Raw genomic sequence first — 144,179 nt, forward strand, 5'->3', positions numbered from 1 at the left:
AACTTTCACCCTACAGTGCAAATGAGTACTAGAAAAGGAAAATGAAGAAGCTAAATAATCTGATTATCTATCACTTCACATGGGATGTATTTGATTACATATGGGATGACTTTAGGTGCTTTGCTTTTTATTGAGTGAACAGTGATACACCCACACATGAATGATGTACTACTACTAAACTAAACTTATTAAGACAGGTAGGGAGTGTCCACCGTAGTAACCGGATATATGCTGTGCTTGCAGTTGCAATACAAACTACTGCTACTATTCATGGTAGTATTTAGACAAAATTACAACTTCTTTTCCTTGCTTTTCCTACACTGGAACGGACGTGCAGGTGCGATGTTACATGCTCTTCAAAGTAACACTTAGTTCATCCAGTGACCGTCTACTCTCTCTAGATACACATATGCTATCTAAGTGTCAGATAGTACCATGATCCAGGCATCCATCCATTCAAAGTATATGCACACATACAGTTTCTGTTTCACCCACCCAGGCTGTTCTCCTTCCACCCATCCTTGCTTCATCATTCACCCAGCCATGCACCATACCATATTCTTTCCTTCCCAGCCACCTCGGGGACCAAGCAAACACATATCATTCTTCTTTGCCAGTCATCATTACATTTCTCGTCCTTCCACACTTACTTACACCCTTCTTTCGCTTTTCGTTCATCCCATCCATCAAGTTCATCTCAGATCTGATTGGGATTCTTCTCGCCAAAAACTTCACAGTTAAGTCGAAGTACATTTAGAGGAGGCTACTACCTGGTTGATTTATAATACACCCGTGCAGAAAGCACACTCTGCAGTCTTCAATCTCAATAAGTAAGGAATATATAGCTTACCTCTGCCCGCCACCAGCGTGTGAACCCTCACAGGCACATTGGTGTCGTCCGGCACTTGCACCGCCTCCTCCCCAGAACTTTCCTCCACCACCTCCGCGCTGGGCCCAGCACCAGATGTTCCACCTACAAAGTACATTTAAGAATGTTAGAATACACCACTCACTACTATATAATATTTGGTCTAGGAATAAAGAAATGTGAAAAAAACAGAAAACAATGTAATAATTTGTGACTGTCTACTCTAAAGTAAAAATGTCCCTTTTTCCAGGGAAGGCTGTTGTCTTGCTGCACTTTTTGGCACAACTGATGAATTCTTGCTTTTTATTTTTAACACGCACCACTTTTTCTCCTAACAGACAGAAGCTTGCCTTCTAAGAACACGAGCAAGATCAAGTTCAAACCAGGTGAGAGCTCGGCTCGACCACAAGAAATGTGTTCAATTAATCGTCAGCACTAAGCACTTTTCCATTTTCAGTTAAACGTTTAGTTTTATGACAAACTTGATTTTAATAAATATGTTTACTTTTAATAAAGCTTTTAAACTTAAATAGACTCTGTGGTTTTTGGTCCTCCAGACTAGAGTGGCTGAGCTAAAGGTTTTGCAATTTTTGCAAGCATGAGTCCGTGCTTCTGACACTTCTTGACTCTGACTCCATACTCTTGTCCTGCGTTGGATAATCATCATTGGGGATCAATCATCAGTGACTTTGGGAGCTAAATGACTCTGCCACACTATCTAGTCAGTAAGGAGATTGGAGGTTCAACTACAAAGTCTGTTATCACTGAGGTATGTGGAAAGTCTAACAGCGCCTATTATAATTGATAAGCTAAGCAATGCATTATTTAGTGCCCATAGTTCTGTTTGTGCAGATTTGTCCCTGCAACAGTAGTAGAATGGACTGTCCTCCTATCCAAACCAAAAGTAAAGTAGTATCTTATTCTTTCTTGGTGGTCATTCACCTTTTTATTGTTGGCAATTTTTCAAAGCATAAACATTTAGAAGACTTGAAAAGATATTATGGACAATCCCAGAGGACTGCACTCAGTGCATACAGCTATTGCTGACTAGAATGGGAGTCCAATGGAATTGTCAAATGTGCAATCTTAGTTAGCTACACAGACAGACTAATAAGAATAATCTAGTAATACCACAGGGAGTCATAGTCGAGGCAGGATAAGAATTTAGATACAGTCTACAAGAAGATCAAAGACGATTTAGAAAAAATCAAATGAGGAACGCTAGGAAAAAATAAGTACTCTATATTCAAATTAAAACTTACCGGGGCCAGCAAAGGAGCCCTCGCCTGACCGATCCTGTTCAGCAGCAGCAGCAGCAGCCTCCTCCAATGCCCTCTTGCCCCTGGGGGGAGCTGATGTACAACATGAAAGAAAGAAAGACCAGAAAACATGGATGATAACATTTGTCAACCAAATCAAACATTTCAAAAGAACAATAACAAAATATTTTGGCGAAATAGCAAATAGACAACTATTCCACGGGATATATTGACCGATCTCATGTGGTCTACTACGTTATTAGTATTGCTTGATTTGCGGACCGTCTACTAAAAAGGTTCGCCTAGGACTGGCAGGCAGCAGTCCGCAGCACGTGAAGTGACAGACAAAGTCCATTGTGATTGCAGATCAGCGAAAACACTAAAAAGTTTCCTACTACATTAACCAGTCATTAAAATACTCAAACTATCAATCCACCACCACTATTTCTTCTTATCGCCATGTGTACAAAGGAAGGACTGGACTTGAGTCTGTAGGGGCTGATTTAGAAGCCCCTTGCGGCTCTTTTGCTCCATTGTTGCGTGACTTTTGTGACGCAGCGGCAGAACAAAAGAGGCGCCATGGTGCGGCGTATATTAACAACGTGACGCATATGGGAGATGCATCGCGTTGTAAAGCCCTGCGCCATCAGGGGGCGTTCCGGCGCAAGGGAGGGTGTTCCTGCGCAGGAACACATCCTAAAAGTGGCTGAGGGAAATCTACAAGATTTCAATCAGTCACTTTGAGGACAATGATGCGTGACTCAAACCCTGCGCCTGCTTGAAGCAGACGTACGGCTTGATGCTGCATTGGGGAGATAGGGCACCCGAGAGCATTGCTGGAGCTGCGCCATCATTGCTACGCAACTCCAGCAATGCGCCGCCTTTATGGAACAGATGCGTAACGCTTTGGTGACGTTTTGGGCCCATGGTGCGCCGCATTGTAAATACGGCGCACCATGGGTGGTGGTGGCGTGGCGCACAATTACTGGCGCATCCCTGCTACTTTGCAGGGATGCGCCGGTAATTAAAAATCTGACCCTTAGTGTCTAGAATTACGCAGTTCTTTAAACTACACTCATACATAATTTCACAGGCCAATGAAATGAACACAAAATCGAAAACAAATAAGCATAGTAGCAACGCTACTGAGAAGGAGAGCAGTGCACCTGAAATGCACAGAACATTTTGAAATATAATTTACCTACAATGTAATCAGCAGCATTAATGCTCTTGGTAAAAAACAAAAATTTGCAATATAATAACACACAGAGCAGGAGAAAACAGAGTAGTAAAGAAATAGCTACTACTACTCACCAAGCCCGGGGATCTCAAGGCCGAGCAGGTCAAGCAGATCGCGTTCCCGGTCCAGGAGATCCGTCCAACGGTGGGTGGCCTGGTTGTAGGTGCGCCGGACCGGAGAGTGTTGGTACATGGCCCGGCACACCTTCTCCCACCGCTTCCGGCGCTCCTGGATCCGGTACCCGCTAGCGATCTTGCCGCCTGCCATGATGGTCCTGGGGAGGCGGCGCTGAACATAAAAAATTAGTGCGGCCACCTCCTCCGCGCTGAAGATTTCCCGGGGTGCGACCTGCTCCCCCCTCAAACGCCCGCACGGGAGCCGGGCACGGGGTGCGGGACCCTTCCCCTTCTCGGGATGCTTCCCGGCTCCCTTTACCATGGTCTGGGCAGAAAGGAAGCTAAATAATAAAGAAGAAATAGAATAGGGAAGAAGAAAAGAAAAGAGTTTAAAAAAGTAGTTTAAAATTAACCAAAAGTAGCAGAAAACACAAAAATATAGAGCTAGAAAAATAGAGGGATAGATAATAAGTAAAATAGATCAAAAAAAACTTCAAACAAGCAAAGGATGGCAGAGATTCAGAGAGGATACAAAAAGCATGCCCAGAACCATAGCAATAAATGAGAAACAAGATGGCCGCACCAGTTCACGACCGTGTGGGTAAGTTCGCGCAAGATTTTCCTCGCGATCACACGCGAAATTGTACTAGTGAGCCGCACACTTTGCGAGATTACACATCGCGCCTGGAAACGGAAATACGTCATGCAAACAAGATGGCCGCGCCCGTGAACGACCGTGAGGGTAACTTTGCGCCGTTGCCCTACAAGCGGCTCGCTAAAACGCACAAAACCTTGCGAACTAACACGCTGCAAAAAAAAAAATCGCATATTCGCACAAATTCGCGGCTTCTGAATTCTATCTCGCGCAAGTTCGCGCCCCGCGAATCCCGCGAAATTGCAGAAAAACGAGTTTTGCAAAACTGAAAGCACTCAGCAGGTGCAAAAGTTCAAACTCATCATTAGTAACCCTTCCCTGTAGTGCTTCCTGACTGGGGCCCCTTCAGAGTTCAGTTGCTAGTTGCAACAATTCTATGACCCTGCCCTGACCCACACAGCAGGCTCATAGAATAGCTACAAGTAGGCCACAAAGGTCCTGGAAAAAAAAATTGCACTGCAACAGAAAGCAAATTACAGATAAGGAAGCAGGTGCCAGACTGGAATTTTAAAACAGTGACACATTAATAAATCAACCCCAAATTAATTCATGTCATTTGAAGCAGGGCAGGTGTGCTTGCTTTTCCCCCCCATAATCTACAGTGATGAACCAGAGGGTGGCATTGATGTACCAGAGGGTGGCATGGGTGAAACAGGGTGGCAGTGGTGAAACAGAGGGTGCTGTGAACCTGTGATGATGAACCAGATGTAGAAACAACATAGTCGCGACCGTTGCGAGCCGACAAGTAAGTTCGCAATTGCGAACTGGTACAAAACCCTCGCGAACTGGCAGAAACCCTTGCGAACACTAAAAAAAAAAAATCGCGATAATTCGCGGATTTTGCGGATTGCGAGTTCGCAAACACGCAAATTCGCGAACGCCAGATTCGCAAAATTCGCCCATGCTTAATTACAATCACTCCTTCCCATATTTATAGTAATAGCTGCAGATTTTAGTTTTTGCACACATAGCTTTACCTTGTGCGTTGAATTTAAAGTTAGTGCAGCTATAACTCCTGACTCTTGATGTTTTAATTCATCATTAGCCCATTGACTTCTATAGCTTCGATCCCACTCTGTTTTTCAATGAACATTAATTTAAAAATTAATTTTCAATATCGGTTAGGAAACAAGTTAAATTGTTCCTGTGGGCAAAATCAGTATGTAACTTTAAAATGGGTTTAAAGAAGCTATGAAATCTTTCCATCTCTTTCACCTTGGGGAGGCAATTTAAATGTTTGAACAAAGGGACTTCAGAAAGCACTAAATCATAACTCAAAAATAATACTGGAAATGATTATTTCAATACAAAAGGCTCATTAATAGTCTACATGTAACATCTTGTGTAAGAGGCATGTGATGGTAGTAATACCTTCTGCAGCTGATGCAGGTACCCACCTACAGACAAAGCAGTCTTTTACATGCTTTGTGTCAATGTATTTATAAAGCAACTTAAAATAAGCACACGAGGAGAAATCTCTTTATGATGAATCTACATGCAATGTCTTAAAATCACATGCATGCAAACTATTGTCAGTAGGAAACGTGGCTTTAGGTGTAGTTCAAGATCTAATCTCAAGATTTTGAAGTTGGAAGTGTGAGTGAATATAATTCTACAAGCAAAACAATTAGTCCAACAGTTACAGCTATCAATACACCTGCTAATATAAACCTACATTTATTAGTGTTTGTTCGTTGCATGATGTCTCTAGAATCAGAACATTAAGCAGGAAATAGCAAGTGGATTTGTTCTGTATGTTTCTACTTATGCAGATGACAATACAAAGTCCATAAATTATGTAATGAGTTTATTTACAAAGTTTTCATGAGTCTTCCCTAACCCTATTCTGTCTTCTAACTGACACCATATTCTCCTTCTGCAGCCTCAGGCGCAGCAAATCTTCTTAATTCTTTTTAACAAAGTTTATTCAATTGTCTCTAATGAAATCACAGAGAAAAGTCCAAGTTAGGAGTCATGCCAATGAAAAATCATGTCAATCAATGCAATGACAAAACAAATTCAAAGTTCAGGCACAAGCTGCAGTTCATGGAGGTTCAAGTTGATTTGCACTGTTATCCTCGAAATCCCCTCATCTTCTCTCTGTCATTTGCTGCAAAGTATGTCCATTCAGGGAAGGAGTACCACCGATAGGGCACTCTGACTTTCTTTGATCTTCTGAGTGCAGTTTGCCCATCTTCACTGTCACTCAGACCAGAATCCTCAGTATCCTCTAGTACCCACATACGCTGAGGATGCCTGGTTTCACCTTGGAGATACCCAGTAGGGACCATCTCACAGGGAAAGCCAGGACGGGTTCCCCAGCGGTCTACTGCGCAGAGATACTCCTTCGGGAGTCGATTCTAGCGCTTTACAAACCCACAATTAATTAATAGTGTATAGGCAGACTCAGTCTTTCTCTCTCCTGCCTTCTCAGCCAACTGTCTCCTACTGCCACTTATCTTGCCTCAACAGGAGGGCTTTTGTCAGGGTCCAAATCTGACTCAGTCATTGCCATAAGCCAAGACTCTCCTGTCTCAGCCTCAACTGTAGATTAATCAAGAACCTCCAAGACCGAGGATGTGCTGTTTCAGGTTCTCGTTGATTTCCTATGACTTGTCTAACCTCCTCCCACTTCCTTTCAGTTGCAGCTTGCACTCTTGGGAGAGGGACTGTCACATCATCAAGGGGACACTCAACTCTGCAAGTGTGGGCAACATGTATCCATTTGGGGAGACCTCCACACTTAACAGCAGTGTTCATAATGAGTATCCCCTGGTATGGACCATGCCATCAAGGTTCCAGACATGTTTTCTGAATGTGTTTCTTCAACAAGACCCCGTCGCTGGGACTGAGGTCATGACACTGCTCCTGATGTGTTGGTGTAGTGGCAGCTCCACCTTGTGATACACAGAATGCACAGCTTAAGTGAGTCCTTTGCAGTAATCTAAAGTCATGCATCTGTAATGTTTACAAGTGCATTTGCAGACACTGCTGACAGTCTCATTGCTCTGTCCATGATTTGTTTTCACAGAGGGAGGTTCCTGTCCTCTGATCAGGGACGCTGCAAAGACTCATTAACACAAGAGGCAAAGTATCAGGCCATTTCAGAGACATTGAAGCACAGACTTTGGTCAAATTCGATTTCAATGTAATGTTACTTGTTTGAGTGTCCTGAAGCCTCAGGCCAATCACTGCAATGTAGTCTTTGTTCCACTTGCAGTGTGCACACAACATTTTCAGGGTCTCATTGTTTAAATGAGTCCCTCGGTCTGACTCCAGTTAGGTTGGGAAACCGAACCTGAGTATAAGCTACCTTAACAGCAACTTAGCTACTATGAGACTATCAGTTCTCGTGATCGGGTAAGCTTCAACCCAATGTGAGAAGATAAATACATCACAAAGACATGTCTCACCCTGTTTCACACAGGCATCTCAATGAAGACTTGTTTGCAGCCATTGGCTGCAGACAACAAGCCCCAGGAAGCCTCGTAGCCGTAGCTGCACACCACCGCTTCAGCAGCACAACAGCGCCTGGAGGCTCTTGGTTAAATTGACTCACGGGCTCCCGCAGTGCGGGGCGCAAGAGGGATATGCCCGGCCACATGCCCGGCAAAGACTGAGCCAAGACCTGGTCCGTCTTCACCCATCATCATCCAGAAGAGGCTGGGCTCAACCTCTTTTATCCATGCCAGGATTAAGAAATACAACAAGAGTGCTTTTATTTTTTGGTGAAGAATAGACACCCACGTTTCTGCCCTTGTCATTTCTGCTGAGGGGGAAGCCATTTTCTACATTGTGGAGGCACCCATGGGGACTCTGTCAACTATTTCTCTCCTATTTCGTACACCAATATTTATAACATTATGGGCAAATGTAAGGCTAAATCTAGTCACCAAGGAGCCGATTCCATCAACAACCTGGACTCTTTTCTCACAAGAGCTGTGGATGTTTTATCATAGGAGATTGAGTGAACTGAAAGAAGGGTGTCTGGAGGAGAGAAGAGACCCCTGACATGACCTATGGACAGTATGGACAATGCTGCTCCATCCCTAACGGAAGAAAGTTGCCCCCCCCCCCCCAGTGAGGGTATATTAACTAATTCTCCAAACACCTTAAATATCAATCGAGATGGGGGTTCACTAAGGAACCACCTGTGAAAAAGAAAAGAGGGGGTGGGAGGTTATGTAAAACCACAAAAGCCAACACTTGTGTTAGGAGAGAACCCATCTCAGATCCCCTTAAGTAAGAATAAGACACAGCATGCAGAGTTGGAGCAAACTATCTCCCAATTTTTGCAACAATTGTTAAATAGATTTTGATGATAGTTTAGCCATACTCAGCACGCAAGGGGTCAGTTTGTATGAGAGAGCATCCACAGTTATGCAAGAATTAAGTGGTAGTGCTATTTCAATGGCTTCTTCTCAATCGGCGGCTAAGTGTGAAACTATAACAGCCCAGTTTCAAATTCAGGGTGGTTTGGTTGATCATGTGGGAGGGGGTGTGAGCAGGAGTCATATTGTACCGTCTTCAACAGACAGTGATTTCTGACAGATCATTACCACCCCAATTGCCTACTCATTGTTCTAAACATTCTACAACCTCCCTTCCTAGGAGTCAGTGTTAGACCTGACATCATTGGAGTGAGTCTCACTTCCATTTTTGACGGATTGCCTCCTCTGTTTTAATATGTTTTTGCTGGATTTATGCTTTGGGCACTGTGCCACTGCTAATCAGTGCCACAGTGCAAGTGCTCCCCATGTTAAATATATATACTGATTGGAGTCCATGATTGGGTTATTTGATTTATCTGTCAACCTCTAGTACAGTGCACCATGTGTGCCCAGGGCTTGAAAATCAAATGCTGCTGGTGGGCTTGCAGCACTGGTTGTGCCACCCACAGAAGCAGCTTGTAAAGTGTGTCTCAGGCCTGCATTGCAAGGCCTGTATTCAGTCTAGCACTGCCATGTCGACTTGGCCAAGTGCACCCACTTGCTAGTCCCTAAACCTTCCCTTTGCTTCATATTAGACACCCCTATGGTAGGCCTAAGGGCAGGGTGCATTGTAAGTATAAGGTAGGACATGCTCTGATGCGTGTAGCATGTTCTAATAGTGAATTACAGCCATTTTCGTTTTTCACTATTAAAGGCTACCTGTTCTCATAGGTTAGAATGGGCAGTTAGATTATTACATTCTTATAATACTAACTGACTCGGGGAACATGGTAGAAATTCGAATTCTGTATGCCTGAACTCAGAATAATAAAGTACATATTTTAGTAAAGTTTATTTTAATATTCTGTGTTTGCAAATTCCACTTTTAGAAAGCAGGTATTTGCTTGCCTAACCATTTGAGCCTGCCTCTGCTGGGTTGCGTATTCCTTGTCTGGGTTTGTGTGTGACAGGGCTGGGGAATTCCAGGAGACAGGCTGGGGCAGCCCAGTGGTGAATAGAGAGATCTGCATCTAGATGGGAGGGAGGAGTTACACCTGGGACCTGAATAGGGCTGGGCCTTCCCTCTACATTGCTGGCTCCACCCCCTGTGGCTTGTCTGAAGTCTCTGCCCTGCACTGTGAAAGTAGAGGAGGAATCATGTCAACAGAGTGCTCCAGAGCTGTATATTCCCTCCCCTGTGCTGGCTCCACCTCCTGTGGGACGGCTGATTTCTCTGCCCGGCACAGTGTAAGGAAGAAGAAAGTCATGTAAACAAAGTGCTCAGGAACTGGTTTGGACTAGGCAGAGTCCTCTCTGCCTTCAGAGAAAAAAGGATTTTGGGGTATAAATATTGGGACCCTGATCCCAAGAAATTAGATCACTTCTGGAACAAGAAACCTTTCTGCCAAGGAGAAGAACCAAGGAAGCTGCAGGAGTTTGAACTGCCCCCCTACCAGTGTGCTGTTTGCTGCGTTGGCCTGCAGTGGTTGCTTCATTGCCAAGGCAAAGGAGAAGGAACTTTGTAAGGACTTTCATCTACAGAATATGCTCCAAGGGCTTGAACTGTGCTTTCCGCCTGCTGAAGTCTCAGGGACAAAAGAATTCACCTCCAGCTCCTTCCTGAATTTCCTTGCTGGGAGTTCTGACTCCAGGCACTTGCGTGCCGATGGGAGCTGGACGCGTGATGGATCGAGAAGAAGCGTGTCCCGACCGCAGCTGAGATCATCGCAACGCCGGAGAAGCGAGCCTTCGTCGCATCTCCCTGGAAGCGTGTGTTCATCTAAGCTGCCTGCTGTCGCATCACCGGAGAAGCGCGTCGCAGGGCCTGTCGCGGCTCCAGAGTACAGAGTCGTCGCAAGGCTGCCAGGGCATCATCGCATTGCATCACCGCATCAAGGGCGCCATCTTCTCGCATCGCAACCGGAGCATCGCATTGCATCAAGGCGCCATCTTGCGCACCGTAACGGGCCGCAGGCCGATAATCTACGTATCACCTCCGCACCGGTAAGGCTCACGACGAGTCCCCTACTCTGCGCAAGCATTGAGGAAGGACACAACCGTTCTCCCAGGTCACAGAACCGAAGCATCTCCCCTTTTGCAAGCCTTTTGTATACCTTGCATTACGCATCCAGGTACTTTGTTGAGAACTTTGCCGCATTTACCAACAACTGGAACTAAGCAACTTGAATCATCTTTTAAGTAATCTTAAGTGTAGTATTGTGGATTTTTGTCGTTTGTGGTCTTGTGTTTAAGCCTATATAAAGAATACTTATTTTTATAATACCTGTGTTGTGTCCATCTGTAGTGTTATCACTGTATTACTGTGTATATTCACAAATGCTTAACACACATCCTCTGAGATAAGCCTGTCTGCTCGTGCCAAGCTACCAAGGGGGTGAGCAGGGGTTATTAAGGAGTGTAATCCCCTTATCCTGACTTAGAAGTAAGGGTCCCTATTTGGACAAAGGTGATAACCATTGCCAACTAGAGACCCCCAGATCTAACACTGGTGGTCAGCGGTGAGGATTTGGACTTGTGTTTTTTTATACAGTAATTGGTGTACACTACTAGTGAGTGCAGACCAAACACGACCACATACTTTTTTTAGAATCCTTTTTCCTTGGACTGTTAGTTTTTCCTGAAAACTCCCAATTCTTACTATCATGAGTAAACTAGCATCTGTTACATCTATGGATCTTGACTTTGAGGAAGAGAGGTTGGAAACCTACACTGTGAAACAGCTCAAGTATCTCTGTAGGAAATTGAAAGTTGCTACACCAGGCATTTCTAAAAAGGAAGACTACCAAAAGGTGCTGAGGGCCTGGGCCTGGGTAGAAGCCAGAAATGTCCCTGATTCTGTGGTGGAGCCTGTTGGGGATGCAAATGGGCAAATTGATGGGCCAGAATTTCCAGCCAGGGTAGGGGTGCCGTCCCCAAGTGGCAGCAGCATCTCTTCAAAAGACCTGTCCCCCAGAGAGTTGGAAGACAGGGAGAGAAATATGGCACAGGAGCTGGAGATGGCTAAGCTTAAAATGGAGAGTCAGAGGGAAACAGAGAATAACAGGTTGTCTTTGGAAAGAGAGAGAATGATAATGGAGCATGAGAGAATGTTGAGGGAGATAGAAATCAAGGCCAAGGGCTTAGAAATCAATCTCTCTGGTGGCAGCGCACCATCTGTGCCTTCAGAAGGCAGGGTACATATTCCCAAGGATGTCATCAAAGATTTTCACAAAGGTGAAGGTATTGATCAGTGGTTTGCAGCCTATGAGATAGCAATGTTGGCCCACCGGGTCCCTGAGAAGGATTTGGGTGTGGGGTTATGGTCAAGGACTGGGTTCTGCTAAGACCCAGCGGTGCCAGGGATAACACCTGAAACCTTCGTGGGTTACCTGTTCCGGCGTACAAATGACAGAGACACGGGACACTTCCTTCGGTGTCAAAGATTCGAGGTTTATTTACTGCAGGGAACACAGAAGTCACGAGAAGTACATAGCATGTAGGTTCTGAGAGACTGCTTCAAATTGCATCTTGAGATAACATAGCGAACAAAAGTTTACAACTCGGCTCCCAGAGTACATTTCATAGGGGGTCGCTTTCATGTATTCAGGTCCCGGAACATAATTACAGTAACATTTGGCGGTTCCCAACTGTAAAAGCACATCTTCCCACCATTAGTACATTCCGTTCGGCTGTAAACGAATCAAGGAAGAGACAGAAACAGGTGCAGAGGAAGGCGAGGGTAGCGAACAGATCGAAGAGAGTGTAAAAGGGGTGGTATCAGGAAACACGATTGCGGGGATCAAAGGAGACGTGCCTAATGAATGCACAACTGAGACAATAGACCAGGATGGCAAGATGAGCCTCGAGCGGGGCCCTCTGCCTTACAGTATCATCCCCCTCATCATAAAGACACCCTCAAAGGAACACGTGTCTTCAGCCAGAGTTTGGGAATCCCCAGGTCACGAAGCGGACAGCGTCCGTTCGCTGGCTACTTGAGGGCAAGAAATAAAATGGATGCCATATCTAAAATGGAACCCGTGGGTTCAGATGAAGAAACCCACGGAACAAACGAACGGTTTAGGCTAGCACAGCGAAATCGTGTACACCCACTAAACTCATCATTTGCGGTTCATAGATTTCAGACTCGACCATATTCGGGTGAGTCGAAAACACCACTTACAATTGTCACGGAACCTCAATGGAGCCGCTTTCTGACTGAGGGGAGGGATACTTTGTTAGACCTACCCAGTGAGCATAGGATGTCTTATCACCACATGAAGAAAGCATTGATGACAAGTTATTGGTTAACTCCAGAGCTCTATAGACAGAGGTTCAGGAATTGTAAGAAACTGGAGGGAACCACTTGGGTAGAATATGTGTCTTTCTTTTGCAGAGCTATGGATGGTTGGGTGAGGGGTAGCAATGTTGATAATTTTCAAGCGCTTTATGATTTGATTGCTAGGGAGCACTTGTTTGCTAATTGTTTTCCAGAGCTACGCCAGCACCTTATTGATTGCAAGTTGACTAATCCTAGAAAGCTTGCTGAAGAGGCGGACCGCTGGGTCAGTACCAAGGTCCACTAGGGTCTTGTGGGAGACTCCGCCAAAGGTGGGCAGGGTCCCCAGCAGAAGAGGGGGGGACAAGGGTAAACAGAGGGAGTTCCAAAGATTTCCCCAAAGTCCTTCCCAAGGGAACCAAGGTAAGGGTTCCCAGCCTCCCCCTGAAAAGAAGTCAGGACCCCCGACAGGTAAACCTGTTCATAGGGGGCCTATTACCTACTTTCAGTGTAAGCAGGTGGGACACCATTGGTATGATCCCCAGTGTCCTCAGAAAGGACAGTATGTGCCACCCCATGTACCACCCCGTCAGATGGCCAGTGTAGCCCTGGGTGGGGAGGAGATGGGTGTCCAAGGTGGGTGGGGTCCCGCAGAAATGTCCCTTGTCTCATTAGGAGACTTTGAGATGGTCCCTAAAACTCAGCTGTATGAGAACACTAAAAAATACAGGCAGTGGGAGACCATCAATGGCCATAGAGTGGAGTTTCTGAGAGACACCTGAGCCAGTGTGACAGCTGTCAAGTGTCACTTGGTATATGGAAAGCAGGTGGTCCCCAATGCATTCTTCCCAGTTGTTGCCGCTGACAACACAGAGAGCCATTGCAAAGTGGCTCAAGTTCCCTTTGAGTGGGGGGGGGTCTCTGGTACTCTTCAAGTAGCTGTGAGGCCATCCATGCCTGTTGATTGTCTGTTAGGCAATGATGTAGAAAGCTCCCCTTGGGATAAGGTGGAGAGGAAGGCGCATTTGGAAATTTTGGGTCTGCCTGAGTGGGCATGTGTGACCACTCGGTCTATGGCAGCTAAGGGTGTTCAAGAGACCCTGGAGCCTCAAAGTATGGACCAGGTCCCTGCCTTAAAGAGAAGAGGTAGCGGGTGCGGGAAACCAGCCCCCATTGTTCCCACAGTCCAGGAGGATGCAGACCTTGAGGGGGATGCCCTGGAACCCACTGGTGAGCAAGTTTCTGAACTGGGGAACCTACCTGAGCTGACCCTTTGGCAGCAAGAAAGGGGTCCCTCCAGGGAGGAATTTTGTGAAGAGCAGAAGAAGAGCCCTTCCCTTGTGGGTTTGAGGCAACAGGCCACAAACCAGGCAGCAGGTGATCAGTTTGTATCACATTCGATTACTGGGAGAATGGTTTCCTGTATAGCGAGCCTAAGGTTGCTGAGCCTGGGTCAGCCCGTGTGCTGGTGGTACCCCAGCGCTTCAGAGCCTTCCTACTGTGTTTGGCTCATGATCTTCCTTTAGCTGGTCATCTGGGGTAGAACAAGAACTTTGAAAGGCTTGTCTCCCACTTTTATTGGCCCCAGATGCGAAAGAGTTCAGATACTCATTGTAGGACCTGTCAAACTTGCCAGGCAAGTGGGAAAAGTGGAAGGAGGCACAAGGCCCCTCTCCAACCTTTCCCTGTAGTCAGTACCCCCTTTGAACAGGTTGGGGTTGACATTGTGGGGCCACTGGACCCCAAGACAGCCATGGGCAACAGGTTTATCCTGGTCTTGGTGGACCATGCTACCTGGACCATGCTACCCGGTACCCGGAAGCCATTCCGCTCAGGACAGTGACAGCCCCTGTGGTGGGACGTGCACTGATGGGGATCTTCTCCCTAGTGGGGTTTCCCAGAGAGGTTGTGTCTGACCGAGGTACAAACTTCAATTATATGAAGTCTCTGTGGAGGGAGTGTGGTGTTACCCACAAGTTCACCACTCCTTGCCACCCACAAGGAAATGGACTGGTTGAAAGATTCAACCGGACCCTTAAAGGCATGATCTTTGGTCTTGAAGAACCAATGAGGCTTAAGAGGGACCTCCTCTTGCCATTCCTTCTGTTTGGCTACCGTGAGGTGCCACACAATTCTCTAGGGTTCAGCCCTTTGAACTTTTGTATGGTCACCCGGTAAGAGGACCTTTGAGTCTGGTCAAGGAAGGCTAGGAGCAATCTCCCAGGAAACCTCCCCAGGATGTGTATAGTTAAATGCTGGCCTTCAGGAACCAGACTCGGCATTTCAGGGATCTCGCTCAGGCGAATCTGGAAGCCAGCCAGGAGGAAATGAAGCGGTAGTACGATCAGAATGCCACTCTGAATGAGCTTCAATCTGGACAGAAAGCTTGGGTCATGGCCCCTGTGGAGCCTTGTGCACTCCAAGACAGGTAGGCCGGTCCATATGAGGTGGTGGAGCGCAAGAGTGATGTCACTATTCGGGTGAACTTGCGGTCTCCCAGGAACCCCTTGCACGTCCTGCATGTTAACCGCCTGAAGCACCACTTAGAAAGGTCCGAAGTGGGCATGCTCCTAGCGACAGATGATGGAATGGAGGAGGAGACCGAGCCTCTTCCTGACCTCCTGTCTGCAACAGAGCAAGATGGGTCAGTGGATGGTGTCTGCCTCTCTGCCACACTGACCCCTGACTAGCAGCAAGATTGTCGCCAACTGTTGGGGCAATTCTCTGATCTATTTTCCTTGGTTCCTGGTGTCACAGAGTGGTGCGTTCATAACGTGGACACTGGTGACAGTCCTCCTGTCAGTACAGAAAGGGTGGGTAACCCAATAGACCCTTGCGGGCTTGGGCAGATAATATGTCAAAAGCAGGTTGCCAGCAAGGGATTTGTTTTACAAAATCTTAGACAGCATTAGGGATCTCTATTAAAAAGAATTTTGAATCCTAACTGTGAACATCAGTTGCTGTATTATATTTCAACATCCAATTACTTAGGACAGAGCAAAATCACTGTAAAAGGTTACCACACTAGCCAAATAAATAAATAGAAGCAACACAGATAAATAGTAGATCTGAGTCATACTACTGCATTGATATTATAAATTCAACGCGAAACAGAATTACTGATGTTGCAAGAAGTTTCTACAAACAGTGAGAAGCTCTAAACGGCAGTGTTTCTTCTATATTTAATATTTAAACACGTCATCAAAGGTACGTCCAGTACCAGAACACAGACTTATAAACTGTGGGAGCATGTCAGGCGAACAGTAACTGAGTCAGCAAAAATAAGCAGCCGCTTTACCGTGTAACCCAATATTTTAGGCCAGCGGATACAACGATTACAAGCCGACATAACCAAATACAAATACTTACTAGTTTAACCGTTCGTAAAAGTCGAAAGAGACGTGCTTCACCCGGCAGAGTCACGGAGAGGCAATCAAATTTACCTGTCCCGAGGTGTTCTTTTTAAACACAATCACATCTTCTGATTGGTTGAGTAGGTCATGTGACCCTACAATGAAAGTGAGTGAAAGTAAATCTCGTATCAAGTAGGCGCCATCTTGGGTGTATAGTCTAGACAAAAAATCGACATACTGCCAGAAAAAGGGTATGTCTAGTTTATAAAGTTCATGGTAGACAATTATGATTATTGTTATAATGATGGCAAGTGACCAAGTCGATACCTAATGAATGGTTAAATGATCGTATCGACACTCTAGCGTTCGTTCAAGTCATGTGTATTATCCAGATTCCAGATTGGTATGCTGAATCATGTGACCTGTCAAATATGTAGATAACAACTATGGTGGACGCCATATTAGGTGTATCGAAACTATGAGTCGACAAAGTGCCAATACATAGATATTTATAGCAACATTCACTTCCTGTGCAACTATTGGCAAACCGTTATAATTGCGTTAATGATCAGACAATGATCATAGCGGCTATATTGGAGCCATCTTAAAAACGCGTTTGTGACCCTTGTTAGTGCATGGTATTGAGATTCTCTGATCTAATTCTTGGATTTTACAAGAGATTTATGGGATCAATGATACATAATTCGATGTTTAATTCTATCATCCATTGTGACACAACCACTTGATAGCCAAAGTCAAGCATATCAAGGGTTGCATTAGTCACTAAGGCCATATTATTAAAAAATCTCTACAAGATATTACAATGCAGCCATCTTAAAAACGCAATTGTGACCTTAATTGGTGCATGGTATTGAGATTCTCTGATCTAATTCATGGATTTTACAAGAGATTTATGGGATCAATGATACATAATTCGATGTTTAATTCTATCATCCATTGTGACACAACCACTTGGTAGCCAAAGTCAAGCATATCACGGGTTGCATTAGTCACTATGGCCATATTATTAAAAAATCTCTACAAGATATTACAATGCACAATCACACGTTCACATATAGCATGACTATAGAGCAACTTGAGAAGAAGTACATCATACTTCCAATCTTTGGTATATTATGGTCAGTTGTAATACATACCACTTTTGTCTAAATCACATTAATGGATTCTGTCGCCTCCTGGGGCGTGCACTTTCTATTACAGTTACCATTTAAGTAATTCTAATGGACGACAAAAGGTCCATACAAATGATTCCTTCAAAGCAATGTTAAAGACTTAGCTCCTATTATTACAGCATATGCATTGGCATGTGCATCATCGTTATAACAATACAATGATCAGTCACATATCTTAACCATCATTTTCAACATCTAGCATTACTTTTGCTAACATGTTATATGTAGACATTAGAGAATAGAGAGAACATGTTTGAAAACAGCTATTTCAGTGAGAGATATCCTAATTCAAACATGCTAATGTATGCCATTCAGTGGAAGAGTTCATTCCATTCTTGATGTTGTTAGCTGTTTCTATCCACCTGTTTTCCTTCATTGTCAGAGCTTTATCAGTGTTTTTTTGTCTTAAGGTGGGTTTAACCACCTCCAAGACCCACCATTTCATTTCTTTTTCAGTGTGCTTAAATTCCACATAATGGTCAACAAGGGGAGCATTCTCCACCTTACATCTGATCCTGGATTGGTGTTGCAGACCTCTGCTTCACCATCTGTGTAGTCTTGCCTTTATACAATAGTTGCATGGACACTGAATACAGTACACAACATTGTGGGTTCTGCAATTAGAAAAGTGTCTCATCTGAATTTTTTTTCCATTGATTACAGAGTCCTTCATATTCGAAGTTGAGCCACACGCAGCACAGTTGTTGCATTTGTAGTGGCCGATAATGGGTACAATTTGTCTCATATTGTCAACAAGGTTAGACTCCTGATTGTCATATGTATGGACTAGCCTGTCTCTCAAATTTGGACCACGTTTAAAAGTAAAAAGTGGCTTTTCTTTCAGTTCAGGAAGATCTGATAGTAATGACCATTGCTTATTGATTATCTTCTTCAGTTGATTACTGATTGTGCCATATGTTGTGATACAGACCAGGGGTTTAATATCCTGATTGGTTTACTTTCAAGGAGTAACTCACGGTTGTTGTACCAAGCTCATTTAAGGGAGGCTTTTAATAGTTTATTTGGGTAACCTCTATCACTCAATTTGTTTTTGAGAATACGTGCTTCCCTGAAATAGTCTGTGCGTTTGGAGCAATTCCTCCGTAGTCGAAGGAATTGGCCAAAAGGCAGTCCCTCTCGCAATGCTCTAGGGTGATGCCTATTACATTTAAGGAGAGTATTCCTTGCAGTGGGTTTGGTGTATAGTGCAGTATAGAGCATGTTCTCATCACCCGCTTTAATATTGATATCCAAAAAGTTAATTTCACGATTGCTGCTCTCCAAGGTAAACTTAAGGTTGTTGTTTCTACCATTAAGCCAGTCATGAAATTCAGAGAGCAAATCATTACTGCTTCTCCAGAATAAAAAGATTTCATCAATATATCTCAGCCAACAAGAAATGTTGGCCAAGTATGGATTGAGATGATGGTAAATATACTTTTTTTCGAAGTCAGAGACATAAATATTTGCTATATCTGGGGCATACACTGCCCTCATAGCAACTCCTTTAAGTTGCTGATAATAGCTCTTTTCGAACAGAAAGAAATTCTCACAAAGGGAGATGCATATACAATCAATGATAAAGTCTGTAGGTACATTGTGTGGTCTAGTACGCAAATCTAGTAAATCCCTAATTATTTGTAAGACATCATTTTGCGGGATATTCGTATAGAGACTTTTTATATCCATCGAAACCAAAAGTTCCTCATCTGGAATAAAGTCATGGTTTTCAAGTCTGTTGATTACAGAAGTAGTGTCTCTAATATATGTTCCGGACTCAACCACAAAAGGTCTTATGAAAAAGTCTGAGTATTGTGCCAAGGGCTTAAGAATGGAATTACAGCCTGACACTATAGGCCTCCCTGGTGGTTCTCTGGCATGTTTATGCACTTTCGGAAGAATGTAAATGGCTGGCACAGTTGGCGATTTATTTATAAGAAAAAGTGCCTCCTTATCACTGAGCCAGCCACCTGCATGTCCTTCTTGGCTCAAAGATAGAATTTCTGACTCAAGTCTTGGGGTGGGATTACCAGGGAGTTGTTTATAATTGCTACTGTGGTTCTGAAAATTCTGGACCCTGCTATAACATGGTACTGAGGCCCAACATTCGTGTCACAAAATATCATCGTACCATGACGAATTTGGTATCGGCAGACCGGTAATGATCAGGACATTATCCCTATGCATTTGCGTCGTGATTGAGTGATGCTATCCCCCTTAAATCATGGTTTCCGTCTCGAACCCTCGGATTCCATTTTGTGAACGGCATCCATCTTGTGGCTTGCCCTTATATAGTCAATTGATTAAGGCCGAATTCAATCTGAAAGAACACGTCCACCTTAGCTGACTTCCCCATGACCTGGCCGAGCTGACTCCACTGCCTCCAGCCAAACCTGTTCGGGCGGTTCCTCGCCCAGTGGCCGAGTGAGATAGCATCAAGGCACAACATGCCATAAACCATTCACTACATACCAACCATGTTATCCACACACATACACCTGTCCCTGTTTCTTGTTTATGACCAGTTTTACGATGAGAAGGTGCCCGATTTTATTGGGGTTTCATCGATATCTGATGGGAGTTCTGGGCCGGGCTGGGTCATCTATCACAAACTGGACATCGAAAATGTGGGTTTGCCATCATGACTTTGCTTTTTCATTATTGTGGAAATATGTATATGACCGTATTGTAAACTGAGGAATTCTTGCCTGCAGCTGTTATTTTTGTATAAAAGGAGAAGGCTGGCTCTGTAAAAACGAACAGCCTCCTGAGAATCTACAAACCGTGCTGTAGTACTTCTAGGACGCTTGTTACTTGGTTGCAGCCAATAAAACTCGATCTTTGACTTCACCTAGAAGACTCTGTGTTTCTGTGGTCCAGAACAGGAAGAACTCAAGAGGTATTTGGGTGTTTTCCCCTGGCACCACCGGGTCCTAAAAACCCGGCACCTCAGTTGGCGCCCAACTCGGGCGGTATCAAGCGGTGACGGTCCAAGCCAGATGTTCGTGAGGAGCTTTGTGTGAAAATTCCAGAGGACGGCCAGCCACTTCAGCGACCCCTGTATGTCGACGTGGTTCCGAAGGTCTTTGCTGCGAGGTTCCCCGCGTCCCGACGGCTACGAAGGACTGCTGCCCTGACTATCGCCCTGTTTTGGACCCAGTGATCCTTGGTAGAGCGAAACAATAGACGAGTCTTCTAGTGACGTCATCGATCATCAATACTTCAGTTAAGTATAAGTGGAGCGTCTCCCAGTCCTTAGTTTGATTCTTAGTTTTGGTATCCTTGAGATACACCTTGTTTGGAACTTGCAAGCGCCAAAACTAAGGGATTCGTGTATTCACGAAAATATCGTATTCGATAATCCTTTGAAGTTTGAAGCTAGACTAGTGAGCGAAGATGCCTGGTCTTAGCAGTCTTGGAAACTTGTTTTGTCTTGGTTGTAAAAGGGACTCCCGATTAGAGGATTCGTGTCCGGTTCCTCCGATTGGAACTCCAACATATGAACTCTATGTGAAGCACGGAGTAGGCCCTATCACACATAATGAAGTGTGGATAAAATACACCAGAAAAGATGGTGTTTTAAAATGGCCCCAATATGGTAGCTTTGACCCAGAAGTCCTAGATAACCTCGAGGTCAAATTGTTCAAGAAGAAAGCCCGGCCGGCGATGTTTGACTCTTTTTGCTTGTGGCGCAAAGAAGCCAAACAGAAAGAAATGAAATTAGCAAAGAAAAATAAAAGAGGTATGCCAATGGTACAAGCTGCCGTTGCATACAGGGATAATGAGGAAGAGCAAGAGAGTGAACAAATGCTCAGATGCAAGAAGTTAGCAGTAGATAAATGCTACCCAATGTTGCCGCATGAAGGAGAAGGTTCACAAGGAACATCAGAGAAAGATCCATTAATGTCCCATTTACTGAGCTCACCACCCCCATATGCACCAAATGCTACTGCACCCCCGAAGCGTTTTTTTATACCGCGCCCCGGCGCACGAACTCCAGTTCTTGCACAAGCACCAGCTCCTCTTCAGCTGGTTCCTACTTCTCCGGCGCAGCCCTCTCAAGGGCCGCCGCCTTCGCTACATACTCCATCTACTTTTCCAACGACTTTGCCTACTGCTCCAACTGTTTATCATGATACTACTTCTGCCACTGCCTCAACTTCCTCTGCCACTGCTTCGACTTCCTCTTTACATCAGCCTGTCTTTTCTGGCACATCTGCCTCTCCGCAAGCTTCTCCTTCTGTTCGACAGAGAGTGGCAAGTACTGTCACTGGTCTGTTCTCACCTTTATTTGGGTCGCCTAAGACGACCCCTAAAACAGGACGTAACAGTTGCGTAGTCAACTGCCTGATTATCAGGAAAGAGAAGTGCTGAATGAGTTAGCACGTAAACGGGTTACTGATACTGTAAAGTATGATGTTCAGTCTGTAATGGAAGTCTTCCGTCAGTGGGAAGCACCCACTCAGAGATATGTATTTGAAGAGATGTGTGTATATCTCTGAGAAGATTTGCAAGATAATGATCCAAAACGCAAAATGCAGGAATTATTCCGTATGCGATTCAAGTTTTATGAAGGCATGATTGTAATTGCCGATGTTGAACGAGCAATAGATTTGTTGTTATCTTATAGAAGTAAGGGAAACGTTTCTAGATCACTGTATGAGGATGACGTGTCGGGTAGGAAAAAGGCGCGACAGTATCCCATGAGAGAGGTTCCTCCAGTTTGGAGGGAAGGTGACGCAAATGCAAATCCAGCAATTCTGCCACATTTCCAGCGTGTATGGGTACATGTCCCCTGGAAAAGATCTGAAGTTTTAGCACTCAAGCAGACATTGCCTGATCCCCGTAAAAATCCTGCAGGATATTATAAGGAGTTGTCACAGACTGCCAGCTCATGTATAATGAACTTAGCAGATGTAGACATGTTGTTTGGGAATGTTGTTCCACAGCCTTTATGGAGTAAGATTCGTCATGCAGATCATGATCAAGAGTTGGGTGACACATGGGCAAATATTGCTGCTGCTGATGCTAGACAAGTTGGTGGCTCTAAGCCTGAGCCTTTGGTAGCTGAACTTCCTGGTAGAATTATCACGTATATGAAAACTTTAATGCCTGAATTACGTGTAAATTGGGACAAGTTGTCTGCATGCAAGCAGAAGAAAGATGAGAATGTGTCTGACTTTTTCACGAGATTTGAAGAGACTTTCGTCGATCATAGTGGTCAGGATATGGCTACCGAGGGTGGCCAAAGATTGTTTGTTGACATGTTCGTACATAATCTGCTTCCTGAACTGTGTAATAAGCTGAAAGATTCAGAGAGTGCTTGGGCTGTTTCCACGTCAGCGCAGATTTTAGCCACAGCCCAGTACTATGAAAATAGACGCAAAGACGAGCTAGAGAAGGCAGACAAAAAGACAAAAGACTTGAAAACTAAAGTCCTTCTCCAGCAAGCCTATCCACCTCGCACTACTAGTCAGCCTGATTATCAGCAACCACAACAGTATTCGAGAAACTCACAAAGAAATGAGTCTTCTCAACAGCGTTTACCGTATGGTCCGAATCAGTGTGCGTATTGCAAGGAAGAGGGTCATTTCAAGAATAGTTGTCCAGCTTTATTGCGACGTTTAAATGGTGTTTCTGGTGCAAGAGGTAGAGGTGTTCAACAGGCTCCTAGAGGTAGGGGCCGTGGAAATTTCCCACAGAATGCTACTTCTTTTCCGCCTCACAATTCCATGAACAGCTTTGACCAACAGAATAATGCGTCTTCTAGGACAACTCAGTACTATGCTGATGACTACTATGCAGAAAACGAGAATGAGGGTAATGGTTGCTAGGACAGCCATGGACAAAGAGAGGGAGTTGTTTCAGTTCCAGTAGATCAGAATGGACCTTATGTTGAGGTGATTACATCAGGTGTGTCAGAACCTTTTCTGCTGGATACTGGTGCTACAAAAAGTTCTATTATGCACTCAAAACTTCCTGGCGCACCTTTGTCTGGCGAAATGAATGTTTCAGTAGGTTTTTCTGGCGCCCCGGTTAGGAACCCGATTTCTAGTCCTATGTCACTTTCTGTTGGACCATGTGAATTAGAAGCACCCCTCATTCTTACAAAAGGTTGTGGCGAAAACTTGTTAGGTTTGGATTTGTTAAAAAGATTATATGCAACCTTGTACTGTTCTCCTTCGGGAGTACAACTTACCCTAGGTAAGAAAGTGATCTCCCCAATATATTTGTCAAGGGAAAATATTCCAACAGAATTTCATCTCTCCCGGACATACTTTGGGCTACTGGTTCTAATGATGTGGGTCTTTTGGAGATAGCGCCATATGTCATAACATTGCGAGCCAATGTTAGGTTGCCACGTATTCCCCAATACAAGATCTCTAGCGAATGTGAAAAGGCGTTGTTAGCGATCATTTACGATCTGATTGAGAAAGATGTCATTGAAGAGACAACAGGCAACATTTGTAACAGTCCTATTTTGCCAGTCTTAGAGCGTACTGATCCTTCACAGCCACCCGTGTACAGATTTGTGATTGATCTTAGAGAAGTGAACAAGATTGTTGTGCCACAGTTTCCAGTTGTTCCCGACATTACTGCCCTATTGCCTATGGTTCCAGCTTCAGCAACTTGGTTCTCGGTGATTGATTTGAAGAACGCTTTCTTCAGCATCCCGATTGCTGAGGAGAGCAGAGATATTTTTGGCTTCAATTTAGGAGGACGAAGCTTCCGCTTCAAACGCGCTCCTCAGGGCTACTGTGAAAGTCCATCTATATTCAGTCAAGCCCTGAAATCACAACTTGACACGATTGTCCTACCTGATGGTGCGACTCTCATTCAGTACGTAGACGATTTGCTGGTCGCTGCAGATACTGAAGAGATTTGCAAGCAAGCCACATTGTCATTGCTGCGTCATTTATGTGACATGAAGCACAAAGTTTCCCTTTCGAAATTGCAATTTTGTCGACAAGAAGTGACCTACTTAGGTCACATCTTATCGAAGGAGGGAAGGAAACTGACCCCAGAGAGAATACAGGCAATAGCAAGATTGAGTGTCCCAAGGACACAGAGAGAAGTGCGTGCTTTCTTGGGCATTACATCATATTGCAGACAATGGATACTGAACTTCTCATTGTTGGCCAAACCTTTGCTGGCACTAATCTGTAAGGATACACCCAATCTTGTGCCTTGGTCTGAAGATTGTCAGAAAAGTTTTCACGAGTTGCGTGATGCATTGTGTTCGGCTCCTGTGTTGGGCAACCCCGACTACAGTAAGCCTTTCACATTATATGTCCATGAGAAGGAAGGTTGCGCATTATCAGTCCTAACACAATCCTTTGGGGACAAACAGCGTCCATGCGCGTACTTTTCCGCGACTCTAGATCCTGTAGCCAAGGCATTACCAAGCTGTTTGAGGGCCACTGCTGCAGCAGCTGTCTGTATTCGACAGTCTGCTGGGTTAGTAATGAATAACACTCTGATCGTTAGGGTCCCACATGCAGTAGACATCTTGCTAAACAGAACAAGGACACAGCACTTAACTAGTGCTCGACTGTCAAGTTATGAGCTGACACTGTTAGCGAGTCACATACACATAAAGAGGTGCGATACACTCAACCCAGCCACGTTATTGCCCATTCCAGCAGAGACAGATGAGGTCGAAATACATGATTGCTGTTTCAGGACAGAAGAAGAGACAAAAGGGAGAGTAGACTTACAGGACACTCCCCTTCCTGAATGTAATGATGCTTTATGGGTTGATGGTTCATGTTTCAAGTTGCCAAATGGTGATACGACTGCAGCATATGCTGTGACAACATTGCACACGATTGTAGAAACTGCACGTATCCCGCACAATTCTGCGCAAGCAGCAGAGTTAATTGCACTTACAAGAGCGTGTGTGTTGGCAAAAGAAAAACGAGTGAATGTGTATACAGACAGCCAGTACGCCTTTGGCGTGGCTCACAGTTTTGGACGATTGTGGCGTGAACGTGGGTTCCTGACATCGCATGGTGCAAAAATACAACATGGTCAGCTAGTTAACGAGCTTCTCGAGTCACTGACCTTGCCACTACAAGTTGTGATTGTGAAATGCAGTGCACACAGAAAGATTCAGGATGATGTTGGTCGTGGGAATGCATTCGCAGATGAAGTTGCGAAAGAGACTGCAAGGAACGCAATGAGTCGAATGTATGTTGTAGGTCCTGCGAGATGGATTGCTGATGTGGGTATGTGTGAGGACACTATTGAAAGTGTGAAGTCTATACAGTCTGAGGCCACTGAGGAAGAGGTGAATGAATGGAGAGACAGCAAGGGTAGATTGGATGCGAATGGTTGTTGGGTCGAATTGTCAGAGCATCAGAGATGGTTGTTACCCGATGCATATGTACTTGCAGTGGTGACAATGGCTCATGGGATGGCTCACATCAGTGTGAAAGGAATCTGTAAGTTGTTGGCCCCAGTATGGCAGAATAGTGGCATCCCAAAATGTGCAGAGAACTTGGTCAAGAACTGTATGGTGTGTTTGAAGTACAATCCCGGTAGGGGAACTCCAACTCCAGCTGGTCATTTTGCGCCTCCAACGTATCCGTTCGAGGTTTTGCAGCTCGATTTCATCCACATGGAGAGGTGCAACAATCTGAAATACGTGCTTGTTGTTGTTTGCGCCTTCTCCAGGTGGGTGGAAGCGTATCCCCTTAAGGACAATACTGCCTTGTCCACAGCCAAAGCCCTTGTCAAAGAATTCTTCCCTAGGTTTGGTTGGTTTGGTATGCCTAGAATGGTCTGGAGTGATAATGGAAGTGAATTCGTGGGACGAGTGATGAAGAGAGTGTGTGAGAGTCTAGGAATACACCAAAAATTCCACGCTGCGAATCACCCCCAATCAGCTGGATTAGTAGAGTGCTACAACGGCACCCTAAAACTGAAATTAGGCAAGATCCAAGCCAGCACAGGTCTTAAATGGCCTGATGCCCTGCCTCTAGCACTCCTATCTACCAGAATGACTGTCCATTCTAGACTGGGACTTAGTCCGCACGAGATAGTGTTCGGCCGCCCAGCTAATATATGGGGAGTGCCAAGGCCCAAGAAACTCAGTGAGATAGAGCACCCTGTACTGCTTGACTATTTGCACGAATTGACAACTAAATTGCGTGTTTTACACCAACAGGTTCACAGTTCCTCTCCATCAGCCTCTGATGATCCAGGCCACACGATCGAACCTGGCACCTGGATCCTAGTGCGGAACTTTCAGCGAACAAAGAACGAACAGCCCAGGTGGACCGGCCCATACCTCGTCCTTCTTTCCACGAGATCAGCCATTCGGGTGGAGGGAAAGAAGAACTGGATCCACGGGATCCATTGCAAACGGATCCCTCTGCCTCTGCCCTACGACCGGTGGGTCCAGGAGGGTGTCGCCGACTCAGAGACTGCATCTGTACCTCGTTTCTTACCCTTCAGTGCTGCACGATTAAAAGGAACTGCTACAGAAAAGGAGATTGATCATATTCTGCAAGGATTTGTGCCACCGTCAATGCAATTGGACACTACAGAACCTGAAATCTTGTTTGAAGACCACACCATACCTGGGAAACAACTGTATAATCTGAGGCCAAGAAAAACGAACTAATAAAAGTAAACTAATAAGATTTTCTTTTCCCCCAAGAACTATTTTTTGATTGTGCAGCTCTCTCGCCCAGGGAACTTGCTCATTTTTGATTTTCGAACCGCCATCCGGTTCTGCTCCTAGGGTCGCGGTTGCCAGTCTCTGGAAGTGCAGCTGGAGACGTTTAGGTCGACAGCTCTGGTTGGTCTAAGGGAATTACCCTGGACTGAACAGAAGCACCCCTTAGCAGAATCAATCTCCCACCGCGGGCAGCAACATAAAGGATGGAGTTTCCAAGGGTAGAGAGACCTGCTAGATCTACGAACTTTGAAACGAAAATATGCATTGTGATGGCGAGAAAACAATTTTTAATAATATGCATTTTAATGTTGTGTAGCATAATGTTGTTTTGGCTATACTCTATTCACATTTCGAGTTACCTTTGTACATAACACTCAGCCCACACCTCCTCCAACTGTTTCCCCGCATTCTTTCCACCCTCTACCTGAACACGAGTCTGCCAGAAGATTAGAATTTGTAAATCATTCATTCGTCCAACTCCTACACCAGCACCAAACTGTAATGAACACCACGAACTGTTGGGTATGTGGACTTATGCCACACACAACAGATAAGGGTATTCCGTATTTTGTCCTGCCATTTGGCTACCATGGTTCTCTGTGGGCACTTCGAGCAATGTTCCTGTTTGCCCTCGAACCATATGTCCCGGGGAAAAACTCAAGCAACAAGGCGCTAGTGGCGGGAATTAGAAATATGAGCAGGGATGTCGAAACGTACAAAACGATTCCCAGAGATGAATTGACGCCTTACAGCAGATGGAATATAACACAATATGGAATTTCCTTGGCTGAGAGTCAGAAAGCAAAGAAATCCTCCCCAATCTGGATAGTACCCCACCAAGGTCACCTATGTCTCCAGGGAAATGGCAAAAACTCTAGAGCTCAGCTAGGGAACAGTGTCTGTACTGAGACTTAGGTTTTCTCATCTCAGACCTCCCCTTCATTCTTAGCGGCTAAGGGTACCTACTTCATCTGCCACGACAGAGCATATACATGGTTGCCCCCTGACTTCTCGGGCACATGTTTTGTCTCGTTTCTGCTGCCACCCACTTACACGGCCGAGGCAGATTACCATCGGACAAGGACAGTTAGGGGTGTCGTGAGTAAAGACGACACTGCGGAGCAGGAGTTTGGAGACTTCGCAAAGGGTTTTCTGCCGTTTTGGGGGCCAATGGTGAACAGCAGGAACATTCGCCAATTGACGAGGGTAGTTGAATCCGCCATGATTGAAATGGCTGGTGCCCTTAGTAACTTGACTGCTGAGCTCCAGTCGGACCGACTTATGACTCTTCAAAATAGGGTTGCCCTAGATGTCATACTTGCAGACAGTGGTGGGGTATGTAGAGGGATCCAATCCAGTTGCTGCATTTTCATTCCTGATAATGCTCCGACAGTGTACCAGGCCATCTCAAAACTGCACAAGATCTCTGATTCCATCCACGTGGACAAAGGAGATTGGTCCTTGCTAGGGTGGTTCTGGGAACTGATATCTGCCTGGGGATGGAAAATTCTGATATTCATTGGGATGATCTTAGCCATTCTGTTCCTGTTCTGCCTGTGTGTGCAGTGCGCTCCTGCAATATGTGGCCTCTGTGCTGCATCATGTGTAAGGAAGCCTGTGTCAAGGGACGAACTGAACAACAGGATGATGCTACAGCAGCATCTCCATGACTTCATGAATACAGATTTGGACTCAGATTAGCATGAGTTATTGCCTATATAAGGGCAAAAGGAGGGTCTGTGGTTCTGAAAATTCTGGACCCTGCTATAACATGGTACCGAGGCCCAACATTCGTGTCACAAAATATCATCGTACCATGACGAATTTGGTATCGGCAGAGAGGTAATGATCAGGACATTATCCCTATGCATTTGCGTCGTGATTGAGTGATGCTATCCCTCTTAAATCATGGTTTCCGTCTCGAACCCTCGGATTCCATTTTGTGAACGGCATCCATCTTGTGGCTTGCCCTTATATAGTCAATTGATTAAGGCCGAATTCAATCTGAAAGAACACGTCCACCTTAGCTGACTTCCCCATGACATGGCCGAGCTGACTCCACTGCCTCCAGCCAAACCTGTTCGGGCGGTTCCTCGCCCAGTGGCCGAGTGAGATAGCATCAAGGCACAACATGCCATAAACCCTTCACTACATACAAACCATGTTATCCACACACATACACCTGTCCCTGTTTCTTGTTTATGACCAGTTTTACGATGAGGAGGTGCCCGATTTTATTGGAGTTTCATCGATATCTGATGGGAGTTCTGGGCCGGGCTGGGTCATCTATCACAAACTGGACATCGAAAATGTGGGTTTGCCATCATGACTTTGCTTTTTCATTATTGTGGAAATATGTATATGACCGTATTGTAAACTGAGGAATTCTTGCCTGCAGCTGTTATTTTTGTATAAAAGGAGAAGGCTGGCTCTGTAAAAACGAACAGTCTCCTGAGAATCTACAAACCGTGCTGTTGTACTTCTAGGACGCTTGTTACTTGGTTGCAGCCAATAAAACTCGATCTTTGACTTCACCTAGAAAACTCTGTGTTTCTGTGGTCCAGAACAGGAAGAACTTAAGAGGTCTTTGGGTGTTTTCCCCTGGCACCACCGGGTTCCTAAAAACCCGGCACCTCACTACCCACTGAAAGTTGTTTAAGCATCTCATTTCTATATGCTTCTCTATCCCATAAAACAATTCCGCCACCCTTATCAGCTGGTTTAATCAGGGTGTCAGTAAGGGACTCAAGATTTTTTAGTGCAAGTTGTTCTGTTTTACTCAGATTATTTCTGATGAATGGAAGATGTTCAAAAAGATTTTCTGTCTCCTTAAGGACAGCATTCTCAAATGTTATAATGTCCTTTGATACCATGTTGTTCAATGGAAAAAATGTTGAGGGGGATGTAGACCTGTTACATTCCGCTCTGATCTTATTGGTTTCTAATGAAAGAAATTCCTCAATCGAATAGTTCTAAAGAATTTATAGAGTTCTAGTTTGGTTTGGAACTGACTATTCCTGTTAGTAGGGACAAATGAAAGTCCTGAGGAAAGAACCGCTATTTCGGATCCAGTAAGAGTGTGGTTATAGATGTTAAAGATAGGAATTGTATTATCTGTGTTCACCACTCGTAAAGTTGATTGCGGGTGTGTCGCTGGCCCGGGGTGTACTGGTTCCGGAACCATCCTCTTTTCGCTCCTCTGGTCTTCCGAGGGTGACCCGTTCCCCTCCTGTCCTGTGCTAAAAAGACTGTCTGGAGGTAGATGGTTGTTGCTCAAAATTGGGTCTATATTGACCACCAGTTGTTTGTTCACTGTCAGTGTCTGATCCAGTGTCGGAAAAGGTTATTCTTTTCTGTTGTTGTTGATTTGACCCTTGGGTTCCTCTCTGGTTTTGATAAAAATCCTTTTGTAAATATGGATATGTTTTATCCTTATTATATCTGCGGATATCCTTTTGTAGTTTATCCGTTTTCTTAGCGGATTGAACTCTTCAAATTCCCTCACTGTCTCCGCAATCTTATCCAGAAAAGTTTTAGCACTGGCAATATTGCTATCAGAATTGATTTTATTTTCAAGTGCCTCTATTTCTTTGAGGATTAACTTGGCTTGTTTAATTACGGTTTCAAAGCTAAGCACCATCCAGGTGCGAGAGCATTTATTTGCAGCAAAACTGAACCCTATCTTAAAGTCATCATCTTCAAAGAAGATGATGGGGATGTTCCTAATCTGAAGCCCTGTGGGTATTATGTTCGCATTGAGGCAGTCAGTAAGAAATTTGGCATGAAGCTCCGTTTTTACAAGTTTTTTCTTAAGCCTCTCCAATTGATTAAGATCGTATTTTTACGGTAAATGTGCTGATGTACCCCTGTTACCTAAAAGAGAGGGACCAGAGGCTATCTTAAGTATATATTCATCCGTATAAGATAAAGTCTCAGCTTCAGACATTAATCAAATAAGTTAAGAAAAGGAGGACCGTAAATGTTATCCTTTTCAACCACTGAGATAGTGACCCACAACAGACAAAGTCTGCGCAAAAATCAGTACAGAAAGGGTGGGTAACCCAATAGACCCTTGCGGGCTTGGACAGATATTATGTCAAAAGCAGGTTTCCAGCAAGGGGTTTGTTTTACAATATCTTAGACAGCTTTAGGGATCTCTATTAAAAAGCATTTTGGATCCTAACTGTGAACATCAGTTGCTGTATTATATTTCAACGTCCAATTACTTAGGACAGAGCAAAAATCACTGTAAAAGGCTACCACATTAGCCAAATAAATAGCACAAGGCTTACAGAGTGACTAACAAGGTTAGGGCTTACATTAAGGAGGAAATCTCCAAGATTTATTTTATTTTATTTTATTTTATTTTAAGAGTTTTCTATAGCGCGAACAAGACCCTTAAGTATCAGAGCGCTTCACATTACATGAGGTGGTTAACGACAAGTATATTTTTCAGGAATATTTCTCACATTGTTTTGAGGTAGGTACAATTTCAAGGTAGGTGTTTTGAGGTAGGTACATTGATATTATACATTAAAGGATATATAATAAATACGTCTAGTGTGTGATAAAGATTAGCATCTAGCTAAATATAATTTTAGATAGAAATAATAGCTCCCCAAAGTCTCTTTTGATGTGTATCTCTCAGTCCTTTGCAAGGTAGGTGTTTTGAGGTAGGTACATTGATATTATACATTAAAGGATATATAGCAAAATACATATAGCAGCCCTAGAATGATATTATACATTAAAGGATATATAATAAATACATATAGTGTGTGATAAAGATTAACATCTAGCTAAATATAATTTTCGAATAGAAATAATATCTCCCAAGAGTCTCTTTTCATGTGTATCTTTCAGTCCTTGTTGATATATTCTATATTCCTGAGTCAAGCCTTATGGAAGGAACTTACTCATTAAGTAGAGTTTAGTTTACCTCTTAAAGGATGTTGTGTCCGTAATTTTTCTAATGTTTGGAGGAAGTGAGTTCCAGATGCTTGGGGCTGCTCCTGAGAAGGCTCTATCGTACGTTTTTTTCTTCCTGAAGTTGGCTGGTCTCAACACTAGCTGCTTTGCACTCCTGGCTGGTCTGTTTCCTCCAGATATTTTGATTTTCTGGGCAAGGTAACTCGGTGTATTGTGGTGTAGTGCTTTGTGGGTTATGCATGCCATTTTTAACTGGATTCTGGCTTCGTAAGGTAGCCAGTTTAAAGACTTCAGGTGTGGTGATATGTGGTCAAATTTTCTCGATCCGGTGATCAGTCTTGTAGCTGCGTTGAGACATGCCTTTAGAGGTGCTGTTGAAATTTTTGGAAGGCCTGCTAGCGTTGTACATCCGTATTCAATCCTTGCGATAACTAGAGATTGAACCACCAATTTGAGATCCGCCTTAGATATGAATGGTTTCATTTTTCTGATGTAGTTCAGATGATAGCGTGCGCTTTTTGTCATTGATTTAATGTTGGCTTTCATGTTTAGGTTCTCATCAAGAATGATTCCTAATGATTTCGCTGATCCAACTAGGGTGGGGGTGCAGTTTAATGCTGTGATCAAGTTGGTCCATTCTTTTACTTCTGTGGGTTTCTTCGGTGGTGGGATTAGTAAGAATTCTGTTTTTTGCGCATTTAGTTTCAGATGATTATCAGTTAGCCATTGTAATGATGTTTTTAGGGCCTTATTCTCTCATGATGTCCTCCCTGAAAGAGATCTTGATGTAAATCTGCGTATCATCCGCATACATATGATAGGATATTTTGGAATTTCGAAGGATTTCTGTGAGAGGTTCGATGTAGAGGTTAAACAGCGATGGAGATAATGTAGAACCTTGAGGGACTCCAATTGAGTTAGGGCATGATGGTGAGAGTGATTGATTGACCAAGAATCTTTGCGTTCTATTCTGAAGAAAAGATTCAAACCATTTTAGTACATTTCCCGACAGTCCCATCCTGTCGTGGAGCCTGTTCAGTAGTTTCTCATGATTTACCGTATCAAATGCTGATGATAGGTCAAGGAGGATAAGTAGACATGTCTGATTCCGGTCTAATGCCTGTAGTGCATCATCGACAATATGTAGGATCGCTGTTTCTGTGCTGTGTCCTGTTCTGAATCTGACTGGCAGTCGTCTAGTAGCGAGAAGTTCGTGATGTGTTGGCTTAATTGGTTTTGTACGCATTTCTCAATTAGTTTGGCAAGAATAGGGATATTGGTCACTGGGCGAAAGTTATTTGGATCTGCTGGGTCCGCTGACGGTTTTTTGATGATGGGAACGACTTTACCTGTCTTTAGGCAGTCTGGAAGGATCCCTTGGGAAAGGGAGGCGTTTATTATTTTCCTCCATATGGGAATCACAATATGATTTATTTCTCTGATGCATTTTGATAGGAGTGGATCATTATAGTGGTTATTGGGTTTGATGTCAGATAGTGTTTTGGCTACGGTATTTTGGTCAAGTGTTATGAAATTGTCCCATAACGCCTTGTTTTTTGTGTTGTTCTGGGTATTTTCCAATGTGATATTGATTGTTTGGGGTGTTCGATTGTCTGTAATGCCATTGTTGTCAGCTTCTTTTCTGAGCTCTCTTTCCATAATATTGGCCTTGTCTGTGAAGAATGTTGCGAACTCTTCACAACTTAGTTTGGTTTTTGTCGTTTCTTGGACAGTTTTGGCCTCTTTATTGGATTGTTGTTTTAAGATCTCGAATAGTTTCCGAGGTCTATTTTTGGCGTTGTCTAGTTCAGCTCTAATAAATTCCTTTTTTGAGTTTAGGATCTTTTTGTTGTATTCCCTCCTGATTCTTCTGAGGGTATTCAGTTCAGGCGATGATGGGCGTTGTCTCCATTTTCTTTCCACCAGTCTCGGTTTCCGCCTTTCTTCATTCAGTGTTCCACTGAACCATGGATTTTTAATCTTCTCTGTGATTCTTTTCATTTTTAGTGGCATTGTGGTGTTGACTATGTTTGTCACTGTTGTAGTGTAATGATCTGTAAGATCCTCCACTTTCAGCATGTTGTTTGGTGGGTTTAGGTTCTTCTCACAACTTTCTATTAGTGATTTCATATTCAGATCTTTAGTATCTCGCGTCCATTTCTTGTGTCCGGTAGGTTGTATGGTCTTGTTCTTTTTCATTGTATTTATCTGGAATGTTATGGCGTGGTGATCTGACCAGTCGCAGGGCTCAATTGCTATAATTGAGGAATTGTTAGTTTTTGAGATTATCCAGTCTAATGTGGCTCCTTTCCTGTGTGTTGGCTGTGTACACGCTTGGTTAAGGTTTAGCTCCGCTAGAAGGTCTTTAAGAGCATTCACCTGTTTGTCATCCTTGTCATTCCAGTGTAAATTAAAGTCTCCTAGAACAATGTTATTAGTTTCAGAATTGGTGTTGGTGGTGATGATTTCCATTAATTGTTCTGTGAAGGACATATTATTGCCTGGAGGGTGGTAAATCGCATGCAGGTTGCATCTTTGATTCTCTGCTGATCTTATCTTGAGACTCAGGTATTCACAGGTATCGAGTGCTTCTGATTGATCTTGGCTGACCTCTATATCTGATCTATATATGCAGGCAATCCCACCCCCTATCTTTTTTGATCTATCATGTCTCACAATATTATACTGTGGGGGTACAAGTAGGTCTATATATGGTGAAGAGGATTCCGATAGCCAAGTTTCTGTCAAGATTGCTATGTCAATTTCCTTGTTCATGATGAGGTCCGCTATGTCAGATGCATGTTTTGCTGCGGACCGACAGTTGAGAAGTAGGCATTTCAACGGTTTCCCTGTGTTCCTTGTGTTATTGTTCTGTGGGTCGTCGATTAATTGGATTTGCTGTAGGTTGTTCAGATTAGGTCTCCTTTCATTTAGCCTTGTTTTTCTATTTGCATCAATCTTGATTGTTCTATTTTCTTCCCCTCTATCGCGGCCTGTGGTTTCATATTCCCGTAATAAAGATTGCGTTTCTTCCTCCGACAGGTATTTGAGGTACCTCTCAGGTCGATTATGCCTGTATGGTAATGGCATTGCCATCATATTTCCCTTTCTATGAGATTTGAGTGTAGTTTCTTGGATGTGCTTGGTTTTGTTATGAGTGCATACTGTGTTTTCCATCATCTTTTTCAATGCCTGTACTGTATTTAGAATATTGTTCACTTGGGATTGAAGCTCTTTGATTTTTCTTAGGGTCTGGGATGAAGTACTACGTTTGTTCATCTTCTAATTTCTATAGCCCTGTTTTGCGTTTTCTATTTCGACTTTTTTCCTTTTCAACGGGCACCTTCTCTTCATGTCATAAGCTCGGTTGTGAGCTCTGTCTCTGATCGGGTCGCTCTCCCTGCTTATTGCTCTTATTGCCATGTTTGTGGGATGACTACTTTGCTCCTTTCTAGGTGTCCTTTGTGTAGTGGTAGCGTTGGGTAAGGGAGTCGTGGTATCTTCTATATCAATTGTTACAGTATTTTCCATGTGTGCCATATTCAACGGCGATGTCCTGTCCGTGTCGAGAGGTGTCAGATCCTCCTTCTGTGAATGTTTCCGGCTGTCATTCTCATATCGTGTTTTCACTTCCCTTCTTTCTGTAACCTTTCTGGTAATATGGAGTGGCGTTGTATCTTCTATATGGGCGACTTCCTGGGTTTTGTTTGTATATTGTGTGAACAAATTGGTTCTTATTGAGACGTTCCCCGATTGTGTTCCTCCTGTACCTACTAAGACTCCTTTAACTGTTGGATGTGGAGGATTTTGTTGGTTTTTTATAGTTGGTTTGTCGTCGGTGTTGGTAATACGGTCAGGGACTATAGTGTCTTTTCGAGGGGACGTGTGTAGTTTCCGGCTGCCATTCTCGTATGTGCTTTTATTTCGCTTCTTTCTGTATCCTTCCTGATATTGTGGAGCGGCGTTGGGTCTTCTTTCTGAGCAATTTCTTGTGTTGTGTTTGTATTATGAGTGATCAATTCTGTTCTTATTGATATATCCCCCGGTTGCGTTCCTCCTTTTCCTGGTACTACTCCTTGATGTGTTGAATGTAGTGGCTCCTGAGCGTTTATAGTTGGTATGTCATCGGTGTTGATAGTACGGTCAAGGTATGTGGTGTCATCTCGTGGGGTCAGATGAAGTTGAGATCTTGAGTTCTCTACCTTTACTTTTAATGTTAAGAACACTTTGTCAAATTTTGCTAGATCCCTGTCAGCTGCTTGAATGAGCACTATTCCGCTTTTGTATATAGTTATGCTTAGATTAGCTCTGCACCCTGTTGATGGTATGCTCATAATTTTTGTGCCGTGTGGGATGTTGGTTATATTTTTTTATATTAAGTACTTTTGTCAAAGCATTGCGCCAGATCGCCGTTCTTTTAGTGAAGAATATCAGGTCGTTCCTGATTATAGGTTCTAAATGAGGTGTCCAAGAACAGCGTGTCAGGGTTTTTCCTTAATATATTATGTTTGTACTTTTTGGCTGCATTCTTTGATAGTTTGGGAGGGTATGATATGATAAGAGCGTTCATGCCTTCACGCTCAGTGTAATTGTTCATCATAATTATTGAATTATCGCCAGGTATTTTTCAGGTAAATTTCTCACAATGTTATGAGGTAGGTACATATGCAAGGTAGGTGTTTTGAGGTAGGTACTTATGTAGCCGTAGAATGATATTATACATTAACGGATGTCTAGTGTTAACCTTTAATGATTCTTGTTTCTATCCTCCAGTATTTGATTTAACATTATCCGTTTCAAGATGGCCGCCCGGTTGTCTGTCTTAATTTAGGACTATACTCCCTTCTCCCTTTCCATTAGCTTGTCAGTCCTTTGTTTGCTGTTGTTATCCTGATGTTTTTCCACTATCTTAGTCTTTGGTCCTTTTTTGCCTTCCCTTGCTTGCTGCTGGTGCCCCCAATTGGGTGAGGTCTTTGTTCTAGTTGGTCAGAAAGAGTGTATATGTCCGCGGCGGCCGCCATTTTAAGATCAGGCCGGCCGGACCCTGAACTCCCTCGTTTTTCTTTTTCAATTATTCAGTGACTGGGCTTTTCCGGTGTAATAACACTCTCAATGGCCCATTGTACTGCGCTGAGGCTCAGTACAATGGGCCATTAGGGGGATGACCTTAGGGGTCATTGAGTCCTCAAACAGTCCTTGGGCCAGCCCAGTGGTCTTCATCCCAAAGGCTGCCTCGCTGGGTGACACACCCGAACTCCTTTTCTGTGTAGACTACAGAGGGCTCAATTCAGTCACCAGGACTGATGCACACCCCACCCCCAGAGCTGATGAGCTTGTTGATCGGTTAGGGGCTGCCCGGTACCTCAGCACATTTGATTTGACGTCTGGGTACGGCAGATCGCCTTAACTGATGGGGGTAAGGAGAGGTCAGCATTCTCCACACCAGTTGGGCACTACCAATTCCGGATTATGCCCTTTGGGATGAAGAATGCACCTGCCACCTTTCAGAGGTTGGTCAACCAGGTGTTGGCTGGACTGGAGCATTTCAGTGCCACCTCCCTGGATGACATTGCAGTGTTCAGCGCCAGTTGGGAAGAACACTTGCAGCACCCCTGGGAAGTGTTGATGGTACTGCGCAAGGCAGGCCTCACGATCAAGGCAAGTAAGTGTCAGATCGGGCAGGGCTCCGTTGTGTACTTGGGCCACCGGGTAGGAAGTGGCCAGGTGGCGCCCCTATAACCCAAGATTGATACCATCCTGGCATGGGAGCTCCCAAAGACTCAGACACAGGTGAGAGCCTTTTTAGGACTCACGGGGTACTACCGGAGGTTAGTCAAGGGGTATGGCAACATTGTTGCCCCCTTGACTGAGCTGACTTCCAGGAAGCAGCCCAAGAAAGTGAACTGGACTGACACCTGTGAGAAGGCTTTTGATGCCCTGAAGACTGCCATGTGCACAGCACCCGTGCTTCAGGCGCCCAACTTCTCAAAAGAATTAATTGTACAGACAGACGCTCCAGAGCATAGTGTGGGGCTGTTCTATCACAGATTAATGAAGAGGGCCGAGACCAACCTGTAGCCTTCAATATTAGGAGGTTACTTCCACGGGAACAGAGGTGGAGTGCAATTGAGCGTGAGGCATTTGCTGTGGTCTGGGCACTGAAGAAGTTGAGACCATACTTGTTTGGGACTCACTTCCAAGTTCAGACCGACCACAGGCCCCTCAGATGGCTGATGCAGATGAGGGGTGAGAACCCAAAGTTGTTGAGGTGGTCCATTTCTCTACAGGGTATGGACGTTATGGTGGAACACCGCCCTGGTACAGAAGACGCCAACGCTGATGGTCTGTCCAGATTTTTCCGCCTTAGTGAAGAGAAATCCCAAGGGGAAGGGTAGTTCTCCCCACATTTCAGCTGGAGGGGACACGTGTTAGACCTGACATCATTAGCGTGAGTCCCCCTTCCATTTTGACGGATTGCTTCCTCTGTTTTAATATTTTTTTGCTGGATTTATGCTTTGCACACTGTGCCACTGCTAATCAGTGCCACAGTGCAAGTGCTCCCCATGTTAAATTGATATACTGATTGGATTCCATGATTGGGTTATTTGATTTATCTGTCAGCCCCTAGTACAGTGCACCATGTGTGCCCAGGGCTTGTAAATCAAATGCTGCTGGTGGGCTTGCAGCACTGGTTGTGCCACCCACAGAAGCAGCTTGTAAAGTGTGTCTAAGGCCTGCCATTGCAAGGCCTGTGTGCAGTCTAGCACTGCCAATGTTGACCTGGCCAAGTGCACCCACTTGCCAGTCCCTAAACCTTCCCTTTGCTTCATATTAGACACCCTTATGGTAGGCCTAAGGGTAGGGTGCATTGTAAGTATAAGGTAGGACATGCTCTGATGCGTGTAGCATGTTCTAATAGTGAATTACAGCCATTTTCGTTTTTCACTATTGAAGGCTACCTGTTCTCATAGGTTAGAATGGGCAGTTAGATTATTACATTCTTATAATCCTAACTGACTCATGGAACAGGATGGCAATTCGAATTTAGTATGCCTGAACTCAGAATAATAAAGTACATCTTTTAGTAAAGTTTATTTTAATATTCTGTGTTTGCAAATACCACTTTTAGAAAGCAGGTATTTGCTTACCTAACCATTTGAGCCTGCCTCTGCTGGGTTGTGTATTCCTTGTCTGGGTTTGTGTGTGACAGGGCTGGGGAATTTCAGGAGACAGGCTGGGGCAGCCCAGTGGTGAATAGAGAGATCTGCATCTAGACGGGAGGGAGGAGTTACACCTGGGACCTGAATAGAGCTGGGCCTTCCCTCTACAATGCTGGCTCCACCCCCTGTGGCTTGTCTGATGTCTCTGTCCGGCACTGTGAAAGGAGAGGAGAAATCATGTCAACAGAGTGCTCCAGAGCTGTATCTTCCCTCCCCTGTGCTGGCTCCACCTCATGTGGGGCGACTGATGTCTCTGCCCTGCACAGTGTAAGGAAGAAGAGAGTGATGTAAACAAAGTGCTCAGGAACTGGTTTGGACTACGCAGAGGCCTCTCTGCCTTTAGAGAACAAAGGATTTTGAGGTATACATATTGGGACCCTGATCCCAAGAAAGTAGATCACTTTGGGAACAAGAAACCTTTCTGCCAAGGAGAAGAACCAAGGAAGCTGCAGGAGTTTGGACTGCCCCTCTGCGTTGGCCTGCAGTGGTTGCTTCATTGCAAAGGGAAAGGAGAAGGAACTTTGTAAGGACTTTCATCTACAGAATATTCTCCAAGGGCTTGAACTGTGCTTGCCTCCTGCTGAAGTCTCAGGGACAAAAGACTTCACCTCCAGCTCACTCCTGAATTTCCTTGCTGGGAGATCTGACTCCAGGCACTTGCGTGCCGATGGGAGCTGGAAGGCCAACGCATCGAGAAGAAGCGTGTCGCCACCGCAGCTGAGATCATCGCAACACCGGAAAAGCGAGCCTTCGTCGCATCTCCCTGGAAGCGTGTGTTCATCGAAGCTGCCTGCTGTTGCATCACCGGAGAAGCGTGACGCCATCGAGAGAGTCGCCATCGCATCACCGGAGAAGCGCGTCGCAGGGCCTGTCGCGGCTCCAGAGTACAGAGACGTCTCAAGGCTGCCAGGCCATCATCGCATCATCATCGCATCGCCGCATCAAGGGCGCCATCTTCTCGCATCGCAACCCGAGCGTCGCATCGCATCAAGGCGCCATCTAGCGCAACACAACGGGCCTGCAGGCCGAGAATCTACTCATCACCTCCTCACCAGTAAGGCTCACGATGAGTCCCCTAATTTGCGCAAGCATTGAGGAAGGATGCAACCGTTCCCCGGGTCACGGAACCGACGCATCTCCCCTTTTGCAAGCCTTTTGTTCACCTTGGGTTACGCATCCAGGTACTTTGTTGAGAACTTTGTCGCATTTACCAACAACTTGAACTAAGCAACTTGAATCATCTTTTAAGTAATCTTAAGTGTAGTATTGTGGATTTTTGTCGTTTAAGCCTATACAAAGAATACTTATTTTTATAAAACCTTTGTTGTGTCCATCTGTAGTGTTATCACTGTATTACTGTGTATATTCACAAATGCTTAACACACTGCCTCTGAGTAAGTAAGTAAGTAAGTAAAGTTTTTATTGCACAATTAATTAAAATCATTGCAATATGCAAGAATACAAAAAGACGGTAGTAAAAACATTCAAGGCTGTTAAAAACTAAAGCAGTGAATGGGTGGGAAGGGAAAGTAAAAAGACAAGGAAAGTCAAAAATCGATTACTTGCAGGGAATTAGATTCAGGCTTGCACAGAGGGAAAAGTCATGGAATTAATTTCGGTAATGAATTTGACAAAGCGGGTCGCCATTTGAGGCGAATCCCCCCTCATGCATTCCTCAAGTGCTTCTTGGCATGTCCTGATACCTAGAAGGAGCCAAATTGGTCTCAGCCAGAATATTCTTTGTGGCCGCAATTGATGACAAATGCACAAAATGTGAATTAGGTTTTCCTCTCCCCGCTTGCAAAACCGACATTGGGAGGAGGCTCCTATCTTATATCCTTGCCCAAACTTGTATGCTTTCAGCGGAATTAGGCCAAATCGAAATCTCATTAGCTGGTGTTTAATATACGGTTTCATTGGTGATGCAAGATAGGATGGGAGGGTTTTCGGAGCGTATAATTTGGCGGCCCAGGTGGCGTGAGAAAGCTTAAGTACCAGTTGTGTGTCCGATTGGTTTGAAAGGATTTTTGCTTGCTTGATTAAGAGATTTCCTTTCGTTTCGTTGGACAGAGAAGAAGACCATATGTCTCCCGCTTCGAGCGATTTGAGGCAGAACGTTAGGTATTTATTCCATGATGTAGCGGGGTTGTTGAGGACCAGCCATATACAGCTCTTTAGCGTATGAGAATTTGCTTGTTTCGCTTTTAAGCAATATGTAACGAATCTTGCAGCCATAATCCAACGCATGGAGGATAGAGAGAATCCTTTCCGTATTTGGGCATGGGAAGTCGAATTTGGCAATCGAAAGACTCGGTGGTAACATGATGATTGCGCTCTATCAAGCCAGTTGTTCAGTTTGTCCTTGAAGATGATTGCTCCAAAGGCAATTGTGGGCAGAAATTTTGCATTAATCAATTTTATTAATGGGACAAAATCCTGGGAATGTAGAGCGTTCTTTGTTCTCATAAAGACCCCCTCTAGACGGCAAGCCACTGTCAGCATCTCAGTTGTATGCACCGAGCATCTACCTTTGTGGTCAATCCAGACGCCTAAATATTTATATGTAGGGACAGTCTCCAGTTGTTTCCCCTCTATGAACCACAGGAGCTTTTTTGTGTTAGTAGGTGAGACTGCCATCGCCTTGGTTTTACCTACGTTTATCTCGAGCATATTGTTTTTACAATACTGGGCGAGAGAATTGAACAGCCTTTGGAGGCCCACCTGAGTTTGGTCTAACAGAATCGTGTCATCCGCATACTGCAGAATTTGGATTTTGCTTTGGCCGATTCCTGGGGGGAAGGCTCTTGATCCAGTTAACCATTCGGGAAGGTCAGCGAGGTACAGATTGAAAAGTAATGGTGCAAGAGTGCACCCTTGTTTAAGGCCTCTATTTGTGTAAATTTTATTAGAGGTGGTCCATTTTGATGTTACTCTGACCTTGACCCATGTGTCCGTATGAAGGGCTATTAGCGCATTTAGTAGTGCCCGCGGAATTCTCCATTTTGACAGTTTTTCCCATAGTTTGGGACGGCTAACACTGTCGAAGGCTTTGCGGAAATCAATAAATCCCATGTACAGGGATTTGCCTTTTGCAGCTATGGTAGTCTCCATCCGATGGACTATCGAAATCAGATTGTCTTCGATGTGGCAGCCTTTTCGGAAGCCAGTTTGGCTGAAGGGGATTAGATTTTTCGATTCCGCCCATTTTGTAAGTTCTTTCAACAATATGCTTGCATAGGCTTTCCCGTCCACATCGAGTAGAGCTATCATCCGATAGTTATCGGGATCGGAGCGCGAACCTTTTTTATGGAAAGGTACTAAGAGTGATCCTTGCCACGTATGCGGGATGGTACGTCCCAATATTGCATCTTCAAATAGCGGAGTCAACAGCAAAGCCCATTTTTGTCCAGCGGCTTTAAAGACCTGCGTTGGGATTCCATTGGGGCCTGGAGCACCACCAGAGCGCATTTTCCTTATTACCGCAGCTATTTCTTCTGTTGCTATCTTGATAGAACAGGGCGTGTCTTCCTCCTCGACTTGCTGGTCTAGTGTTAGTTGAACGCCCCTACTGCCAATTGGTACGCCCAATGTTGTATACAGCTCTTTGACATACTTCTCCCAATCAGCGGGGGAGATATTAGTTGCAGTCGGAGGTTTGGCAGCTTTGGATGCCTCATTCACCCAATTTCAAAATATCCTTTGATCCTTGATTTTAATTATCTCGAAGGCTGCCGCCCAGTGAAGCTCTTCTTCCTGTCTTTGTAAGGCGAATCTGGCCTTCCTATAGACTTTTCTAGCCGCTGATATATCGCTCTTCAGAGATTTGTATTGGCTTTCGCTGTACGTATGGGCTCGTTGCAACTTATTTAGTTTACTCTTTGAGAGAATTACAGCTTGTTTTTGCTCCAGCAAAGTAGTCGAAACCGGAAGCACCTGCGGAGGGCTACTTGTTATTTTTAATGCCAACTGGTCTCTGAATTTACTCAGTCTTGTTTCCCAGGAGAGACCTGCCAAATAGTCAGCCCCATCATGGCAATGTTCGGAAAGAAGATTATCAATCTCTGCTTCAAGTACTTCACAATTCTCCTCGGACCATCTCAGTTTTTTTTACCTTCTGAAGGTTTGATTCCCATCCACTCATGGCAATTATTGGGCGATGTTGAGACCGAAGGGCGATGTTACATACTAGGATGGCATGATCGCTGTCTACAGATGGCGTTACCGAGAACTGGCGCACCAGATGAAAGGCGGGAAGAGATATCCAGATGTAATCTAGAGTAGCCTTGCGGAAAGGGGATATATGTGTATAAGCTGCAGGATTATCGGTGGGAAGCCTTCCATTAAGAGCACGCAGACCAGATTGGTTTAGTTTTGTTGCAAGTCTCATTCCGCTAACTTCCTTCTGTTGGTATTGAGACTTTATCTCCGGAATTGCCCACTCTTCATTTCCTAGTGCTATTTGGAAGGATTGGGTTGGGTCCAGGTCCATTATGTTGCAGTTGAAGTCTCCCATTATCAACCACAAATCATTTGGGAATAGAGCTTCCAGATCCTGTATTATGGGAATCAAAGTATTTAAAGTTTCCTCCCGGCGAATTTTTACAGGATGTAGATAGACGCAACCGAGGATGATTTTTTGCCTTATTTTCCCCTTATCGTGGCTCTTGATCTCGATACTGAGAAAGATATAATCGCCCTTCTCATTATAGAGTGTCACTAATTTTGCGTCCAATGTATTCTTTACGGCGATCAACACGCCCCCGGATGCATGGCCACCTACTGCAGAAGGCATAGCAAAAGATTTGACTGTAGTGAAATCTTCCCAGATGGTATTCTCTAAGGCCCAAGTCTCTTGGATCGCAAAGATGTCGTTTAGCTCCTGGAGGTCCTTAATTGTGCCACACATTTTCTCTTTGGTTAGGCCCCTGATGTTCCACGAGCAAATGTTTAAGCATCGAGCTGTGTCATACTTTGGTTTGCTTTCTGACTGGCTTGCCTGTGTACTACCCTAAGGCCTTGGAAAGCCAGGACCAATCATGGGATTTATTTAATTTAAATATGCACTTGCGTGGACCGCCTGCAGCTGTGGCTGAAGTGGGGTGTCCATCCAGGGTGCAGCTTTTAATTAATGTCTGGGGCCCCATAGCATCGGCTGTTGCTGCTGTCTTATCCCTTCCACATTTAAGTCAGAGCCCGTATTGTTGGGCAACAGGGTTTCAAGGTTTTTTTTTAAGAAGGTCGGGTAGTTGAGGGACGTGTAGGAACTGACTCGAATGCCCCATTCACTCAGTTGTTTTGAGTTTTTAGCTAATATTGCCGCAGGCTCTGGGTTGGTAAAAGTTACCAGAGTTGACTCATTTTTTTGACCCCAGGCAGGGTCAATAAAGGCCACTGTTTCAATGTCTGCTGAGTTGATGTTTTCTAAGCCTGGCAAATTCTGGCAAAGTTTTAGAACATTTCCCCTGTTGAGGATGTCCCATTGACCCTGCGATTCATATTCTGGATAGAGTAATACTTTTTTATTCTGTCGCTGTAAAAGGCTAGGTTCCTGGATATTAGTAGTAGCTTTATGCAGTTGTGGCCGATTGGGGCTGCAAATAGGAGGATCTGTTTGGGGCTTTTCATTGACACGATGTTCTGAATTTTCTAGAACAGTTTGCTTTGAAGTCAAGGAGTGGGTACTTATTAACTGAACGCTTGTAGCGGATTCTTGAGAGGAAGGTGTTTTATTATTGGGTCCGACCTCCTCTTGTGCGGCCCCTTTGTTGGTTTGACTTTCATCTTCTCTTAATGTTGGAGTTTCTGTGCTAGGACTCTTTTTATTTGCCCCAGGCCTTCAGCAGTGGGCGTGTTTATTCCGCTGGTAACGGCTGAAGAGTTTTTAATGGCAGGTTTAATGGACTTTTCACTTTGAGTCGGATGATTGCTACAAGGCATTTTCATATTGCTGTTATGTTTAGGTGCTTTTTCCTCCTTTAGGTCTATTATTTTCTGTGTCGGATTTTGAATTGGTTTTGATTTTTCAACAATGCCTTTGTGGAGGTCCGTTGATTCGTCTAGCTCCTCTACCTGGTTTGGCGAGAGATTCCTCCCATTTGTTCCGAGCCATTGTAATAGTGCAATGTTCTTTTTATTAGCTTTATTTAGTTTCTTCAGTTTTTTCTTATTTTTTCTCGACATCGTTGTTCCTTCCTTCAGGGCTTGCTTGGGCTCACTTAAGGGCATGGAAGAGTTTATTGTGGCAAGTGGCCGATCAGGAGGGAGACTTATTGTGGTATTTAATTGTTGCTGATCCTGGTTTGAGATAAGCCTATCTGCTCCAAGCTACCAAGGGGGTGAGCAGGGGTTATTACGGAGTGTATTCCCCTTTCCTGACTTAGAAACAAGGGTCCCTATTTGGACAAAGGTGATAACCATTGCCAACTAGAGACCCCAGATCTAACAGTCAGGCTTTGCAATTTGAATCTGTTATGCAGGGGTGGGAGGTTCCTCTTTTACGTAGTGCGGAGACTCTGTCTAGAGCAAGGCAGGCTCAGTTTGGGGAGAATTGGGAGGAAATAAATCAACAGAAGAATTGCTCAAACTTAAATCTCCCCCCATCTGCCTGCCCCTTTGGAATTGTTTGAGTAAATACGTCAGATCTGACTCATATCCACTCAGAGTCTACACAACAATTAATAAATAAAATTTTACACTGGATGTAAAGGTATGCAATTGGTGGTCCAGATTTATTAAATTATATCATTAACGCCAGAAGAGGCAAATGGGTGGGTAACACAGCCAAATGGTACAAAGGGGACTGTATAGTAATACATTTCAATTACCAACACCTTGTGAAATACCAACTGGATACTCTCCCCAATTCCCCTTTGGTGACCACTCATGCTTTGCTATTAGGATTCTTTTATAGACCTCCTGTATTAAAGTTGTTTAGAGTAGTTAATGGTAGTACGCCCAGGCTCCCGTTCCCGGTGTTCAAGATAATATAACCCTAAACAATACATTTGCTTCCTTGGAAGGCCTTGAAGCATGTGTTTGACAGGAGGTAGATAGGGTGGCCCAACAATCACTTTACCAGAACTTAGAGATGAAATGATAAGAATATCAAATTGGAATGCAGCTGGGCTCAGATCAAAGATAGGTAATATGGAATGGACAAGGCTTATTCAATCTTTTGATTTAGTATGCCTTCAGGAAACATGGGAAACTGGTCCTACCTACATAGATGGATTTTGTTCATTTCATACCCTGGCGATTCCCTCTAGTTCAGGTAGAGCAAGATGGGGTCTACTTACAGCAATTAGAAACACACTAAGTTTAAAAATCCTAAGTATTTACAATGAATGAATCCCCCTATTATCATCTCTTGGTGGGAAAAGGACGTAGAGGCGAGGATATGCTGCTAGTAAATTTTTATAACAATAACTTTGAGGGTGATATGACTCAGGTGACTGAATCACTCGAGAAGGAGAGTGATATGTCCATGACCAATCATCACCATCTTGTTAATATAGTATTTGTGGGCGACTTTAACGCCCATAGCTTTAATAAAATTATGAAATCAACATGTGGCCTAATTGATGAAGAGGGGATGTTTCCCCTCACTTCCTACATAATTCCTATGGAAACTCACTGAATAGATTTTGGACCATACGGAATATGGTAATACTTAATCCGAGCGATGAACCTACTGGTCTCCTGGAAAAAAGCATTTGGGTCTAGCACACAAGGCTCTACTATAGATTAGTCGGTCGTTTCGACCCCTTAAAACCCTTCTTTAGTGATGTTACAATCCTTATAACAGCCTTTAGTGATCATGAAGCTATTACCTCCCAATTTAATGGTTAGGAGAATTCCTGTGCCACATAAAGCAGGAAAGAATGGTATAGCTCTCAAGTGGGCCAAGATAAATAAAGAAGAATTGATACCCAGGGTGGTTTGGACTACTCAGAAGGAAGAAGAATATAATTATTTGTCTTGATCAGTGCATTAATCCCTCTAGTATATGACAGTCCTTTGAGGCCATACTGAATGATGTGATTAATAAACTACAGTGCCCTTAGAGGCCCCCTAAACCCATGGCGCCCCACTGGTTTGACGCCTTGTGTAGTAAAGGGGGTGGTGATGAACAGAGTGTCTGAATTAAGCAGACCACTCTTACCCAATCCTAAGATCAGGGCTTGATCCATCACCGTTATTTATCTCACTGCACCATCCCAGTTCAGAACCTGGCTATATGCAAATCAGTCTGTCCCTGGCCCAGTGCATCATGGGAGCAGCACAGACTAATTTGCATATAGCCAGGTTCTGAGCTGGGATGGTGAAATGAGCTAAAAAACGGTGTTGGATCTAGCCCTGATCTCTTGACTGGGTGAGAGTATTCTGCCTAATTCAGTAACTCTTTCCATCACCACCGCTTGTTGTTAAATATTTTGTCCACTCTAAGCGTGGAAGGGTATACTCAGATGTGAGTCCCTTGCTCATTGCACCATCAGGATTCAAGCAAGCCGGGCCGACGACGGCTGAAATGCCAGAAACCGGTCCCCGGAAGCTTGTTTCCTTCCCAGTGTAAGAATTGGCTTGGTAGTTTGGTTTGCCCTGTTCCCATCATGCACTGGGACAGGAACAGACTAATTTGCATATAGCCAGGTTCTGAGCTGGGATGGTGCAGTGAGCTAAAAAACGGTGGTGGATCTAGCCCTGATCTCTTGACTGGGTGAGAGTATTCTGCTTAATTCAGAAACTCTGTCCATCACCACCCCTTGTTGTTAAATATTTTGTCCACTCTAAGCGTGGAAGGGTATACTCAGATGTGAGTCCCTTGCTCATTGCACCATCAGGATTCAAGCAAGCCGGGCCGACGACGGCTGAAATGCCAGAAACCGGTCCCCGGAAGCTTGTTTCCTTCCCAGTGTAAGAATTGGCTTGGTAGTTTGGTTTGCCCTGTTCCCATCATGCACTGGGACAGGAACAGACTAATTTGCATATAGCCAGGTTCTGAGCTGGGATGGTGCAGCGAGCTAAAAAACGGTGTTGGATCTAGCCCTGATCTCTTGACTGGGTGAGAGTATTCTGCTTAATTCAGAAACTCTGTCCATCACCACCCCTTGTTGTTAAATATTTTGTCCACTCTAAGCGTGGAAGGGTATACTCAGATGTGAGTCCCTTGCTCATTGCACCATCAGGATTCAAGCAAGCCGGGCCGACGACGGCTGAAATGCCAGAAACCGGTCCCCGGAAGCTTGTTTCCTTCCCAGTGTAAGAATTGGCTTGGTAGTTTGGTTTGCCCTGTTCCCATCATGCACTGGGACAGGAACAGACTAATTTGCATATAGCCAGGTTCTGAGCTGGGATGGTGCAGTGAGCTAAAAAACGGTGTTGGATCTAGCCCTGATCTCTTGACTGGGTGAGAGTATTCTGCTTAATTCAGAAACTCTGTCCATCACCACCCCTTGTTGTTAAATATTTTGTCCACTCTAAGCGTGGAAGGGTATACTCAGATGTGAGTCCCTTGCTCATTGCACCATCAGGATTCAAGCAAGCCGGGCCGACGACGGCTGAAATGCCAGAAACCGGTCCCCGGAAGCTTGTTTCCTTCCCAGTGTAAGAATTGGCTTGGTAGTTTGGTTTGCCCTGTTCCCATCATGCACTGGGACAGGAACAGACTAATTTGCATATAGCCAGGTTCTGAGCTGGGATGGTGCAGTGAGCTAAAAACCGGTGTTGGATCTAGCCCTGATCTCTTGACTGGGTGAGAGTATTCTGCTTAATTCAGAAACTCTGTCCATCACCACCCCTTGTTGTTAAATATTTTGTCCACTCTAAGCGTGGAAGGGTATACTCAGATGTGAGTCCCTTGCTCATTGCACCATCAGGATTCAAGCAAGCCGGGCCGACGACGGCTGAAATGCCAGAAACCGGTCCCCGGAAGCTTGTTTCCTTCCCAGTGTAAGAATTGGCTTGGTAATTTGGTTTGCCCTGTTCCCATCATGCACTGGGACAGGAACAGACTAATTTGCATATAGCCAGGTTCTGAGCTGGGATGGTGCAGTGAGCTAAAAAACGGTGTTGGATCTAGCCCTGATCTCTTGACTGGGTGAGAGTATTCTGCTTAATTCAGAAACTCTGTCCATCACCACCCCTTGTTGTTAAATATTTTGTCCACTCTAAGCGTGGAAGGGTATACTCAGATGTGAGTCCCTTGCTCATTGCACCATCAGGATTCAAGCAAGCCGGGCCGACGACGGCTGAAATGCCAGAAACCGGTCCCCGGAAGCTTGTTTCCTTCCCAGTGTAAGAATTGACTTGGTAGTTTAGTTTGCCCTGTTCCCATCATGCACTGGGACAGGAACAGACTAATTTGCATATAGCCAGGTTCTGAGCTGGGATGGTGCAGTGAGCTAAAAAACGGTGTTGGATCTAGCCCTGATCTCTTGACTGGGTGGGAGTATTCTGCTTAATTCAGAAACTCTGTCCATCACCACCCCTTGTTGTTAAATAGCCATGTGTAGTAAGGCATTGTGAAATTTACATTGACATTGAGAAATAAACCAAGAGACAAGGCTATGGTTAAGCACCTCCGTTACCGACATAAAGAAATAGGAAGGTCAGACTCAGAGCCCAGAAGGAGGACGCCTGTGAAAACCTTCAACATGCTGCCTGTTCTAAACATTCATGAGAGTTCTGGGCTGTAATTAACTCCTTTTTTGAATCAAGACACAGGAACAAACCTAGATGTACACATGGGTGAGGATTCTTGGATTAACCACCACTCTAACATATTTGGGCCAGTGCCTGAAGTGGAAAACTTTACCCTTAATGGTAAACCCAATGACACTCAAACTCATTTAACATTCTCTATGGCTGAGTTGAGATATAGACTCAAGCAATGTAATAGTGCCAAAGCTCCAGGCCCAGGTGGAGCCTCCATAGATTTCTTTTTTGATAATTCAGATCTCTGGATACCTTTGTTGACGAATGTGTTCAATGCAATTGCAGCAGTTGGTCCACCGGACTCATGGGAAAAGACAATAATTTGTCCCATACACAAATGGTGATAAATCATTGCCCCAAAACTAGGCCCATCTCTCTCTTGGATGGCAGAGTTAAACTGATGGTCTGTCTATTACTGAAAAGACTAGAGGATTTGGCCACTAGAAAAAATTGTTTAATACCGGTACAATATGGTTTCAAGAAAGGGAAAGGGACCCTGGACCAATGTTTGAATCTGAACATGATTGTAGCTAAATATACCCTAGCCAAAGAAGGTACAATCTACAGGGCATTTATGAAACTCTCTGCAGCGTTTGGCTGTATCTCACATCATAAATTGTGGAGTATTATGACAGAAATGGGTGTAGATGAGACTATCATATATTTTATATGAGAATTGTATTCACAATCATCTGCATGTATGGCAGCCAGGGGGAATTCACAAGATGGTTTTCTATTCTTAGGGGAGTCAGGCAGGGCTGTGTCCTAGCCCCTTTTTTGTTTTCAGTTTACACAAAAAGGGCCAGTAAATTAAATGCCTCTGGTGGGCTTGCAACGCTGATTGCGCCACCCACCAAAGTAGCCCTTCAAACCTGTCTCAGGCCTCTGCCATTGCTAGGCCTGTGCACGCAGTTTTCTGTCACTGCGAAATGGCAAATAAAGTGGGTGCCACATCTGTGATCCCCCTTTTTCTACATATCAGTCACCTCTAAGGTAGGCCCTAGGTAGCCCTATGGGCAGGTTGCATTGTAGGTAAAAGGTAGGACATGTACCCTAATTCTGTGACACGTCCTGGTAGTGACAAACATACATTTTGGTTTCTCACTGCTGTGAGGCCGCCCTCTCATAGGAATGTATTGGGGATTCCTTGATAAGTATTCTCAGTGGTAATTTCTGATATGACAGGAGCAGCGTGGTCAAGTTTGGTATGTTTGGAATAGTAATAATAAATGCTGATTAATGGTGTACGCAGATTTATTATCATTATTTTAGAAATGCCACTTTTTGAAGTTGGCATTTCTGTGCGCTATGTGTCTTTGTGCCTACCTTATGTGTATTGAATGTCAGGCTCTGGAGTGACAGGCACTGGTGAGTTGTGTGGCTCCAGAGGGACTGGGTGAGTCAGCGCTAGGCGCAATAGGCAGTTCTGAATTTTGAGTAGTGGGAGGAGTTGCCCCTGACCGTGAATAGGCCTGGGCCTGCCTTTTACAATGCTGGCTCCACCCCCTCGTGGTTTGTTTTGGGCCAGGACCTACTCTGACAATGAGGGTGTTTGTGCCCTATAAACAAAGGTTGGAGTGCCCCCCCAGAACTGGTTTGGACCAGGCCTAGGCATGTGCCAGAGGGAGAGAACAAAGACATGTGAGGTATAGATACTGGGGCTGTGACCCCATGAACGTGTGCTTTTTGGGAACTGGTTTGGAGCCAAAGAACTGCTGGGCATCAGGAGGAACTGCTGTGGGACCAAGCTGCTACCCCTGGGGGTCCCTGCGTGCTGGCCAGCCTGTGCCCAGCTTTGCCCTAGGGAACTTGGGACTCAGCGCCTCGTGAGCGCTACATATTTATTGCCTGAGCCCAAACAGTGGGGCTCCAACTCTGTCTGGTGCCAAGGACGGGAGGAGCATTTGTGCCCTGCGGCGTGGGTTGCGCTTACCTCCCTAAAGCAACCAGAGCGTGTGAGGAGTCCCCCAGAGGTCTTGATGCCTGACTGCGCTGTGCTGTAAGTTTTTCCGAGGGAATCCCCGCGTGGTGATCCCCCTGTGCTGCCTGGAGGGAGAGCAGGAGCCTAACCCGCATTTTTGGTGTACCGAAGATCTGCCGCCAATGTGACCTGGAAGTCAGGCGCCCGTTTACAGACTGTGGGCAGGGCCTGCAGAAGCAACTAAGTTGGAGCCTCGCGGGCTCCTGTGGCTGCAGGAAAGACATTTTCAGAAGCCAGGTGAGGCATGGTGGTGGTCGTCGCTCCCGTGCCGGAGGAGCACCAGCGTGTTGCTGAGCTAGTGTGCCGCCAGAGGAGTCTGAGTTTCACAGGCTCCATTTCCACCTCCCCACACCTCTTAAGGAGGGTCCCAAAAGCCGCCGGTCACAGAGACCGGGGAAAGGGAAGGAGAAGTTCCGGGGAGTAAGGCTGAAGTTGAGCATTGTTGGTGCTTGGTAGTGGCACTAGAAGAGCCCCGATGAGTGGGGCTCACAAGGCACTGTGGTGTCGGTGCTGATTATGCACAGCTTTACCACTGGAGTGCGGGCAGCTGCCATATTAGGGGCATTCCTTTTTGGCCCACAAGATAAGCCCCTGTAAGGAGCTGAGGAGGCACTGTTGGTGCTTATTTTGGCACACAACTGTACTGCCAGTTAGCTGCAGCTGCAACATTGGGGGAGCATTTTGGGTCTCAAGAGAGACCAGGGTGAGTTACACCCTTGCACCCCAATTTTTGGTATGGGCCTGTTGGGCCTATACCCTGCTGCCGTGGCAGCTTAGAGCCCTGATTATTTGGACATAGGGCATGGCGGGGAAGTCCCAGATGGGCCCCTGAGTAAATGCCAGATGGCCTGTGAGCACCTGAGGTACTAGTAGGGACCAAGGCCCTAATGCGATGCATAAGGTGTTTATGCCCAGTGATTATGCATAATGTGTTTATGCCTAATGTGATAATGCATAATGTGTTCATGCCCAGTGTATATGCCTAATGTATTAATGCTGAATACAGTATTTTACCAGTAGTTACTGGTTGTTTCATTACTTACCGGTTCTAATGATTCTGACAGTGACCCGATTGGCCCTGTCCTGTATATAATCCCCTATGAAGTATAACCTAGTGCCAGGTGGCAGAGTGTACATATGTGATGTTTTCTAATGTGTTTTATGTTTAATACAAAGGTTATTTTTACATAACCTTGTGTGAAGTTTCTTTTGTGGTGTGCTTAGTGAGTCACTGCTGTGTGTATTGAGCAAACGCTCTACACATTGCCTCTGGGATGAGCCTGACTGCTCGTGCCAAGCTACCAAGGGCCTGAGCAGGGGTTATCTTCAGCGTGTAACTCCCTAAGGCCCTGTTAGAGTGGTGGTTTCTGCCTGGCTTAGGCGCAATTCCTAGCCAACCAGAAATCCAATTTCTAACACATACCCATACTGCAATATGCAGATGATGCAGTATTAATAGCAAGAAGAGGGGTAGAACTACAAAAACGTATTGATGAGTCTGTTTTCTTTATGGCCTCATTGGATCTTCAAGTCAATCAATCAAACAATGTTTTGATTATGGTGAAAGGGACCAACAACCCTCCTTCTTTTTATATTGCTGGGCGTAGAGTTGAATCTACCCAAACATTTTTATATTTGGGCGTTTTATTTCATAGTTCTGCCTCATGGTCCAATATGGTAGCGAACAGATGTTATATGTTAGAAAGAAGCATACTGGCTATACTTTCTTTTATGAAAAAAACTATGTTCAAAGCCACTGGATGCTACTCAGCAGATCTATACAGCAAAGGCAATTTCAGTAGCCAGGTATGGGGCAAGGATCTGGGGATTGGCAAATGTCGATCGCCTAACAGTATAGAAGATTCTTTAAAAAAAACATTTAGCTCTCCCCAATAGCTATTCCAATTTTAATTTGCACAAAGAGCTGAATGCACCATATATATCTGATTTAGTCTGCCTTGCCCTGGTTTTATTATGGCACTCGATATGGAGACGGGATACTGTGGCCCTAACACAAGACATTTGAGACATTCATCTAACCCTAGATCAGGTTCCCTGGATTCAATATCTCGGCTCCGATGTGCTGAAAACTTAATGACTGCAATTTTGGTAGGCAATTGCAATGTCTTCTACAATCTCAAGACATGTTCGCTGTTACATATGGGGGATCCCGCAGTTGTAATGAATACCCTCTGTGACCAGAGCTGACTGAAGTCATGAACAACACCAGAGCCATAGTGACTATCAGTGAAAAGCATCAATTTTAGCTGTTTTAGCTCTAGTAGGATCAATCAATTCAGCCACTTGCATAAAAGACACTCCTTGAAGCTAGGAGGCTTAAACTACTCCTGTGACTGTACAGACTGCAGAGGCAGCTCTTAGGGTTCCTCCTCCATCTCTCAGGCAGTACCCATCAACAAAAAGTATGAGATCAGACTCAATCAGTGGCTCATCTTGTATATCTGGTCTTGACTTGGTGCATAGTTCAGTGACATCAAGACAGTCATGTTCAACTTTTCTATCATTGCCTTCAATTTCAGGTAAAGGTAAAAGGGTAGCAGGATTCAAAGTAGCAAATTTTCTGAGGGAAATGTTTTAGCAGCAAGAATAATCTGTTCATACTTAGTCAATCTACTGTTGGTTATGTGTTGAGTGAGTGTACGCGCCAACAACATTTCCACAGAATGCGGTATAAAACCAATAAGGGGATGTCAAATGACAATACTTTCACACCATTCTATGCTGACACCTACTGCGGCTACAGCTAGGCATCCGGGCAGTTGTGTGACTATGGAATAAAGGGTAGCAGAAGAATAAGCCATAAGTCTCAGAGCATTTCTATGCATCTGTGTAAGCGCAGTCCTCCCTCTCCCTGCAAAAAAAGAGCAAACTCTTTCTTATAATCAGGAATTCTCAGTAGTGGGTCAAAACAGACTTGTTCTCAGCTCTAGGAAGGCAAACAGGCAATCTTTATCCTGTGGTACCAGATACGACACATCCTTGTGTGTCAGCCTATGTAAAGGCTTGGCCACTTGCCGACAATGCCCCACCATTCCCAAAAACATCATCCCCTCTCTCTGGGTAGTTGGCGGATTAATTTTCAGAATCACCAAGATTCTATATTTTTACGCCTTCCTCGCTCCCTTCTCAATGTGTTGTCCAATATACAGACCTTCTTTTTGACAATACCACAAATTATCAGCTACACTTTGTGTTCATTCTCAGCCAAGTGGTTAACAGTGAAATGGTGTCTTGTTTACCAGCTTCCTGGGCTATCTGACATGACCAGAAGGTCATCAATATACTGCACTAGGACAGAATTACAAGGCATTATTAGGAACTCAAGATTCTTTTTAAGATTAAGGATTGAGGGACTTTTTTATTAGTTTAAAGAGCTTTATTGAAGTAATTAGAAACATAGGTACAATGTACAATAATACTTCTATGTAAAATAGCTAACAAGTAGCAAACTGATTATATAATTTAGTGGAATAAAGGACATAAGAAATCTACCAATAACATAGAGATATTCCGGCAAAGAGAAGCAAAAGTAAAACATTGTACCAAGAAGTAGAGTAGCATTTAACAATTTTCCAGAAGAAGGGAAAAGCATGGAAAAGGGAATAAGTAGAAAAAGAAAGAAAGAGAGGAAGAAAAGAGGAGGGGAAAAAAGAAAGGAAAAGAAAAAGAAGAAAAAAAGGAAAAAGAGGATAAAGTGGTATCTTCATCTAATATCATATTGAAACTTCAACATTATCTTAATCATATTGGTTTCTAAAAACAGAATAATAGCTGTACATTTGACTTATAAAAACTTCATAATAAAGGAAAATAATAAAATACTCAAGGTGGTTGATAAACGAAGGAGCTGTCCTGATTACGTAGTGCAGATGAGGATAGATAATTGGTAAGTGGGGACCTGAAAGCTTCTTTACGAATAAGTTGCTGAGAAGTTTTGGGGGAAGCTCTATCCAGTCTGTGATGATAGCAGCAAAGGTTCCACCAGGCAGAGAAGGAAACCTTACAGGCGGCCTTCCAATTAGAGGTGATTACCTGAAAAGCAGTAGCAATTAACAAGTCCACAAATATGCCTACCTTGCGAGATCCAAACCAATTTGCGGAGTTACTTCCCAAAAATATGGAGTAAATATCAAAGGGAAACTTAATAGAACAAATGGAGGAGATTGACTCACAAACCGTAGACCAAAACTGGACTATATTAGGACAAAGAGAAAAGGAATGCATTAAAGAGCCGGTGGTAGTATGACATGTCCAACAGTTCAGAGATAAGGCAGATTTCTACTTGAAGAGAGATAATGGAGTTAAAAATAGTCTTTGATAAAAATAATAAAGAGTCTGAATAGTACTAGTAGTACATGAGGTGTGATATATGCGTTTCCATGTGTGAACAGAGAGGGTACGCTGTAAATCAGTTTCCCATAAGAGCTCAACTTTACTTTTAGGGCAATTAGGCGAAGAAACATGGAGGTATTTGTAAACATGGGAGGCTCTAATAAAGGGAGAAGTGGATTAAAGGTTTGAACAGGGGGTCCTAAGAAGGGAGGGGGGATCCGGAAAGAAGAGAAAGTTAATCTGTCAATTGCAACTGTAAAGAGTCATATCTCGTTAAAGAGGAAACAGGTAGGTCAGATGTGGACTGAACCTCTTGTAGGGAAAGAAAGCGAGAATCCTGTTTGCTTAACAAGGAGGATCCCTTTGGCAGCCCATGTTTTCCAAAAAATAGTACAGTTTGACAGCTTGATACATTTATCATGCCAGAGAGGTGAGTGTAAAAATATTTGTAACGGGCTGTGGGATTTACACTTAATAGGATAGGAAGTTGAAATGAATTTTAAAATCGTAGGGTAGTTAAAAGAACGAGGGTGGTAGGTAAAACTGGCTAACAAAGAAAAAGGGAAAAGAGAAATCAGAGATTCCTCCAATCTGTGCCAGACAGAAGTAAAAGTTTCTCCCGTGGAGGATAAATACGGTAACACTTGGCGAATCAGAAAGGAGGAATTATACTGTCTAAAGTTTCCTTAGGAGCAGAGAGAGGAGCTAAACAAATACAAGCTTTCTAAAGAAATTTACTCAAAACTTCATTAAGGGTCTTAAAGAATTTCAATGGAAGTTTCACAGGTTACATGGACAAATAGAAGTTGATGACTGGAAGCAACATCATTTTAATGGTCTCCAATCTACCCCACCACAACAGTTTTATGCTTAAAGCCTCGGAAGGTGGAAGAGTGTCGTAGAGAATGAAGAAAAGGCTCGAGGGAGAGGATAAAAAGTAAAGAGAAAAGAGGACATCCCAGACGGGTAGCCCTTTGTAAAGGGAAATAAGAGGATTGAGAGCTATTAACAAAAACTGAAGGGGTTGGGAAGGAATATAACAAATTGATGAGACAAAATAGAGGGACCAAAACAATGCCACTTAAGGGCACACATCATAAAAAGCCAATGAATGCAATCAAAAGCTTTTTCCGTGTCGAGGGTTTTAGCAGCAATGGGAGGTCTGGAATTGTCAGCAATAGTCCTTCCCTTAACAAACCCTGTTTGCTCTGAAACAATCAAATCAGGAAGTACCTCATTAATATGAAGGGCTAACACCTTTCCAAATATTTTGCAATCAAGATTGATCAATGATATGGGACGATAGTTGGCACACCGGGACGGGTCTTTATCTTTTTTAGGATTTAAACAAATCATAGCCTCGAGAAAAGAGCCTAGAGCCTCACCATTGAAAAAAAATGTTTAAAAAGAGATAAAAGGTGGGGCAGAAGAATGGGAGAAAAGCAGGAATAGAACTTAGCAGTGAGACAGTCAGGGCCAGGGGCCTGATCCTTAGGTAACATGGACAAAGCAGATTTAATCTCTGAACGAGATATAACTTTTTCCAAAATAGAACAATCAGGAGGAGGGGAAGAACGGGGAGGTAATGAGTTAAAAAAAGAGTCCAAATCTGTATCAGAAGGAGAAGATTCAAAAGTATAGAGTATCTTATAGAAATCTGTACAACAATTAAATATTTCTTTATCTTTAAAACGGAGAATATCATGATCATCAATAATTTTGACTATTCTAGATCTTTGGGATTTAATCTTCAAGTTATTTGCCAACATTTTACCTGCTCGATTAGGACCACCGAAGAATTTAGAGTTAATTTTTAATAACGTCGTGAGGCTTCTTCTGTAGATTTCTTATTGAAGTCGAGTTTTGCTTGGATCAAAGGCTTGAGGGTATCGGCTTTTTGTAATAAAAATATGCATGTTCCAATTCCTTAATGGAAGAGAGCAGAGAAGCAGATTCCTTACTATATTGTTTTTCTTTCCTAGCTAAATAATCTATAATAAAGCTTCTGGCTGTTGATTTGAAAGCATCCCAGACAGTATGAAAGGGCATATCTGGACTAGCATTAAGGAGAAAAAATGTGGACACAAAATCTTTAAAGCGTCCGAGAAAGGATAAATCTTTAAGAAGGTAATTATTAAAACACCAACAACCAGACTTAGAGGGTAAGGAAGGAATATCTAAACTAATAGGAGGTGGGGGCTTAAGAAAATATAATCATTTGTAGAGTTAGAGTTATGTGTGGGGGAATAAAATATATATTCTAAACTATCAGGATAATATATTCTCCAGGTGTCCACCAGCCCCTTGCATGGATGGTCCCAGTAAAAGTTTTTTGCATTTAATTAGGAACATATCTAGAAGAGTATTTCCTGTCCATTAAAGGTACGTGACCTGATTGCAGTCACCGCCCACCATGAGATTAGAGTCACAGCATGCATGAAGAATGTGTGACATGAATTGCCAAAGTTGTGAGGCAACGCCTGTGGGGCCATAAATGTTAAGCAAAGAAATATGGGATCCGTTAAAAAGAGTATGAAGGAGAAGACAACGTTCATCGTCATCCTTCTCTTCTTTTTCTATCGTAAGGGATAAGGATTTATGAAAAAGTATCACCACTTCCTTTTTTCTATCTTTAGGTGGGGAACTATAAACATTCTTACCTCGAGTGAAATCACACTCGACCACTGTGCACTGTTGCTGGAAAAACTTTCCAATTTTATTTTCAAACAAAAACTTATTTTCTTATTGTCTTTTTTGAAACCAAAAACTGAAATTTAGAATCATACCAATATCAAATGTATGTTTTTACATTGATACATTATTCATTGTTCAATTTATCATAAATCACAAAGTTCAATTCACGCAGTGATGAAATTTACAATCATAGACATTAGATCCAGATTCCATTGATTGCCCAATGAATTTCAAGCCATAAGTGGCCCTTCTTCAGGGGCCTGAAATCTAAACAGATAAACACATGTATGAACACTAATTCAATTGTATGTCAAAACTTACAAACACACAGGGGGCCATATATTTCTTTACACATTAACATGCATTGTTTGCACCTTATTTTGCACCTCAATGGATGGAAACATAAAAAAAATAATAAACAACTGTGAATATGACACCACCACCAAGTCAGAGATATCCATGCTTAATAAATAACAAAGCTTACCCTACTTCCTGTGAATTCTGATAACTCCAATCTACAAAATGTAACAAACTGCCTTCATTTTCTTGCAAATGCCATGCAGCCCGCATTGACATCCACAAACTATGCAAGAAATTCACCTCGATCTTAAACTCAATCTTGTGTAAGTCCTATGATTCACACTGCTCGTCTCTCTATTCTGAACGTAAAGTAAATGGAAAGAGTATCACTCAATGTATCAGGATCTTTTACCAGCGCTTGTCCTTAAAAATTCTATGCTTCTCCTCAACATACCTTTCAAATCTCTGATAGCAGTTCTCCAAAAACTCGATTTCACCTCCAATAAACTCCAATGAAGCTGCTTCCAAAAACACTCGAAGTTACAAGCGCATACCACCATCTTTACGTGTTGAACGCTCGCAGGCAAATAATCACGACCTTCCCTGAGTGTTACCATGTGATAACTTAGAGCTGGAGCACGACCCTGCGTCTGTCAGCTTACTTCCTGATTACTGTCCAAAACGTATGAGATGCCATTATTTCTCGAACAACACTAACCACCAACCATTCACTGCCGTCCTCACTTTCCACCATGTGACCACTAAAGCTGGAGCGCGAACCCGCGTCTCACAGCTTAACTACCTCACTACTATCCCAAACATCTATAAACATAAAAAACAGACCCTTACTGCTCTCCTCCTCGTAATCTGATACGAGACCACCATAACAAAAGCATTGAACCACGGAAAGTGCCCGAAAAGAAAAAAAGAATACAAATAACAATTAAACATTCCATTGTTCTAGAAATTGGTGCATAATAATTAACATATCATTGATTATTTATCATTGCTGTTTCTTCTTAAACCAGAGCCACACACATTTCTGCTTTGGTGAAGAGTCACATTATTAGTATTTTTATAAAAAACATGAAAAATCTATTTTTTCATTTAAACCCTTAGGGTCCTGGGTTTCTAACCTCTTTATCCAATAGGTTTCTCTCTGAAGGAGGGATCTGGTAAGATCCATTCCTTCATGATGTTTAATTTTTTCCAGGACTGAAAACTGCAATTGGGCTATGCTGTGTTTAGCCTCCATCCAGTGTACTGCTAAAGAACTCTTGATATTTTGGTTCCTTATAGTGCTTTTATGTTCCGAAATTCTTATCTTTAATTTCCATTCTGTTTTCCCTACATATAGTTTCCCGCAAGGGCACTTCATGTAGTAAATCAGAACGCTAGAATTACAATCTGTATCATGAAAAAGTACTATGGGTTTCCCTGTTTGTGGCTGATTTAAAGTGGATCCAACTATCACATTGTTGCAGTGAACGCAATGTGCACACTTTTTCATGCCGTTATACTCTTTTTCTTGTTTCTGTTCAGGTTGAGTCTTTAAAATTTCTTTCAATTCTTCGATTTTGTGTATGCAAAAATTGGTTTTAGTTTGTAAATTCCATGAAAGTCAGCTTCATTCTGGAGTAATTCCCAGTGTCGATTGACTATGTTCTTAATTTTATGTGAACTGGTGGAAACTTTAGAAACAAATACATGTCCTTGAATGGCTTTTTTAGGTTTCTTCTTCAGTAGTTTCTCACCATCACATACTCTGACACGGTTCCTTGCTTTAACTAGAATTTTATTGGGATAACCTCTTTCTATGTACTTTTTCTGCTGGATGTCCAGATGCTTGTCTAGATCTTCTGTGTTAAAAAAAATCCTTTTGATCCTCATAAATTGGGAAAAAGGTAAATTGTTTTTTAGATTTTGAGGATGGAAACTTTGAAACAACAGAGTGTTATTTACATCTGTGTCTTTACGGAAAACTTCTGTCTTTATTCCTGTTGCTTCTTTTCGTATTGCTACATCTAAAAAAGAGATCCATGTTTCGCTGATACTACGCGTAAATTGGATATGTTCGTCATGTTGGTTGAGTGTTTCTAGTTTTTTCTCCTGCGTTTGTCTGTCTGATGTCTGACAGTGCACAGTGGTCGAGTGTGATTTCACTCGAGGTAAGAAGGTTTATTGGTAGGCACGGCAGTAGGACAAACGTGCTGCCATTGTAGCACGCTTATTAAAATGGTATTGTCAAAAATTGAGTTTAGCATTGCGAAAAGGAGGTTGTGCTTCTCCATTACATTAATTTCGTGAACTATAAGCATGACCTACCCATTGCTTTTTAAGGGAATTAACGTCATTGTCATTTAGGTGTGTTTCTTTTGGCATGGCAATTTTACATTGGAGCTTGGAAAGGTAAGTAACTACCCGCTGCTTTTTAACTGGGTAGCGTAATTTCTTAACATTCCATGATGAGATAATCCGAACATTGTCAATCATTACAAGGCAAGAAGGGCATTAATACTAACAAAAGCATTACAGAATTCAATAAAATTATACAGTCTATTTGCAGACAACCAAAAACATTAAGGTTAATGCATTGAAAAGCAAGCAAATTAGCATAATAAAGAATATGAAAAAGGTAAAAAATAAGGATTGCAAAGAGGAAGATAGGAATAGGAAATAATGAGGATACACTGGAAAAAGAAGATACAAATTCTGAGAAGATGAGAAGGAGAGAGAGAAAAAAAGAAAAAGTAACAAAGAGGAGAAAGTAAGAAAAGAAAAAGAAGAAGAAGTAAGTGATAGAAAACAAACAGTTGACAGGAAGCTGGGAAACTTCATTCATGAGAGACGGAATAAATATCCAGAATAAAGAAAGTACATGGGGAAGCGGGAAGCCGCAAAAGAAAACAGACGACAGAACCAACAGAGGGAGTGAGGTGAAAAGGCAGGGAGGAGGAAAACATCAGGGAATTGGGTCAGCGCAGGAAGAGTTACATCAGTGGAAAAAGACAAAGAGAAACCACAACATGAAAAAGCTTCTGAGTAGGTTAACGAACTATAATGGTCGGAGAAAACAGCGCAATGGACCATAACCAATAACAGCATAAAAGATAAACATCTTTAAGATATGATATTAAAAAACATTAACTTCAGAATACAAAGCAAAAGGCAGAGTCAACAAAGTTGCTCAGGGCCCTCCAAAATCCATCTCATCCCCTTTATGATGAGAAATAAATTGTCTTAAGTCTTCAGGATGGTCGAAAGAGTAGGACTTCTCCTTATAAGTAAGCTTAAAGAAGCAAGGATGAACTAGACCGTATCTGGCATTCATGGAACGGAGAGCAGGACAAAGAGAAAGAAATTCCTTACCGACAAGCTGCCGTGGCTCGAGCCACATCCTGAGAGAAAAAAACTTTTTGACCGGACCATAACATCTGCTTCCTTGACTTTGCTACAGAAAGGACCATCAACAGTTCAGTATATTACAAAAAATAAAGCAATTATTCCTCTGGGATGATTTGCTGACGATGAAGATGCACCTCTGATTTTAGGGCCAATGCGGTGAGCATGCTGCAAATTCAGAGTAGTGCCATCTTTGAAACCCACAATCTTAGGAATACGTGTTTTTAAGAAGGGCAGCATGTCTGACCCCTCCTCTCCCTCAGGAATCGTATAAATTATAAGGTTATTTCATATGTTACGATTATGGGCAATGGCGACTTAGTGGGTTAGTTGGGTTCCTTCTTATGATGCTTTGAATGAGCAACAAGACTGGATTCCTTGCGGGAGGAAGACATGTTTGCTTAGGTAATTTTCTGATCGGAAGAGGAAAAGGACTCCATATCAGAGAGTAAATTGAAATATTGAGGCTCTTCAAAGAGATGCAGTGTATAAGGACAGCTTCTTAAATCTCACAGGTGGCCGTGGAGGTCTTGCAATGACAAAAGCTGAAGTAAAATGATTGACTTTGCCAGCACAACAGCGAGGAAGAAAATCAATGCCCGCCAACCAGACTGAGACGTGGCCACCACACCCTCGCAGACAGCGACTAACCAATAAGGAGAGCACTCCTAGCATGAACAATTTGGCTCAGTCCATCTACCAGGGGGAGCATGATATGAAGAGCAGAGAAAGAGCTATGAGGCACAGCACCAGGTGTGTCTTCAAATTGCTGCAGTTGGACGAAAACAACCAGTTCCATATTGCATTGTTATGTTATGTTATGTTAAATAATTTATAACGCGCACGTACACCGAAACGGTTTCTTGGCGCTCATGACAGACATAACAAACCAGGGCCAGGAGATCACACTGTTCCAGCTTTGAAAAGAAAAGTTTTTAAGGTTCTCCTAAATGACTCGTAGGTAGGGCAATGACGAAAAGAAAAGGGAAGGGAGTTCCAAAAGATGGGGCCGAGAGAAGAAAGGCGCAAGCCGCCATGACGCTTCCGGCGGGAAGATGGAATGCAAAGAAGATTATCAGCAGATGATCTTAGATTACGGGTGGGAATATATCTCTTCAGTTTAGAAGACACAAATTCAGGGGCGCGATCGTGAAGAGATTTGAAGACGGTGCAACCAAGTTTAAAGGAGCACCGTTGGGCCACTGGGAGCCAGTGAAGGTTCCTCAGAAGGGGAGAAACATGCTGGTGTTTAGGTTGGTGATACACCAAGCGGGCCGCCTGATTCTGGATTAACTGAAGTTTGTGGAGCTGATAAGCAGGAATCCCCACGTACAGGAGATTAGCAAAATCAATCCTGGAGATGACCAGAGCCAGTAAGACTAGAATGAGTGCCTCTCTGGTGAGAAAACGACAGATCTTACGGATCCTGCGCAGTTGAAAAAAACAGGATGATGTCACAGCCGAGATCTGGGGTTTCATGGATAAATCCTCAGAGATAACCACTCCAAGGCTTTTCACGGTCCTGACCGGGTTGGGAGGGATACCAAGGGAAGGAGGCCAATAAGTGTCGTTCCAAGGATTAGAAGGGCCACCCACCAGGACAAGTTCCGTTTTTGATGGATTCAGCTTGAGCTGGCTGTGAGCCATCCAATCTGAGATCATCAACATGGTGGTTTGAAACTTATAACGGGAAGAGGGTGAAGTGTCCAAGGGAAAGACCAACTGAAGGTCATCAGCATAATTGAAAATAGTTGCAGGGGAGTGACGAAGGGAGACCATAAGTGGTTGCATATATAAATTAAAAAGAAGGGGAGAAAGAGCAGAACCTTGGGGGACACCACAAGTGAGAGAGAGAAAGGGAGCAGTAAAAGTAGACAGGTGGACTGCCTGCGAGCGGCCTTGCAAGAAAGACCGCACCCAGTCCAGCGCGATACCCTGGATGCCGGCGTTTCTGACACGGTCGACCAGGATAGCATGATCGACCGTGTCAAACGCCGCCGAGAGGTCTAGCAAAATCAGGGCTTGGGAGAGGTTGTCATCAGCACCCGCTCTAAGGGTGTCCATGACAGCCGCAATCACCATCTCGGTGGAGTGGAGAGGGCGAAAGCCAGCCTGCTGGGGATCCAGGAATAGAGAAGTCTCCACGAACGAACTCAGGCACCCGGTGACAAAGGTCTCTAATATCTTGCCCAAAAAAGGGAGGAGAGAGATGGGCCTGTAATTACTTAGCACTAGTGGATCAGCGCCGGGTTTCTTTAAAATGGGTAATACCACGGCCTGCTTAAAGGCCTCTGGGACAACTCCAGATGATAAAGAGGTGTTGAGAAGGGCCAAGGCAGGACCGGGGCAGGCCATGAAAATTTCCTTCAGGATATGAGGGGGACAACAGTCCCTAGGAGATCCGGAACAGACCTTATTGAGAAGGTTATGAAAATCAGAGATAGAGATAGGAGGAAAAGAAGAGAATTCCTGAGGATTAGCAGGAGGGAGGGGGAACGATTTAGAGGGGGAGGGTGGAGAGATGTTAGTTTTAATAATGGAAATTTTTTCTTGGAAGAAGGCATTGAGCTCATCACACAAAGCTTGAGTAGGTGCCAGTGGAAGAGTGATACGGTCAGGGAGGGAGAGCTCATTGACGATTGAGAAAATGTCTTTTGTTTTGGAGGCCGACTCCAGGATTTTTGTAGAGAAATAGTGCGTCTTTGCCTCAAGTATCGAAGATTTATATTTACTCAGTAAGGAGGTAAACTCTATCTTGAGTAAAGGGTCATACTTGTGGCGCCATCGACGTTCAGCTTGGCGAAGGGCAAGTTTATCAGATTTAAGCTGGTCATTAAACCAGCGCTGGGCATCGTGGGGGCGTTGGACTTTTATGGTCTTTAGGGGGGCTACAGAATCAGCTGCTTCCTTCAGCCAGTGTTCGAGGGAGGAGGCTTGGTGGGATACTGAGTCAGAGTCTGAAGGGGCTGAGGCTGCCAAGAGGGAGAGAAGATTTGGCAGGTTGGCATTTTTCCAGTTGCGGGCCCTAATGTTCGTAGGACGAGGAGGACGGTGAAAACTGGGCAGATCAACTGAAAAAGAAATGATATAGTGATCTGACCAGGTACATGGAACAATCAAAGGAGGGTCGATATCAAGATTGGCCGACCAGACTTGATCGAGTATGTGTCCCTTACAGTGAGTAGGACTAGAGATCAGTTGTTGGCAGTTCAGACTGCTGAGGGTTTCAGTGAAACGTACAGACAGTCTGCATTCTTGGGGGTCATTAGGCCAATAATTAAAATCACCCAGGATAAGAATCCTAGAGTGATTAATAAGAAGCTGGGAGACCATGTCCCCGACTGACTGGGAGAAAGAAGACATGTAGGAGGGAGGTCTGTACATGAGCACACAGGTAAGGGAGGTGGTGACAGAGCGAAGCTGTATCACAAGAGTCTGGGTATCAGGAATTGGAGTACAGTCCAGGATTGAAAAAACATATTCCTTGCGAATGATAGCGGCGACTCCGCCACCGGTTTGCCCCCTGGGGCGGTCAACATGTAGTATATAATACCCGTTAGGGATAGCAGCTAAAATATCGGGTGCTGAGTCCTCGGTCAGCCAAGTCTCAGACAGGAACAGAATATCTGTCTCAGTATCGTCTAATAGACGATAGATCTCCAGTTGGTGTCTCGCCAGGGAGCGCGTATTTAAATAATGAATAGATAGAGTGTAAGACACAGGGGTTGAAGGGGGAGAAATAAGGGATACAGAAGGGGAGGTACAACTAAGTAACGGGGCGGGGAAGGTGCTTGAAACGCGAGCAATGCCACACGCCTGGGCCCTTCTGATGGCTTCAGGCGGCAAAGGGACATTGTAATTGAGGGAATGGAGGTCCTGTGAAGAGTATGAGACTTTTCCGGCAGGGCGGAAGGCCGCAGGGCGCAGTCGAACGCGGACGGGCGCATTACAGAAGAAGATACCTCACATGGAGGGGGCAGACGAAATACATTGTTCAGTAGGCATTGCAATTTAATTGAGGAGACATGGGAGGGCATTCACAAGGCGAAGTCATAAAGGAGCTCCAATGTCACATCCCAAAAGGAGGCTCACCTTCAAGGAGTTAGAGTCCAAATGAAGCAATTTTTAGGAGAGAAGCGCAACCGGCATACTCTCACCAAGATACAGCACCGCAAAAGACTTCCAGCTGCAAAGCAACAAGTATCCTGCAGCAAAAATATAGCCACAGAAAGGCGCCACTTCAGGAGAGCAATTGAAGGGGGAAAACACTCCAACTTAGGCTGAGGTGGCGTCTTAGAAAACCGCGCCGCAAGCAACACCAAGGAGGCTGTGTAAAGAAGTTGCGTCACGCCGAAAATCAAAATGGCAGGCGCAACAGAGAGTGAGTGAGGGGATTACGGCGCGGGGGGAAACAGGCAGAAAAAGAAAATGGAAAAAAAGAACAGCTACCTGTGCCCCCGCGCCTACTGCATATATGAACTCAGTCCATGCCCTCAGGAGTTAGTAAGAGCGGCTCCGGTGGTCGGAAAAGTCCCGTTCGAGGTGCATAGCCTCAGCTGGAAGCGGCCATCTTGTGGTGGCTCAAGCCACCCCCCCCCCCCCCCCCCCCCCCCAATTGAGGCACTTTCTGAATACCACTGTGGGACTTGGCACCATGCCAAAACATAGCTTTGGAACCGGAAGGCGAAAAGGTACTGACTGTCTTCATGCAAGGGTATATAGAAGAATGCCTGGCACAAATCAATCACAGTAAATCACTTCACTGCACATGGAATCTGAAATAAAATCACAGCAGGACTTGGAACCACAGGACAGCAGGGAACAACAATGTTATTAACCTTTCTCATATCTTGAACAATGAAGTACTTTATGCTAGGCTTCTGCAAGCCCATGATGGGTAAGTTACATGGACTCCTTATTATCTCCTTCAAAATACCTTTTTGTACATTTTAATCAATCACTGATGTAATCCCAGCAATCGTTTCAGGATTCAAATTGTACTGAAGAGTTCTTGGGGTTCAACTCCTTCTATGAGACCTATGTCCTTTCCTGAGAAGTCCTAGTCTTCGGGCTTTACTTTATCTCTGAAATTGGGTTGCAAATCATCATTGGTCTTCAAAGTGTACAATCCAATGTTTGACCCTTGACTCGCCAATTTGAAAACAACATCTTCATCTTAAGTCTGAAACGCCACACCCTTCAGTGTGCAATAGATGGTACAATTTAACTTGCATGGTATGTCTTGTCCTAAAAGCTTCACAGGGCTATGAATCGCACACAGCAAACTGGCGGTTCCCTTCAAAGGACTCTAGTTTAACAGGTACTTCTTGTGATACTGTATTTGTCATTTGTTTATTTGCAACTCCTACAGCTTGAATTCTTTTTCCATTAGAGGGGTAGGTCTGGAATATCCACGGTTCTAACAATGGAATGGGTAGCACCATTGCCAATCAAGAATGATGCTGGGTGGCCATTTATTTCACCTTCCACAAATGAACAACTTTGGTCTACCTCTAAGACTGCGCCAAGCACGTAGTCTTCCTCCTCCTCAGGCACTATCATTGTGACTCATCTGAACCATAATTCCCAATTGTGTCAAACACTATGTAAATTGCTGAAACAGGTTTTTAGTTCTGGAAAGAAGTATGATTACAATTTGAGACCTGGTTAGAATTAAACATAGGACCATTTACATTTTGCTGTGGAATCGGGGCTTGAGAGACTTGCATCACAGTAACTAGTTGTACATTATGGCTTTGCATTCTCTGTCTTGGCACATTTTGTGTTTGTACAGGGTTGCTAACCTGTGTCTGTACAAGCCCTAAATTGTGAACCTGACCTGACAAATTCAGTAACACAAGAAGTACCTGTTGAAATAGGGTCCTTTTGAACCTGCCTGATTTTCATTCATTACTCTGTTGGGATTAAGATGACACTCTCCCTTCCAATGCCCTAATTTATTACAATATTGGCATGGAGTCGATTTCTTTAATGTGGCAATATCAATGCCAGTACTTGGGTCAGTAGGGCAACAAGTCCTCTACTCTGTTGTGGATAACCATTTCCACTGTCGTACGCTTCCTACTAACAGACTGTGCATCTGGGGGAAAAAAGCATCAGTCCACTCATGTCATAAGAATATGTTGGCACAATTCCTGGCTAGCACACAGTGCACCATCTGGGCCCCTAACCTGACAGGATGCTGGATGGTGTCTGCAACCTCAGGACACAGCCACTCTAATTCCCCCAAGGACATTTTGGAATCAGATTTACCCTTTTGTTATTACTTAGGCTTGCCCAAAGGGGGACACAAGAAATACATGAATTGGCAGTTCAAACATGCATTGAAGCAATTGTATTCTTGTGCAAAAACGTGAGCTGCAGTTATAAACAGAAACAGACAAAGCATTGTTACCAGCATTTCAAGAAGGGTGAAAAAGATTGATACTTCAACCATCATAACTTTGCAGTGATTATATGAATATATATCATATTGATACTCCTAACTAACACTACTTACATTATAGAGAGCATAGTGAGAATGCGTTCTGCCAGATTGCTTGGAGCAACCTAAATCCCCAAACCTGTTTGAGATGTATCAGGGAGCCAGTCTGGTGTAGAACGAATATATGATGTTACAACGCATGCAATTACAATGCATGCTTTTACAATGCAGTCTTTACATCGCAGCTCCCATTACATTGCATGATTTTACAATGAATGCCATTACAATGCATTTTTAAAAACTACCATTACAACACATACCATTACAACGCGTAATACTTTTAGTGTTGGATAGTGTAGGGTTAAAATGACTATTCCCACTCCAGTGAGTGCCTCAGTAGGGTGTGTGTTGTATAGTATAGGGGTACAAATTACTAAGTGTTGGATAGTGTAGGGGTAAAAATTACTATTCCCAATCCAGTGAGTGCAACAGTAGGGAAAGTGTTAGGGTAAAAATTACTATTCCCATGTACCCCAAAGCCCATACATAACATAACATAACATAACATAACATAACATAACATAACATAACATAACATAACATAACATAACATAACATAACATAATGTGTATTTGTAAAGCCCACCCTAATACTAAACAAATCTCTATTACTTATCTTATAATGCGTTGTAATGGCATACATTGTAATGGTATGCGTTGCAATGGCATGCGTTGTAGTAACATGCATTGTAATGGCATGCATTGTAGTGGCAGGCGATGTAAAGGTAGTTGCGTTGTAACATTTACATTGTAAAGGTAGGTCGTTGTAATGACTGCGTTGTAATGGATGTTTTCCATGTAGAAAAGGCCAGCATCCTTTGAAGGATAGAGATTGGAGTTGTCTGGTGGCGTCAAGCATGGGAAAGCAGTACAGAATGTGGAGCCATGATTCCGTCTTATAGTTGCACAGTCTGCAGGCCCCCTCCTTCCTCAGTGGAGCCCATTGGTTGAGATCTGCCGCTTGTAGGCCTAGCAGGTGCTAAATAGGATATCTCTCTGGAACTGTTTGTTTAGACTGTCTGAGAGGTATGATTGTGCCTTCCTCTGTGAATAAGAATCATTCAGGGGGATAGGATAGATGAGGACTTACGAAGAAGTTATCCTACAGGTATGAGGTTAATTTAAGCTGCCGGTTGATTCCCTTCTTCCAGGCTGTGTAGGGGATAGCATCCGATTTTACTGCAGTGCCCTCAACTTGTGGTGAGGTAACTGCATTTACATTTTTCTGTGCCAGGGATTCCCAGGGCTCTCAAATATTTCTTTTAGGAAAGCTTTAAGAGCGTTTCTCAGAGCTTTTAGAGCACTTATATAGAATTTCAGGGTGTCAGCCTCAAAAGTGAGTGATTGTCTTGGAAGGACCAGCTCCAGCCGTAATCTGGTCTTTCATATGTGTCAGGGCGGTTGGAATGCTTGCTTAAAAGCCCAGCATTAAGTGTGTTTTAGGCTTGCTGCAGATGCCTCTGGGAAGGCCTGTTGCCCGTAGTGTAGAGCCGGGAGAAGAGTGGCTATCTTAACCTTTAGAATGGAAGTGGCTGAGCCGCTGTTTAAGATCCTATTGAGACAGGTCAAGGTGTGTATGATGGCTCGGGCTTTCATTTTCAGGGCAGCCAGGTGGGCAGAGGATCTGGAGGACTCGCTAAACTCTACCCCCATTATGTTGTACTTTGTAATTGATTTGATGATCGCAGCTCCCATGCACCAAGTTGGGAGTTTTTTTTTCTGCTCTGGCCAAAGATCAGGACCTTTCTCTTTTGCTGGTTGATTTTGAGTATGTTGGCATCATTGTATTCCTGCAGCTTGCTCAAGGCTCACTGGATTCTGATTTTGGTGTGGTCCATTATGGCAATGTTGTCAGAATATTAAAGGATGAAGCAAATGTGGTAGATTAAGGGAAATAGGGTGAATAGAAAACACAGTCTCCAAGTTTGTACAATTACAGGATTAATCAAAGCAGTGCTCAAAGAGTGGGGATGTCTGTCTGCATCCTTTTTAAAACAAGAATGAGACAATAACACTGAGCAAAGGCAGAAGTTCAAGGAAATTAATCCAACTGTTGTCAAAAGGTAATGTTGTTTAGGCAATTATTAACATTGGTTGTATTTGTCAAACATTTTATTTAATATTCCAGCCCTGATGAAGTCGTGGGTGACTGTATCCAAAGACAAACACATATTGGCTGGTGTAAAAAGTGCTGACTGATTAAAGGAGCAACAGACATGCTGACGACTGTCAGATTAATTTCTTTGAACTTCTGCATGTGCTCAGAGCTATTGTCTCAGCATATTGAAGAATATGTAGCTTTGTGTGTTCGAGTTGAGGTGGAAGCATGCAGCTGAACTCCTAGGATCTCCCCAGTTCGGCTGTGTAGAGGTTGAAAAGTTAGGGAGCGAGGACACACCACTGCTCCAAGCGTCATTTGTTGTAATTTTTTAGGATACGGTGGAGGGGCCCGTTCTCACCCGCCCCCATGTGTTTGAATGCAGAGAGATAATGGCCCGAGCAGCTGCTTGGGCACCTCCTATGCATTTAATTTCCCCCAGAGGGTGTTGCGGACCACCTTGTCAAAGGCGGCACAATAGTCAATAATACAGCAATAGAGAGGAGACTGGCATTTTGAGCTGTACAATGACTCAAGATGGCAAGATTCTGTGATGTTATTGATTGTAGAGGCAGCTGCGCAGTCTGGAGCTAAGCTAAAATGTCATTTTCTGTGTCCCATTCTTCTAGCAATTTCAGAAGAAACCAGCGGTAGCCTTTGGCCCCTAGGTCCTGTAGGGCTATGAGTCGGTAATTAGAAGGAATGATCGGGTCTCCTTTTTCGAAGATTGGGCATAAGGTGAAGCCCCTTCAACATTCTGGGATCTGTGCAGCAAAGAAGGCTTGATTGAAAAGGGGGGTTAACACCTTAGCCCAGTTCTTTCGTGCGCATTTAAATAGGCTTGCTGGGAGGCCATTAGGGCCTGGAGTTCTGTCGTTTTTAATTGTTTTTAGGTATCTGTGGATCCGTCCCAGTGTAGCCCGAGCTAAGGTTTTCCTATGTGTGTGGTCTCTTGTCCCCCAGGTGAAGATGTCGCAGGTGCCTGAGGGCGTACTACTGTATTGTGCTTTGACATGTCACACCCAGGATTCTTCTGGAACCGCATTCCTCTTGTTACGTGCTCAGTGTTCTTGTTGCCTTGCACAGAATGTTCAAGTGTTGTGATAAAGTGCTCACAAAGACATGTGTTTGCAAGTAGAACACTTTCTGAGTATGGTATCATGTATGTGTAAAGCATTTAAAAAGTCACTGTCTACAAAGATGTCAAGTTTAAACATGTACTTGTAAAATGGAAGTGTTTGTGCACAGGCCCTGTTGAGCCGCACAGAACCCACTCATTGGCAGGATCAAGGCTATTAATTCAAAATAAACATAAAAGCATATCCTACAATAAAACTTAATATGCAAATAAGGCTAACATTATGAATGAATATCATAACACACTTTAATAATGAAGCAAACAGAAGCTATATTGCATTAAAAAAGGAGAATAAAAAACACAAAATTAATTAATACATGAATAAAAACCAATTTAAAAAATAAATAATGCAAATTAGTATTCAGGAGGCCCAGAAATGTTTTCCATGTTCCTCAGAGTCATTAGAATCCACGAAGAAACAAGCTACCACAGACGATGTTTCCATTGTCTGTGGATGCTCCATTCATCACCCCGCCCCCGTTTGTACCGCTTTGTTCGCCATAAGTTGGCAGGGTATGCTCAGACGTGAGTCCCTTACTCACTTGGCCACTGGATTCAAGCAAGCCTGGCTGAAGACGGCTGTAATGCCAGAAACCGGTCCTAGGAAGCTTGTTTCCGGTCCAGGGAAGGCATGGCTTGGCAGTTTGGGCTGGACTGTTCCCATGAGACATAGGGTCAGACTGATTTGCATATGGCCATGTCTGAACTGGGGTGGCAGAATGGGCTAAAGAACGGTGATGGATTAAAGCCAGATCTGTTGACAGGGTGTGAGTGCTTGATTGGTTCAGATGCTCCGTCCATCACCACCCCTTTTTGTACCGCTTTGCTCGCCATAAATTGGCAGGGTATGCTCAGACGTGAGTCCCTTGCTCACTTTGCCACTGGATTCAAGCAAGCCTGGCTGAAGACGGCTGTAATGCCAGAAACCGGTCCTAGGAAGGTTGTTTCCGGTCCAGGGAAGGCATGGCTTGGCAGTTGGGGCTGGACTGTTCCCATGAGGCACAGGGTCAGACTGATTTGCATATGTCCATGTCTGAACTGGGGTGGCAGAGTGGGCTAAAGAACGGTGATGGATTAAATCCAGATCTGTTGACTGGGTGTGAGTGTTTGATTGGTTCAGATGCTCCATCCATCACCACCCCCTTTTGTACCGCGTGTTGTGATAAAGTGCTCACAAAGACATGTGTTTGCAAGTAGAACACTTTCTGAGTATGGTATCATGTATGTGTAAAGCATTTAAAAAGTCACTGTCTACAAAGATGTCAAGTTTAAACATGTACTTGTAAAATGGAAGTGTTTGTGCACAGGCCCTGTTGAGCCGCACAGAACCCACTCATTGGCAGGATCAAGGCTATTAATTCAAAATAAACATAAAAGCATATCCTACAATAAAACGTAATATGCAAATAAGGCTAACATTATGAAAGGAATATCATAACACACTTTAATAATGAAGCAAACAGAAGCTATATTGCATTAAAAAATGAGAATAAAAAACACAGAATTAATTAATACATGAATAAAAACCAATTTAAAAAATAAATAATGCAAATTAGTATTCAGGAGGCGCAGAAATGTTTTCCATGTTCCTCAGAGTCATTACAATCCATGAAGAAACAAGCTACCACAGACGATGTTTCCATTGTCTGTGGATGCTCCGTCCATCATCCCCCCGTTTGTACCGCTTTGTTCGCCATAAGTTGGCAGGGTATGCTCAGACGTGAGTCCCTTGCTCACTTTGCCACTGGATTCAAGCAAGCCTGGCTGAAGACGGCTGTAATGCCATGAAACTGGTCCTAGGAAGCTTGTTTCCGGTCCAGGGAAGGCATGGCTTGGCAGTTCGGGCTGGACTGTTCCCATGAGGCACAGGGTCAGACTGATTTGCATATGGCCATGTCTGAACTGGGGTGGCAGAGTGGGCAGAGTGGGCTAAAGAACGGTGATGGATTAAACCCAGATCTGTTGACTGGGTGTGAGTGTTTGATTGGTTCAGATGCTCCGTCCATCACCACCCCTTTTTGTACCGCTTTGCTCGCCATAAATTGGCAGGGTATGCTCAGACGTGAGTCCCTTGCTCACTTTGCCACTGGATTCAAGCAAGCCTGGTGAAGACGGCTGTAATGCCAGAAACCGGTCCTAGGAAGGTTGTTTCCGGTCCAGGGAAGGCATGGCTTGGCAGTTGGGGCTGGACTGTTTCCATGAGGCACAGGGTCAGACTGATTTGCATATGTCCATGTCTGAACTGGGGTGGCAGAGTGGGCTAAAGAACGGTGATGGATTAAACCCAGATCTGTTGACTGGGTGTGAGTGTTTGATTGGTTCAGATGCTCCGTCCATCACCACCCCCTTTTGTACCGCGATGTTTCCATTGTGGCCCGAACATCAAGTTGCAAAGAACAAACATGCTAGTATCCAGCCCAGTCAACAGTCGTTGATGGTGTGCCAGCTCATAGTGTAACTGCAGAGGAGCCAGCATCCAGTATTCCAGGAGCCAAAACATCCATTAATGGCTTGTAGCAAAGATAGTCTCAGAGGACGACACTAAAGTAAGGGTGGGCGGCGACCTCTGCTCTGTCAGGGGAGTTTGTGGAGTTTTGCCAACTCCGCTCTCTGCTGGGAGCGCAGAGGTCAGCAAAAAACCACAATCCTGCTATGTGGCGAAGTTTGCCCCTGCCGCCTACCCCTACAGCCCTGCTCCTGCCTAGTCCTCCTTACCTGGATCTCAGCGTGGCGTTCTCTTCCTGGCTCCTCGTCATCAGTTGTGCAAAACCCATATGCTGCAGGACTCGCAAGGACTGCGCATGCGCGTGCATGGAGAGTGGAGACCGGGGTAATGTCTCCAATCCCCATGCACGCGCATGTGCAGTCCCCGCAAGTCCTGAAGCGAAGCAGTTTCACTTTCATTACAGCCCAGAAAGGACTGGAAACACCGCCGATCACTGTCACAGCAGTCTGAGATAAGCTATAAAGCAAGTGGCAGACTGGGGGTTAGGAACCCTCCAGGTCTGTTGCATGCATAGGGCGGAGAGGAATTCCACAGGGTTTTTAGGCAACTCTGCAGAATTCCGCATAGTACCACTCTGCCAACTCTGCCCACCCCTGCACTAAACATGAGTCCTCTATCCCCTACAGAGACCGCCCTCCTCGCCGCTACCGATGACATCCGCTCCCTTCTCGACTGGGGCAGAACAGTACCCCTCATCCTCCTGGACCTTTCAGCTGCCTTCAACACCATCTCCCACCACAACCTACGTACGAGACTCCACGATGCCGCTTTCACGACAAAGCCCTGGACTGGATCCACTCCTTCCTCACTGGTCGAACACAGTGAGTCGGACTACTACAGTTCCTCTCGGAACCTATAGAGATCAGCTGTGGAGTGCCCCATGGCTCCTCCCTGAACCCCACCCTCTTCAACGTCTGCATGGCCACACTTGCAGCCACCGTCAGGAACCCCGGAGTCAACATCGTCTCCTACGTCAATGACACCCAGCTGATCCTCTCCCTCCCCAACGAACCCACAGCGCCGGGAACAACTTCCACAATGGTGGGATGAAGTCCGTTGCCATCTGGATGAGAGACAGCTGTCTCAAACTCAGACAAGACTGAAGTCCTCATCCTGGGACCCATCCCCTCGCAGCTTGAGATGACTCCTGGTGGCCCACCACACTAGGAACACCCCTGCACCCACAGACCATGCACAAAACCTCAGCATCATACTGGAATACCCGCTCACAATGAACTTCCAGATCAACACTGTTTTTCTGTATCATGCTTACACACATGCCTGCTTTGTAAGACCTTCAGGTGGATCTCCACTGAATCCAGAAAGACTGTCACCAACGTACTTATTAGCAACAGACCTGACTACGGCAATGGACTCTACACCGGCGACCCCCAGAGACTCCTCAAGAAACTATAGAACGTTCAAAATACTGCAGCCAGACTGGTCCTCAATATCCCACGCGTCAGCCACATTACCAAGCACCTGCGAGAACTTCACTAGCTCCCAGTCAACAAGAGTCACTTTAAAGCTCCTCACACACACGTACAATGCCCTCCATATTGCAGGACCAGCAAATCTGAACCACCGCCTCTCATTCCATGTACCTACTAAACACATCTGCTCCACCCAACTGGCCCTGTCTACCATCCCACGGATCTGCAAGGCCAGAACTGGTGGAAGATCCTTCTCCTATCTCGCCACCAAGACCTGGAACACAAGCCCCGACGCTGACCCAATTCAAGGAAGGATTTCAAGACCTGGCTCTTCGACTGAACCCCAGCGCCCAGACAGATCAACTGCCCCACCATCCCCTTCAGCACCTTGAGACCCTCACAGGTGAGAAGTTGTGCTATACAAACCCTAATTGATTGATTTAATGGACACACTTGCTTTTTCATAGCCATAGATCAAACCACTTGCATTCCAAGACACAAATCTAGTACGCACTTGAAAGTGGGCTACGGTACACATGCTGAGTGCAATGTAACCATAGAGGTCAAAAGACCAGTTTTCATTTAGTTCCTGAAGCAAAGACCCACCAAAATACTGCATCATACTGCACGACACAGTGGGAGGTGTGGTAGTTCCATCACCATTTGGCCTCGAGGTGGAACATCCATTGCAGAGCAGCAGAAATAGGACCGAAATTCCAGCAATTAGGAATAACACTGGAGGTATGCCTCCAAAAATGCTGGAAACCAGGGAGTGTATAGAAGATGGAAAATCATCCAAATACAGTTTGGAACGTGCTAACAAAGCCAAACCCAATCGCTTTAAAAAGTGTACCACTTCTGCAGTATTCAATGCATTATATATGCAGTGCACAAGTTCCCCAAAATGTTCTGGGAGGTTTGTGGGTAGTAGCAATTGTATTTCAGAGGAAGACCTTGGAAATTGGAGACCAAACACCTCTTTAGCAGATGGTAATGACACCTCCTTCTGAAACAATAAGCCTTTCAGTCTACTCAGATTATCAAAGTTCACATTAAAAATAGCTTTTGAAGGCCATAATGCCATGTCTCTAACTTCACACACAGGTGGAAATAACACATGTCTACTGCAAAAACACCCTGGAAACCGCCATCACATATGGCACTCGCAGTTTCATCCCACAACAACCTTGTTCATTCAGCATCAAATAGCTTCCATTTGAAAGCAATCGGAATGCCAGCCGAATCAAAGCAACGGGAACACCTTTCAGATAACATTGTAAATTGGCCATAGATATGTTACATTCACTGTGAAGCATAATCTCTTTAGAAATGAGAGAATGGCCAAACAAAGTTTCACATTTGTTTCTGCTGAGAAATACTTCAGTTTCTCCATTCCAACACCTGTAATCAAAATGCAGGACCCATGTCTTGTATGCAAATCCCTCTCCTAACGCTTTATATTTGCCCACTTGAAAATGTTTCAAATATGATCTAAAGTGAAACTTATAAATTGGCACTGAGATAAAACCGTGGATTAACCATATGAAAAATGGTATCTCAGCTACTGTGAAGGGAAATTTCTGTAAATGCTCAATGCTTAACATTGTGTAAGTTGCGTGCTTGTGTGCCATTATTTTCTGTGAAGGTGCTATGTTATAAGGTGTAAATAAATCAATCACATTCAGCTAGCTCCAGGGCACATGAACAGATTTTAAAGTTTGTAATGACCAGCTAACTACATGATCTATTTAAGCTGACTTTGCCTTGTGCAGTAAAAGGACCATGTCACTTTGGATGATTTTGATTGCTGAGGACACAATGTTATTCAGAGAATGAATCTAAGTTGATAATGTGGTCATGCTGTTATCAACAGCAGCCAAAGACTATTCCGAATTAGGTTTGTCAATTTTTCTCGTATGAATTCAAATGCTTCCTGCTGGGACACTGTCCAAAGTTCATTTTATATGGTATATAGAAAGCATTTATGATGTGGTGATCTAGGACCTAACAAAAATGCTGTAAATCCATGTCACTAGAAAGGAGAGATAAGTGTCCCTTAACTGCATCTAAAGTTTAATGTTATAACCCATGCTGGCATAGGTTTTCCACAGTGTAGGTAGTAACCACTCCCGAGTGTTGTATCTACACATAAAGTGGGTCTGGTGTGACAGGGAAAGGCAGGGTCTTATATACTACAAAGACTTTCCTTTGAAGTTTGCCTACTTCAAAGACAGAAACTAGTATATGTACTGGAGCTGTGACACCGTAAGTTCAGAAAACATCTGGACTACAGGACATTCTGCCAGGAAGAAGAGCTGGATAATGTAAGAGGGACTGACACTCTGCCTGTTGCTTTGTTGTGCTGGCCGGTTTCTTGATGCGTCTGTCTTAAGAGTGAAAGGACTGGACTATGCTTTCTACATCCTGCTTCCAAGGTTCTCCAAGGGCTTATGTATGCTTACCTCCTGTTAAAAAGCCTTAGGGCCATCAAATACTTCATGTAGCAGTGCCCGCTGAGAGCCCAGACTTGTCAATTGGTGTCAAATCCAGTTCTTGGGCCCTTAGAATTACAATCTGGTGAACTGAAGAAGAAAATCCAGACATCGACTCTTACTGCCCGTTTGCTCGATGCAACACCGCTGTGTGGCTGAAAAATCAACACATCATCGTGGTGTTGCAGAAGAATTGATGCAGCGCCTGCAGTGTTGCTGAAAAATCACAGCAGCCCGATTCCTGAGCACCATGTCACCAAAGTCTGTGGCACCTGTTCTGATTTTGACGCAGTTCCTGCTTTGTGGCTGTAGAATTGATGCCTCACTTGCTTTGCGGCTGTGAAATCGACGCAGCACCTGCTTTGCCACCGCCGCATCGACAAAACGCATCGGGATTTCCTATGCATCGTCCCTGAGTGCCAATTCCTTTATCGACCTCACCCAGCAGTAAGGAACCAAGCCGCGTGTCCAGAGATAGACACATCACCTCTCCTTCCAGTAAGAAACCGATGCATCACCTCCCTAGGGAGTAAGGAACTGATGCATCACTTTGTTTTTTTCCCATGTCTCACCTCCCCTGCACTTTATTTCATCTTGAATTTTGAAACATCCCAGGTACTTTGTGCTAAAAGTGACACATCCATAGATTTCTATGGACTACATTTGCCTAACCTTTGAAAAGTGTGTTGGATTTCTGCTGTTTTGGTCTAGTGTTATTCAGATAAATGTTTTACTGTGTGTATATGTAAATATGCTTTACACATTGCCTCTGAGATAATCCTGACTTCTCGTGCCATGCTACCAAGGGGGTGAGTAGGGGTTATGTTAGATGTGCAATCCCCTTAACTTTACTAGAGTGAGGGTCCCTACTTGGACAGTGTGCATATCTCCTGCCAACTAGAGACCCCATTTCTAACATTGGTGGCAGCAGTGGGATAGGACTTGTGTTTGTACTCTGCATACAGTTTTTGGTACACAATACTACCAGATCGCAGAACATTAAACAATCACATACTGTTCTTGATTTTTCTCTTTTCGTAACTCTTTTGATCCACAATCATGTCTTAGGCTGGTGAACCAGCAGTTTAAACTGCAGAGTTGGTATTTGAGCTACAGAGATTGGAGACCTATGCAGTGCCTCAGCTCAAAATGTTCTGCAGGAACTTCAAATGTCCTATTAGAGAGGCCTCACTAAGAAGGAGAAGCTGCAAAGGCGCTGAGGACCTGGCTGACAGTAGAGGAAGCTAGTGGGCACCCAGATGAGGAGAATGAGAATGTGGATGTGGAAGAGAAGAGCCTGCATGGAGATTTTGTGAATCCGGATCCGCCTGGGAGGAAGGTACCTTCCAGGACAAGCAGAGGTGTTTCTTCAAGTGTTCTGTCCCCATAGGAGCTGGAAGAGAGGCAGTAACAAAGGAAGCTCCAGTTGGGACTGGCTAAACTCAAGGGGGAGGCAGAAAAGGATGTTGTGGTAATGGAGAAAGAGAAGTTGGCCATAGAGAAGAGGAACTTGATTTTATCTCAGTGGCTGAGCTTAAAGAGCTGGATTTAATGGCCAAGTCCAGCATTTCATCAGTGTGCTCAGAAGGAAAGTTGGATATACCCAAGTATGTAGTGAAGGAGTATGTTGTGTGGGATGACATTAACCAGTGGTTTAGGGTATATGGAGGGGCTTTAAGGGGCCAAAGGGGCCCTGAGAGAGTTTGGGGAAGCCCTGATCAGGTTGTATGGTCTCATCCCGGAGAGTTACAGAGTCAAACTTAGTTTATAAACCAGGGTTGAGTACGTTGATTTCTACTACAGAACACTGGATGGTTGGGTGAAGGCCAGTGATGTAACAGACTATCAGGGTCTGTATAACTTGATTGCATGGGAGCACTTGTCCAGTCGTTTTCCATTGACAGCAAGATTACTGACCCCAGGAAGTTTGCTAAGGAGGTGGGTTGAGGCAGGTCAGGGATCACCGGGGAGAGCTCCTGTGGTGTTTGGCCACTCGAACTTGGGCCATGAGCATTGGACACAGATTGGTGCAGATTTGCAGATCTTGCCAGAGCTGGAGTCTGTTGGTGAACAAATCCGGTGTTCATAGGAGACAGAGTATTTTCTTTTGAAGGCAGGGCAGGGCAGGGCAGGTCCTTGGGGTTATTGAGGCTGCTGGCTGCAGGACACACCAGAGTTTTGCTTCTGCAGGTTCAAGGTGGGGACAGACCGGTAGGGCTGGAGCCAAGTCAGTGGGTGTCCTCCTCTTTTTAACTTCGGCACAGCTGTTCGGTCCTTCTACTTTTCTTCTTGTGGTTTCTTGTCTGCTTTCTTGGTTCAGGACTTCCCACTAAATACTGTATTTAGGGTGCGTTTTAGGGGTCTCTGGGTCAGTAGCAAATGGGCTACTGACCTTAGGGTGACTACACCCTTGGTGTGCTAAACACACGTGGGGGAGTGAGCACAATCCCTAATCCTGATTGCGAGTGCCTGCCATCTGAATGATGGCAGGCACTGAAGAGTAGGCTTCACCTCCCCTCCCCCAGCTGAGGGGTGGGGTTGGCAGAGATGGGCACACCTTCTGGGCTGGCTAATTATTCCGGCCTGTCTTCTTGCCGAAAAGGAGGGGAGGCGGTAACGGGGACTGCTCTTGATAGCATGAGAGACTTTGGGCTGCAAGGCCTTTGAAGCTCCCCTGCCACTGATGGCTCTTTTTGGCCTGGGGGATGAGTCACCACCTGCTCCAAGGAAAGGCTTTTTGTCTGAGATCTGGGAGCAAAGGCTCCCATCCCAGGGGTCCAGAAACATGTCTTGTGTTGAAAGGCTGGCGTGTACCAGTCAGGGAACCCACCAGAGGCTGGTCGTTTTTCAGGGGGCATCTCTAAGATGCCCTCTGAATGCATTTTTCATTAAATTCCAACTGGCATCACTGTGGGTTTAATGTCCTAAGAAGTTTGATACCAAACTTCTCAGTTTTCAGTGCAGCCATTATGGTACTGTGGAGCTCGTAATGACAAACTACCAGCACCATATACTCTTAATGGCAGCACTGCACTTAAAATGTCTAAGAATTGACCTAGACACTGTAGGGGTACAGGGCTCATGCACCTGTACCCTCACCACTGGTATAGTGCACCCAGCTAGAGGGGTGACTGATCTATCACAGGGCAGTGGGTTGTAGGCATGGCACACACGGATGTGTGCCATGTCGAATCTTCCCTTAGTTCTGCCCAAAAACACGCAGCCTGCTATGGAAGCGTATTTGTGTAAAGGTACCGGGCTTCTAAGGGTGGCACAATAAGTGCTGCAGCCCTTAGAGGCCTTCCCTGGACACAGTGCCCCTGGCACCCATGTTTCCTTTTACAAGGGACTGACATGTGACCAGAGAGGTGCAAATTGGGGGTACAAGGTACAGTTTTGGGGAAAGAGCACAGGCCCTGAGAACCAAATTGGCAGGGACCCAGGGCACATCAAGTCAAAGTTCATCAGTAGTCTGGCAAAAAGTGTGGGGGGTTACTGCAACAGAAACTCCGCTTCCTACACATTGTGCTATGTTACAGGATCTACAAAAGACTCAAGATGTTCTTGCAAAGGATCATTTGCCCTCGTCCACAGAAGCAGAAGTACTGATTCCTGTAACTGGCTGGCTTCCTAAAGTAGGTGATCTGTTCCAAGAGAAGTTGGAGAACAAAAAGGAATTTAGTCCCTCCTATCGTGCACCAGTCCCAGTTCTTGGATTGAAGGGTACTCGGTCTGTGATTTTACTTCCACTGCCTGGTCTAAAGGAGAATCAGTTGATTTCCATTGAACATGTCAAAAAAACACCTTTTGGCCAATACTGAATAGTATTCCTAGAAGCGTTCCTCTGTGGGATGTTTCTTTGCACCCGATGTCTTCAACAGCGACACAAATGGAAAGCATAGAAGAGACCTCTATTGATTTGTTGCCCATTTTGTCATCCACGTCTACTGCTACGCCTCATGATTATGCTTCTCTGCCAGTGGAGCACTCTGTTTTCGTTCCCAACACTGTGATCCATTCATCTTTTAATGCTGATCCGCCCCCATTGTTTCTCTTCCCCCTTGACGTGAGCTACATGTGCTCAAGCATTAAGGGCCTCGTACTGTGCGGGTTTAAGAGGTTGTTCCATTTCATACAACACCCCTCTCATATTTTCAATTATACTCAAATTAAATGCGCCATATTGTTGAAACATCAATGCACCCTCCTTTTCAGTGATCCTATGCCATTGATTCAGCCAAATGCAAGAGTAAAGCACCACATTTAGGGCCATATAATGACTTGCTGTGCCCTCTGTTGGCGCCTTTTCTCCTACTCTAACAGGGACTCTCACATCTTCCCTAATCAGATCTTTTATAGCCTTGAAAACTTTCATTTTCCAGCAATATTATCAACAATCACAAGCAGAATTTTCTTTTCATACCAGACAATAATCTCTGTGATGTATCAACTAACAACAGCGCAGCATGAACATGAACCATCCAATCACAGCAGCTTACCCTCCTTTACCATTTTTATGATTGCACTCTTTTCTCAACACTACTCAGGCAGAAACAAAAACTTTAAGTGATTTCAACAAATAACTGTTCTCTGCTCCACTAAAGAAATCAAAGTACTCAAGCACACAAGGAGTTGTCGAGAGTGACACTTTCTGACCTACTCAGAAATCTTGACCAGCGGGAATCACCTGATCAGTGCAGCTTCTCCCATGCGCAAACAGGATCCACTACACCAAACACACCTTGCTCTCACAAGAGGGTATTTGTCCCTATCTCAATTGTGCAGTCGACGTTACCTCATGGCTTGCACCACAAAATTTAGTAGACAAATTAGAATACAGTTAATGCCACACTTTATATATATCCCAGGATCTTAGGTTACATCCAGCCAGATAACAACTTCAGCTACTCAATATTAAAGCGCATTCACATCTATACCACAACTAAAACATCATCTCATCACATCACACAATCTCAACAAAATGTCACAGCTTGACAATAACAATTGCAACGTGCAACGCTATTATTATTCCTCCGCTGTTATAACTCTTTTCTGAACCGCTGGAACTCCACTGTTTCTCCATATCAGGACATGGGCTTTAAAGGCTAGGGTTGGGCTTGGGCAAGTCTAGAATGGGATACACTAAATCCCTTTGCTTCAGTAGCTAACCATCCGGAAAAGCTACCATCTGATGGTGCTCTGGGCCTTACAAAGTATTCTCTTAGTCAAGTCGTCAAAAGTTTCTCCATTGGTCATATGGACCTTTGCTAGAAGACGTGTAGTATTGAAAGGGAGAAAATATCAACAACACATTTCTAACTTGTGACGCTAATGTGACTCCACAATAAGGACCACGAATAATTGAATATAGTTAAAGGGTTTTATTTTCATTTACCAATCAAGGCAGTATATATCCAAACCAATAATAAGTTCAGTAAATGCAGCAATGCAGTAGGTAAGCTTAGATATCCCAGCAGGTTAAGGCACAATAGAATGATATATCGAATTGCGATAATCGCAATTGTATAAGCACAAATGAAAGCAAGCAGGTGTCCCATAAAGAAACTTCCCTTCACTCTTCTAAACATAGAATAAATATAGGGTCATCTTTTAACCCCTTCCATGCTCATGACGAGCTCAGCACGTCATGCAGTACACTGCTCGTGTGCTTATGACGAGCTGAGCTCGTCATGTACAATGGGATTTTAAGGAGTTCAGCATCCAAGGAGAATTGCTGCAGTAGTCAAGGTCTTAAAGTCATCTAAATTGGGATCATAAAAGAAGAACGTGTCAGTATGATCAGAATCTAGTATAAGTCTAAAAAAAAAAATACGTGTTTACCATTAAGCTTCACACTTGCAAGAATAGGGCAAGCAAAGAGGTCTGTACCTCCCGAAGTCTAAAGGGAATCTCTCCTAAACTCTAACTATAAGGTACATATAAGATCTTGTCAATCTTTGTTAAATTTCAGAAAAATTTCCAAAACCTGGTTATACAATAAATAACTTTGTTCATTAGCAGATGCCATTGACCACAGCACCGAGACATCCTCGGGTATTTGAGCGCTTTATAAATCGCAAAAATAAATAAATAAATAACTATGAGAACAGTAATCAAAAGTAACAAGAGATTCAGAAATGTTCTTATCATCTTCGCACAACCAGGGACCAATCCGAACACTAATTGATTGCATCTGCTATATGGCTTCAGGTGCACATTGTATCAAACTGAAACAATAGTCCCTAACCTGAAACATCTTGCAATCCTGGTACACGATGAACAGAAGGCCTCTTTCGACCGTTGTTTCTGTACCTCCACTGTCAAGTTTCTCTTCAAGTTTCTCTTCAATCCTCTCTATCAACAATCTAATACAAACCATAGGCCTTTCTCAAGCTAACATAAATCTTGATAATGAAACTCTGAGGAAAAGAGAAAACATGTTGGCAAAGCAAAATGCATTTCGACTGAGACTTGTAGTCAGGCTTAATTTAGTAAGCATTTTTAATACATGGTTGTACATATACACAAGCAAATTTATAAATCAATGCAAAACGTTAATACAATAATGCATGTCTGTTTATGCAAATAGAGCTTGAAGTGAGTGGAGAATGTGAATAAGAATACAAAATTTAATTTTATCTGAACATTAGTGGACACGTATATAAATCCCTAGTACTACAGTAAATATATTTCAGTAATGAGTTTAAATGCTTTGCCAAGTTAATAAAGTTAAGACACACAGGGAATATAAATGCATGTACATAATTGCATTTCCGTGACATTTAAGGGTGGAGGGTCAATACAACTGCTTCAGTGGCAAAGACCGAATACAATCGCCTTGCGTATTTTAAAACTGACGTCATGTGTGCACTTGATGTGGACTTTAAAATGGATTATTAAACATGAAATATGCTAATTAAGTTGCAATATGGTGACCAAATATAAAGAGCAAAATCACATGCTCTCTGGGGCATATTATCAAGGGGGGCGATAGGCAATTTTCGCCGCTTTAGCAGCCATTTTCGTCCGCTAAGCGGTGAAAATTCTATTGCCCTATTAGCAAGCTGTCACTAACAACAGTTAGCGAAAGTTTGTAGGCGATAGCGAGCGGTTTGGGGCCCGCTTTGCATGTCAGCGATATTTATCGCTAATGACATGCAAAGTGGGTGTACCCAACCTGTTAGCAACTGAAGCAGTCGCTAACATCGCTATCGCCTATTAGCAGGGCAGGCGTAGCGATGGAAATATTCGCGCTAAGCATGAATATCTCCGAATACTAACACCCGCCCAGACCAGTTCTTAGCCATGTTATCCAATGGGAGGTGGATATCATGGCTAAGAGCATTTTGTCGCTAATGCATGAATATCGCTGTATTCTCAGTGATATTCACGCATTCTGCCGCTATCGCCAGGTATTTTATCACTTTTGAGATAAACGTTGCTAATAGCAAGTTATCTCAGCAATAAAATCCGGCGATGCTTGGCGATAGAAAAATTGTCAATAAGCCTATTTAGCGATAATTTTCGCTAGTTGTTGGTAATATGCCCCTCAGTTTTGATTAACTGCCTGTCACAATGCAGAGATATGAAATGTCGGGGGTGTGCCTGGCAGGGGGAAAGCTCATTCGCCACAGGTCCGACAGGGGCAATTTTTACGATTGCCTGTCAGACCGCACCGCTTCCACAGAATGGTGGCGGTGCCTAACAGGCACTGTCCGCCAGATCAGGATGCTTGATGCTGGATCCCCACTAGCCTTTCCATGGCTGTTCAACCATCATGGAAAGGCTGTCGGGGATGTACTTTGGGGACCCGTTGCGGGCCCACCTTGAGCAAGGGCAGTTGGTGTGTGCACTTGGGGGGCACCAATGGTGCCCCCTATATTTCCGTGCACCATGGTGCCTGCCACATAGTGCAGGGAAAGGTAAACAGTGCTTTTGTAACATTGCAACAGGTGCTGCAGCAAGCAGCACCCACCGCAATGTTAAACATGCTGTTTGCAGCCACCTTGGTGACGGTTGCATCCTAATTTTATTTGTGGGACTGACGCCTTATAGGCGGACGGTCCCCATCCCCAGGACGATGGCAGACGGACTGATGTCCACCCGCTATCGTAATGACCCATTATGTTCTATGATATCAACCAGGGCTTGGGACATAGTGAGTGTGTGCACTGGGAAACCATCAATATAGTTCTGAGTGGGGTCGATATGCCCACTTCATATGGGTTGCTTAATGGCCTTGTGGCAAGATTTTGCACCTTGGAAAATGTTCAATTACCAATTTACCAATTACCAAAACAAGTGCATCAAGGACCCAGCTATAGGTAAATAGATGTGGACTTCTGTGAGGGTTCACTGACAAAATATCGATGTAAAAAATATGGAAGTAAAAAATATTGATGACAAAATTTAGAATGCAAAATTATTGACTCCCTATACTTGCTGCTTCTATCTTACAAGCTCCAAACAGCACAAAGGCTCTCTTTAACTTTAACATTGTCAAGAATCTCTCTAATCCAAACTGTATGAGTAATAAGGTGATTGCCTCGCAGAAGCTCTGTGACGAGATTGCTGTATATTTTGAAGAGAAAATTGCCACAATCATAGGTAACCTTCAGAATTCGACATTTAATAACATGGAGACCAAACTCCCTGAGCCTAAGTAAGAGCTGGGGGATAAACCTACCTTTTATTTTTATTTATTGGCATGTCAAAAACAACATGGGACATAAAATGCCCAACAATGAGGCGTACCCGCCCCATACAACTGTACTGCATTACAACACTCCTTTTCCAATAGGGCTCACTTCGTACATATTATATCACATCTATATACATTCCCTCGCAATGCTGTTACAACTGTTCATCCAACCCAGTTAAGTATTACACCAGATAATGCCAGTAGTCCTTTGGTCGCGCTCGTAGCGGTAGTTCGTCCTCATATAATTTCAAAGTATCCTTACAATACACCAAATCACTTAAACATTGTTTGAGCCGTGGTGTCTTCTTACCCCCCCAACATAGTGCTATGCTACGTTTGGCCATGAGGAGGGCTAGTACACAACATTTGCGTTTTTTTGCTTTAACATTTGGTAGTAGACTCAATAGGCACGATTGTATTGTACATGGTATCTTGCTATCTACCATCTTACCCAGTAGTTCTGTAACCTCTACCCAAAATTGTGCCACCTCTCGACAATACCATGCCATATGTATAAAATCTGCGTCTTCCATTCCACTACGTTGACATCTGGAGTCTGCTCGCAGGCCATATTTGTGCAATGTTTGTGGCGTTTGATTCGTGTGATTTAAGTATCTAACGTGTATTAGCCTTAGATTTCCGTTTGGCGTTAGTATTTCAGTGATTGTGCCTGTCGCGTTCCATTCATCTACAGTTAGTGGTGTATCTAAGCACGCATTCCATTTCTGAATCGCTTTATGCGCTGTATCCCCTATTTCAGCTTGCAATGCAACATTCAACCTGGACACTAGGTGTCTGGGGTCGGATGATGTGATGAGCATCTGCAGGGTCAATAATATGTCAGGTTCTGCTGGATAGGTCGGATAGTGTGCTTTGAGTGCTCTCTGTAGCCTATAGTATGTAAATCTAAAAAGCGATGTTTGATTCTGGATATACGCTAGGTCCTTTAATGTTTTAACTGTTCCTTCATGATATAAGTCCCCCAGTTTATCAAATCCTACCTGCTTAAGGAGCTCCATCCCCACTTTCTCTTGTGTAACAGACAGAGCTGGGTGATGATGCAACGGCATTTCTGGAGCGTATATTGGCCGTTTGTCCACTTTTTTAGCTATCAGCTGCCATGCCTCAGTTGTAGCATCCACTATATTAATATCTTGCTTATGTAATGGCGGTCTGATATGTGTCAGAATGGCATCCAGGGGTATAGGGAGGGCATCTCCGTCTTCCACTGCTACGTGTGTGAGGAATGGGATGGAGTGATACCAAAAATGGGCATATTGGGCTTGCGCGCACAGATAGTACAGTAGAAAGTCTGGGACCTTAAATCCCCCTTTCGCATATGACAACGTCAGCGTGTTTAGATATGTCCTAGCAGTCTTTCCTGCCCAAATTAACTTTAGGGTCGCTGATTTTATTGCTCGAAATACTGGCGCTGGCGGCTTTATTGGGATATTATTGAATAGATAGAGTATTTTTGGCAGTATCACAATCTTTACTATAGCTATTCTATCCGCCATAGATAGTGGAAACTGAATCCATCTGTCTATTTTCTGCTCTAGTCCTGCGATCACTTTACAGTAGTTCGTGCGGATCACTTCCTCAGGGTCCCTATGGAACCACACCCCCAAGTACCTCACTGGGTCTGTTTGTCAGTCCAAGGGGTAATCCAATTGAAATGGGATAGTGTTGTCAGTGAGCGGTATTATTGTGGATTTCGCCCAGTTGATCCTGAGCCCAGATTGATATCCAAATTTGACAAATTCCCGTAAAAGCGGGTTCAGATTGTCTTTGGGATCTCGCACATACAGCAACACATCATCCGCGTAGAGCGAGATGTGGAGCGGTCTTTGGGGAAATTGCAATGCCGAATAGTGGTGTTCCTGTCGAATTTTACATGCTAGGGGCTCAATGGCTATGGCGAATAGAAGAGGGGAGAGCGGGCATCCTTGCCGTGTGCCTCTCTCTATAGCTATGGGGTCCGAGATATATTTGTTAATCCGAATTCGTGCTATGGGTTTTGTGTATAACAGCACCACCCATTGAAGGAACATTGGTGGGAAGCCCATTCTACACAAGATAGTGCGCAAGTATACCCAGGCTATGCTGTCAAACGCCTTGGCGGCGTCTAATAGCACTGCCGCCGCTTTCGTCTCAGGGGTCAAATAGTGAGACAGTGCAAACAGGGTTCTCGTGTTGTGGGAGGTCGATCGGGTGGGAATGAAGCCCGACTGGTCGGGAAGTATTAATCTCGTCATTAAACACTGCAGCCTTGTCGCCAGGATTTTAGAAAGTATTTTGGTATCGACATTTATTAGCGATAGTGGACTGTATGAATCGCACGCAGCCAGATCTTTGTCTGGCTTCAACAGTGCTAGAATCATAGCCTCCCTTAGTGAAGGTGTAGTGTAGTTCCTATTTTCCCTATAGGCCCTGCGCATTGGAATAACATAAACAGCAGTTTAGACGTAGGACTGAGGTCTTTTAGGTCTCTACTGACTATGTTAGACTTAATTTAGGTTTGCGCCAGCTAGCTCACAGGTCACTGGAAACTTTCTTGACTGCATAGGAAGTGATCAGCTTCCCTGGCTCAGACAAGAAGGGATTCAGCTTCCGACAACTGCATAAACATGACAACTTTGCTCCCTCAGAATAAGAGTCAATCTCTAGAGTCGTGTGAAACAATAGACAGCTATTTCACTCAGTCAGATGTGCATACTTAGTTTCACCAGGGTGCAGAGAATAGAGAGACGGGCGTTTTCAATAAAGATATTATTTATTGAGCAGTCTTCCTTCTCATGCAAGAGAAATGAATTGCCACAATTGCAAGACTTGTTATAAAGTAAAGTACGTACAGTAAAAGGAGTATTATGAAATAATACTGTAAAAGCATTGATATGGTTTCTTAGCGATAAGACACTTTAAAATGGATAAAATATATATACATATATACATAGGCTAACGTGCTCAACTGGTGCTTCTAAAATACGCCTACCCCGGTGTACCTGGCCTAAGCCTAATACGTGGGAAGGAGTAAGTAAGTAGCAATTTAAGTTAAGTAGGTTTGTTGCCAAGGATCTGTTCAAGAATTCTCTCTAAGGGTTTATTCAGCACTGTGCCTTGGGAATAGAATGTAGGAGGTCTGGTATCTCCCTCTCAGGACTCGATATTCCAGTCACCCGCAAGGGTAGGCTGGAAACGCCGGAGCTGGATTTTCTCGGCAGGAGAAAAGACAGCGTCTTTCTCAGCGGGTCAAAGAGGAGGGGCAGCGTCCGTGGGCTTCTCGCTTCTGCTGGGCTCTCGGAAAGTAGATTAGCTGCTCTGCTCCCGAATCACCACTGTGTATTTGCTTAAGGCAACGTTGGTATATTTATACCTGAAAGGTGCTGAGTTTGACGTAAGGTTTGGACATAAGACGTCACTAAGAACTGGTCGTTCTTACAGTGCTCGCAGGAGTTCTATTACAAATCAAAACAAAGCAAGCGGGGCTTTCCCAGGTTGCTGGGGGTTTGGTGTGTCGAAAGAACTCGGTGTGCTCTCTAGGAATCTAAGGAAGTAGCTTCTGCTGTGTCATGGACTGCAGAGGCGATTTACTGAAAATATGGCTCTGAATATTATGCCATTATAGGGATATGTATTGATTATAGCCGTATAGGGGCATAAGGTCACAATATTGAATCGGGTTCCTAGATAAAACACATCACCCACTCCACGGTTTTATGTCCATCAATCACTAAAAACTAAGCAAAAAAAAAAGCATGTGTATTCCAACCCACCCCAAAATACATTTTTGCATTTGAAATGGTGTATGCGAAATACACGGAATGTTATAGGTACTGTACGTTTTTAAGCAGTGTAATCATTCAAAAGTGCATATATATTCACTTGAACGATTTGCGAAATTACGCATGAAACGTCTCTGATTACAGAAAAGAAGGTCGAGACTATTTCATCACATATAAATGAAATTGCATGTGATCTTGCTAGAGGCTGCAGTAATATATTGTCTCTAGATTTGCTAAAAATAGAAGCTCTGTTCTTTATGAATAGTTCTACTGTAAGCAGAGTACACGTGCCAAAAAAAATAAATATTTTGGAATTTTGGAAAAAAATAATTTCGTTTCAGGGAAAAATATAGTTCCAAATGTGTTCAGTAGCATTTGTTATTTAAAGCTGAAGGCCGAATTCAGAGTTCAGGGGAATGCTGTGTGCCGGTTGGCTCAAAAGTTATTCTTTTGGTTCAGGGGAGAACATGACTTCAGATAGATGTGCAAAAAAACAGTCTACAGCTTCAGGTGAAAGTTCAACCATGGTTGAAAAAGCTGTTACCGGGCAGTCGTGAGAATGATTGCTATCATCGATTTCAGGATCAGCAATGCTCACAGAAGCTCGTACCTGGGTGATGTTGCTCTCATTCCTTGCTTCACTGCCACCACCTAATCGTAGTGCAGAAGTCTCAACGAATGCCGTCATCAGGATTGGTAACCACTGGGGACAACACGATGCATGAGCCGTTACTGGACTTAGCAAAGTATCGACATCCATTGGTACTGGTGATTGAAGTGTAAGACAGGTGTCTAACATGCATTCTTCTCCGCATAGCATACATCGAAGCACAGTTAAGATGCAGTTCTGCCATATAGGTGTGAACGAAAGAAACCAGGTCATATTCAGATCTCTTAGGGCTAATCCAAGGACTTTAGTTATGCGGTCCCGGTAGCGTACTGCTAGGATCGTTTCTTCCATCCTTGCCGGAGTCATGTCTTTGTTTTGGCTTGCCATATCGGAGCAGAAAAGTCAAAAATAGGATTCCTGCTACGAGTCCCAAAAGTAGTGGTAGGCCACCAAAAACCGAATGGACAAAATTGGGAAAGATGCCCAGGACTGCTTCGAAGGGTGTTAATAGTCCCGAAAAAATTGTCTTAAATACATTCGAGATACCAGTGGCATCCGACATATTTAGGATTTGGTTGAGCATTTCTGTGAAATGCACGGGGCAATTAGTTGATAAAAGTGTATGTATCTCTGCCGTTGTCCTTGCAACTTGAAGATCATACGTTTCTTTTGATGACGTGATGGGCACTGTTGTCTGTAAAAGCACAGACTTCATTCTGCTTAAAATATCAATTCGTATAGAAGAGATATTCAACTGAGGCCAAATCGTCGCCTCTGAGTCTCCAGGGCCGTTAGGATACAATGCTTGCATACAGCAAGTGACCATGGAACTGACGCTTAAGAGATATGCTTTCCCTGGCACCAAGCCACAACAGCTGTGGTCCGTTATTAGAACGTAACTCCCGTTAGAAAGTTGTCTAAAGAATGGCTCTATCTGTGTTGCAGGTGTGCCGTGCTGGTGGCATGAAAGGTTATTTGAAGTCCCCTCACAGGCCCCATGTAAATTAATACCCTGACACAGAAGTATACCACTCAGTGATTGTTTACAATTATTACCACTAAGAAATACATTCTGGTTTTTGTCACTATAACACATGTGTGTATATGGTAATTTCCATGTTGTTTTAATGTACCCTTTACCCAACCTTTCATACTGGCCTGCTGGTATATACTATTGGCATTTTTTTAAATTGGAAAGTTGTTATCGGAATTGTGATAATCCCATGTATTATCCATTCAATTACAGGTCTTTCTGACATTGTCAATGGTAATCTCTCAAGTTTTTCAATGCTCAGAATCGTATAGTCTGCTCCTTTCTGTGCCAAACTGATTTGTTTATCAGTAAGGTTAAAGATAGAGAACAATGACGTTGTGTTGATTAAACGCCAAGGCACATAGCCTGAACGCAGGTTTTGCAACGTCCAGCCTAGCTGTACAATAGAACGTAATTGGGACTGACCATGTTGTAACATTAGTAAGTCCTGATCCATTATATCTAGAGCAGATGATACAACACTGTCCAATGAATATATTCAGGAGGACAGAGTCATTAACCCATTGTCCACAACAGAAAGTGATTTCTCCAAATGAATACGATCAATTTCTCGTATTTTCTCTTCTGTCTCAATTTGAGTCACTTTCCATGCCTCGTTGTAAGCAGCATATATACTGGCCGCTATGAAACGTTTTTGACGCTGTTTGCGTGGTCCCATTATGAAATCGCGCAAGTCAGCACCATCTTTAAGTAAAGACAAGTGTTGCTTAATTTGTGCCAGTGTGGATGTTTGTAACCATTCAAGGCATAGTTTCCCTATATTTTGTTCAGGAATCTGTCTTGACATTTATTTGTGTCTGTTGGCCAGATTAACCACTTTTTCCAATCAGGATGTGATCTGTTTTGATGTAAAATCTGTGATACGTCTATCTCAATATCTGTGGTTGTGTTATCAGGTATTGGCTTTGGAATAGACGGTTTGTTTAAGTCTTTGATCTTGGCTAGGCCAAGACAGGTCGTTTGTTGAATGGTGTCATTCAAGAACATTATTTGTTCTGGGATCATGCAAGCTTGAAATAATGCTTCTAGGCCTTGTACCTGCCAATCTTTTGTACCCCAGATGGTTTTTGTTTCAATGTTGTTTTTCCAGAAATCAAAACCAAATGTAATCATTTTTTCATAAAATGCTTCTGAATATATCAATTTGGTATTTGTCAGCATGGTTTTTGTCCCTGTTTTATCTATCAGTTTATAATAAAAGGTTTCTGCATCACTTGTGTTAAACCCTGAGAAGTATTGGAATTTCTCATAGAATGTTTTTGAACTGCTTTTAGGTGGAGTAGCACAATGTTCCCATTGATTATATTTAAAAACATTTCTAGCTTGAGCAGATTTATGCAAATAATGGTCACATAATGGGTAAAACAATACATGTATTCATAATTCGATGAACCTTGCAAATAATCATGTTCTGTAAATTTTGCTGACAAAACTAAATCCGACATCATATTATTTATGCTTTCAAAGTCCCAATCATCAGAGAATGTACTTGGTTTTACAAAGTCACTTAATGAAACCTTAAACTGATGAGGATATTTCAAGAGTTCGACCGGTCCATATATTTCGTAATCTGTTTTGTCCCAAACTACCCCGTCGGGTATTGGAATTGCTGTGACATTCACTGGTGATAGTTCTCTTTTCTCGATGTGAGATGACTTGTGTGGCTTCAGAACTAAGTTGATGTTCTGACTTGCTGTGCCATTGTACTGTATTTTCCCTCAATGAATTTTCCCAAACAAAGTACCATGATGAGCCAAAGCAGGAGGAAAAATACCCCTAGCACAATCCAACATTCTAACCATGGAGAAATAAGATAGGTTTCTTTGAGTTGATGAAAGAGTTCTGTTGCTTTGTCTTTAAAAGTCTTTGTTGCTGGCATTACTTCAGGCTCGCTTTGATCTTAAGAAAAAGTATCGAAATTGATGAAGTAGCCAGATGCAGTTCTGTCAATTGTTGGAATTGTTTTTTCAATTTGCCTTTCATTAGCACATTCTGATGCTACATCATTGTAGACTGTGTTTCATGACGAACTGTTTCAATTTGGGTTTCAAGAGTCACAAGTTTCATGTCATTTTTGCATAGTCCTTTTTTATTCACTGCAACTTTATCAAGTGTGATTAGTCTCTCAGTTTGAACCTCTTGGATTGTAGCAAATTTTAGTATTCTGCTATTTCTTGGGAGTCCACTGGGCCTACTACTTATTATTGGCCACATGATTGTGGTTTTACCAGGTCGATTGATACAACTCGGTTCTCCTTTTTACCAGCAAGAGGCGGTAGTACCACTGATCTTGTTCCATTGATTGCTAAGACAGGTACTGCTTTTCTGTAAGAATGCCCAAATTCCTTCTTAACCGCTATTTTATCTCTGACCAGATCCCCAATCTTTGGAATCCAGACAGGTCTTGCTGGGACAGGTGGTGTGTCTTCAGTGGTTGTTGGCTGTTGTTTTAACTTTATGTTGCTCAGGGCTTTTCTTGTTTCATTTAAGTCCTGTAAAACAGCCAAACGATCTTTGATGTCAAAGCATTTTTTCATATCTTTTACCACTGAAGCATGACTATCTAAGTCTTGAACATACATTCTAGTTCCGAACAATAGTTCGTACCGGCTGAAACCTTTTAGAGAATTTCTTGGCAAGTTATTAAGACTACATTGGACACTTGTTAAATGCTGGACCCACCCATCACCCGAACCTAATACCATTGCCGTTACAGATTGCTTTATGTCTCGTTTTTTTCTTTCCACAACCCCGTTTCCCTCAGGATGGAAGGGACAAGAGAACCGCACCCCAATGCCCATGCTGATCATGGCCTCCTTATAAGCTCGAGAGCAAAAAGCAGGACCCTGGTCATAATGAAGCATGGCAATTGTGTATGTGCCGAAAAAGACGCGCACATTTTTTATAACAGTTCTCGCGTCAGCCGAGCGCTGGGGCCACATTTTCAAGTGAATATAGTCTTTAAAGTAATTAATAGGACTCTGGATTTCATGTGTAGATAGCCCTATGCTACCTACAGAAATGGCCATGGCATTACTCCGGTTGTCTCGTTACTGCGGTCTCTGTTGCAGTCTGGACAGCTCTTTGCAAATTTATAATGTTGCAGGCTCATCCCCGGCCACCAGTATTCTGATGGTAATTCTGTCAGAGATTCCTTCATCTGTTTGTGCCTTGGACCTTTACCCATGTGTGCGTCTGCTATTAATAAGATTCTCCGGTTCGTGTTTGGAATTACCCTATCCCCCACTCCAGGGATTCCAGCAAAAGGAACGGAGTTTGCATCAATTACGTATGTATAATTGAGTGGATAGTTCACAGGTAGTGCTGCACAGTTGCCTTTTGAAGACATTTTTACCACCAACATGGTTTCCCCGTCTATGCATTTTTCTGAACGCTTTTTTGTGGCTACGGAAGCCGGTTTAGTTGCTTCCGCTTTGGCTGTATTAGCCAATGAATTCCCTGCAACGTGAACCCCATCACGTTGATGACTCAGAGTGTGTATCACGTGAGTCTTTTGTAGTTCTTTCTTTAAAAGAACTACCTGTTTCCAAAGCATTTTATGCTTGATTGTGGCACCTGTGTCATCTTTGTAATCATTTTGAACCCAGTTCTGCAAATCATTATTGTAAGATTTGACGCAGAAATACGAATCACACACTATTAGTGTTGAGAATTCACGTTCTGCATTTTCAAGCGCCATCTTTAAAGATTTGATTCCAGCTCGCTGAGCCAAACAGTTTCTCAGTGATTCAGTTTTTGTTACTTTCGGTCTGAATTTACCGCAGAGCCAGCGACCTTTAACAATCACGCAGGCTGCATTGTAGGATTTATCATCTACATTGTATTGCTGTACAAATCTGTCTGTATAGATTATACAAGAGTATTGTTGGAGAGGCAGATTTTCGATTGGCAGAGGATATTCTTCTTTATATTTTAAATCATTCAGTTTTTTCATGTTCGGGACAAAATAGTATGTCACGTCTTCTGCCGTTATTTTGTATATTTTATGAGGTTCGCTAATTCTGGTATCTGCAGTTTCCACTTGAATGTATTCATTCGTGTCCACTGTCTCCAGATGATTCATCAGGATCTTGCGAGCTATGCTGATTTCTGCTCGCTGTCTAGCATTGTCTGTGCTCACTCTCCGTTTTTCAGCTGTGTCCTCAGTATCCTCGGCATGTTTGATTACTTTAATACTGGCTACCTTCTTTCTTTGAAATTGTAATTTTTTACTTTGAGCAGGTTCCTTGTCTTTGGACTTGGCGTGCTCTTCCCTGTGGTCTGACCGTCCTCTTCTTTCCGATTTCTGTGAAAAAGATCGAGAGGGACGTGTATCAATATCTTGATATCTATCAGGCTTTTTCAAATTATCCCTATTTCTAAGGTTGTATCTTTTTTCAGAGGGCTCCCTTTGGGGAGACTGGTGTTCTCGATTCAGAGTTCTTTCTCTCCGCCGAGGAGACCTTCCTCTGGACTGGAAACCTTTTTCTTTGGGAGTGGATTGTTTATTTCCATCCCAGCTCTTTTTAGGAGTGTTTAGATTATTTTTAATAAATAATTTTTCAGGATTTTCAAGTAGTTGGGGTTTTACTGGTTTCCCACCCAAACTATCTCTACCTAGTTCTTCATAGCATTTCTCTATGATTTTGGCAAGCTCAATTGGTTGATATGTTATATCTGTTTCTTTCAATTTTTGGCGGATCGCCACAGATGCTGCTTCTCCTTTTATGTTGGCTAGTAATATAGCCGAGACCTGCTTGAAGTCTTTCAGTAATTTCATACCAAGAGTTAAAGCAGGTTCTGGACCGTATTCATTCTGAATTTGTTTTAGCACATCTGGTATTACCGCCATGGACGGACCACCATGTGTTTTTGTGTAAATGGAAGCAAAGACTGTGCCCCAAGTGTCACAGTCCTCCACATGTGGTGCGACCCCCATTGGAAGGCAGATAGTCAGAATTCTATGTTTCTCAATAGGGGTAGTATTCGGGAATACTGCCTCTATTTGAGTTATTTTCTGTGCTAGCCAGAATGGAATTTGTTCCCGTTTTGCGGGTGTTTTTCCCAGACATGAATGTATGTTCTGTGGTGTAATTTTATTTGTGTTTCCCTGATGAGGGGTCAGCTGTGGAATATTAACAGCTGGTTGGACTGTTGCTGTCCGCATTACATATTGGACTAACTGTCTGTGAATTTTAATCAGTAATGTTAGCTGTGCTAAAAGTTCTTCGCGTGACATTTTATCAATGTCTGGATGTGGTGTGTATCTGACTAGAACCGGCCACATTGCTCCTGGCCTACCTAGTGGACCGAGCCTGGTGATGTGATCATTATGTTTTAGGGCGCCTTTAAACCAGAGCAGGTGCTCTTGGTAATTTAGTGGTTTTTCAATATCCTCAAAAGGTGTACATTCTTCCGGTGGTTCCTCTATTTTGTAATAGTGGAACTCGTGTGTTGTAGCGTTTGCCGCTGGAAAGTATATCCATGAATAGAATACCTCTGTCTGCCGATATTCATGTGCCTCTATCACGAAAATGACTGTACCACCTCGTGATGTCAGTCCGTTTTCTATAAGTTTTAAAGTTATAGTTTTTCTTATGTTTGCCGGGATGATAATTGCACCCGGTTCATTAAACCCTGTAACATCGAAACCCCGTTGATTCGCATCTACTGCGGTTTCATCGGTTTCTTTGTTGTCGCCATGTTCTGACATTGTTTTAATTAAAGCTTGCAGAGCAGTTTTCAAGGAGACAAAGATTAGGTGCACAATATTTCGGAACACTGTATCCTTCAATGTTGACTAAACCAAAAACTCTACATAGGAATCTCTTCCTACTAAGTTCCGGCGGATTTTAACCTTTCACCCACTCCAGACGTCTATTGGAGTATTTACGGGAGAAAGGGTCTGTGTGAAAAAGCACGACTGAGTTACTCTAACGTCTTGCGTTAGTTTTATCGCCTTACCAAACGTTGGGCGCCATGTAGTGTAGTTCCTATTTTCCCTATAGGCCCTGCGCATTGGAATAACATAAACAGCAGTTTAGACGTAGGACTGAGGTCTTCTAGGTCTCTATTGACTATGTTAGACTTAATTTAGGTTTGCGCCAGCTAGCTCAGAGGTCAGTGGAAACTTTCTTGACTGAATAGGAAGTGATCAGCTTCCCTGGCTCAGACAAGAAGGGATTCAGCTTCCAACAACCGCATAAACATGACAACTTTGCTCCCTCGGAATAAGAGTCAATCTCTAGAGTCGTGTGAAACAATAGACAGCTATTTCACTCAGTCAGATGTGCATACTTAGTTTCACCAGGGTGCAGAGAATAGAGAGACGGGCATTTTCAATAAAGATATTATTTATTGAGCAGTCTTCCTTCTCAATCAAGAGAAATGAATTGCCACAATTGCAAGACTTGTTATAAAGTAAAGTACGTACAGTAAAAGGAGTATTATGAAATAATACTGTAAAAGCATTGATATGGTTTCTTAGCCATAAGACACTTTAAAATGGATAAAATATATATACATATATATATAGGCTAACGTGCTCAACTGGTGCTTCTAAAATACGCCTACCCGGGTGTACCTGACCTAAGCCTAATACGTGGGAAGGAGTAAGTAAGTAGCAATTTAAGTTAAGTAGGTTTGTTGCCAAGGATCTGTTCAAGAATTCTCTCTAAGGGTTTATTCAGCACTGTACCTTGGGAATAGAATGTAGGAGGTCTGGTATGCTGGAAACGCCGGAGCTGGATTTTCTCGGCAGGAGAAAAGACAGCGTCTTTCTCAGCGTGTCAAAGAGGAGGGGCAGTGTCCGTGGGCTTCTCGCTTCTGCTGGGCTCTCGGAAAGTAGATTAGCTGCTCTGCTCCAGAATCACCACCGTTTATTTGCTTAAGGCAACGTTGGTATATTTATACCTGAAAGGTGCCGAGTTTGATGTAAGGTTTGAACATAAGACGTCAATAAAGATGTCATTAAGAACTGGTCGTTCTTACAGTGCTCGCAGGAGTTCTATTACAAATCAAAACAAAGCAAGCAGGGCTTTCCCAGGTTGCTGGGGGTTTGGTGTGTCGAAAGAACTCGGTGTGCTCTCAAGGAATCTAAGGAAGTAGCTTCTGCTGTGTCATGGACTGCAGAGGCGATTTACTGAAAATATGGCTCGGAATATTATGCCATTATAGGGATATGTATTGATTATAGCCGTATAGGGGCATAAGGTCACAATACTGAATCGGGTTCCTAGATAAAATACATCAAAGGTGGCAGTGTTCCCTTCTCATGTGCATCCCCCAGCATAGCCACCACATGGGGGGCCAGCAGTTCTACAAAGGCCTTATAAAATTCCCCCATGTACCCATCTGGGCCAGGTGCTTTGCCATTCGGTAAGGATTTTATGATCTCTGTGACCTCCTCTACTGTGACTGGATGGGATAGGTACTGTCACTGATCATCCGATAGCCAGGCCAGTGCTACCGTGTCACAGTATTGCGCTATTTCATCTGCCGGAGCGGTTGTGTCAGCTTTGTACAACTGCCCGAATGTATGTCGGAATGCGCGCTAATTTTGGCCGTCAATATAGCTCCAGGTCTCCCAGCCTCGCCATAGCGTCTTGCTATCTGCCGTTTATGCACATAATTTAGTTCTGCTTCTGCATGTTTTTGTTATTCATTCAGCTCTATTCGAATCTTACTCAATATACCCGGATCTTGTGTCTGTGCATACTCCAACTCCAGTTCTCTTATTTTAGCTTCCCCTTTCGCCAATTGCTGTCTTAGGTCTTTCAATTTCCCTGAATTTGTGCTAATACAGACCCCTCTAATTGTGGCCTTAACGGCCTCCCACAGAAGTAGTCTGTTGTTGGTGCATTGAGCTCAAAATACTCCGCTATTGCTTTACCTATTGTGTCTCTATATATCGGATCAATTAGGGCTTTCCCATTGAATCTCCAACTGAACGGGGGGCATATAGTTAAGCAATTCCATTATTAGTAACACCGGATTGTGGTCTGACTGTGTCCGAGGAAGGTGTGTAACTTCTACCATCCATTGTGGAGAAGTGTGGCTCAATGGTTAGAGCGGCAGACCCTGATGCAGAGGTCTAGCCCGGGACCAGGGTTCAATTCCCCGCCTCGGCGGGTCTTGGGCTCAAAATTCCACGGACCTGATAATTCTCGCCTTGGTGCCTATTCCAATCTTGGAGTCCCACTCTGCAACTTTGGGCAATAGCTTGCATAATCTTCACAACGGCCCCCACAACGCTAAGGATGCCTGGCCTCCACCTTGGGGGTAACCAGGAGTGGACACCTCACAGGGAAAGCCAGGATGGGTTCCACAGCGGTATTCGTACAAGCGCCTTGAGACCCTTGCGGGTGAGTAGTGCGCTATACAAGTATCAATTTACATTTACATTTACATTTACATTGTGACACCTCTGTCGACCCAAGCCAGTAGTCTATCCGTGACCAGCTGCTATAAGCCGCTGTTGTGTGCGTAGCTTCCCGTTTGTTTGGGTGTTTCGTTCTCCATAGATCCACTAGTTGCCTGTCTACCATTATGTCAAGTAGCTTTTTCAATGCTCTTTCGTGGGTTTCTGTCGATGTACTCGACCTGTCCATATCGTCATTTAAAGCCATATTGAATCTCCGCCCCAAATCACTGGGATGTCCGGTAGTTCAGTCAGTTTCATCCAGATAGTATTATAAAACTGAGGATCCTCTGCATTCGGGGCATATATATTTAGCAGGTTCATTCTATGTCCCCTGAGGGTACCCGTGAGGACTACATACCTCCCCTCATTGTCTGTGTGCACCTGTTCTATTTTGAAATGTAATCCTCTTCGTAGCAGTATTAGCACCCCCCTCGAGTACGAGGAGTATGCCGCTCCATATGTTGCCTCCGCCCATCTAGTACCAATACGTGTCTGTGCATGAGGGTCAGCAAGAGTCTCCTGGAGAAAGGCTATGTCAACTTGTAGGCGCGTCAAGTATGCCAGTATTTGCCTGATTTTCTTTTTTTTTTTTTAAGCCAAGTACATTCCAGGATAGTAACTTTAAACTACCTGCCTGCTGCGTCTCAGTCATATCCTGTCTCTAGGTCCATCATACTCAGGTTGGACACAGTAGCCTTGAATGTTAAATGTGATCTCTGTAGCAGTCTCGAATTATAAACAAGTACATTCCTCCCTTGGGTTCTGGCAGTGTTTCTCAAATGCAGTGGTACAATCCAAACTTCCCCAACACCTCCCCGCCGCCCTCCACCCACTTCAGCACCCCAATCATGCCAAAGACACACCCTTATTTTAACAGGTAACAGAACAGTACCATTGTAGGGGGTCACCCTATTGGGGGGTCCACTTGGGTCACACGACTACATCCAACATAGTGGATGTGTCCAGAGTTCCGTGTATGGTGCTAGTATATCTGAACTCTCGGTCAGTTATTTCTTATCACTGTGTGAGGCGACCGTACCATCGCTTTTCATTCACCTCACTTACACTGTCTGCGGTAATCAGCTCCTAGCGAAATCAGTCAATCCCGCAGTGCCACCAGTGGCCAGTGTATATCGTCCAGCCGTTGTCTTTCCTCCTCCCCCTCCTATCCCCAAACTTCCCAGCCATCAATCTATTAACTGGTCTCTCCGCTAATGCGTATATTACTTTACCACACTTCGCCGTGTTCTCCACGCAATTCCAGGTACAGTGCGATACTACACCAACGCACTTCGTCAGCCTCCCCTGCTGCAGTGTTCTAGTCGATGCAGCATTTATCTCCCCAGCAGTAGCCTACATATCTCATGTTGTGTACACTTATTAGAACAAGGTTTCCACTGCTCCAATGGGGATGTCTCAGTGCAATCCACCAATTTGCAGTTTAATCCCTCCTTCCATGTGTGGTATAACAATAGTTCTGTGGTGTAGTGCGCAATTTGTCCCAATCATATTCTTTGCTATTCCATCGTGATTCTCATTTCTGCTCGCGACTCAATCTGAATCCTGGTTGTGCTCCTGATGTCTTTGTTCCCGTCGCCGCTGTCCCAATTTTTTAATGTAGTCGTTCGCTTCCTTGGGAGTTTAGCATATCATCGATTTTCCATCTTTGGATATTTTCAATATAGCCGGGTAGAGCATCGCATATTCAATACCCATCTCCCTTAGTTTCTGCTTCGCCAACATGAATTCTTTTCGTGCCATCTGCACGTTGATTGTGAAGTTTGGGTAAAACTGTAGCTTATTACCCTGATGTTCAATCGTCTGTTTCTCCCTTGCCATTCTCAGTACCGCGTCTCTATCCCTGTAATTTAGCAGGCGCGCCACTATCGGGCGTGGGGGAGCTCCCAGCTTTGGTCTTGGTGCTAGCGTTCTGTGCGCACGTTCTACAATAATCAAGGTTGACAATTGTTCAGTCCCAAATATCGTTTTCAGCAGGTCCTCCACATATGTCTCCATCTTATCAGTGTTGGTTGATTCAGGGATACCCGCTATGTGTACATTATTGCGGCGGGATATCGCCTCCAACTCCTCAGACTTGTTTTTAATGACCTCCAACACTCTGTCGATTTCAGAACATTTCTGCGTTGTTGTGCGAGACTCATCTTCTACCGCCGACAATCGCTTTTCAGCCTCTTCTATTCGCTCACCATGCTTGTCGAGTTTCGCAGCCATATTGTCAACTCTCTGCGTGATGGAATCCAGTTTGCCGTGTACGTCCTGCAGGCTTTTGTGGATAGCTCTCAGTGTCTTCTCCATGCTATTATGTGACTCTGCATCATTATCCATTTCAGCGTCTGATGGCGCCCTGGCCCCTTTCGTTGCCTTTTTATTGTCAAATGGTAGCTTGGTCGGCACTTTTTCTGGCTTACCCATTCTGCTGGCTTCCTATATCCCAGCGGTCGCTATATAGGGCACACCAGGATGTGTTAGTAGGCTGGAGACAATCACTGTGCACTCTCCAATTACAAATATTGTACCGGCAACCCAGTCTTTTTTATTAGCAGCGCTTAATTTTAAACCCTTCACTCCTTTCACTCTCAGGTCGGTACTCTCTTTATTTCACCGGGATCCAGTCAAACCCAGCGTCGCCTCTGTTTTCCGTATGCGCTGATAGGGGACGTTCATTTATACCCCACCGGTAAGTCGAATCTCTCTCTGGCTCGCACTTCTCCACTTGGCTAGCCCTCTTTTCGCGCCCTTTTGGTGCGCAGCCGATCACGGGAGTGCTGCGTGTCTTCGGCTAGCCACCACACAGTGCGCAGCTGGCAGGGACTCTCCTCGTCTTTACTGTGCTTGCACTCGCAGCGCACATCCGTTCTCTTCCCCTCCTACTTGCCACCATTAGCTTCACGCCGCATTGCCGCCTCCGCTCCTTACTTGTTTATGGACGCCGCCATCTTGTGTCTCCAGGTCGCGCTCTGCCACGCTTCAGTATCACACGGGGTATGTATTTCCAGTAATCTTCAGTAGAGTGTCGCTTTGTCACCATGCACAGCGGTGGATGATATTCAAAGTTGTGCCGGCGCAGGAGTCCCGACGTTATTCCGAGGGCAGATCAAACGCGCCATTTTCTCGTTACATGATCTTTGCCAGTTATCAGCTCTCGGACACACATTATTCCGCTTCCCAACAACGAGCTGCAATGTTTACTAGTCTTTGCTGCAATTATGTCTGCTTACTTTATATTGTTCGCACTGCACTGTGTCACGTTCCCACACAGGTAGACGGGCCGTCTGGTCTCTCCATATAGTGAACTCACAGGGCCGCCATCTTAGCAGAAGTCGGGCGCTAGCCACTTCGGTCTCGAAGTTCGGTTCTGGGTCTAACGATGCTCGTTTCACTTATCATTGTTCGCCATCACGTTCCCGGCCCCTTCCGATTTTGTTATATACCGTTTTCGGTATTGATATCACCAGCTGTCTGCAATTATTACCCATTATTTGTCTCTGGCTGGCGGAGCTGCCTCAAGAGGCAGCCATTCCACTGTGCGCCCTCTAGCGCCCCCCCCCACCTTCATTAATAAATGTAATGAATTGACAGAGGAAGTCTTCCTTAGACTGGTACATAAGGTTTCTTCTGGTTCCCCCTAGACCCCTTTCCTCCAAGATTATGGAAGGAAGTGGGGCAAGAAATTCTACCCTGGCTACATCAGATATGTAATCAAACATTGGAGGTTGGTTTAGTGCCTGTTGCATGGAAGCAGGCAATAGTTACCCCTCTACCTAAATTTTTTTTCGCTGGATCCATCTGTCCCGGCCAACTTCAGGCCAATATCTCTTTTACCCTACCCAGTAAAGGTCCTAGAAAAATTGGTAAGCAGGGCTCTTTCAGATTTTCTTGAGGATAATTCTTTGCTGGTAAGGACCAATTTGGATTTTGTGCAAGACATGGCACGGAGACAGCATTAATAACTGTTATGGTTAGCCTTCAAAGGCGTGCTGACAATGAAGAGTTCACCGTTTTGATATTACTGGATATGTCAGCCGCCTTCGATACGGTTAGCCATTGTATCCTGCTGGATAGGCTAACAGAAATTGGGGTGAATGGAAGGGCTTTTCAATGGATACAATCTTACTTGTCTGACAGACAACAGACAGTATCCCTAACACCATTTACATCCCAAAAATCCCCAGTTTTTCATGGAGTGCCGCAGGGCTCGTATATCAGCCGCATTCTTTTTAATATATACCTGCGTGCTGTATTCCACCTGATTAAAGCGTTTGGGATTGAGTTGGTTAACTATGCGGATGACTCCCAATTGGTGTTTTTTTTGGAGGGGAAGCAAGCGGTGTCGATGAATATACTTCAGGATTGTATGCGCCACACTTCTAATTGGCTTCGGAATAATTATCTCCAATTTAACGGAGGTAAAACAGAAGTAATGTTCCGCCCTAGCAGTACCTTACCTCGTCAACTACCACTGAAGTTTAGACTTACCCCTGAGGAAGAACCCATGACCCCGGTAAGGGTGGTACGAAATTTAGAGGTTATGGTGGAAGATAATCTCCAGATGGAGGCTAAACCAATAAGACAATTAGCGTCTGTATGGTCCTCCTTCGAATGCTACGGCAGGTTCTACCATTCCTTCCAAATGAGACTCGTACCTTGGTGGTCAGAAGCTTAATACTTAGCAGACTGGACTATTGTAACACCCTGTATTTGGGAGCTTTGCAATACATCATTCAAAGCTTACACAGAGTCCAGTCTACAGCAGCTAAAATGGCCCTGAATAGGGAGCGTTGATCTTCCACTTCTTTGGCCTTGAAAGAGCTACATTGGTTGCCAATTCGGGAAAGAGTCCATTTTAAATCTTTGTGCATTGTGTTCAATGGACTACACGATTTGGGTCCAACACCGTTATCAAACAGGTTTAATTGGTACAAGCTTAAGAGGATGCTCCGCTCCTCCTCTATAAATTTAGCTGCAACATCCAGATTTAAACGATCTAGGATGGGAGGTCGGGCTTTCAGTGTGGTGGCAGCGCGCCTCTGGAACAAGCTGCCTCTTCGAATCAGACAATCCAACACCCTGACTATCTTCAGGAAAAGCCTAAAAACTTGGCTGTTTCCTAGAGGTTGTTAATCTAATTCTCCACCCCTGACCTTGCTGCTGCAACGGGGGCTATTTGTAAAAATCTGAGCGCCAAGATACTAGATAGTAGGGTGAAAGGTTTGCCCTATATAAGAAATAAATACATACATAAATACATACATACTTAAACAGGTAATTACAAAAATATGAAAAAAATATGTACAAAATATAGTTCGACAAAATACAGAATGTATATAGATATAAAATAACATATTAAATATGTTAAATAATAACATTTATATACAAAAATAAAGTAGATTTAATATAAATTAAAGAAAATTAAAAAAAATAAACTTAATTAAAAAAGTTAAACACACATACATAATAATTCATATATATTTACTTTAAAACAGGTAAACAATACATTTTATTTTATATCTTGAAATTATATAACATTTTACATATATATATAAATATATATATATGTACCAATAACATAAAATTTTATAAAAACCTTCTATTATAAATTAAACATTAAACTATTTAAAAATCTTCAAACTTAAATTTCACACTCTAGTGAGTGTAACAGTAGGGAAAGTTTTGGATAGGGGAGAAGTAAAAATTACTATTCCCACTCCTGTGAGTGCAACAGTAGGGAAAGTGTTGGACAGCGGAGGGTTACAAATTACTATTCCCACTCCAGTGAGTGCAACAGTATGGAAAGTGTTGGATAGGGGAGGGGTAAAAATTAATATTCCAATTCCAGTGAGTGCAACAGTAGGGAAAGCGTTTTAACAACAAAAATATTTAAAAAACTAAATAAATAACAAAAAATATAAATATGTTAAAAATTAAAATACAAATATATTTAACATTAAAAAAAGAATCAAGAACATATTATAATGGTAAATACATAAGACAAATACATACAAATATGATATTAAATAAGTAATAATTATCAAAAATGTAATTTTTTAAAATTATTTTATCGTAATTTTTTTTTATTTATTCGAAAACTTTTATAAACAAGCAATTCTCTTACGGGTATCAGAGCGCTGTACAGATTTGGCAAAATCATGGGTAACCAATAATTAGAAGTTATTTAGAACCATAAACATTATTTACATAAATGTATTTTTATTATTTCCTGCCTTTTAACACTACCCAATTCGTAACCCAAATCTACATTTAAAAAATGGACATCTTAATTAACATAATTAATTACCAATTAAAGAAATATGAATAATCTTTAAACAAATTAAAACTCATAAAAATGATTTAACTTCCCACAATTCCCACAACCCACAGCTAAAATGAAACTGTAAAAAAATATTACACAATTAAAACGTATTTTCAATTAAAAAATGAACAGTATTTAAAACTAATTATAAAGTAAGTAAAATTAATTTACTTCCCACACCATACCCCTATAACACTAAAACCCACACACAAAAAATATAAAGAAATACCCTAATTAAATCAAAATTAATTATTTAATATTAATGATCGACTAATTTTTAAACAATTAAACACAAATTACTTTCCACCCTTTACCCCTTTAAACCCCACAACCTACACCTAAAAGTAATTACACAAATTCCATATGTAATGTTCAATTCATTCATTAATATTAATCAACAACTAATTATTAATCAATTAAACATAGATTTCTTCCCACCTTTTACCCCATAAACCCCACAACCCACACCTAAAGAAAATCACACAATTACCATAAATTATCAATTAATTAGTTAATATAAGTGAACAACTAATTATTAGGTGTTTTGAAAGATGATTTACTTGTTAACGAGGCTTTGTTCTTTCACCCTATGCCGTAGCCTCCCCCAACGCCCCTGACTCCTCCTGTCACAGGCCCCATACAGTGCATGTTTTAAGCACTCCAATTCACAGTGCTGCAGCAAGAGCCCGAGTAAAGGCCTCGACGTGCATGGCATACAACAGCCCCGCTGGGGATGGAACCCGTCTACAGCAGAGGAGCCAATATTCTGTTTGGTCAGCCTGACTCATTCATTGCGCAGCGCGGGTAGACCCTGTCCCCACATTACACGCTGTCTGCTCTAAACACCAGTTTCAGAGGAATGCTATTAATATTCAACAGGCCTCAGCCTGTCTAAGTGTAACCTCTCTATGATCTCACCAGAGGCGCCCACGTTTATAAATAAAGCAGGGTAAAAGGGGTCTCCTGTACACAGTGCTTGTTGTCAGTGCACAGAGGGCGGCATTCCCTGCTTTGCGTGTGCTAAGGCCGCACTCACGTGCAACCTATGCCAAAAATACCACATGCCAAGAAGGAGCCGTCCTGAAACCGGAAAAAGGACAACAGCCGGAGGGCAGGCACTGATGCAGTCACTCCCCTGAGCAAGGAGTAAGTAACATCAAGAGGCCCCTAGCAGCCTCCACTCTTCACCTATGCCTGTGAGAATTAATCTGAATCTCTTGTACAGGGCCCGCTACAAACTGATGCATATCTAGGCACTTGTTGAATGCTAGTATTCCCAGGTAATGCCAGTGCCTCTCACTTCACTGACACTTTACATGAGTGCTATATTCTTCTATCGAACCTCGGGTGCCTCCTTGTAAAATTGCCCACCTGCGTCAGCTTCTCACAATACCCAGCAGCGCCATCTGATCAGCCAGCTTTTCGGACTTTAGCCTAGTGCCTACTTCTGTCACGCCTAAACAATTGTTGTTGGAGGGCGCACAGCAATGTTCTGGAAATGTTAGTGATGTTCTTAATTAAATTTGTTTAAGGGTTGGGTGCTACATACAGGTGGCGCGTCCGTCCGGCGCGCGTTTATAAATGTAGACAGATCCTGTGTTCCGATCTAACTTGGGGACATCCCTGTGTGTTGTGCACACCATTGGTGCTTGAAAAAATAAGCTTCCAAATGGTAAACTGTTTATATTCTTTAATCGTATTTCTTCATTATTTTCATGGTTTACGACTCATTCTCTTTTTGTATACATTAAATATCCTTGAAATGGCTCCAATGCATTTCGGGTATTAAACCCTTCATCTGGGAGCTTCTGAAAACGACAAACATGGGTTTCTGAAATTGACAATAAAAGATATAGCTGTGTACATTATCTAATAGATAAAAGGTCGTAACATGCGGGTAGGGTTGGTGGGGTGAGTGAACGGATTACATAGCGTGGTGATCGGGAACATAGCATCGTGTCTTTTACTGTGTTCAAAGAGTGAGGCGTAGGCGGTTCAGTGCATTCAGATGTGCTTTAAAGTGTCTAATCGCGTTGGCGGCGATTGAGTAGTCATAAACACTCATGTGCTGGGTGTCGGTTAAGTATCTGTAAAAGAGTAAGCGGGATTGTGTGTTATTCGTAAACCGGTTTCTATGCGGCGGGCGTGTGGGGCACCTGCATGGGCTTCATTGCGTGGTACTTACATGCTGTTAGGGTGCTCCGTGCTCTATGGTTAGGTTTCGGCGTTCTCCGCGAGTCAGGAAGTGGACGACTAACACTCAGTGGTGTGTGCTAAATATAAACGACGGACTACACTTTTCCCGCAAACCAGGAAGTGGGTAAAAATCCTCAAGGTAAACAACGGACTGTATCATTCCCCGTGAGTCGGGAAGTGAATTACAAGTGAAAAACACTTGGCATGCACAATGTTCAAAAAATGTGTATGAATTGGAGAAACAATAATGAACAATAATGAAACAATAATGAAACAATAATGTGATTCCACCGTTAGGTGAATGTACGACCCCTCGTACTTTGGGAAGGTCTGTATCAGGCATAAAGCACCTTAGGAAAGGTTTTCTATAGGTAACATGAATATTCCAAGCGATCATTTAGTCCCATGGGTTTCATGGACTGTAGTCTATAAATCCATGTCATTTCTCTTCTTAAAAGTTCCTTGTGATTGTCTTTGCCCTCATGTTTTTCCACAACTTCTAGTATCAAGAATTTTAGTTGTGACACGTTGTGTCTGGACTCCGTGAAATGTACTGCTACATTGGACTTGGGGTTGTGTGTCCTGATATTGGACTTATGTTCGTTGATGCAAATTTTTCTTTTTCTTTCCGTTTTGCCAATGTAGATGATGCCACACGGGCATTTGACAAGGTATATGACATTTTGTGTGTCGCAAGTCGCACTGACTTTTAGTTTGATTTCATTCCCTTTCATCGGATGGTTGATGGATGTGCCTTTTATGATGCAATTACAATTACCGCAGTTCATGCATGGTTGAGTTCCTTTGTATTTGCTTGTGGTGATTGAGGTGTTGTTGAGGATCTCTTTGATGTTTGCACTACGGGTGTATGCAAAGATGGGGGGGCTTTTGAACGAGTCTCCAAAATCCTGTTCAGCAGTCAGGATTGGCCAATGTCTTAAAATGATCTTTTTGTAAGCAGCGCTTAGTGTGGAAAATCTTGATACTAGGACCATTCTGTCCTCCTGTGTTTTAATTATTCTTGTCAGTAATTTTTCTCTTGGAGTTTTTTGAGCTTTTTCTATGGCCTTATTTATGAGCTCCTTTGGGTAGCCTCTGTCTTGAAATCTTTTTCCCATCTCATTCAACCGTGTTGTTGTTAGTTGTGGGTTCGAGGTGATCCTTTTTACACGTAACATTTGTGATGTGGGTAGGTGTTGTTTTAGGGATCCTTGATGAAAGCTAGTGTATAGCAGGGTGTTATTTCTATCCGTGGGTTTGCGGAATAGATCTGTCTCAAAACCAGTTTCAGTTGTGGTGATTTTAACATCTAGAAAGGTTATGGTCTTATGGTTAACCTCCCATGTGAATTGAATTCTTTCGTTTGCTGAGTTTAGGGTTGTCAGTGCTTGTACTAAAGATTCTTCTGTGTTTCTCCAAATGATAAAAACGTCGTCTATGTACCTTGCGTACATTACTAGGTTGTTCGTCCAGTTAGGGTCATTGTAGATGTTCTCCTCTTCAAAGAGCTTCATGTAGATGTTCGCATAGGTCGGTGTGGCGCAATTGCCCATAGAAGTTCCGGACCGTTGCAGATAGTCAAGTCAAGTCAAATAATTTATATAGCGCGCTACATACCCAGAGGGTCTCAAGGCGCTTGAAGAGGGGTGGGGAATTATTTGTCGAATATCCAAGTTTTAAGTTGCTTTCTGAATGCTAGGTGGTTCTGAGTGAGGCGAAGGTGAATGGGAAGTGAGTTCCAGGTTTTAGCAGCCAGGTAGGAGAAGGATCTTCCTCCCATGGTTGTTTTGTTGATGCGAGGTACAGTAGAAAGCGCTTGGTTGGAGGAGCGTAGCTGGCGGGAGGGGGTGTAGAAGGAAAGTCGAGTGTTGAGGCATTCGGGTCCAAGTTCGTAAAGTGCTTTGTGTGTGTGGGTTAGGAGGCGGAATGTTATCCTCTTATTGACGGGGAGCCAGTGGAGGTTTTTCAGGTGGCTAGAAATGTGGTCTTTACGCGGGATGTCTAGTATGAGTCTGGCTGATGCGTTCTGGATGCGTTGGAGTTTTTTCTGAAGTTTTGCGGTGGTACCGGCGTATAGGGTGTTACCGTAGTCCAGGCGGCTCGTGACCAGTGCGTGGGTGACCGTTTTTCTAGTTTCGGTGGGGATCCAGCGAAATGTTTTTTTGAGCATGCGAAGAATGTTGAAGCAGGATGATGAAACGGCGTTGACTTGTCTGTTCATCGAGAGTGAGGAGTCCAGGATGACGCCTAGGTTCCGTGCGTGGTCCATCGGGATGGGTGCTTTTCCAAGGGCCTCAGGCCACCAAGAGTCATCCCAGGCGGAGGGGGAGGTACCTAAGATAAGGACTTCTGTTTTGTCTGAGTTCAGTTTCAGACGGCTGTGCTTCATCCACTCGGCTACTTCTTTCATTCCTTCATGTAGGTTGGTTTTGGCGGTGTTCGGGTCTTTGGTGAGTGAGAGGATCAGTTGAGTGTCATCAGCGTAGGAGATGATGTTGAGGTTGTGTTGGCGTGCGATGGTCGCGAGGGGGCTCATGTATACGTTGAAGAGGGTGGGGCTGAGTGAAGATCCTTGTGGCACGCCGCAAGTGACTTCAGTGGCCTCTGACTTGAACGGTGGGAGGCGGACTCTCTGGGTTCTTCCGGTAAGGAACGAGGTGATCCATTCCAGTGCTTTTCCTTGGATTCCGATGTTTCTGATGCGTTGTAGGAGGGTGCTATGACAGACTGTGTCGAAGGCTGCGGAGAGGTCAAGGAGGATGAGGGCGACTGTGTCTCCATTGTCCAGTAGAGTTCGAATGTTGTCTGTTGCTGCGATGAGTGCGATCTCAGTGCTGTGTTTTGCTCGGAAGCCGGACTGTGAGGAGTCGAGGGATTTGTTGGTTTCGAGGAAGGCAGCGAGCGGGTTGTTGACAGCTTTCTCGATGACTTTGGCCGGGAATGGTAGGAGCGAGATGGGGCGGTAGTTTTTGAGTTCGGTGGGGTCAGCTGTGGGTTTTTTCAGAAGGGCGCTGAGTTCGGCGTGTTTCCAGCTTTCCGGGAAGGTGGCGGAGTTGAGGGAGCAGTTGATGACGTCCCGGAGGTGTGGTGCTATGATGGAGTCTGCTTTGTTGAAGATATGGTGAGGGCATGGGTCTGTGGGGGAACCAGAGTGAATGGAGTTCATCAGGCGGATGGTGTCCTCGGTGGAGATAGGGTTCCAGTCGTTGAGGATGTTCAAGGGGGGTGAGGGTACGGCAGAAGGTTGGGAGGGTTGGTCTCCGGGTTGGTTGTCGAAGCTGTTGTGGATGTCTGCGATTTTGTCGTGGAAGAACGAGGCTAGGGAGTCGCAAAGGGTTTGAGAGGGAGTGATGTTGTTGGAGTTGGCTGAGGGGTTGGTAAATTCTTTGACGATGTTGAATAATTCCTTGCTGTTGTGGGCGTTGTTGTCTAGTCGGTCTTTAGGTGCAGCTTTCTTGGCAGTCCGGATCAGTTGGTGGTGTGTGCGGGTAGCGTTTTTGAAGGCGTCCTTGGTGCTGGTGTTTGGGTCTTTTTTCCAGGACTTCTCGAGGGAGCGACAGAGTTTCTTGGATTTCTTAAGATCATCGTTGAACCAGGGAGCGTTTTTGCTGCCTAGTTTGTTTTGACGTTTTTTCAAAGGTGCTAGGTTGTCGGCGCTGTTGGTTAGCCATTGAGTGAAGTTAATGGCTGCTTGGTTGGGATTCGAAGAGTGGGCAGGGGGGTTTTGAATAAGCGATGAGGAGATCTGGTCGATGGTGATTTTGTTCCAGTTTCTTCGCAGAGTAGGTTGAGGATGGTTGTGGGTTGTGGTCTTTTTGTAGACAAAGTGAACGCAGCTGTGGTCCGTCCAATGGAGAACTGTGGTGTGACTGAAGGAGATATGTTTGCTGGAGGTGAAGATGGGGTCGAGTGTGTGACCTGCGTAGTGAGTGGGGGTGTTAATAAGTTGTTTGAGTCCAAGGTTGGCGAGATTGTCCAGTAGGGTGGTGGCGTTGCTGTCGTTGCTCTTTTCCAGATGAAAATTGAGGTCTCCCAGTAGAATGTAGTCCTCGGAGGGGAGGGCGTGTGGGGTGATAAAGTCAGTGATGTCTTCACTGAATTGTGCACGGGGTCAAGTCAAGTCAAGTCATAAAATTTATATAGCGCACTACATACCCAGAGGGTTTCAAGGCGCTTAGGAAGGGGAGGAGGATTATTTGTCAAATATCCACGTTTTAAGCTGCTTTCTGAACTCTAGGTGATTCTGGGTGAGGCGAAGGTAAGCGGGGAGTGAGTTCCATGATTTGGCAGCCAGGTATGAGAAGGATCTGCCTCCCATGGTGGTCTTGTTGATGCGAGGTACAGTGGCGAAGGCTTGGCTGGAAGAGCGAAGTTGGCGGGAGGGGGTGTAGAAGGACAGTCGAGAGTTGAGGCAATCTGGTCCGGTGTCGTAGAGTGATTTGTGTGCGTGGGTAAGCAGTCGGAAAGTAATTCTCTTGTTGACGGGTAGCCAGTGGAGGTCTTTAAGGTGACCAGAGATGTGTTCGTTGCGTGGGATGTCTAATATGAGCCTGGCTGAGGCGTTTTGGATTCGTTGTAGTTTCTTCAGGAGTTTAGCGGTGGTACCTGCGTAGAGGGTGTTTCCGTAGTCCAGTCGGCTCGTGACTAGAGCGTGGGTGACTGTTTTCCTTGTTTCGGTGGGGATCCAGCGAAAAGTTTTTCTGAGCATGCGAAGAATGTTAAAGCAGGAAGAGGATACGGCGCTGACTTGTCTGTTCATTGAGAGTGAAGAATCCAGGATGACGCCAAGGTTCCGTGCGTGGTCTGTCGGGATGGGTGCATTTCCGAGGGCTTCCGGCCACCAGGAGTCGTCCCATGCAGAGGGGGAATTACCTAAGATGAGGACTTCTGTTTTGTCTGAGTTCAGTTTCAGACGGCTTTGTTTCATCCATTCGGCGACTTCTTTCATTCCTTCGTGTAGGTTAGTTTTGGCGGTGCTGGGGTCCTTGGTGAGAGATAGGATCAGTTGGGTGTCATCCGCGTAAGAGATGATGTTGAGGTTGTGTTGGCGGGCGATGGCCGCGAGGGGGCTCATGTATACGTTGAAGAGGGTGGGACTGAGTGAGGATCCTTGTGGTACGCCGCAGATGATTTCAGAGGCCTCAGACTTGAATGGTGGGAGGCGGACTCTCTGGGTTCTTCCGGTGAGGAACGAGGTGATCCATTCCAGTGCCTTTCCTTGGATTCCGATGTTTCTGAGGCGTTGTAAAAGGGTGCTGTGGCAGACTGTGTCGAAGGCTGCTGAGAGGTCGAGGAGGATGAGGGCGACTGTGTCTCCATTGTCCAGTAGAGTTCGAATGTCGTCTGTTGCTGCGATGAGGGCGGTCTCAGTGCTGTGTTTGGCTCGGAATCCAGATTGTGAGGGGTCGAGTGATTTGTTGGTTTCGAGGAAGGCGGCGAGCTGGTTGTTGACAGCTTTCTTGATGACTTTGGCCGGGAATGGAAGAAGCGAGATGGGGCGATAATTTTTGAGTTCGGTGGGGTCTGCTGTTGGTTTTTTCAGAAGGGCGGTGAGTTCAGCGTGTTTCCAGTCTTCTGGGAAGGTGGCGGAGTTGAAGGAGCAGTTGATGACGTCTCGGAGGTGCGGGGCTATGACGGAGTCTGCTTTGTTGAAGATGTGGTGAGGGCATGGGTCTGTGGGGGATCCAGAGTGGATGGAATTCATCAGGCGGATGGTGTCCTCAGTGGAGATTGGGTTCCAGGCGCTAAGGGTGTTAACGGGGGGAGGATGGTCAGCTGATGGTAAGGTGGGTTGGCTTCCGGGTTGGTTGTTAAAGCTGTTGTGGATGTCAGCAATTTTGTTGTGGAAAAAAGAGGCTAGGGAATCGCAGAGGGTTTGAGAGGGGGTGATGTCGTTGGAGTTGGCCGAGGGGTTGGAAAATTCCTTGACGATGTTGAAGAGTTCCTTGCTGTTGTGGGCGTTGTTGTCAAGTCGGTCCTTGAATGCTGTTTTCTTGGCTTTTCGGATCAGTTGGTGGTGAGTGCGGGTGGCGCTTTTGAAGGCGTCCTTGGTGCTGGTGGTTGGGTCTTTTTTCCAGGCCTTTTCAAGGGAGCGGCACAGTTTCTTGGACTTCTTGAGGTCATCGTTGAACCATGAAGCCTTCTTGATGCCAAGTTTGTGTTGACGTTTTTTCAGTGGTGCTAAGGTGTCGGCGGTGTTGGATAGCCAAAGGGTGAGGTTGGAGGCGGCTTCGTTGGCGTTAGAAGAGAGGGCTGGGGAGGTTTGAAGGAGCGATGTGGAGATCTGCTCCGTGGTGATTTTGTTCCAGTTTCTTTGTAGAGTTGGTTGGAGGTGGATGATGGGATTCGGCTTGTTGTAAGTGAAGTGAACGCAGCTGTGGTCAGTCCAGAGGAGATCTGTGGTGTGGCTGAAGGAGACGTGGTTGCTGGAGGTGAAGATTGGGTCGAGTGTGTGACCTGCGATGTGGGTGGGGGAAGTGACCAGTTGTTTAAGTCCAAGGTTGGCTAGGTTGTCCAAGAGGGTGGCGGTGTTGCGGTCGTTGATTTTTTCAAGGTGGAAGTTGAGGTCTCCCAGAAGGATGTAGTCTTTGGAGGGGAGCGCGTGTGGGGTGATGAAGTCTGTGATGTCTTCACTGAATTTTGCGCGGGGACCTGGTGGTCTGTAGAGGAGGGTGCCTCTGAGAGTTGTCTTGGGATCGATGTGGATCTGGAAGTGAAGGTGTTCGGAGTTAGCGAGGTTGGCGTCAGAGCTGGTTGAGATGCGGATTGATTTCTTATGGACGATAGCGATTCCACCTCCTGTATGGTCGGTGCGGTCCTTGCGTGTGATCTTATAGTCTTCAGGGATGGCAATGGCGATGTCAGGGGCGGAGGAAGCGTTCATCCATGTTTCTGTTAGGAAGGCGACGTCTGGAGAGATGGTGTCTAGTAGATTCCATAGGTCGATGGCGTGTCTGTGGTGTCATCTTGTCGGAAATAGCTGTGATAGAGCGTGAAGACGATTAATTCCATTAGGAAAGTTTGCATCCCTGTTTCTATGTCACTTTCGAGGATGGCTTTCTCAATGGCTTCTATCCCTCCGCTGTGGGGGATGGAGGTGTAAAGTGATCGTACATCCGCTGTACATAGAATTAGTTGTTGGTTCATGTTCGTTTTGATTTGTGCCAGTTTGAGTAAAAAGTCTGTGGTGTCTTGGATGTAACTTTTCATGTTCTTTACAATCGGTTGTAAATAGCGGTCTATTAATTTACCCACAGGTTCGTGAAGGGAACCTTTCGTTGAGACTATGGGCCTGCATGGTGGATCCATTAGATTCTTGTGGATTTTGGGGATCATGGTGATGGTGGGACTTTTAGGAAATGATTTTAATAGGTACCTCTTGGTCCTATCGTCGATGATGGACATCTCGTGTGCCTTGTTGATGATTTCGGCAAGTTCATTTTTTTATTGGTTCGTAGGGTTGGTAGGGAGTTTCAGATATAATTGTTCATCGTTGATGTGTTCATGCATTTTTTGTCTGTACATGCTGGAGTTCATCACTACTAGTGCACCTCCCTTATCTGCCTTTAAACATTTGATGTTGGTGTTGTTGGATATTTTGCGCAACGTGTCAAAGTCCTTCTGTGTTATATTTCTTTTCGGTGGTTTGTTGTAATTGTGTTTAGATATGTCTTGTCTTGTCAGTGTTTCAAAGAGGTCGATGCTCTTGTGACTGATGGGAGCTTCAAATGTGCTACTTGGTCTTAGTCCCATGAGTTGATCTGCTTTTTTTGTGATGGGTGGGATTACATGGTCGAAATAATGTCTCAGTTTAAGTTTCCGTATGAACTTGTACGTGCTTATTTGCAGTTCTAGATGGTTGGTTCTTGCTGTGGGTATGAAGGATGTGCCTTTTGATATAGTTTGATTTCGTGTGGACTCAGGATGGTATCAGAGATGTTTATGATTAGGTATTCTTCTTCTTGTTTTTCTTCATACTCCGTGTGTTGGACTGTTGGGATTCTTTTTCTTTTGTTTTTTCTAAGGCTCCTCCTGGGTCGTCTTGATTGTCTTGGCCTTCCCATAAAAAAGGAACCGCAGTTAGTGATTCAGCTGTGTTCTCATTTGTGGCCTGTGTGGTTTCAGTGGTTGGTGGTTGTTCACGCGTCTTATCCCTTCTTGGGGGTCGATTTGATGTGTCACTTCCTGAGGAGGATGTGTCTGTTTGGGGATTGAATGGTTTATTTCGTCTTCTTTGGGCATACACGTCTGCCCACGTGTATACCTCCCCCAATTTATAATCTTGTGTGTCTCTTCTGAATTTTCTGATTTTCCGATCGTTAATTTCTCTAGTGTGTTTTTCTATTTGCACTTTTGTATCCTCAAGAATTTTTGTTAGCTCCTCGGAGGTGGCCATGTTTGTCAATTCGGTTTCAATTTCCTTGATCTTTTTGTGAAGTTCGATCAATATGTTTGAAAGTTCTTGTACAATAAGTAAAATCAGGTCTAAACTGCACTTGTTTAAAATGGCGTTCCATTTTTCTTGGAAGGATTTCGAATTCTTACAAAGTGACGGTTTCAGCGCTATCCGTAACCCTCTGGGGATCCGCATCGAACGGGGATACTTAAGAAGGGTGCTGGCGTGGAGTTTTTGGTTAATTTCACGTTTGGATAAATACATTAATTGCCGAATACATTGTTCCTTTGTACGGTTGGAGGTGCTTGTAGCTATATCTTCATTGATTAATGCATATATGCAAGCTGTTTCTCCTTCATCAAAAGCCAGTATGTCAGCCCTGGCTTCTGTTGATCTGGCTATTTCTTCGTATTGCATGTTATCTTTGTGTGGCGTGCCGTCCTCCACTGGGCGGAATGTGGAAATGACTAAACAATTGTTGTTGGAGGGCGCACAGCAATGTTCTGGAAATGTTAGTGATGTTCTTAATTAAATTTGTTTAAGGGTTGGGTGCTACATACAGGTGGTGCGTCCGTCCGGCGCGCGTTTATAAATGTAGACAAATCCTGTGTTCCCATCTAACTTGGGGACATCCCTGGTTTTGAGACAGATCTATTCCGCAAACCCACGGATAGAAATAACACCCTGCTATACACTAGCTTTCATCAAGGATCCCTAAAACAACACCTACCCACATCACAAATGTTACGTGTAAAAAGGACCACCTCAACCCCACAACTAACAACAACACGGTTGAATGAGATGGGAAAAAGATTTCAAGACAGAGGCTACCCAAAGGAGCTCATAAATAAGGCCATAGAAAAAGCTCAAAAAACTCCAAGAGAAACATTACTGACAAGCATAATTAAAACACAGGAGGACAGAATGGTCCTAGTATCAAGATGTTCCACACTAAGCGCTGCTTACAAAAAGATCATTTTAAGACATTGGCCAATCCTGACTGCTGAACAGGATTTTGGAGACTCGTTCAAAAGCCCCCCCATCTTTGCATACACCCGTAGTGCAAACATCAAAGAGATCCTCAACAACACCTCAATCACCACAAGCAAATAGAAAGGAACTCAACCATGCATGAACTGCGGTAATTGTAATTGCATCATAAAAGGCACATCCATCAACCATCCGATGAAAGGGAATGAAATCAAACTAAAAGTCAGTGCGACTTGCGACACACACATATACCTTGTCAAATGCCCGTGTGGCATCACCTACATTGGCAAAACGGAAATAAAAATAAAAATTTGCATCAACGAACATAAGTCCAATATCAGGACACACAACCCCAAGTCCAATGTAGCAGTACATTTCATGGAGTCCAGACACAACGTGTCACAACTAAAATTCTTGATACTAGAAGTTGTGGAAAAACATGAGGGCAAAGACAATCACAAGGAACTTTTAAGAAGAGAAATGACATGGATTTATAGACTACAGTCCATGAAACCCATGGGACTAAATGATCGCTTGGAATATTCATGTTACCTATAAAAAACCTTTCCTAAGGTGCTTTATGCCTGATACAGACCTTCCCGAAGTACGAGGGGTCGTACATTCACCTAACAGTGGAATCACATTATTGTTTCATTATTGTTTCATTATTGTTCATTATTGTTTCTCCAATTCATACACATTTTTTGAACATTGTGCATGCCAAGTGTTTTTCACTTGTAATTCACTTCCCGACTCACGGGGAACGATACAGTCCGTTGTTTACCTTGAGGATCTTTACCCACTTCCTGGTTTGCGGGAAAAGTGTAGTCCGTCGTTTATATTTAGCACACACCACTGAGTGTTAGTCGTCCACTTCCTGACTCGCGGAGAACGCCGAAACCTAACCATAGAGCACGGAGCACCCTAACAGCATGTAAGTACCACGCAATGAAGCCCATGCAGGTGCCCCACACGCCCGCCGCATAGAAACCGGTTTACGAATAACACACAATCCCGCTTACTCTTTTACAGATACTTAACCGACACCCAGCACATGAGTGTTTATGACTACTCAATCGCCGCCAACGCGATTAGACACTTTAAAGCACATCTGAATGCACTGAACCGCCTACGCCTCACTCTTTGAACACAGTAAAAGACACGATGCTATGTTCCCGATCACCACGCTATGTAATCCGTTCACTCACCCCACCAACCCTACCCGCATGTTACGATCTTTTATCTATTAGATAATGTACACAGCTATATCTTTTATTGTCAATTTCAGAAACCCATGTTTGTCGTTTTCAGAAGCTCCCAGATGAAGGGTTTAATACCCGAAATGCATTGGAGCCATTTCAAGGATATTTAATGTATTCAAAAAGAGAATGAGTCGTAAACCATGAAAATAATGAAGAAATACGATTAAAGAATATAAACAGTTTACCATTTGGAAGCTTATTTTCTCAAGCACCAACGGTGTGCACAACACACAGGGATGTCCCCAAGTTAGATGGGAACACAGGATCTGTCTACTTCTGTCACGCCCCACAGCTGAGACCCAAACTCACTGTGAAGGGGGTGTTCAGAATGCACGCCCTGGCGACCCATTGGTTCGCATTTGGCACATACTTTCTGTGTGAAAACCATAGACATTTGAAGGCAGATTTCTAGCTGGCTTTAGATAGAAATACAGAAGCGCTGAAACATGTTTGCTCCTGATAAGTGCTTTTACTCTATCCTCAAGTGTTTTTATAGCAGAACTGAAAAGCACAGGTACACTCCTTTTCAAATTACTCAGTAACGGACCATTTAAAGCACTGTTACAGCCACAACAAATCGCTAGTTTAAGTGAGCGCACGTGTGCATTGTCAATTTATTAAATGTATAAAAATACTAACTGTAGCATCGTCTTTTGCTTGTGGCAAAAATAAATGTGGATAAATACAGACAAAATGCCCAAAAAATAAATATGGATTAATACAGACGGAAATAGCAACAAAAAAATACCATAAAACTGGGAGCCCTACTTATATTTCAGCCTACAGTGATACACTTACATCAGTAGCACTCAGATGACCCTTCAGCTAGAAAATCTGATGAATCTAAACACCTCAAGACTAGACCACTAACAAAGAGCCATCAACCAATGGATGCTGAGGAACCATCTGAAAATGAAATGAAGAAAATTGAGAAGGCAAGCAACCATCATGCCCCAGGACCAGGTGCCACCATTAGTGGCATTGCAGAAGTAAGAAACCCAGGGCCAATCATGGACTAATCCCTACTATCTCATGCCAGGGGTTTGGCCCACCACCAGCTTCAGTGACAAAAGTGTTAAGCCTGGGAGTAATCATGGACTCCAGTCGATAGATAACCTCCCCATTGATCCAATTCACAAGAAACACTTTTTATACCTTGCATACTTTGTTGAATCTTCCCATACCTATGTTTCCAAGAAATTATAGGCTGTCATTGACCTTGTAAAATCTTGATTGCTGAACAGACTTCCCTTGAGCTTTGCTCAGGAACCTAGCATTTACAACTTCATCGAAAGAATGCAATGTGGGCAGGAAACAACTCCTACACCTTTGCCTACATAACTATGTCCCACCAAATCGCCAAGCATTTTCATGGCTATGTATATGGCTATGTATACACACTTCCAGCCAAACACAAATACCTTACCCGAGCCCAAGCATCCTGTCCAGCTGCTTCACACTTCATTACAAGCACTGGTGAATGACATATAAGACTCTAAGAACACAACTCTCTTCATCAGGCACAACATGAAAACACTCTAGCAGGCATGCTATAAGCCCATCCTAAGGAGTAACTTGCTAACTGTCCACAATGCACATTGACGCCTTGTTAGACCTGGCACCATTGGCGTGCTTTTCTCCTGTATTTTTGCCTTTGCCTCCTGTATTTTTGCTGTGTGTTGGACTTCGTTTTTGCTGGTCTAGATGCTTTGGGCACTTTGCCACTGCTGTTCAGTGCCAAAGTGCAAGTGCTCCCTTTCTAAAGTATTGTTATGGATTAGTGATTCCCTATTTGGCATATTTGATTTATTGGTCAGTCCCTAGTACTGTGCACTGAATGTGCCCAGGGCCTGCAAATCAAATGCTGCTAGTGGGCCTGCAGCACTGGTTGTGCCACCCACATAAGCAGCCTCTAAATGCAACTCAGGCCCGCCATTGCAGAGCCTGTGTGCAGTCTAATACTGCCATGTTGACTTGGCAAGTGCAACCACTTGCCAGGCCCTAACTTTCCATTTTCTTACATTTTAGTCACCTCTAAGGTAGGTCCAAGGTACCCCTGTGGGCAGGGTGCAGTGTATGTGAAAGGTAGGACATGCCCTGGTGTATGTGGCATGTCCTGACAGTGAAATACTGCCAACTTTGTTTTTCACTATTGACTACCTGTTCCCGTAGGATAGCATAGGGAGCTCGCTTATAACATCTTATAAACCTACCTACCCCTGGGAAAAAGTTAGGAAAATACATTTTAGTATGCCTGAATTCAGAATGTTAAAATGTATCTTTTGGTGAAGGTGATTTTTACATTCTGTGGTTGAAAGTACCACTTTTAGAAAGTAGGTATTTTCTTGCTTAGCCATCCAGCGAACCTCTGCTATGATATGCATTGAATATCTGGCTTTTGAGTGACAGGGGCTGGGGGTGAGCAGTTGCTCTAGAGATTCTGGATGAGTCAATGCTGGGCTGAATAGACCTGGGCTGTATTTAGAGTAGGGGGAGGAGATTTTCTTTCACCTGAATGGGCCTGGTCTGCCTGACACAATGCTGTCTCCACCTACTGTCAGGAAGCTACACCAGAGATGACAGAACTGGTTTTGACTGAGCACCAGGCTCCTCTGCCACCAGAGAACAAAGGGTTTTGCTGTATAAAAAACAGGGGCCCAAACCCCAGACTTTTAGATCACTTCTGGAAAATCAAGAGAAACCTTTGCCAAGGAGAAGAGCTGGAGAAACTGGAGGAGAAATACTGCCCCTTTGCTGTGTGCTATCTGGGTTTGGCCTGCAGTGGTTGTTCCTGACAAAGAAAGGAAAAGGACTTTGCAGCGTGCAGTGTCCCCTCCTTGAGGAAGATCTCCAAGGGTTGAAGTGGAGCTTGCCCCCTGTTCGCGAGGTCTCAGGTTCATCAAAGACCTCACCACGCTTCTGGGAATAGTCGCTAGAACCGCTGTTTCAGTTGCCTGGAGAAGAAAAGGGTAACCGAATCTGTCACTGAGTCCGTCGCAGGATTCCGTGTCCTGAAGGCACTGTAGAGAGCACTGCCTCATTTCGCAAAGCAACCCTGGTCTCATCAACTCTGTCAACGAGCCTCTGCTTGCACTGCATCCTGTGGGCATTGTACTCCGCACCGCTTCACCACACGCTGCACTGACATCATCGACTCCATTGCTGGCCAACTCAAACATCGACCAGCTCCGTCGCCGCACCGTGACCTGCCAGCACAGCATTGAGCGCCGTCTCACTCTTCAATGCAAGCCTTGGTCTCACTGACGCCATCAACGAGCCACTGCCTGCACTGAGCCGTGAGGGCACTGCACGCAGCAACGCTTCCATCTCACAACGCAACCGCGGCAGTTGCCCGGACCAGCTCGTACAATCGTGTCAGCTGCAACAACAAAAGGTACTATCTACGAGTCTGTTGATGCTTCAGCCTAGGTCCTTTGACATCTATGATTCTACCATTGAAGTCCAGTTTATCTCCCCAGCCCTCTTCCTGTCCCTGGCTGCTCCAAGAAGCAAATCTCCACACACCAAATGGCTGTATTGTTTCAGTCCCATACCTCTTCAAACCTACTCAGGGAGCAGCCTGGCTCAGGCTGTCAGAGACTTGCCAATCAGTAGAGGCTGCTACTGGGCTGTTTTAGGTAAGTTCAGTTAAGTAAGTTCTGATACTCCTTTCCTGCAATAGTTATAAAACATTCGACCCAGGCAAATTGTTGGATTTATTGTACCTATTATTTTTATACTTTGAATTATTATGCTAGCTAACTTCTGTCATAAGGTAGACTTTATTCAAGGTTAATAAAGCCTTCACATGTTAGCCTATGGAGCTAGTAGCATTACAATGGGAAAAACAAGCTTGGCTGTTTTTCCCTCATCATGGCATATAAAGCATATTTTATAATGTACCTGCTTTTTAGAACAAGGCACCCTACCTTTGGGGCACCTAGGGCAAATGAAGGGGTGACTTATGTGTAATATAAAGGTAGGTTTGGACTTTGGAATACTTTAAATTCAAAAGTCTAATTTGGATACAGTTTTATTTTAAAATGCCACAAGACATTACAGCAGTTCAAACACTTAAGTGCATTAATTCCACTGGGGTCTCTAAACCTACATGCCCTATCATATACCAGGGAGTTACAGGTAGTTTGTCTTGATCAATTATAGGTAAACAAATTACCATATACCTTTTAAGGACTGAACACTGCCCCTGGACCTGGTTAGCAGAGCACATGGCACCAGTATCATTTAAATAAATGAGCATGATCAGGCCAAAATGATGACCTTCCTACTTTTGCTAATTTCTTTTTTACTCTCCCTCTAATTGCGCTACTGAGTTTTATCTCCATTCTGAATATTTTGTCTCAGGTCTTGACAACTACATAACATGATGAAACTCAAACAGAGTGAAACTGCGATTGTATAGTATCTGTAAGAGTTATCTAAGTTTAGCTCATAAAGTTACACTTCCCAGCACATTGCCTTTAGCTTATGACAGATTTCTGATCCTTTTTTTCTGGCATGAGCAAAGGTAAAAAATAGATGATTCCTAGTTTGACTGAGCATACTTACAGTTTCTGATTGTACCTTGCTTCTGGTGATATCTGTAAGAAAATGAATACCTACGTACTGTGCTATGTGTAGTTTGTTACATGAATATTTCATACTGGAAAAGTATTATGAGGTTTTTCTCATTTTCTACCCTTCAGCTCTGGTCGCATAGACGAGCGAGAAAAGACCCTTCCACAGACATAGAATACTGTTCAACTATACCCTTACTGTAAAGTGTGAAACATGCAGATGCATTACTATCAGGTGTTTGTTGCTATAGGTAGAATATAGATATTTAAAGGAAATGGAAACAGTTACTTTAAGAAACATGATGCAAGCCGACACAGCAAAGGGATAAGTGGCCAAAGCATGGGGGGGTTGAAATATTTTACTTCTGATGTCCCAGCTCCCTACATACTAGGGGTCCTGAGCAACTTGGCATTAGTACACCTTCAACACTTGCCTCTCAGTGGTAGCGCGAGCTGAGCAGTCCAAGGCTTCCCAGAGCGGTAGGAGGTGGGTCCGTGGTGTACACAAGTACAAGACTCAAAATATATACAGCTACAACAATAAACAAATGTCCAGCCATCTTCTAGCTTTTCATGTAGAAGTGATATATCATTTACGAACACAAAGTGAAATATGACATACACATATAATGTACACAACCATTCTAAGGCAGGCACGTTAGAATTGTCCTGACACAGTTCTGCGTCTCTCGTCCTTGTCTCTTAGTTGTGGTCATTTCCCCATTTACAATAGCCAACATTCATTATAGTCACTGCTACGAGTTTGAGTCTTAGAAGACCCACTAGTGCTTTATAAAAGTCAAAGTGTTCCAGCACCGCAGAGCTATGAGTCAGAGCAAATTCCCCCCGTGCCCTTCAGCCCTACGTTCAGTCTCACCGGCTGGTGTATCTGGACACTTGCTGGTGTTTCTGGACAGAAGACCCCCAAGAGCTATTAATATTGTGGTATCGTGGTAGAAGGGGGCCAGTACTGGTACCTAGCGGTCGTCTCTTTGTGGCCAGCAAAGCGGCTGGTCATCCGTGGTGCTCCTCAGAAAAAGCTGTAAGTTCCTCTGATCCTGCTAATGGATAGAGGTAGTCACTCAGTTTCCGATGCCTCAGTTGAATCTCATTTTGCCTACTAGAGTGCCCAAAAGATACATTTTAAAGGCATCAATTGGACAATACTTAGGAAAATGGGTTGTGTGACAGAAGCACGCATGTCTAAACAACGCGTATCTTTACAATGCGGCCCCAACAACGAATGCATCTTTACAACGAATGCCTGTACCACACAATTTCTTGGTAAAGGCATGATTTGTAGAGGGATATGGTGGCAAAGATTACACCCCAGCCCCCACCACCCTGAGCCCTAAAATCCAGCCCCAGGTACTAAACCGACCCTGTCCCATACTCACCCTTGAGCTCTAAAACTGTTCCCTGCCCTGAAAACTGTCCCTTCCTCTCTGCCCTGAGCCCTATAACTCACCCCTACATCCTAAAAACTTTCCCGACCCAGCCCCCCACCTTGAAGCCTAAAACTGCCCCACTACTAAAAACTGTCCCTTCCCCTGCCCTGCACTGAGCCCCAATTGTCACCCTCCATGTCCTATAAACTAACCTGACCCCAGCCCACTGCCCTGAGCCCTAAATACTGACCCCTAAACCTGAAAATGACCCTGACACCCGAGCCCTTACACCCATCCCCCTGCCCTAAAAAGAAGCAACCCCCTGAGCCCTAAAAACTCCCCCACCCCCAAAAAACTACTGCCCCATCCCTTCAAATCCCAGCCAAACTTACCAGGCCAGGTCCCAGAGCTTCCTCATCTGATCCTTCCTCTTCCTGTGCCTGTCCATCCGTGCACTGCCGCCTTCATCACGAATATGCGTGGTTAAGGCAAGCGTGGTTCTGCTTGCGGGGAAATGGCAGGCGTGGCCCAGCCTGCGTTTTAAAGGCTGTTTCCAAGAAAACTGTATTGTTACATGCAAATAACCAACAAACAAAGATATGGCCATGAAACATCATGATTACTGATGTGCTATCCTCAAGGATGTACAGATTCTTGACATGAATTCCAGATTGTAGAGGAAAAGGACACGTTAAGGTTCCAGACGAGGCAGTTAGATCAGGCTGTCCCTTATATTGAATGGAGTACTTACTTATAATAAAAAGAGAAGCATAACTCACGAAGGTGAAGGTGTATACACTGAAGGTTACAGCACTGGCGACGAGCGTGATCACAGAAGGGAAGCCTGAAGGAGGAATTCGTGCCCCAGGTGAAGAATGAAAATCCGTTTGTAGAAGGGTATTGACAGTCCATAACTGGTCTTGAAGGTGTTGCTGATTCCAGTGATAAACGGCAATGCCCGCCTGGCAGTAAGGTCGACTTTCATGTTCAGTATATGAAAGTGAATTTTGACAGAGTTAGCTCAATAGTTATTATTGAGCAAGTATCGTCACGAGCTCAGTAGGGGCTGGCTATGCAATGCTGCTTTGACAACAACAATACGTCCGAGTGTACATCGGCACGAGAACTGCCTGAGTGAGAGAGCTCTTGTCTCCCACAATTATTGCGTCAGGTGCGTAACAACGCGAAAGGGCAAGCCAAATTTGATTAGAAAATGACGAATCACATTGTTTTGGCAGCCATTTTACAGCATTGGCCAGAACCTCTTGATTTTAATTGAGATCACGCTGTATGGAGTAAGTTATTGGTGATCAAAGAATTTTTCGATAAGACGAAAGAAACGTTGAAAAGCACGTCTTACAGTCACTGCAAATACTGAAGATTGGTGTTTCGCAAACCACATGTTAAAATAGTGTGAACACAGTGATTCGTACACTTTGATGTTATGTTGTATTTCCTTTACAGTATATTGCTTTAAGGCTCGTCTTAGAGCGAGCCTCTAGAATGCTTGTTGCATCATTAATGTTCTGACAGTATTAGTCAGTTGAAGCCTGGCTACATCTCTGTACGGTTGTGCTTCCTGGCACCACCTGTTCTTCTTATTACTTTACTCGAATAAAGGACTGTAAAGGAAACTCAGCCTGCACTCTCTACTTTACAATTGGCGACAACGAGGGATCCGGATCATTTTGGACGTTGTGGGGAATTTTTGCACTTTTATGGAGAAAAAAAAATCATCTGAAATTCACAATAGAATATCTCAGGTAACGTCTGCGTGAACCTAGTGAGCCTGCTTTCCCTGTGTGAGCCGACTACGATATCTACGATATCAAGTTATCCAAGGTAGGCGGAAAATCACTCTGACTCACTGGTTTCTGTTGGATGGCGCATGCCTGCATCTTTTGACCGAGTGCGGAGTTCCATGCGCGGTCTCTTGGCTGCGCGACCCCACGAACCTCTTCAGAACATCTTCTTCTTCTCGGCATTCAGACGCTGATTACTTGCGAGATGACGCATACGCGCAAGGTCACATTGCGGGACCCTGCGTAGCGGGCATTTTAAATTTTCCTCTTCTCATCGGAAATACTTCTCTGTCAGTTTCACTCGCACAATCACACGAAGAAGCACTGAATAACCGAATCAGCAGCATTATTAAGAATATTTAAGCGATTTATTAATACTTCACAGGAAGAACAGGTGAGACTGTCGGGACACTTTTACATTATATTGTGTGTTATGGGAACATATTTTTATTGTGTATTATTGGAGCAATTTACAACTATATTTAAGTGAATTACGATTTATGGATACTGGAGATCAACCTCAGGGCATATTGAAAGAGGAGATGGCTCAACAGAGTTTTGTAATCAGCCCTCCACAACCTTTTTGGGCTACAGGATCTCAACCAGATATGAAGTGGGTAGAATGGAAAGAGTATTTCAACAATTATATTTGTGCTATTGATGAGAATGCAAAAATGAAACCAGAACAGAAGAAAAGAATACTTTTGCATTCTTTGGGACCAAAAGGTTTAAAAACGTATTCACGAATGCAAAAAGTGGTTAATTCAGATTTAAGTGAATTTGATAATGCCATTGCAGATATGGATAGATATTTTGCACCAAAACTGTGTATTGGTGTAGTGAGGCACACATTTTTTCAGAGGAAGCAAAAGAAAGAAGAATTGGTCGATGAATGGTTAGATGACTTCAAAAAACTGGCAATTGAGTGTAAATTTGGAAATTTGCATGATGACCTCATTCGGGACCAACTAGTTATGCACAATGACAACTCACCGATTCAGGACCGTCTTTGGGTAAATGGTGCGGCACCCTTGGATGACGTACTTGCTATTATGAGGAAGTCGGAAATGTCAGGGAGATGTGCCATTGTTGTCAAGGACACAGTAAAAGAATCGGACAAAGCGTCACCTGCAGTTTTCAAAATACAAGGAGCGGCAAAGAGTCAGACTAGACAGTTTCAGAACAAAAACTTTAATCAACCATTCAGGAATCAAGGAAGAGAAAAGAATGTAGATGAGAGAAGGTGTTACCGTTGCGATAGCAAAGAACACATGGCTTACAGCAAGTCGTGCCCTGCTCTAAGGAAAAAATGTGGAGTGTGTGGATTGATGGGCCCTTTTAGCAAATTGTGTCACAAGCGTAGTAATGTTAAATGTATCTGGAATGAAGATTTGAGTGCTAGGGAGAGTGGTGAAGATGAGGAAAGTTGTGTGAAAAATGTGAGGGGAAATTATATGCTCAATATCACTGATGAAGCAATGGAGGGTAAACCAATTTGCGAAGTGTCCTTAGGAGGTATAAAGGTAAAAGTGTATCCAGATTCTGGATCTCCATACACTATCATTAACGAAGAGATATGGAGGAAGAAATTTACACACAAGATAGGGGATAAATTGAATGTCTCTGATGTTAATCCTGTGAGTTACACAGGAGAAAGGATAGGTTTGTTGGGTTTCAGATGGCTCACTTTCCTTTTTAAAGGTAGAGTAACAAGAGGGAAGTTATACATAGCCAAAACGGGACCATCTGTCCTAGGCTGGCATGACCAGAAAAATCTTCACATCATTTTGGACCCTAACAGCAAAGAGAAGGTTTTCGTCTTGGATGAGTGCAGCAAGATAAAAGATGTCTTGAAAAGTAGATTCACTAATGTAGTGGGAGGAAAGTTGGGCAAATTGAAAGGTTTTGAGCATAGGATTATGCTCAAGAGTGATGCACAACCTAAAGTGCACAAGGTCAGACCTATTCCCCTGTTGATAAGGGACGAGGTAAAGAAAGAAATTCAAGGTCTTTTGGCTAAAGGTGTTATCGAGGAAGTAGATTCATCAGAGTGGATTAGTCCAGTAGTAGTAGCGAGGAAATCCAATGGCAAAATTCGTTTATGTATAGATTTACGCCATCTTAATAAAAATATTGTGATTGAGAGGTTCCCGTTACCAAAAATTAATGAGATGGTCTCTTCCTTAAGAGGGGCAACTTGGTTCTCCACGATACACCTTTCTGCTGCCTATCACCAGGTAGTTTTGGAGCCAGAATCAAGACATTTAACGGCTTTCATCACGCCGTTTGGCTGTTTCCAATTTAAAAGAATGCCTTTTGGGCTTGCATCAGCCGCTGCTGTTTTTCAGTGGTTAATGCACAAATTATTTGGTGATATGGAAGGTATTTGTTTTTTCCAGGATGATGTTTTAATTGCAGGTACCAACAAAGAAGATCATGATGCAAAACTGTGGAAGGCGTTTGACACACTAAATTCAGCAGGATTAACTGTAGAGTTATCCAAATGTAAATTTGGCGAGAGAAGCGTCTCTTATCTAGGACATATCATCAGTGAGGAGGGTGTCAGGCCAAAGGTGTCGCTGGTTGAAAGCATTGTTTCATTGCCTGCACCTGAATCTAAGGAAGAAATCAAATCCTTCTTAGGAATGGCAGAGTACTGCGCTAAATTCTTTAAAGAATTTCACTTCAAAGGTGTATAATATTAGATCATTATTAAAAAAAATGTGAAATTTGAATGGACAAAGGAGTGTGAGAGAGAGTTTGCTGAAGTTAAATGGGAATTGCAAAAAGTAAATGCCTTGTCAAGCTTTGACCCTAATTTGGATTGTCTTTTGACAACTGATGCAAGCGATAAAGGTTTAGGCGCTGTATTGTCGCAGGTTGGGGACGATGGAAAAGAGAGGATTATTTGTTTGCGTCCAGAGCTTTGTCACCAGCGGAAAGCAGATACCCTATAATAGAAAGGGAGGCTTTAGCTTGTGCGTGGGCATTAGAGCATTTCTGTGCATTTGTATGGGGTAAGATGGTAAACATCAGGACGGATCATAAACCATTAGTCCACATTTTATCTACAGATGGAACTGCAACAGCTTCTGATAGATTGGCAAGAATTTCAATGTGTATGAAGGAATACATATACAGTATTAGTTAGGTGCCAGGGAAAGATAATGTAGGATTGTTTGTCTAGACTGCCTGCACCGCTAGAGGAATGTGTTGATGATCCATGGGGGAATTTTAGCGTAGCTTTGGTACAAGATTCTGGGGTTCCTGCCATCAGCAGAGAAGAATGGTCTAAGGAGCATGATATTGACAAGGAGTTAGTGGAAGTTTCAAAATTTATTTGCAAAGGATGACCTAAAGAAAAATTTATGACAGGCAGTTTAAAACCGTTTTGGGAAGTACGTTCTGAGTTATCGTTTGAAAAGGAGGTTTTAATGAGGGGAGACAGGATTGTTCCACCTACAGGGTTAAGGAAAAAGATTTTACGAATGTGTCATGAGGGACATTTTGGAATAGTGAGAACTAAGTTGGCTGTCAAGAGTTTGTTTTGGTGGCCGAAGGTTGATAAGGAGATAGAAACTTTTGTAAAAATTGTCCAGTTTGTAGTTCAGCTGATAAATCCTTGAGGACATTGAGACCAACGATGAGTGAGGGACTCATTCTGGATCTTCACTGGGAGACTATTGCAGTGGACATTTTTGGTCCGATAGGTGACGCGAAAGAATATGGTCTGGTTGCTGTTGATCTTTTTACTAAGTGGCCGTGGTTAGGTTTGTGGAAAAAGTGGACACTCAAGCAGTTTTGAAATTCTTGGATAAAATTTTCATGATGGAAGGGTTACCTGTGAATATTTTAACGGATAATGGAGTACAGTTTTTATCTAAAGCTGCTAAAGAGTATTTTGAGAGGTGTGGCATCAAACATAAAACAACCTCTTTGTACAATCCTAGCGGGAATGGAACAGTGGAACGCTTTAATAGGGTGATTAAAGGTATTTTGCAGGCGGCTAACAACAGGAATTTGGATTGGAAAGTAGAGATACAGAAGGCGGTTTGGTCTTATAAAGTGACTTTGAACAATTGTACTGGTGTGTCCCCTTTTGTGATGATGAGAGGTATATTACCCAGGTGTAAGTTTAATCCAGGTTGGTTATTTAAGGAGAGTGTGCAGAAATGGTCACCTGAGGAAGTGAAAAGGAATTTAGAATTAGTTCATTTCAAAAGCAAGGAGTACTATGATGAACGACATGGTGCAAAGGACACTATAGTGAAAGCTGGAGATTGGGTAAGGATCAGGAAACCTTACAAGGTTCTGAAGGGTGAAAATAAATTTGATTCGCCGAAAAGGGTTGTTGATGTTCTTAGGAACTCGGTTAGATTAAGTTATGGTAAAGTTTGGAACCTTAAGGATGTTGCCTTCGACATTTGTCAAAATCATGATGAGGAGAAAGTTCTGAGTAAGAAATCAGGTGATTTTGATTGGGTGGAAGACTACTTTGAAAACAGTGAGTTACAATCTCAGTTAGCTTCAGGTGGTTTGCTTCCTCAATTAAGGGAAGGAGAAGGGATGGTTAGTGATCCTGTTAGGGACTGTCAGGTTGGTGGGTCCTCGCTAGGTCAAGGTGACGTAGGGAACAAGGATGGAAACGGGGATTCTAGTTCCACTGACATAGACGAAAATTCAGAGCCCTGTTTGGCTGGTGCAGAAGGCTCAAAAAGGAAAAGAGTTTTGCCTAGTTGGCTTAAAGATGATGTTAGGTAGGTTTTCTTAGGTTTTTTTTTTTCCTTTGTTATATATTTTTTCCTCGCTCTTCTTTTTACTATTATCCCTAGCTTGTATATATTTTATGTTTCCTTGTGAGGGGGGGGGATGTGTTATGTTGTATTTCCTTTACAGTATATTGCTTTAAGGCTCGTGTTAGAGCGAGCCTCTAGAATGCTTGTTGCATCATTAATGTTCTGACAGTATTAGTCAGTTGAAGCCTGGCTACATCCCTGTACGGTTGTGCTTCCCGGCACCACCTGTTCTTTTTATTACTTTACTCGAAGAAAGGACTATAAAGGAAACTCAGCCTGCACTCTCTACTTTACATTTGAGAAATTCATCTACCTTAATGTATTGTGTCCCATTGTGAATGCCGGGAGTTTAGTGATTCACACACTACTTATTAATATGGTGCAAACACAGTGATTTACACACTTTAAGAGATTTGTCTGTATGCTGTGTCACCTAAATTTTGTATTTATTTGGCTTTTATTTAGTCAATTTTTGTTTTCATTGTTATTTATTTTTATTTGGTTACCAGTGTAGTTCTATTTTAGGATGGACTATGGAGGAATTTTGTATCCAGTCCTGCGGAGCCAACACTTGAGTAGGACCAATGGAAAGATGGATTTGAAGATTATTTAGAAACTATTGAAGAGGAAAAGTCCACAGAAAAAAGAAAATTGGCGATTTTAAACATTGTTTGTGGTCTGAAAGAAGAAGATGAATTCTTCATTTAGCAAAAGTCATTCCAGACGATGAAAGTGAAGATGACACAGATGTATATGCGATGGCTATCCAGCAAATAAAGTTAAAATATAAAAAAAATGTAGCTAGACACAAACTAAGGGTAATTGCCTAATAAATCTATTGACTCATTTGTCAACGATCTAAGAGTACCAGCTGTAAAATGTGACTATGGTAACTTTAATGATGAGATGTTACCTGATCAATTCAGAATTTGCAAATATTGATGACAAGAATTTTCAATTCTATTAAAGACACGGAGGCAAGGTTTATGCTTCTCATTTTCTTCACTGAAAATTCTCAGCAGCCAATCAGAAAGTAAAAACAAAAGAATACACTACAATACCCATAAACCCTCGTGGGTATCACATGACAACCATAGAGTAGCCCCCTATATAAGGAGCATAAGAGAATAGTACATCCTCTTTCTTTGTGTGAAATAACAGTTAAGTCCAAAACAGTAAAAATAAACACAGTCTGAAATCTGGAACCACAGGAAGAAGAATCAATTTTTCATCAGGAAATTCACCGGCCAACGGGTAGCAACGAAAATGTGAAGTCAGCTTCAACGAATCACCATCCTGCTTGAGGCCACGAAGACCCTCCAGAAAGGTGAACGTCATCAAACTTTACTTGAGGTCAGAACCTGAAATTGGAAGACAAAGCCATAATACCACACTCCCAAAAGGAGACATATCATAAGGGAAGGATAAAAACAGCATAAGTATACATTGCAGTATATCAACAATGCAAAACAAACATCACAGTATTGAATTATGGGTGGGATCCTCGCCTCCGTGTCCTTAATAGAATTGAAAATTCCTGTCACGAATGTTCGCAAATTTTGAATTCTATGTCAGGACAGGAGGCTCCGATTATGCTTGTTTAAAGCTGCGCCACCACAACAGATGCAACAGTCACAATAGGTTTATAGTGAAACGTCTTAAATGTAGATTCAGAGGACAAATCAGCTGTACTCATAATGCTCAGACATGAGTCCTGTGCTCTCCATGCCACTGGAATCAAGCTATCCTGGGTGATGACGGCTGATAGCCAGAAACCGGTCCTAGGATGCTTGATTCCAGTCCAGGGAAGACATGGCTTGGCAGTTCGGGCTAGACTGTTCCCATGAGGCACAGGGTCAAGACTGATTTGCATATGGTCATGTCTGAACTGGGGTGGTGTGATGAGCAAAATAACGATGGATTAAACGCAGATCTGTGACTGGGGATGAATGTTTTGCCATTGTGCAACATTCCGTCCATCAATTGTTGTTTTTACAATTGTCACCCCGAGTGAGACAGGTATGCTCAGACGTGAGTCCTGTGCTCTCCATTCGCCTGGAATCAAGCTATCCTGGCTGAGACGGCTGATATGTAAACACTAGAAGAGGGGAGGACGGGGAGCATAAATATGAAAAAGGAATGTAGAAAAGTAAGGTCCAGTACCTTGCTCCCAAGGTCAAATATGTTAAACACTAATAGGGTATGAAGTTCCTCGAAAAAAATATATTAATTATACTATATGTAGTAAACCCAAAATGTGGTTTACTCGTTATAACTCGACAGAAGGAGACAGGAATGGAACAGATTGTTCACTAGGTAGCTCTCAGGTGGGATGGGGAAGAAAATCGTTTTTATATTGTGTAGGTGCTTCTCCTTGGTAACCTAGTGCCCTCAGACAACCTTACGAGTGCCCTAAATCATCATCGGGCGTTGCTCCTCGTGTGGGTGGCGCTACAGTCCCTCACGGGCCCCTCATGGGGGCTCTTTAGCGGAGTTCTTTTCTGGAGATGCCGCAGTTGTGAATGTGGGTCTGGGGGCCTAGCTGGAATGGTGAGTGTGGGGAAATTAAAATGGCCACTCAGTACCCTCATGTTTTATGTTTTATTCAGGGGTCTGGGTAGTCAATTAAAATGGGGTGGACCCTGGATTGTTCTTAAAGAAATTAAATGAAAGAGGGGCGGTTGTGTGACTAGCCGCTACTCTCAGGGTAAGTGCTCAAGTGAAAAATAAATGAGGTCGACATGTTTCGCGCGTCTAGTGGTCCCTAACGGATCCAATCGCGTTTCTTCAGGACCAAACAAAAATAATCTGAATAATAAACAAATTCAGCTTGTTATAGCAGGTGCCCGGCATGCAGCCCGTGAACCTGCTGTACCTTAGTCTTCAAGGTGTGCAACGTCAATACGTTGTCAGGTACTCTTGGTATCAGTACCCTAACCCAACCCCATAAGTTCAAGGACTGGGCCCCTTCGACAGCAGTTAGCAGGTAAAAAGGAGGAAGCGATTTGTCTCCCTCTTCGGTCTCGTCTGTGACCTACCCTCGGCTCGTACTGTGTCAGACACAGTACGAGCAGAGGGTAGGTCACAGACGAGACCGAAGAGGGAGACAAATCGCTTCCTGCTATAACAAACTGAATTTGTTTATTATTCACATTATTTTTGTTTGGTCCTGAAGAAGCACGATTAGATCCGTTAGGGACCACTAGACGCGCGGAACATGTCGACCCAATTTAGTTTTCACTTGAGCACTTACCCTGAGAGTAGCGGCTAGTCACACAACCGCCCCTCTTTCATTTAATTTCTTTAGGGACACTCCAGGGTCCACCCCATTTTAATTGACTACCCAGACCCCTGAATAAAACTGGTTTGAGGGTACTGAGTGGCCATTTTAATTTCCCCACACTCACCATTCCAGCTAGGCCCCCAGACCCACATTCACAACTACGGCATCTCCAGAAAAGAACTCCACTAAAGAGCCCCCATGAGGGGCCCGTGAGGGACTGCAGCGCCACCCACACGAGGAGCAATGCCCGATGATGATTTAGGGCACTCGTAAGGTTGTCTGAGGGCACTAGGTTACCAAGGATGAGACTGCTGATAGCCAGAAACCGGTCCTAGGATGCTTGATTCCAGTCCAGGGAAGACATGGCTTGGCAGTTCGGGCTAGACTGTTCCCATGAGGCACAGAATCAAGACTGATTTGCATATGGTCATGTCTTAACTGGGGTGATGTGATGAGCAAAATAACGATGGACTAAACCCAGGTCTGTGACTGAGGTTGAATGTTTTGGGAATGTTCATCACCTTGTGTGTTTTGCTGTTCACCCTATGAGGGAAGGGTATGCCCAGAAGTGGGTCCCTTGCTCACTACGCCACTGGAGTCAAGCTATCCTGGCTGAGGACGGCTGATAGCCAGAAATCGGTCCTAGGATGCTTGATTCCGGTCCGGGGAAGACATGGCTTGGCAGTTCCGGCTGGACTGTTCCCATGAGGCACAGGGTCAAGACTGATTTGCATATGGCCATGTCTGAACTGGGGTGGCGTGGTGAGCAAAATAACGATGACCTAAACCCAGATCTGTGACTGGGAGTGAATGCTTTGCCACTGTGCAACATACCGTCCATCACCTTGTGTGTTTTGCTGTTCACCCTAAGTGGGAAGGGTATGCCCAGACGTGGGTCCCGTGCTCACTACGCCACTGGAGTCAAGCTATCCTGGCTGATGACGGCTGATAGCCAGAAACCGGTCCTAGGATGCTTAATTCCGATTGAGGGAAGACATGGCTTGGCAGTTCGGACTGGACTGTTACCATGAGGCACAGGGTCACGACAGATTTGCATATGACCATCTCTGAACTGGGCTGGCGTGGTGAGCAAAATAACGATGGATTAAATCCAGATCTGTGACTGTGGGTGAATGTTTTGCCAATGTGCAACATTCAGTCCATCACCTTGTGTGTTTTGTTGAATTATAACAAAGCAGAAATTCTACAGCTGCAGAGGGTTCCACATGCGGCTGCTAGAACTCTCCTTTGCCTTCCTAGACTTGGTCCATGACTAACGCCATCCGCTGACTACATTGGTTGCCGGTAGCCAGGCGCGTTGAGTTTAAGTCCCGCTGCATTGCCTTTAAAATTATTAATCTTTTTTCTCCAGGTATCCTGGCTAACCTGCTCTCACCATATACACCCACTTGCCAACTTCGATCTATGGGTCGGCATCTGTTTCCTGGGTGAGGAGAGTACGTGCAGGTGGGCGCTCCTTCCGTACCCTGGCAGCTAAACTTTGGAACTCTCTTCCTGTGCACATCCGTAGCATGAATAACTACCTGCCATTCTGCAAGGCAATGAAAACATACCTTTTCCCTCCGCTTTAGGCCCGGCATTCAGCTAGTAGCCTCCAAATTCCTGCTGTCAGTCCTGGGACGCCCCTTTGCTGGGGCAGCTGTGCGCTATATAAAACTCATAATATAGCATAACAAAAGGGAAGAAAAGTTCAGTCATTTAGGTTTTAGGTAAAGAGCAGCATTCTGTTATTGTTTACAGTGGGACATTAAGGAACTGCATAGAAATTGAGTATGGTTACACCTGGGAATATATTCAATATTGATTATGGAGGGCCCAGGAGTCACCACCACCCACAGACTAGTGGCAGGCATAAATGTGCCATGCCTGGGAACCTTCTTCAGGACAGTTCTGGACCTGTGAAAGACAAAATAACAGTTACACCTGCTGCCAAGACCAGTGAGAGGAACCCTAAGGGCTCAACCTGCTCCCACTTGGACCGAGGAGAAAGAAGTGGATTTAAAGGGTCAATGGCTGACTGCCTGTTAAGCTGCTGGAAAAAGCTGCAAGTATCTCACTTTCCTGAAGAAGCCCAGATGACCAATTTCAACTGGACCTGCTCTGGACACTGCTGGTTGCTTCTGTTGCAGTGAGCACATCCCCACCAACTGCTGTTCCTCAGTTCCTGGAACCATTGGCTGCTGTCAGAGTATACTCCTTCTGTTTAAGCCTAAAAGTTGGGATTTGAAAACAGCCATCCAGCTTGCTAACCATACATAGTAGGTTGGCATAGCTATGTTCTGCATTCGACATCCAGATCCGTTGATGCCGAAGCTGCTTCGACTCCATCGGACAGCTTCCTTGACACTGCCATGCACGAGGACCTGATCAATGCTGAAGACTGCCATGACACGGAAAACCGACCTGTTCCTGCCACCAGTTATGACTAGGTCCCTGCATCTGGCTGCTGCTCAATGGCTGTTGGCTTACCTTTCCACTTTGCACCAGTCGAGCTCCACCATCTACCTACTGATGACACTTTGCCCTTTTTGGTGCTGTTTTTATTTTAAACGTCAAAGATCATATCTCTGGTTCCCCTTATTGAATTTATGGCATTTGGGCCTGGTTTCAATGGCAGGCGGACTTTTGTCTGCCCCCCACCCTGTCGCAGACAACAGTGGTCCTGCAGTAGGCTTTAGAATGAGACCGCCACCACGGCAGTCGCAATGCCTGCAGCACCTTCCGCAATGCAAAAAAAGGACACCATACATATCCCTGCACTACGTGGCAGGCATCATGCTGTGCCTGCCACATGGTGCAGGAATCTGTAGTGCCAACAGCTTACAGCAAGGGGGCCCGCTACAGACCCCCAAGTCCCTTTCTACCTGCCTGTTGACGGCAGGTTAACTACCATGATCAGGCGTGTGGAAAGGGACAGTGTAATCCCTACGGCGGTGCTCAAATAGCGAGTCAGATGCGTGGTGGTTGGGCTTTCTGACCGCCACCCTTCCGTCCGTCATGATAATATGGTGGGCAAAAAGCATGCAAATGATGATGGTGAGACCACCACTCACAGGCTGTTGGTGGCGGTCTCACTGTCATCTTAATCGGGCCCTTAGTTCCTGAACATATCATATTCTGTATTTTCATGAATCTGAGTTTTTTTGTTTTTATTGTTTTGTGTTTTTTCATTTTTAACTATTTTGGTACTTTCGAATGCTTCACACATATTCCTAAATTAAGCCTATCTGATCTGTGCAATAGCTACCAGTCCCTGTCTGGCATGATCTGATATCCACAGCTGCTGCTTTGTGCCTTTTTGGTGCTATTTTCATTGAAGTCTTGAAAATTGCATCTCTCCGGTTCTACTGATTGGGGTCTTGTTATTTTGGTATTGTTTTATTTATTAGGATGATCCCTATTTGCCTATATTGGTGTGGGATTTTTCATGTGAGATGTTCTTACTGTATTGCTAGTTGAAGTGCTACCTAACTACTTTACACCTTGCCTCTAAGTTAAACCTGATAGCTCTGTGCCAAACTACCAGAGAGTTGAGCATAGGTTGGTGGTTTCTGCTTGAGTAGGGTTCCACCCCCTTCAGCCAACATCCCAGTGTTTTACATGTACCAACTATACCAAATCCCATGATAGTAGGTCCTAGAGAAACAAAGTCAAGATTGTATAAATGCCAAGTAGAATGTGAGATCAGCAGGGTAGACTCATTTTCTTACCTGGGTCTGCTATTTGATTGCACTGGGTCATGTTCCTCACTACTAACAACATATACAAGCACTTATTGGCAAGGTCTGTTTCTCCCGTAATTTAGTTTTCAACAAAACTTATAAACAAACAGATAAAAGCAATCTTGAAGATCTATCTTGCCAAATGTTATGTTTCATATAGGTACCCCAATATAGGCTCAGGTAGCAACCTAACCTCTCACCTATAACTCGCCTGCCATTTCACTACATAACAGTTCTTGGGGCTAACCTTTTACCTAGTTAAGGTACTGATAACAGGACGTGGGTTTTCCCTGAATACTAGCCTCATCCATTATGCATGAGGATTCTTGGAAACTCAGCAGGACTACAATCTCCTGCATAATAACTATGTATAAGGGTCATTCCTTCCGTCATTCTAAGTCTGACATGACACAGCAAGGTACATCCCCTGAGGGTACCACTTCGGGTATATAAACACCATGGGGCATATTACCAAGCAATAGCGATAATTATCGCTATTGCTTGGTTAGAGACAAAAATTTACCGCAGAGCTGCGGCGATTTTTACCGCAAATAAACCTTGGTATTACCAAGGTTTAACGCAAATGCGGTAAAAATCGCCGCAAAGCATGAATATCGCTGAAAAGTCAGCGATATTCATGCATTAGCGAGCTAATGCTCTTAGCCATGTTATCCACCTCCCATTGGATAACATGGCTAAGAACTTCTCAGGGCAGGTGTTAGCTTTTGGAGATATTCCGGCTTAGCGCGAATATCTCCAAAAGTTGGTAATAGGAGATAGCGATGTTAGCGACTGTTTTTAGTCGCTAACATCTTGGCACGCCCACTTTGCATCTCATTAGTGATAAATATCACTGACATGCAAAGTGGGGCCCAAGATGGTCCCTATCTCCTACTAGCTGTCGCTAACTGGTGTTAGCGGCAGCTAGGTAATAGGGAGATCATTTTATCTCCGCTTTCTTGGCTTTTAAAGCCAAAAAAGCGGAGATAAACCCCCTTGATAATATGCCCCCATATCTTTGCTGAGGCGGGAAGAGGAGAAAAAGGACTTCCATGCTGATACACCAATGCAAGACGCTGAGGTTCCTGCACGCAGACACTCCAGCTCGCAGTGGTTGGACATTCCTCGTGAGATGTCAATCTCGAGACCAAGACGGGGTCCCCAGTCTCTCACTTCAGGTAATGGGGTTGACTTTATCCTAGAGGGATTCTTGGCTTTACACCTACATACATGCTAGGTACACATAGGTACATCTAGTTATGGTTGCTTTGTAGGAGTATGCATTATTACTGTCATTTTTTTAATACTTGCTTGTATTCATTATTTTAGCACTATGGTAGAAATCTACCAGCCTTTGATTCTGTTGGTGCTGATAATCATTTATCTGTTTCTGTCTTATGGTTGTTTCAGTACACCTATTTTACACTAGAATGACACTGGTTCAATAAATACTTATAGAAAATGTCCCCACCGTTTATTCTGTGTTTCTCTCAGCAGGGATGTGGTATATAATAAAATATCTACTTGTCCATGGGGCAGGTTGTTTCATAAATCTACTTGTCCTGTAACAAAATCCACTTTTCCCTTTGGTGCCATGTACTGGCAGTGACAAAGTATGCCAGCAATCTCATTATAAAAGAGCTCTGATATAGCCTCTCTGATTATACCAGTGCTCATACCATAGTAGTGTTTGAATACTTGCAATCCCCTTATATTGCCATGTTTCCGCAAATCTACATACTGGGGCTGAAGGTCTTGGTAAGCAATAGTTCCAGGGGTTAGAATGCCCATTTGAGTCTGTGCAAACCAACAAACTTGCTTGTGTTTTAAGGGTTTTTAACAACTATTCTCTACTCTTATCCCACACTAACAAATGTTGGAAATTCACTTCTGACAATGGTAGACAGAAATCTTCTTCCAGAGTTGGAAAAAAGTGGTTGGAGGCAAAGTGAACATGCTAACACTCATATTTTCTCGTGAGCACATCTACACATGTGCATTTCCTCATGCTAAAAATGCTGTTCACAGATATTTTCTAGGAGTACTATTTCTTGTACTACTTCTGTAAACTCCTGGGAATTCACAACAGCTGTATAGCTCCACTTAGTGCAAGGACATATACCATGGGTGAACGTTTGAGACTTTCATTAAAAATTGGGCCCCTAATTTGATCTGGCGTTGACCATGACCTTTTACATATTAATTAAAACTCTGTCTCTCTCTCTCTCTCTCTCTCTCTCTCTCTCTCTCTCTGTATCGCCTGGCTTTAATGTGAGCGACGGCATTCTGCTCTTTCACAAGGAGCATATCAGCATACACAGTAGATTAGTACAATGCCAGTAACAACTGTGGCAATGTGTGCTTTTTGCGACCAATTTTTTTTGCCAATGTTTGTTATAATGGTGAGGGCCAGGCAACTCCCACACCAATAAAGTTTTACAAAAACCAGTGCCAAAACAATTCACACATTGACAAAACTAAAAAGCTAACCACCAATTTCAGACCTACTTGCTTTGCCAGTGCTTGTTTATTCTTGTTTCCCATAATCTAATTGAAACTGGTTACAATGATTTTTCATTACGAATATTTTCGGGAAATACTAGCATGCTTCAACACATGTTACTAAATGATGCTGCAAAGAAATGGTACCTGAAATTTTACAGTATTTTAGCGAAATATGTTTTTCCTACTTTCATTTTTTATGAACATTTTTTTTAAAGCAAAGAATTATCAATCTTGCTTTCAAGCTTCTGCAAATATTTGCATTAAATCAGTATGCATTCTGGGAGTATTATACAAAGACTCATATTGCTAAACTTTGAAAATGGGTGTAAACATTTTTATACTGGAACCACTGTCTGTATTTACACCAGTTACTTAGAGCGATCACCTTAATAATAAAGCAGACACAAGGAGATGATGGACGGAGCGCTGAAACTTTACAGACACTCACCCCTAGTCACAGATCTGGGTTGAATCAATCATCATTATTTAGCTCACTTCGCCACCTCAGTTCAGACCCAGCTATCTGCAAATCAGTCTTGACCCTTTGCCTCATGGGAACAATCCAGCCCAAACTGCAAAGCCAGGTCATACATCCTGGGACCGGTTTCTGGGAATACCCTTCATCAGCCAGGCTAGCTTGAATCCAGTGGCAAAGTGAGCAAGGGATCCACATCTGGGCATACCCGTCCAACTTAGGGTGAGCAAAGCAAACACAAGGAGATGAACAGAGGGATGAAACTTTTCAGACACTCACCCCCAGTCACAGATCTGGGTTGAATCCATCATCATTTTTTTTTTTTAAACACAATTTTATTGAGCTTTCAAATAGCATAATAATTGCGGTACAGTCTCAAAGCAATTGGGCGCTATGAATGAAAAGATATCAAACATGAGTGCACATATAAGTCCCAAAATTTAAATGGTAGTGTGGACAGCTGTATAGAAAAAAACACATATCAAGACATTGATACAATATTTGGGGAGCAAAAAGTCAGAACATACATGCTAATAAAATAGCGAGGGGCTAACGCCCTAGCAGGCCCATGAATATCTAGTCCGCTAAACTTTTTATAAACTGATTACAAAAACAAAATACTGCCACCCACCCCCTCCCAGGTTCCTGGTCCAATAACTTAAAAATGTAAGATGAATAAAGCAAATATCTACACCTGTAATAACAGATCATTTCATAGCATACCTATGTTTAAATCTCTAGGTCGTCTGAGAGATAAGAGGGAATGGTACTCTCAGGAAGCGAGCAGTGCAGCACTCGGTGTGCGGAATGTGGGGTTGGGCCAGGATTGCTCTGCGATGCTGGAGGGATCCATCATCATTCTTTAGCTCACTTCACCAACTCAGTTCAGACCCTGCTATATATTTTTTTTTTATTTTAGCCATTTATAGAGCGCACAAATACCCTGGGGTGTCTCGGCACTGCCGACTTGGTAGAGGGTTTGAAGATGAGATGTCTATTGATTGAAAAGCCAAGTCTTGATCTGCTTCC

The sequence above is a fragment of the Lissotriton vulgaris genome, chromosome 4_1 (genome assembly GCF_964263255.1).
Source record: "Lissotriton vulgaris chromosome 4_1, aLisVul1.2, whole genome shotgun sequence".
In the NCBI taxonomy this organism is placed as follows: Eukaryota; Metazoa; Chordata; class Amphibia; order Caudata; family Salamandridae; genus Lissotriton; species Lissotriton vulgaris.